This window comes from Argiope bruennichi, chromosome 2 (genome assembly GCF_947563725.1).
Source record: "Argiope bruennichi chromosome 2, qqArgBrue1.1, whole genome shotgun sequence".
Taxonomy (NCBI): domain Eukaryota; kingdom Metazoa; phylum Arthropoda; class Arachnida; order Araneae; family Araneidae; genus Argiope; species Argiope bruennichi.
This window is the reverse complement of record NC_079152.1, coordinates 55116145-55260323: the sequence shown is the minus strand read 5'-3', so window position 1 is coordinate 55260323 and position 144179 is coordinate 55116145.

The window sequence follows — 144179 nt, the reverse complement described above, 5'->3', positions numbered from 1 at the left end:
GCAATAAATTTTAGCAATATATTTTCGCTGCAGTTAGTTTGCTATTGAAATTTTCCATGTTTTCTTTCCTGCTAAGCACAGATGTTAACGAAGGTTTTCCGGAAAGACAACTCAGGTACTTCTAGGCACTGACGGGTTATTTTGGCAAATAGAAGATGTCACGTATTCCTTTTGAACAAGATTGATTCGACTTGGCAAGACTTACTAAACCATTTGCCTCAACTAAATCGCCAATATCACAATTTCCCAGAGATTAGTTTTCGATATTCTTCAGTTATGCCAGACAAAATATATTTCATTTAATCTATTATAATAAGGAATGAGGACGTAGCATAGTATTTTGAAAGATTGCACAAATGCCATCTCCCAAGTTAATAGAATAAATAACTATCGTTTTCCTCATTAAAAATATTTTTTTTAAAAAAAAGGAAGATTTTATATTTTATTTTACCTATTTTAAAACTTCTGACTGAATTTCTTTTTCTCGACTTAATAATTAATTGAAGTAGATATTGACAAAAAAGAAAACATCAGCTAAATACTCGTGACCAAGCATCGTTAAACTTTTACAAAATATCACTTATACATTATCACTTTTGCCAAGTATCACGTATACATTATCACTTTTGCCAAGTATCACTTATACATTATCACTTTTGCCAAGTATCACTTATACATTATCACTTTTACCAAGTATCACTTATACATTATCACTTTTACCAAGTATCACTTATACATTATCACTTTTACCAAGTATCACTTATAACATTATCACTTTTGTGACATGGGAAATGAAGGAGATGGTGGCATCTAATCGGACAGCATTCATTGATATACCAACACATTGTCAAATAATGTTGATCCTGTTGGAATGTGTTGCTTAAAAGAATATGATTTAATAATGGATAAATCATAAATCCGGACTATGCAATGACTTGCAACTGGTTCGAAGTTTCGATAGAACATTTGTGACTTTTCAGTTATATAAATGTATCATATTTATAATGACTATCTATAAATGAAATTGAACCTCATCGAAGTCCCGAAGTAAAGCTCCCTCTCATTTTACCTACTAAGATAAGTGAATTACTTCTTCTGTAAGCAGTTATGTATCGAATTAAATTTCTATGATAAAGTACATGAGTATTCTCTATATGATTTGCTACTAGATGAGCGCCACAGGTAATCTGCTCAGTTTTGATTTCCACAATTGTAATTTCAAAGTGTTATTGGTTCATTACAAGCCAGTTGCTTCCGATGAGGATCCAGTATTTCGAAGCACAGATTTATATTCAGTTAACAGTTAAATTTTCTCGAAACTTTTCTATAGTAAGCTCCTTTTATAATAAAATGTTCTGATCGAATCAGTTTTCTGACTAGCAAAACGATTCCATTTATTTCCCACAAACATTTATATCGCTATTCATTGCAAACGAATGCAGTGAATAGCATTTGTTTGCTAGAAATATTTTTATATACTCCAACCATTAAATACGCCAGAAATATTTTTCTGGCGTTTTTAATGGCTGGTAAACTAACTGTAATAATTTCTTTTTTCTCTTTGTTTAAGTTTCTAGAAGTCTCAAGTTCACCTAAACATTGCTACAGTAACCGATTTTCCTTTCATACAACAAATAATTTAAATACCAATATCAATATAGCTTATAATATCAAAACGGATATAAAAATTGCAAAATATTGCTTGATGCTGTGGTTTTAAATTGCATCTGAATTTGATATCGAAATACGAGTCTGCCTCAAGAAGTAGGAATTCACAACCGAGAGGATATTAGGAGATCCTATTGAAGGAAAATACAGTTGAACGAAGAAGAAAAAGAAAAATGTTCAAGGATATTATATAAAAGGGATATGTCCTAAGAAAGAATATTGAAGGAGATATATGCCCTAGGAAAGAATATAGAAAAAAAATGCAGTCTTAGGAAAGAATACTAAAGAACAAATCTCTGGTGTGAAGTTTGTCAAAGATTATTTGTTCGACATACTGCGGTTTTATTATAAAAGATTGTATTTCTGAATTTGAATAAACTCTAACTTTGGTGTTTGTGAAAATGCGATTCATTTGATCCGAATTCCTAAATTTTATAATAAAAATTCAATCTATATGCATATATTTGCATGTTGTATGTATATATTTTCATTCGTAGAAATTAAATTGAAAGTTTTTTTGTACTGATTGAATCCTTAAGACATTACTGTAGCAATATTACTAGTAATATTGCTACAACTGTAGTAATATTAATAGTTCCCCCGGTAACCTAATATTTAAAAACCGAAAAATTTTCAAAGATTGAAATTTGCATATTTTAGAACGGTAAATTTATGTAGTATGTGAGAATGTATATAACAATAGTTTTCACATCAGTAACAAAATTTAGATCTATTTTTTACGGTAGACAAATTTATTCCAGAGATCGAAAACTTACGCTTATGAATTTTTTTTTCACTAGTTAGAAATATTTTCAGAAATTGCATCCCAGTAATTTCTGTTTGAGTGTAGCCAACTCAAACGTGGTGAAGAAAAAGCATAATTATCGTCAAAAAATTCGACCTCGAGTACAGACGAATCTTCACGATTTAGACCTCCCCCAAGTTCAAAATATATATATTTGGAAAATATCTGTCTGTCTGTGACAAAGATAACTTAAAAACAATTTCAGCTAGACGGTTGAAATTTGTATACGTCAAAATTGCAGATTTTGTGTAAAATCTATTTAGATGAAATAATTCTATGAATATAAGTTAACTATTTGAATATGTTAACGCGAGAACTTTCAAAACGAGGAGAACTTGATACACAAGATTCTAAATAGATTTAGCATCTATAGTGTAGACATTTGTCGAATTTTGAGCCAACTCCAACTACGAGTTGACCGTCCGTCAATCTGTACTATCAGACATAAGTAAACGCGACAATTCAAAAACGAAATGGCTTAAATATATCAAATTTGTAAATACAAAAACAGTTTTGTGTCACATTTTTGTTTCAATCGGTTTCGAAAAAACATGTCTAAAACACAAATGCGATTTTTGGATATAATTAACGCATGCCAGGGCTTAATCTCTAAATATCTCGCCAAGTATCACACGATAGATTCAATAAAAATGGTAAACTCACTACAAAAGTTTGTATTTCGCAACTATTCTACGCCAGTGCCATGCTAGACGTTCTCTGGCAAGAGAAATTTATTAGAGAGTATGCGAGAGAATTTCGGGAAGACCATTCTTACTGGTTTTTACAAAAGATTTTTGATGCCTTTATCCTTTACTTTCACCTTACAAAAGCTCGTCGATTTTGAAATTGGTGTCTTCAATTAATAGATAATTGTAACGAAAAACAGTGGTTTTTACTTTCTATTATACTGTTGGAAATATTGTAATCGTCCAAACATTCTAACCCGATTTTGCCAAATTTTTATATTTCAGACATCTCTGAGCTTGAAAAACATTTTTTTATGTCTTTATGTCTAACTGTGAACATAACATAAAACCGCTTTGAGTTAAAAAAGATGAAATTTGTAGATTTCTTTCAAATTTTTATTGAAATTCAATTTGAGGCTATCCGTCTGTCAGACTGTCCGAATATAATTTAAAACGATAACTACCAAACGACCGATACAATTTGGTACACAGGTGTAACATCAAAAATGTAAATAACTTCCGATCTAGAACCAAATGCGTCAGAGTTGACTACTTATCAATCTGTACTTTCACAAATATACGATAACACAAAAAAGTAACGACTTAACAATATGAAATTTGTATTAGAATTTATGGCTACAACTGTAGTTTTATATGAAAGTTTGGTTTTATCTGATTTGAAAAGACGCGTCTAAAACAAAAATTTGATTTTTGGATACTGTTAACTGTGTTCAATATATTAATCAGCAAAAAATTGCCAAGAACCACTCTGTAGTTTCAGAAAAAAAGTGGCAAATTTATGCCAAAGATCAATACTTCGTAAATATTTTTCGCCAATTCCATGCCAGGAATTCGCAGTTCTACGCAAAATCAGCAGTTTTATGTCGGAGTGGATAATATTTATGGTACGTTAAAGCTTTTTGGAGATCACTCCCGTTGATTTAAGAAAGAAAAATAAAAAAAATTTTAAATAAAGAATCACAAATATAAGGAAGAAAAAACATAATAAATTAATTTCATTTTAGTTTTGTTTTGTGTTACTTTATTTGCACTTAAAATTTTCATATTTATGTTAGTTCCTTATTTTGTCGATTAACTGTTTTAAAATGCAACGGATATTTTTTTATTTGAAAAAAAAACCCAAAAACATTATGTTTCTTAAAATGCGTAATTGTTTACTGAAAAAATATTTTTAAAGAAAGTAAATTGTTGTCATTCATTTCCTTAAGTTAAAATTGCATTCCATTAACATTCTGCATTTTTACAAACATTTTATTATCGATTCTCCTATAGCATTGCATAAATATTTTTTGAGGGATTTATTTTTTTAATTTTAAGAGAAAAGTGAAATCAAATTTTATTTCAATACTTTTTTTCTTTAGGCTATTACTGATGAAAAAAGAAGCCTTTAATTTATTTTTGACAATTTTCTTATTGATAAACAAATTTTCTTCTTTTTAGCTATAACGTAAAAAATAATATGTTTAATCGACTTAAAAAGAAAACTTAAATGTCTCTCATATTTCTAGTATCCATTAATTTCTTTTTCTCAGCAAGATTTTTTTTTATTAGAAATTCTTTTTGAAAGAATAATAAAGTTATGCGTACGATTTTTTAGCAAACTTAGCAATTTATTTAAACTAATCTTTTTTCTACACATAATTAAGAAATATAATGAAATTTGTGTTTTTAAACTATTTCAGTACCATTTATTTGTTTGTTTTATTTCTTCACTTCATTTGAAAAACTCTCATTCCGAAGAATTACATTTTTTTTTTTCAATCATTCTAAACATTGCTTAGGTATTTTTTTAAATTATTATTTCGGATGCAAAATTAAGAATATATTTATTTCAAAATGTGTGTCGAAATTCAATTCAATCATTTAAAAAAATCATCAAGAAAGACTGTTTAATTTAAAACAAACAAGTTTGGGTGTTCCTTTCCAATGTAGATTTTTATATTTTATATTGTTTATAGTTATATAAACAAGTTATATAAATAGTTGTATAACCATAGAAATTATACTTATAAAATTTTACTATAATTGTAATAAATTATTTACCACTATATTAAATAGCCATTATTGGCACCAATATCAATTGAGCATAATTAATCATAATTATAATTGGTTATTTTTAGTTATAATTGTGATTAGTATTTATAACATTCTATTCATACTGACCTCCGTTTTTACTTTAATCATAACATTTATATGTTGAATTATCAGGCTTGTTTTTCTTAGCATATCGCAATTTCATATTTTTTTAAGAGCATAACATTTTTAGATATAAACTTGTAATCAATGATGGCAAAACAATATTGTATGCAAATTTAAAATTTTTCTTTTCAAGCATATATCTGAATATGTTGAACTCAGAATTTCCGATATTTGTATTATTTTCTGAATAGTTTTATTTGAAAAGAAATTCATCTTCAAAAAGAAATTGTTCTTCAAAAAAACTATTTACTGTTTTCTGTGCAGTTTTGCTTGTAAAGAAATTCTTTGAAAGGAACTTGTAATTCAAAAAGTTAAACTATTTCTGAAAAAAAAATTCTTATGAAATAAAAATCGATCAAAATTCTAGACTGTTCGAAAAAGCACTTTTGAACCATAGAATATAAGAAGCCGCAAGGATCTTAAATTCCGGGAAATTTAAAATAACTTTCCAAAGTTATTCAATACTTATTCTTTATTGTGAGAAGTCATTTGCTAAAAATATTCTTTCTTAAGGCATTATATAGATTTCCTAGAGAATATATTGCAAAGAATAAACATTTCATCTAGCCTAAAATCCACTGCAAGGTCTTCTTTTGCTTGAAAAAGAGGCCCTCTTTTACAAGTTAAAAATTTTATTCTTATAAATTGGTAATAAATATGCTATCTAATGATAGAGGACAGAAAAATGCTAAAGGAGAGATAGTTAAATTTTAAAATTTTGTAAAGGTGTTTTTTTAAATTATTATGTTGCCACAAATAACGGCTTAAGTCTTTTTCTTTCTTCTTTTTTTTTTTTTTTTTTTTTTTTTTTTTTTTTGCATAATTTTGAACAACCTTATGTGCTCGGTCATGTATTAAGTATTTCTCAAATATTTATAAGAAAATTTAATCAATATATTTTAGAAATTTTCTAAATATTTATTAATATATTAGGGGCATACTTTTTCATTTACTAAACAATTAAAGATAATATTAAATTTTCAGTTCCTTATTGGAAGATTTCTTTCTAAGAATTTTTACGTCACTGAAAATCGTAATCCGTATATTATAGATTATCAGCACCAAAGTGTAAAGAATGAAGCAAGAGACATATAAAGGGGGCGAGAATATGGTAAAATGGTTATTAGGGCATGATTTAGGTTAAAAAAATATTTAGTGAAAACGACAGTTTACATTTTTCCGATAATTAAAGTTGTTGGAGTTATTTGAGGACAAAACTTTATCTATGTTGCCTAGGGTAATGTAGATAAAATATATGCATCTGTGGTAAAATTTGAGACTTTGACTGGGTTTGCAAGAAATTTAAGCAAGAACTAACATTAACTTTTAAATTTGAGCAAGACATTTAAGCAATATATTTTCTGAGTTTATTTAGTTTAACTATTTTTAATGTTCCGTTTTAAAGCAACACTAGGACTACACTGTGCGAGAGTTAAGAAATATTAAAAATAAGAAATCATGTTCTAAGCTTTTATACAAACATAATAAAAAAAAACCTTGCATTCTGTTGAAAAATGAAAGACATTCAAAAGTCTAAGAATAAATATCTAGAAAAAACCCGATGCTTAAAGCTAGCTTTTGTCGGGTATTTTTGCTAAAACAAATTCTTTTATGTGTGTTATGATGCAATTTTCGTTTAAAAATATCTTTGGATGCAAACATCGGCTTAAAGATAAAGCTGCAAAGAAGTGAATCTAGTTTTTTCCGTGTCAAAATAATTCAGAAGAAAGGAAGAAGGAATACATATTTTTTTGTCTTCAAGGTTTCTAACCAGCTGATTATGGTATACAAAATGAAATCGATTAAATTCTATAAAAAAAGTTTCAAATATTAGGACCTCTTCAAATTTAAAGTCATATACAACTTACTATTTTATATAACCATTTTCGTTCATCACAGTGTTTTGTCTTTTAATTATGGCTAAAATTACACGGATGTCTAGAGATTTTGCAACATTCTGTTTTGATAAGAAAATAGCAAGTTTAAGGACAATTAATCGCGTTCTTTCTACTCGACACAAGTAACCTAATGGCACTCCAAGCCATTGCATTTCTTTTTTAGCTCATCTAATTAAGCCAGGAATGCAAATGAGTCTACTTCCAGTGATCCCAATCCTGTAGTCGCTCTACATTTTACAATTTCCTTACCGTCTCATCTAAATACGGTATGCATTAGAAATTATAGGATTCAAATTACAGTACATTTTACAGAGGTACAGTCGTACGTATAGTAGGTACTTTGTTTCGCATTCACAACAGATCATTGAAGAATCCACAGATATTGATACAATTTGTAAATGAATTATCCTGCTTCACAACAAACGTAAATTAATCCAAAGATCCTTAATATCACCGTTGTCACAAAATGTTACGAAAATTCTTCCATTAAGTCCGGAAAGTCAACGGATTCGATTGTAGTGGGTATATGACATAGGAACAAACCTCAATAGGAAATAACTATGTTTATTAACACGTAGACATGAATACATAAACGATAATATACAGCCAATATATACGCAAGTAACACACGTTGAATAAACAGCAGTTCACAAGTTGTAATTTGTAGCCACAATACACAAAATGGGCTAGACAGAACTCAGGAGGAAGAGAAAATCTACAAAGCTGTTCTCTACGGTCTCTCCCAGACTCCTACTATTCGCCAGTTTTTCTTTGCTTTAGCTATATCCAATTGCAGTCTCATTACTTTAATACTCGATACTACTTCCATAATGAACTCCAAGTTTCACGACACAGCTCAGTTCAACCATCTCTTGAGCTCCACTCTACGTTTGCGCTTGCGCTTCGCTGGACTGATCCAATTAATTCACCGTATTCTACTATACGACTGTATTCGGCTTTGAATGCCGGCCTTTTATAGTTCAGGAACAGGGCAGAGAATGTTTTCTGAACAATCAACCATATCAGCTCCTATTGGCTCTATCGCCGAAATTCTTGAAGATTCTATTATCAGCCATATTGTCTCCCGGGGGTCACTGATCTGATTCCCTATCAAAATTCAATAGAGCCTATCGTAAAACGGTCTTTCCAAAGATGGAACTAACCTGGGAAACAGCTTTACAGATTCGTAACATTATTTTGAACTGCTTCCGCATTCGTGGATTGTTGTTAGCATTGCGTGATCGTGAAAGAATCATGAATCCACAGATCAAGCATGTAAAATCCGTTCCCATAAATTTCTCGCGTATTTTACAAACATGGCGTCTATATAGTAAATGAAAACTTCAAGACACGACAGTTTGGCTGTAAAGTCACTAGTTTGGGATGGGAGTATTTGATTCCTTAAGAAAATTTCGCAAAACATTTGTCACGTAAATAGCCAATCGGCGTTTATAGCTGGCATCAAAAGCAAAATGCTTTTAGCTAGTTTGGCTTGGAAAGTCACACTGAAAATTCCGTCTATTTTTTCTCTTATCGAATCACGGGTAAAAACTCTGAAGTGCGTCTCAAAATAGCTGCCATATTGTTTCGAAACAGGGCATTAATATAACTAAAACATAAAACAAATCAAAACGTTACTTTTTCAATAGCATTAGGATATTACTTTTTTTTAAAAAAATATAGCAATATCTTTAATTTTTTGGAGAACACGTGCCCTTCAGAAACATAAAAGGTGAATAATAAGCATCGAAATTTCAAATTTGCTTGACATTAAGTTCAATAACTGATTTTTTTCATTCCAGTAAGTGAATGAATGAAATGATGAAATATTGATAAGGGAATTTAAAAACGAAAAATTTACTTAGTAAAGAAATAAAACCACAAATTAATACTGTACAATTTAATTAGTGTTCCTTAATTTTAAATATTATTGAAGGAGTTTTGGCAACATTAGAAGTGGCAAAGTCTTACATTTTGACAGAATTATAACAGCATTTTAAAAAGAAAAACTTTAATTGGTCATTTTATATAAATATGAACTTTATTCTTAAAAAATGCCTATTACATTTTAAAATATGAACAGTTTTGATGCATTTTTTATAGATACATTGAAATGTATTAAACAAAACAATGTACGAAATTCAGGTAATTTCAATTTTAATACAGTGTTTTTACAATATACTATCAAAATTGTTGAATTTAGCACGCTGTTACACTTTGCATTAAAAAAGAAAACACCTAAAGAATTGAATGCATATTGCATGCTCTATTTTATCCTATAGATAATAAAAACAAAAACTAAAAATTAAGAAAATGTCATTTATACTAATCGTATGCGTATCTTTAATATTTTAGAAGCTATTTGCTATTTTTACAATGACGAATGAAACTAAACGTACATGTATATGTGTAGTTAATACACGTGTATGTTTAATTTCATTTGTCGCTCCAAAAAGTGCAAATAGCTTCTAAAATATTAAAGATACAACTGAAACATTGTATAATGTATCGAGATTTAAGAATATAGAAACAAGCCAATTAAAAAAAAACCCCGATATTTTGTCTATTTTTAGAGAAGAGCTAATTAACATTTTCCTAAATATAAGATATGCTCAAACAAAATATCATCACAGACACCATTCCAAGAAAAATATATATTGTTACAAAATTTCCGGGGTTCGTTTGGATAGTGGAAGTTATATGGTGTGAAGAACGCTCAATCACCAGGCGGCAGTAGAAAATAAAACAACGACGTTTATTTACACGAAGACACACAAGACAGCACAAAGACGACAACTATATACAGCACAGAAGACGATTATCTTCAGCCGAGACATGCAGTGTACAACAGATTCTACTGCAGACAGTAGCACACAGCATAGTTCAGCACTAGCTTCACTTCGTCGCTGCTCTGCTTATCTCTGGAAGGCCAGTTCTTTAACGTCGGTTCCGACTACGACGACTCCACTGGTCCACGACAACTCTTCTCTGTCGCTTCCGACTACTCTTCGACTACTCAATTCACCACGATGACTCTGGTTCACTCTACTACTCCCCGTCAGCTGCAGCTCCTTTTATAGGTCTCAGGAGGCGGGGCTAGAAGCCTCTCAACCAATCAGGAACGTTCGAGGCGTAACTCGGTTTCTACTGGACGGACGGGAAAATTCTGGATGTTTCGGGTATAATCTATTTTGGCGCCAAAGTCGCCAAATTCGTCGCCAAGTCGCCAAATGGTTGCCAAGTTTGTCGCCAAGCTCTGGGATATCCTATGGAACCCACTATGCTGGGAAGCCGCATCAAGGATTCGTAACAATATTTTCAAAGACCTCTTATCAAATGAATCCACTTTTGTTGATTCATCAAATTATAATTTTGAAGGAATGACGTTTAAAATATAAATGTGTGTACATACATGTGCACAATGTTTGATGTGACTATGCTACAACTAGATTTTAAGGAATTACTGAAAACATTGTAAAAGAATCTGCAAAGTTATATTTAGTTGGCGAATGTGTTTAGTTTAGAAATAAAATATCATTCTTACAATGTGTCCAACGATGCAGTAAGATGTACAAAAATCGGATATTTTAATATTTTCTACCGTTAGAAGTCTAAAACCAGAATTTTTTTTGTTGAAAGTCTTGCATTTATTAAGTTCTTTACATTTTTATATATATATATAAACGTCCAAAGAATAATGATAACGTAATTAGAAGCACAATTCACATTATAGGTCTTCCAATAATAAAGATAATTCAAATGAAGGATAAAAAAAAATAAAAAGAATAATTAATGAGCTTCTGCGATTCATTCATTAGTGCAGGCATTTCAACGAGATGCTACCGAATTCGTTAGAAATCAGCATAACTTGAGCAGAACACTTACAAAAATAACTAATTTCAACAGCAGCCATTTATTAATTTTGCCTTATTAGGATTCCTTGAGTTAATTGGAGAAAGCTTGAACATGAAATTAACGAAAAAATAGTCAGGTTTTTATCCGTCAGGAACATTTAAGTAGTTTTGCAAACGGACATCGGTACAAACACAGTCTTAATAGGATATTAATTTGCGAAAAATCTTTAATTAAAACTGTCACGCTGTTGAATTAGTCCACCTATTGTCTCTATAATTATGCTTAAAATGTTCATTGTTAATAAGAAAATCAGAAGAGGCTATGCCATTTTTTTCCTCAGCTTCTTTCTCTTACGGTTTTAAGTGTGTTTTGTTGTTGGAGTATCTTTTAGAAGTTTTGTTTCTGGAGTTCCAAACATTAATTACAGTAATTAGCTTGAAAAAGTTTCTTACGTTAAGATCACATCGAAAGAATTATTTATTACAGTTAATTAGGCCGGATTTTTTTTTCTTCTGTATATAGTATTACAGCTTTCATCGCAATGTGAATTACGTGACTAAATTTTTCAAAAAAGTATAACCGATAGTTATTTCTTTCAGCTAAAAGGCGTCCTGTGTAAAATGTCAGGAAATTACAAAACAAAGTGAATAAATAAACACAAGTTGCTTTGTTATAAACTCTGGATATATTTTAACTGCGCACTTGCATTTGTTTGATTAGAAAAGAAGAAAAGATTATCTTGGGTCAGGAAATCTAAAATTAATCCATTTAAGCATTGCTTTCTTTGGGAGTATTTCTAGTTGTTTCTGCAAAGGAAACAATTCTTTCAAAAAATGCATTTCTATTTGCAAGGAATTCTGTTAACCATTTAACAGTCTGAATAATTATTTATTTAAGTTCTATACTATCAGCGTTGTTGTTTTCTAATGAACAACTTTTCCGCTCCTTGAAAAAGGAGAATAAAGAATGCAAATGAAGGAACAGATAAACATTTTCAAAGGCTTATCTTTTATTGCCTATTTTAAATTAAGAGCATTAGTCAAGTAATTTTATCAGTAAAATTTCAAAGCAATTGCCTATACCAAAAATTTATTTTATTGTTCTATTTCCGTTAAATATTAAGCTGAAAATTTGAAAACTGTTTCCCTTAATGATGGTTTATAGTGTTATTTTTATTATAGTTTAATTATATTTATAGTATATATTATAGTTTTGTTTTTTAATTAAATGAAGATGGGTCATTATCAAACCGTTTCGATAAAAACAAGAAATTATAATTTAAAAAGATACATTTTATCAATTTTGACAGCTATTTATAAAATTTCTTCTTTTCATTTTCTTTATTATATGGCACATTTAAAACTAAATTATATTTCATACTGCTTTAACTAAACCAGCTAATATATAACATTAGTAAAATTTAAATGAGCAAAATATACATATATAAAAGGATATTTTATTTTTTTAATTTTTAAATCTCACCAATAAGTGCTCAAAAAAGTAAATGTGTTTCTTACTTTATAAAATTTCTTAATCGCTTTCTCTATTAAATAACAGCTTAAAATTTAAATTATATCAATTAACCCTTTGCCTATGGATAGTGAATCTCATTCACCATTCAAGACAATGCATCATTTTATATGCTTATTTAATTTTGATTGTTAAAAATATCTGCAGAGCAGTTAGGAGACGCAAATTAATTAAAGAGGAGAATTCAATTTAAAACAATTATATAAATTTATTTTTCGAGGCAGTAAATATGTCTTTGTATTAGATGAATTATGCACCGAATTATTTTCCGAGTGCAAAGGGTTAAAATTTTAAATCAGTCAATCTTTCTTAACATAATACGTAATCTAATAAATCCTTATATACAAACTTCAATACAAAATTATTAAGTTTTTTTCGATAAAATGTTCCTAGCAGTAATAATTATGTTCACCATTCCATAGAATTTCATGGGCTTTTTCTCTTTCAAACAACTATTTAATATTTAAATTACTCTTACTAAATATTTTAGTAAGTCAATCTTTTCTAATATTATACTCAACTTGATACAGCTTGAAGCTGTTATTTACACAACGCTTTGATATAAAATTAATTATAAAATATTCGGTATGTATTCTAGAGAATAGATAAGTCTGTTCACTCTTTTATAAAAAGTATATAATTCTTTCTCTATTAATCAATAATTCAAAATCAAAAATACACTCAGTAATAAATTTTTAAGTCAATCAGTCCTTCTAAAAATTATATACAACATATCCCGATACTTTTATAGACAAAAGTTTAAAATCTCTCCTTAACATTATCCAATATCGCCTTAACAACATCTTCTATTCTGCAGGTACCCTCATCCTATTTTATTCCATGAACTGCGTGATTAGTTGTGCCAACAGATGTCGATGTCATCTGATTGCAGTCTTGCCCGACTTCACCAAACTACAAAGCCTGTTCAAAAATCCGTGCAATTGGAAATTTCCAATTACAAATCTCCTTCATTCGAAATATTCATGGCAGTGAAAAGCGAAGATAATTCATTAGTGGGGGAGGGGGAGAGAAGAATTGAAGTCTTCTGTGCGGATACCGGGGAATATGGATAACCTCTCGCATGCTTCCCCTGACTTTGATTGCCACACTGCCAGGGGCATAGTGTGTTTCTACACTCGTGTGAACAGCTGTGTTTTCATTAAAACAAGATGTGAACCACATTTGGATAGATGCAGCATATAGGAATTAAATTCCCTCCTTAACCAGGATTGGGTTGTTCACTGTGTCAACATAATGAGTGATTGTTTTAATTTGTTTGGGTTGATTGATGGCAAGATGGTAGAATACAGTTTCAAACATTACAAACATTGTACATACAAAACACAAACTCTGTAACAGGTTCTGTTTATAATTTTTTTAAAATTCAGTAGTCCTGTTTTCTTCGTATGCCAATTTCCCACTAAATGATAATAATGTCAGGTTATAATTGATTTTTTTTTCTGTAAAATGTAGTTAAGATCTTTCTCAAATACAATTTTAATGCTAACTGTAGATCAAGTATTTTTCTTATTCTAATTTGTGTTTATTATAATTATCGATCAATTTATTGTGCAGTAAAGTTAAATTTACCTCATTTGATTTAACTTTTGCATGATTAAAATTTCAAATCCCATTTAAAAATTGCTCTTTTTACAATAAACTATGTAAAATAATTTTTTTTATCCAATTAGAAAATAAAGTCTCATCTCCGGAACGTATATGCCATGAGGGTTGAAGGATTAAATGAAGTAAAATGTTATCATTATTTCTAAATGTCAGTATGAAACGATAATAAATTTAAATAAAACCGTATAAAGTTTAAATGATGCTAACTGCAAATTAATTAAAAATTTTCAATTTCGCAGTTGTCTTTAAATCTTTATAGGGCTGGGCTGCGTTTGCAACGGTGAGTAAGAACTTTTCACTTAAAGAAGTGAATTGAAATTTATATCAAAAGTTATTATACTATGATGTAATTCAGGGCTATAATAAATTCAGTATAGTTATATTAACGCTCTCTCTGAGTATCCAGCGATTTACACGGGCAATGTAGCAGTAACAAAATTTGCGCAACCCGCGGTTTCCGCTGGAAGGCATTTTTCTGCTGTTTAACTGCGCAATCCGCTCTTTTATCGTTCATGGTTTCATTTTGGCATTTCTCGTTGCATTCAAATCTAAACACAGAATGTTAGTTGTCCATGGTTCTGCGAAATATAAGTATATTTTGCACCTTTTCAGAACTCAAAGAAGTCTGACAGGAATCGTTTCGCAATTTTGGAATCTATTTCGATAAAAGAATTACGTAGTGAGATTGTAAATGTCCCCTTTTTGAAGCAATACAAGGGCTATTTTGGAACGGACGTCATAATTTTGATCCATGGTCAGATGACGAGGATAACACCTGAACTGTCATCCCCTCAGTAAATTTCCACACCGCACCAGTGAGAGGACGTTAGGTCTCGACGGATCTAACGTGCATCAGATCCTTTTACACGACGGTTCTTCGGTGAAATTGAATCTCGAACCTGAAGCCCTCAGGGTCTGAAGCCGAGGTCCTACCACCAGGCCCCCAATAATAACAAGATGTGATCAAATACCTCACAGAAATAATAGAATGCAGCTGAACATACGATAACTTCCAAGTTTTACAATGATGAAGGAGCAAGTGGAAGTTTAACATTAGTCTTTTCTGTATGAATATATAATCTTGCAATTACTGGTTATGGTTATTCAAATAATTTGAATCACTTATTTTTTGATGTACAAAAATTTTCAAAAGTTTTTTTTTTAGTACCGAGAGTGAATAATTGTTAGAATGTGAGTGTATGCTTGAGAATCTTTGATTTACAAAAGTAAAATTTTATAGACAAACTTTTTTTTTTTTTTTTTCGTTTTTCCGTATAATTTGTGTGGAGGCCCATGCAACCCTCCCCCCCCCAAAAAAAAAATTATACATTACTTATACTCTGAAAAACTTGCTTATTCTTAACTACTACTTCCTTTGGCTTTGAAATGAGCACTTTAACAATTATATTTCTCCTTTTTTTCATAAGATACAATATTCTTAATATAGACAGATTATTAGACCAAATGAAAAGGCTTTATATTTATGAGGCTATATTTCAATAAATATTATCTCAAAATTTGTATTGATAATTAAAATTCAGCGTACATCAAGTTTGTATAAATTCTTGAACTGCATGCGTGAAGTCTGAAATCCCAACAAATTGGAACACAGTACTTGTAATGAAAATGGTCAGCAATTTAATTAAATCAAATATACCAAATGACACCGGAGATTGAAATTACTAATAACAGGAGTTGTTTTGATGGGGCTCAGAATTCTCATGTGGGTAACAGATGTCCTAGGATATAAAATCGCATACACTTCCAATTGTATATTCCATTAGATTGAGCAAGATTTAAATGAGATTGTTTATGGACTATCTTAATCGTTTCGGCGTATCTCATAATGCGCAAGGGCAGATTTCTTTCTTCAACGAATTCCAGTTGCATCCAAATAATGATGTGTGCACGTCAATGATTTAGTTAAAGTAGAGAAAACACAAATAACCTATAATCTAATACATTACAAAAAAGCACGATGTAACCGGCTTCATAATGCATTCACATCAATGTTACAAATATGACTGATGCAATCTACATTAAAAAAGTTATTATGAGTTTACTTATCAGACTTGTTTAGTTCTTATAAAGCTTTTTTAATATAATTTTCAAATTAATTTAGTTTAGTTATATTATCATCTCATTTTTTTAAAGCAACACTAGGGCTATTTTTGCAAGGACCCCGTAATTTTGAACTGCGGTCAAATGACGAGGACGTAACCTGAACTGTAACCGCCTCTCCAAATTTCCACGCCATACCGGTGGTAGGACGGATCCCGACTGATTAGAGTAAACCAAATTCTCTTACACGACGGTTCTTCGGTGGAATTGGTCTCGAACCTGAAAACCTCCGAGTTCGCAGCTGACATTTTATCACCAGGCCACCGCGGCCGTATGATTTTCAGAAGTATAGCAAAAACTACATTTTAAACTCTATTATGTGAAATGCAGATTTTGACATAAAATAAATATAATTGTTTTCATTAATTTCCTTTTAATTAATTTCTTAAATTTTCTTTAGAGAGAAAACTATACATAAAACCATTTAGTCAAGTTTTAGAGGAAGATTTAAATTTGTAACAGGATTTATAACAGATTTATCTTTTGAAAGATTCAGGAAATGACAATTATAATGCTTCATCAATATTACATTTTTTTTTTATTTCAACTGTAAAAAAAATGAATATGTGGGAAGTGTGTATTTAACTTTTCAAAATTTAATTGTTCAGAAGTGAGGGAAAAATATATTCATTGTCGTAGAATAAATTAAAAAAAGAATTGAGTAATAGTTCTGTGTATAAGGATGCATTATCAGATGCTTTCAATTTATGAAATGACTGGTTTCTATGGCTTCATCACATATCGCTGAAGGTGCTGAATTTCTATGGCTTTTAGAATTTTCAGTGATGTTGCAATTTTCATAATAAAACATGACCAAAGGCCATTTATACACATGTAGAAGTTCCAATATCATAGGAATGTACTTGTAAAGTATTTTAAAAGTACGCTTCTTGAGAGAAAAAATCTTTGTATTTATATTTAATATTTTTGCTTTTAAAATTTATCTCCATAGATGTCTATCTTTCCTAAAAGAAGCGACTTTATACACATAACTAAAATTTACAACTAATTATTAGAACTATTTTCTATCTGCTCTCATGCCTGCAATGCCGACAATCTCGGACTCGATTTGACCATGGTAAAACTGAGTGTAATTTCAAAAATACAAGTAATGATAGGTAAACGGTAAAATGAATACTGTAATTTAACAGATTGTTTCTAATAACATGTTAAACTAAGTGCATTCATATTTTTTTATTAAATTATCAGTTCATATGTAGGAAAGATTGAAAAATATTCATCGGCAAGAAGTAAGTGATTCGTATCTGAGTATTTTCACCGAAAAAACCCAATTTTACAAAACACTACGAAGCAAAGCTCAATTTTAGATATACTTTAGCTTAATAGTTAAAACGTTAGGTAGGCAACTTTTGTTGCAACATTGTAAATGTAGCTTATTTGAATATTTTAGCGAGAAGAGCTATGCGGAATTAGTTAAAGAAATTCTAAAATTTAGATACGACTGATTAAATATTTTAAGAAAGGAAACTTTCATACTGTTTAAAAGTAAGTAGAAAATTCAATGTTATATCTCCAAAAAGTAAGCTAGTTTGGCAACAGTACTTCATTATTTCTTTAAAATATTTTAAAGATGAGATTAAGAGATATTTAATTTCTTGTCTAGGAATCATTTAAAGAGAAAGTATTGTAATGGTCCAAATCTTTAGAACTCCAGATTTTAAGGAATCTCTAAGTTTCAGAAACACGAATCTGAAAGTTTTTTGGAATTCTATACGCATATGAATACAATAACTCAGACTCTTTAAGCCAGATGGATGAAATTTATTATTCAAATTGCATACAATATTTGTAATTTTCTTTCAAATTTTGTCTGAAATGCATTCAAAGGTTGTATGAATTCTTTTAAAAGCCGATAACTACTAAAAGGAAAGAGCTACACAGATAAACTATAATACACATGTTTAGTCCCTAAAATTGTAGGCCCATGTTAAATTTTGAACAAAATATGTCGACGGAGGATCAATCTATCGATTGACACTTTCGTGTGAATATAAACTCAAAACTTCAAAAATTCAATAGTTTAGATAAATGTAAATTGTATGTGATCGGGTGACTACAATTATAGCTTGTAGTCTTATTTTAGTGTGAAACGGAAAGAAAAAAGGCGTCCAAAATACAAATTCAAGTTCCGGTTGCTTGTGCATTAAACACATGCCAAGAGTTTGCCGTCAAAAATCACACGCCACATTCAAATGAAATGCCATTTTCAAGCTAATAATCAATAATTCGTGATTATTGTTCATCAATGCCATTAAAGACAATCGAGGCCTTACCTAAGGTCCATAATGTTATGCGAAAGGATGAGTAACAATTGTATTAGACAGTATGTGAAAATTTGACTTGACCAATCCCTCTGAATTTTTTGTTGTGTTCCGATTTCTTTTAATGTAATAAAGTTAAATAATACAAAAAAATACTTAGATCGGATTACAATAATTATCAAAATTGAATTGCTTAATTTTGTGAAAATATTATCTAGAATTCGAAGAATATTTCAAAAAATAGTTGAAATCATTACTAGTTAACGTTAACTGAAAATGGAAATAGTTAAATTAACGTTAAATCAATGCTAATATCACCCCTCGTCATCCAGACAATCTTTAAAATTACTCTCACATTCCTCCGCAAAGAGATCCTAATATAGCAATGCTAACGTAAATTGTGTATATTTCTGAAACATTAAAAAATATCAAAAATATATTTCACAAAAACAGATTTATGCAGTTTTAGATATAACATATATATTGTAAAATATTGAACATAATATGGCATAATTTTCAACAAGCTATGTTATCTAGGTAAAATGGAACTCGTATCAAAACATGGATCTGCTTCTGAAAACACAGAAAGTAAATTCAAATTTGGAATCAAATTTTATCAAAAAACAAACATCTTTATAGAGATATTGATAAAACAATAAATACAAAATCATTAAATAAACTAAAAAATGTACTCACCTTTTGTTGAATCGAAAGGCACAACAATTCCTGTCATATGCTTACGGTTGCAAAAGACGCTTTGTGAATATAATTTGGTGAATTTATATTAGCATTTGGATTTTCACTGGCAGCCAGCCACTGCAATGTAACTAATTCAACTCAAACATTGAAGTTCCGACTGATGGCCGATACCGCATCGGACACTGATGTCTGAAGTTTCTCGTCGATTTTCATTAGTCCATAATCCCACGGCTGACTTTGATTGGATGGGCACATTGGAGATCGCATCCATCTTGTCAATAGAACGTGTAATGAAATTTCATTTAAATTGTATGGAAGGGAACTTTGTTCGCCGGGAAGATAAATGGCTTTGATCTTTGGAAAGCATCCATTTAAAGACGAATGAATTTTGCTCCAAACACTATCGGAAATTTCTGTAACGAAGATTGCATTGTTGTAGCAATAAATTCTGAAAACCATGAAATGGCGGTTATAAATAATTATCAAAAGTTAACCTGAATGAAAATTTTCTTATCTGAGATTATAAATAATTATCAGTAAAAGTATGATTATTTCTTTTGACTGAATGATAAATGGCATTCACAAAAATATTTGAACAAGGATCTGTAACGTTTCTGAACTAGTATGAATGGAATGCTTGCTAAGTGGTAATTTGAGAACATAAGAGGTTCTAATCTTTTTTTTAAATAATTTAATTTGATATTTAATTCTACATTAATAACAAATTAAAATACAAATAAAATAATTTCCATACTTCTTACAAATTAGAATAGTTGCATCTCTTACTTTCATGAAATATCTTTTCGCTGCATTTTGAATCCACTTATTTTGTTGGTTTTGTCGTGTTTTCTAACTGCAAATGGAACAAGATAAACTTATATAGTTATATTTATTTTATTAATACTCATACGCGTGATCCAAAAGTTGATTCTTATCTTTATAACGATACAATCGAATAATGGAAATTGGATTTCTGTCTCAAGTACAGCACCTTTGGAATCGGATCCGGATCCGTCGTGTTATGACATGCAGTAACCACCTTGCCATCTTTGGTTTCTAATCGATGAAATCGAGCATCTTTATGCTTAACAACATACACAGCTTTTTATTTATATGAAATTTTAGAAAGATTGACATCAGACGAGAAAGATAAGAGAGTCCTTAGGTTGCTTCAAAGGGAAAATTACAGTTAATAAATTAAATTTCTGGATTATATACTTAGATATAAGAAAATTTTAATTTTAATTCGATTTGTTTCTTGTATTGAAATATTCTATTAAGTGAATGATCTTATATAGAATTTAGCGACCAATTTCTGTTAGATGATTGTTAGAAGCTGGTTCAGGTAGTAATTTTTCATATTAAGAAGTAAAGGTTCATATATATATATATATATATATATATATATATATATATATATATATATATATATATATATATATATATATATATATATATATATATATATATATATATATATATATATTATTTGTTACATTTATATATATATATATATATATATATATGTTACATTTATACCTTTCATCGCACTTTGGAACATTCGTAAACATTGGCCTAATAATGTAATTCGTTATAATACACAAAGGATACAAAATTTAAATTCAAAAAAGTTCGAAAATTCGTAATTTTCTTACTTTTATCATGTAATAATACTATGTTTAATATTCACGGGCAATCACTAAGTTAGTCAACGACACATTTTTTTAATTAAAATTTACTAGCATGTACATAAATCAAATGAAATAAATGTTTCATTAATACGCAAGCATTAAATCTTTTTTTCTTATTTTAAAGATAAATACAAAAAGCATATAAATTATAAAAATATTGCTATTGCTTTCAGTATTATGTAAATATTCATTAATATTACTTTGTAAAAACTTTCAAATTACTATTCAATGGATCGTCATTAGTAGCATCAAATTTGCAAGAATCAAAATTATTTGATAAAATATCGATTGTGCATTTTTTCCCCTTGTTATCTCAATTCCCGCCAATATCTTGAAAGACTTATAAACGGTTCTTTATTGAATTTGTGTTAGTCATATACAGAAAAAATAAAATATAATCTTGGCAAGCAATAGCAAAACATTTATTAGTGCATGATTGTCTGAGTCTGAATCAAAATTTATTATAGGAAATTCTGAAAAGGTTTCTAGGTTTCTTTTCATAACAATATAACAAATACTTACTTATTTCCTAAAAAGAATGAATTCAAAGAAATTATTATTTAGAACCAATTTAAGTTTTATCGAAGGTTTTGCTAAAAATTTTGATTCAGAGTTGACTGAAATTTTGAAAAATCCTTTTCGTTTTATATAAGTATCGGGCATTTTTCATGTTAATCATCATTATTTTGAAAATAATTTTAAATTATGAAATACTTTGCTTCTTGTTGTTTTCTCTGTATTAAAAGTATTTATCTTCGACCCTGAATATGACATTTGCAGTAATATGATTGAAAGATTTCAGTATTTGCAAATCTTTTTTCCATAAATTATTTTGGGAACAGAGCTATTAAATTTATATGTTTTAATATGAATAGATGTGATTTACGTCATAAAGATCATGAATATTTCAGAATTTTTGAATTCTTAATAATAGATTTGCCATAATTATTGATGAAAATTAATAAGATTCCTTATATTTGATTTTGTGTAAATTCTTTATAGTTTATGCTGATGAACTTACATACGATTCATTTATGCAAATTCCTTGCGCATTCTTCATTTATTATACACTTTGATGTATGATAAAATCGGTATATTACTATTCAGATCCAACGTTTATTGCTGAAGCAAAATGTCAATGTTTGCTAAATGATTCAGAATTTAGTTTAGTTTAGTAAAATAATTGGCTTATTTTAAAGCAACATTAGGGCTATTTTGGGAGGACCTCGTAATTTTGAACCTCGGTCAGATGACGAGGATGACACTTGAGCTAATACCCCCTCTCCAAGCTCCCACACCACACCTGCTGCGGCAGTTACTCCAGACCAGCTGACACGACGATTCTTCGGTGGAATCGGGTCTCGAGTCTGAAACCCATAGATTCCAAAGCCCAGTCCATGCCACCAGGCTACCGCGGCTCCCAAATGATTCAGAAATTTGACTACTTATAAAATAATAGTCCTAACATGAAAAGAATAGCATTGATCTGTAAAAATATTTGCATCTGTGTTTTGTTTTATATATTGGAATAGATAAATTTACTGTATATACATACATGATTATTTTACTTTTTAAAATCTTTTTACATAAAGCTGATTTTCTATGTCAAAGAAATATGAAATGTAAAATACTTAAGTATTATACAAAAGGCTTGCTGTTTATTACCATTATTATTACAGAAAATATTACGGTTTTGTTGTCTCTCAATACTGTTTAATTCAAATGAAAGCTCTTTTTATATCAATATAATTTAAAATCATTTGGATATACCATGTATTATAAAGCTGAGTATTCAAAGAAAAATACTTTATTTTTTATAACTAATAACATTGATGAATTTATTGGCTGCCTGCAACTTTTTTAAATAAGATAGAACTTACATAATATTGAACTTCGTAGAAAATTATTAAATATACAATTTATAAATAATGTCAAAATTCTTTTATTACAAAAAATTACATTTATTTTTGATTTTTCTTACAGGAATTTTGAAACTGAACGAAACAAATATATATATATATATATATATATATATATATATATATATATATATATATATATATATATATATATATATATATATATATATATATATATATACTATTTATTTTTGTATCCAGACTTAATTCATATTTAACTAAACAGAATTTCCAAAGTTAAAGTAATTATTTTATTTATCTTATTGGAACTCCCTGAAAAGAGATACATTTTTCTACTAAGACCAATTTTCAAGAAGTGAAAATTCTTAAACCATCGAAGGATTAAATACTAAATACAAGTTTCATTCCTCTAATGTCACATCACCATTAACGTGTATATCAATCGACTTGATTTCAAATTGATGAAGGCCTTCAGAATATTTTATGGATGCCCTGGAACCTCTGCTCTGATAAATGATTCGCTTCAGAAGTTAAGCATGCCTGATTTCATCTCGGATGCTTTTCGCTTTTTGAAAAATTATGTTTCAACATGAACACGTTAAATGCAAATACATCAAGCCAGCCTGATGAATAATTTAGCTTAATTGATTGGTGCATTCTAAATATTTTGAGATTAACTTGATAAATCTGTTTCAAAGTATTACGGGCTTTTTTTTGAAAATTAATTTAAGAGAAGATTAATTGTATAGATCTGATCTCTTGTTTGAAATACGCGTCTTTGTGTTTGTTGATTGCTTGCCAGATAACTTTTTACTATAAAAGAATCGATTTTCGTTTTGTTTAGGTTATGGGTCATAAATAATAAAAATTCCAGTAAATGCACTTAAGGATACAATAAAAACATTCATTTTTCCCTAAAAGTGTTTTTTATTATTTATTAAAGTTTATTATTTACATTTAAAATTTATAGTTACTGGTTTGATGATTATTATATAACATACAACAAACATAAACATTTTCCCCAGGATTATGAGAGAAATTTATCAAATGTTGCTTTATAACTACTATTATATTTTCAGATATTTAGAACGCATTCTTAAAACATATAAAACATAAACCAATATTTTTATCTTTGAAACACTATTATGGCTTTGATCATGAGTTTTTAAAAATTCTTTATGAATTAAAAAGGATTAGTAATTGCTTAAATGTTGTATATGATTACAATTTTGTCAAGCATTCTATATTCACTGATAGCAAATACATCAAAATATTTATAAAGTGAATAATATCAGGTTCTTTTTGTGCTTAAATCTATATTGTTTATTAATAATTAAATTGTCTTTTACTATTAAAGTGCCGAGTATAAAAATATTGAAAATACAATAGTCACTTTTGTTTAAGAATATTCGCAAAATGCGATTAATGTAAAATTTAATTCAGTAGTGAAATCCAGGAAAAATCCGAATACAAAGCATAAAACTCGCTGAAAAGTTTGTAGAATTTCCACAATGTTCAGGAAAATGCCTAACATTTCCTGGAATGATCTTCGAAACTAAAATCTATAACGGAAAATTATGATCCAGTTTTATATTAATTTTAAGTTTAATTAAAAATTTAGTTTTTTAGTTCTTTTAGTTTTAGCTTTAATTATGGTTAGAAGAGTCATTTAGATTTTAAAAACAGAAACGAAATAATTATTTTAAATGTATATGTTTATATTGAATCCTTTATTTACTATGTTTATATTGAATCCTTTATTTACTATGTTTATAATGAATCCATTATAAACTATAAATAAGTTCTAAAGTCTGTCGAAAATTTCTTGCTTTCGCTAATTAATTTATCATTTTTTATTTATTTTAAGAGCGAATTACGCAGAATATTAAATTTAAAAATGTTATAAAATCCAATACAATCAACTATATAGAATATTGAAAATGGAGAGGTTAGTTAAAAATATTTTCTTTAGAATTGCAATATTTAGAAAATCTGGTTTTTGTAAAGGCAAAAGATGGGATGAAAATGATGTATCCTCATATTTCTTATAAATGAAATCTTTGAGAGAAAGTGAATGCTTACAAACGTGTGACAAATAACAGAGGGGCAGGATAAGGCAAAAAGTAACAAATTTATTAAGCAGGGGTCACACGAGGCCAGTTATTGAGCGCAATAGAAGGTCACGCCTATTTCAGGTAGATCACGTGACCGCAATGCGACAATGACAAATAGTTGTACCGATGAAATAATCATTTCCCATTGCCCTGTTGGGGTCACCTGATGTTCCTGATTACCTTCCATTACAAGCAATAATTGCCCTCGTGTGAATATAAACTACAATCGCAGGGAACTGTCAGCAAAGAGCATGCGTCCAAAGAATGTTTCAGAATTTCTATGTCCTTCTTTGTGAAGAAATTGGTCAAATTTTGAAAATCTGTAACAATTATTCAATTTTCTCTCGGTATGGATTAGTCTTCTAATCTCCGAGAAGATAGAGTTCACTAACTTTAAATATCATTATATTCTTACTAAAGGCTTCTAAGGCGGAAAAGGACAATTTCTGAACCAATAGATGTAAATTAAGAAACAAAAGAAACAGCAAATAGATGCAAATTCAGGGCTTTATTTAAAAATATTACAATTTCTACATTGCCAAAAGGAAGGTGGAATTTATTACTTTAGATAAATGTAAATTTACAACGACTTACAACTTTTTAAATAAGAAAGATTCTCACTAAATTATTAAAATGGAAAGTGATAGGTTTATAAATAAATATATTTACATGCTAATAAATTGAGAAAACTGTTCTCACTGCTTTGCTTCATGAAGGAAAAGAGAAATCCTTATCTGGATCAACAATTTTAGAGTCCAAAATAATGTATGCTTTAAATTGATTTACTAGAATTATCTTTAAATTCAGAATTTATGAAAAGGCATTTATTTCTTCGTTACTGCGTTGGGTTAATTCAAATAAATTATTTCACGATTAAACTTTCAGTTCGTAAAGATACACATTTAAATATCTAAATAAAGATTCGTATTGTTTCATTTTAACATGTTTACTCATCATAATTTACTATATGATTCTCTATGCATATTAAATTATGAAACAAATAAGTAAACTTTTCAAGGCATACCTATTTGTCATATTAAATAGAAATTATTTTATTCTTTCAGATATATGCAGCCTTATCAGTAATATCTTCCTAATTAGTATTAATTTTTATGAAAAGCGTGACGGTTCTTATTTCATTTGGCCAAGCACATATTTTTATTCCTAAATTCCTGAACTAAGAACTCCATGGAAGTGAAAGGTACAATTCTTAATCAAAACACATTGGAGTACTTAAATAGCACCTCCGACTGCGTTCCAGTATACGGAAGTGCTTACTTTTAGATTAGCTTTCACAGAAAATTGGAGTAATTCAGGGGTAATTCAGAGAAACAGCAGGGGAGGTTCTATATACAAATGAACAGTAGCGATTTAGTAATTTTGTTACTCGATTACACATTGGTTAATCAAAGTATGATTTTAGTGCTATGATTAATACAGTTTAAGAGCCATACACTATGTAAAGCATAGACTTTATAATTCAGAAACATGCTCACCAACCATTGCATGTTTTAATATACTCACCTAATGAAATTTCTGTAATTTATTGATGGAAATGTGTTTATTAGGAAATATAACCTGTTTGAAAAATATTGAAAATGTTGGAAAACAATGAAATGGGAGTTTGTGATTCTTAATTATAGTAAGATATGTAAAGAAACGAGAAAAGGAAAATATTAACATTTATTTTGAAAAAGAACAATTTTATACCATGAATGCACAAGTGCAATATTGAACTTGTGTTTTAATTTTTAAATATTACTCTTGTTGCTGGATATGATTTATTTTTAACCATATGTATGGCGCAGTTTAGCCAAGATTGGCTCTTGTGCCATTAAACCTCATAAACCATAAACCACCACAAGTGCAATAGTTTAGTAGAAAGGAAACACATTTCTATTTCTCTATCTTCACTTTGATAGTTCATTTTGAGATTTCTTTCAGCCACAGTTGAAATTAGGAAGACGACAATTTAATAAATTCCTATAATAAGCAATTGAAACAATATTTTTAAAAACTTTTATAAAATTATTATTTAAAAACAAAGAAATAATATAGTTTAGATTAACATTTTATTAATAATTTTTATTTTTATTTTCTTGTATTCGAAATATAAAAAAAGGGCAATCCTTAAAAATTATGATTGCAAAATTTTAATGATTCTTCATGTTTTAGATCTTCCTACCTGTGTCCGGAAAAACTATTTATGGAAACATGTTTGTTGATGAGCCTTTTTTGTAACTGTAAAATGTAAACAGTTATAGAAATACATTATATAGTCTTTAAAATCAATATTTTATGTTTGTTTCAAATTTAGACACAAACCATATCTATTCGTGTATATAAAAGAATAATAAATCAAGCAAGCCACATAAAATATAGTTTTTGTTCTTGGCACAAAAATTATACATCGTTCAATGCAACTGAACAAACGTACAAAAGCACAAACTCGATTCCTACAAACACAAAATCCATTATATTGTGCATGAAAAAGTTGAAGACAAAACACTCCTGCCAGCTTCAAAACAGGTCCTGAATTTAAAATATTTATCCGAGAAAAGAATTAAGAAAAAAACGACCTTTTATTACACGGGGTAATTAAATATTTCATCTTTTTTCACACCGAAAAAAATAGCCCATTAAAGTTTTAATTAAAGAAATAATTCATAGAATTAATTATGATGGATTATAATGATCCTTAACTGGCATTCATTAAATCATGACAACTTTTATTTAGTGGGTGTTACTGCTTTAAAGTTTAAAAGTTTAATGCACATAACAAATTTATTTGTTAAAATTTTTGATCTCTTTTCTATAAAATTTAAAACTTTAGAATTTAATTAACTTTTTGTTAGAAAAAAGATCATCAAATGCATTTTTTTCTTAAACTGTTCAGTTATTCTTCAAGTGGCGTCATTCTTTAGATTCTTATCTATGAAGAAAAAAAAATAAAAAATAAGAGTTATAAATATTTATCTCTCTAGCTAGTAGAGAAAAAAAATCAGGCAATTCATAATGCATTAAAAAGCAATTAATATAAACTTGCCAAACCAAAAATAAATATTAAAAAAATGGAATAAAAGTACGTGTGCCTGAAGCATATTTTCATCAATCACTTAGCAATTTTTCAAGGATATATTAAACAAGTCAATCATAATGCTGTCCTTCATTTATGTATGACTTGTATCGAGTTTTCAGTGTTGTAAGGTTTTTTTGTTTTGCTTATTATGTGACAGATTTGTACAAGGAAAGATTAAAATAATTTTAAAAATTCTATACGTTTATTCCAAATTTACAATTTCTAGAATACTTACAAGGCCTCTGCTTCGTAAATAAAATTTAAAAATGTGTCGTTTCCAGATATTATGTGTAAGCCACATAAACATTAATTTTAGCATCGACAGTCAGGTTTCTTCGAACAATGTGCCCAGGATCAAGTTAATCCACTTAAAGGCCCTTAGGCAATGCTAATCTCAGAACTCCATTTCCCTCACTAAATTTCCAAAAACATTTTTTTTTTTTTAAATTTTTATATACGTAGTTTAGTTTCAAATTTTGGCAGGCTGCAATAACAAAATGCTTAAATGCTGACCCATTGCTAAAAATCCGTTATCAGTATATTGAATGTTTAAAAATTCACAGGCAAAATACAAACAAAATAGTAAAAATGGCAATATTTCTCAACTCAATCTAGAAATGTATTTAATAGAAGGATCAAACAAGTATCTTTTTAAATTATAAATCATCACATTTATTTGAAATTATAAAATGTCATTAAACATTCTAATGTAATTAATGCAGAATGATATTAAAACTATACTGTGTTCCAAAATTAATTAGAACAATGTTGGATTTTATCTGATCTGGCAGGGTGGTTGGTTCTCGCCACCCTAGACGGTACATGAAAAAATGGGTGTCTGGCTCCTCCCATCGATGGCGGCAAGTACTTCCTTAGAGAAGGATTGTACTGTGGCCGGTGATGGCCCTGATCAACCATAGTTCCCAGCAATGTTGCTCTTCCGGTGGTCCGGGTTCAGTTTTTTTTTTTTTTCGTGTGCTTTAGAGGCGGGTCGGAGATTCAGTGATATGACTTACCTATTTGACAATTTGGTTCTTTGAGCATGCCACAGGTCATGTCTCCTCGTCACCCGTTCCTCGAAACTCTCTTCATTAAGGAAGTCATTATATATATATATATATATATATATATATATATATATATATATATATATATATATATATATATATATATATATATATATATATATATATATATACAGGGTGGTCAAAAAAACTTTCCCTATATATGAAACCCTAGCGGCTTATCTGCTCAACCAATCGAACTAAAATTTCAGACATGATGGTTTGAAGGTATGCGCTGGAGATTGTGATGATTCTAAACAAGACAGAGCTCACGGTTGCGGTTACAGTGAGATAATTTCGAAATTTTCGAATGGCAACACCCACCTCTTCCTTGCGCAAATTGATCAGTGTATTGAAAAACCACAAATGGCGTTGGAACGATTTGCGTGTGACGAAAATTGCCGGCGTACAGCATTTGCAAAAAAGAGCATTAAAAAATGACAACACAGAGAGGAGGAGCTTTGACGCACTTCACATAATTCACAGGGTTAGACAGTAGAAGCACCAGTCGCAGACACCACATGCAAAGCAATGTGGGAAGAGTGTTTATTCAATCAGATGTTCGATTGTGCCAACAAGATGACGCTTACAAAGAAACAACGAGGTGAATTCATAAAGTTGTTTTATCTGAACGGAGAAAATGCTTCCGAAGCAGAGCGAATTTATCGGCGAAATCACAAGCTAAGACGAGGCCCATGTTCCGTAAGAAGTATACGTGATTTGGTAAGAAACTCTGAAGAAACTGGATGCACTTACGTTCGACCATCTGTTCCAGTTGAAGTTGTTGCGGAAGTGCACAACAAGATTACTGCAGGTCCATCGCATACTGCAAGAAGTGTTGCTCGCAATTTGGGTTTACCGAAAACCACAGTTCCTGGGCTTCTGCGTTCTGTTCTGCGGATGTTTCCTTATCGGTTTCAGCGTGTCCAGATATTGCAGTCTGGAAATGAGGAACTGCCTGTGGACTTCGCAATTTTTTTCCTCATCAGATATGATGAAGACGACAGATGGCTGCTGCGGTTAATATGGACGGATGAGCCACACTTCTCTTTCACTAGAAACGTTAACACCAAGAACTGTATTCACTGGACTGACAAACACCCTCACGATGTGGCACCAGTGTCTTTACACAAAGCCAAAGTGGCTGTGTGCTGCGGCATCGCTAGCATATTTGTTCTCGGTCCGTACTTCTTCGAAGAGGTCACTACCACATGTTTGAAATCGTGCTCTGTCACAAGTGCTCGGTATAAATCAATGTTGCAGAATTACGTTATTCCTGAATTGCAGCAACAAAATGTCATTAGTGACATTGTATGGATGCAAGATGGGTCCCCTCCGCACGTCGCCCAATGTGTTCGACCAGTGCTGCAACAACACTTTTGTGATAGAGTCATCTCTCGTAACTTTGCAGTTTTGCGGCCACCGCGATGCCCCGACCCACTCCTATGGGTTTCTGGTTCTGTGGTTATCTGAAATCTAAGGTGAACACGCCTGGTCCACGAGATGCGTCAGAATTGAAAGATTCCATAACACGCGAAGTTATGCAGATTCCTCTTTTCATGTTACGTTCGGTATTGTTGTCCACAATATCCCGCATGCAATGCGTTGCCACCTGCGAAGGTGAACACATTGAAAACCTGTAATTATAACTTCCCATTCCAATAAAAACTTTTTTTTCTCTTTCATCACTGTGTTGTCATTAGTCCTTTATAATGCTCTTCTTTGCAAATGCTTTACGCTGGCAAATTTTGTCACACGCTAATCGTTCCAACGCCATTTGTGGTTTTTCAATACGCTGATCAATTTGCGCAAGGAAAAAGTGGGTGTTGCCATTCGAGAATTTCGAAATGATCTCACTTTAACCGTAACCATGATCTCTACGTTGTTTAGAATCATCTCAATCTCCAGAGCATACTTTCAAACAACCATGTCTGAAATTTTGATTCGATTGGTTGAGCGGATAGGCCGCTAGGGTTTCATATATAGGGGAAGTGTTTTTTTTTTTTTTACCGCCCTGTATATATTTCATTTGTTCGTTATGAAAACCACTCATTATGCGAGGCTGTCGTGATGTTTATCCGTATTATTATAAAGTATCAAAAGCCGGCTGTACAAAAGTTGTACCCTTAGGCTATTGACCACTTTACTTATTTCACAATTTGGCTCTTTGAGCCAATATTGGGCATATATCGGTACATATAGGTACGAAACGACGGATCCAGTATCATTCTCATCACTTCAATCCCTGTTTAAAATGGTTTTGTCGGTCCAAAAAGTTCTTTGCATTAATTTAAAATGGAATTTTATGTAATGAAATTAACTATACTAAACTGAAATTATTTGAAGTTTTGAGAACAGATCTCATAATTATTTCAAATAAGAATAAATTCTAATTTAGAAAAGTAAAATGTCAAATGATTCTACTTTTATGTATATTTAATTCAAATCAAATCCAATATCTAAGTAATAAAAAGAGCAACTTTAACTGATTTTATTACTGAAAGGAAAAGGAAATAAAAAAGCTATAAATTTACACTATATTTTTCTGAGATATTCTCTGTCAGATCACTATGCACACTACTGATCTTAACTTGGAATCCGATGGTTTGCCAGTGGTTCCCAAGCCCGAAACTGGGGCAGCATATGATATATTTTCACAAATTTCCAGATACCACACATGAAGTAACAGATTATTTTCAAATACTTTTGTTATCAAATAAACATTTACCAATAGTTTGATAACTTTAATAAAATTTCAAAACACACACACTCTTTATTATTGTCCAAATGCAGAATTATTATTTTAATTTATTCCAACTTAGTCTTTCATTTTAAAATCCTTATTTTAACTATTAAGAAGCCTTAAAATTTACTTTTCTGATATTTCTTACAAGGTGACACTAGTTACATAGGATCAATTTTAATTAAATGATTCAATAATTTAAAAAATAAACCATGAATATGTGAAAAAGATTTGTCCTATCATCACATATACCAAATTTTAGACTCTAGTACATTCAGAAGTAAGTGAAAAATGGTTTTACAAATTAGATACAAGATTATTCATATAAATGTGAGCACACAGGTAAGAGTTGAAATTGTTATATGGAAGTAAAGTATGGATAAAGATAAAAAAGCAGTTAAACTGTATATCATATTCGAAATCTATTCATCATCATTTATAAATCACTCCACTCATAAAGAATTATATTCAATTTCAAAAATAAGTTTGTTTCATGGCGTATAAATATACCGATTTCTTTTTTCATTCAACATTTGTCAAATTTTCTGTGCTTCTATGTCAACATAGATTTATCATAGACACTTATATCTTAATTTAGCCCATCGTAACTTCATTCTAAAGTATTCTCTTATTTCGTTATCCAATTCCACTTTCGATTTAATTAATTCCTCTGTAAAAATAATGCGGCATCAGTACTACGTATCAAGAGAAAGTGATATCTTCGGTTGCCATTGAAAAGGTGCCAAAGATCACCACGTGTATTGAATTCGCGCCAGAAATCCTATGTTATATAAGACTAGTGATCATTTGTTCATCCCTTTTTGCCTTCTGCTTTTGTGTCGCGCTTCACCTTCTTGTAAATAATTATATTTGCCTCCCGAGAGAGAATAAAACGGAATTAAAAATACAACGTTTCGTCTATGTCTTCAACCTGCACTCTGCTTCAACCAAAAATATGTTATATATATATATATCGCATTCATATTCTTTCTTCTATTCTCTTCTATATTCTTCTATTATATATATACATTCATATTCTTAACATTTTAGTTTTATTCTATAATATTTTCCTCGTAGTGCTTTCGAGCTATTTCAAATAAGAAACCAAGCATGTAGAAAGTTCGACTAAGTAATTTATGAAGTTAGTCGAAAGAAGCAACTTTACAGACGAAGTTTGATAATGCAATCACTTTAAATGAATTTTGGAAGCTGTAAATAATTAGTTTCTTGAAGTATGTTGAATTTCTCTATATAGTTTTGTTTCTCTGCAGCTGTGTCTCATAGAAGGAGACATGCTGTCGATTTCATTAATCTTCAGATCACAGAAGGATCAAATATCAACTGAGATATTTAAAATGGGGATTTGGACAGGAAAATTGGAATAGACTGTCAGTGCTTCCATTTCATAATAAGATAAAACTTGCTATTGAATACAACCTCTTGTGATTTTTTTTATTCTTAACAATAAATCTTACTACTATCATTGCCAGTATTTTTAGACATCAAAGCGAAATTTGTTCTGTCATATTAGTTTACGTTTCAAACTTTTCTACTAATGAACAAATACATATCATTAACTTTCTATAATACGTTTAAGTAGTTTTCAGTAAAGGTGGTATTTTTATGGTTATTTGATCTTCATGTGAATGGTCACCATTCACTTGTTTGAAAATAATTTTGGAAACTTATTTTCTTCGTATATATAGAAAATGTGCCGGCGTCCTGGCATAGGGGTAGCGCCTCTTCCCCGTATTCTGGGCGTTCTGGGTTCGAGTCCCGATACGGTCATGGTTGTTCTTCCTCCGTTCTATCTGTGAGATGTGTGAATGTGCTCCCCTGTAAAAAGGGGTTGTGCAAGCGAATGAGATGTGTGAGTAGATAAGACGTACTCTTAGCCCTAGTTGGCGCTACTAAAACAAGAGACGCTCCCTTGGCTTAAAATCGCTGACTTCGTCAGCGAGCTTGTGCATGGCAAGTGCCATTATAAACAGCAACAACATATAGAAAATGTGGTCAAAAGGATTTTTTTTTCAAATAATGGCCTTAGGGGTTAAAACAATATGACGGTAATTTTTTATTGATTTATTATTATTTGAATAGAGGTCAGATGTTTAGAAAAATTTGAAACGATAAACTTTCTTTTAGATAAGATTTAACATATACCTCTGCGAAAATACATGATTCTTTATCGCAATCAGGTCTCAAAGCCGAGATCTTATCCCCAGGCTACAGAGACGATTTGAAAAAAGCAGAGATATTATATAAATGAAACTTCGCGCAGAATAACAGGATAATTCATTTTTTATGCTCAAATTATCTGACAAGAATTTGTTTGGTGTAGCATAGTGAAACCCAATTTTCGAATTATTCAAATGTTCAGTATCAATATCTATCTAACTAGAGAATTCAATTTGTTGGAATGATATCTTTATGATTAAATGTTACAGACATTTTTCTTAAGCTGGGTATAAAAGGAAAAATTCTATTCGCATAGTTTCTACTCGAACTTTAAATTAATACAGATTAATACAAGAGATTATTACGTTTTCGAGGTAAAATGCTAACTTTGCTGCCTGACGCCAGCTGACTCTGAAACCAGTCGCCGAGCTCGGTCACTTTACTTTATCTAGACATCAAATTTTCTGCAATGACCATTGCCTTCTCAATCAATGTGGATTGGAAGAACTTTATTAGACACCTTATATGTTTCTCTTGGTCCTGTTGTGAAGATACTAGAGACGCATTTTGATGTCTTCTTGTTTATCGAGTAATTAGAAAATTTGGCGCAGATCTACATTTTTGTTGACCACTTGTTAAATTTCATTCTTCTGGCTTGTTGCATTTTGGAGCCATAATATAGAAATGCATATTAATATAAAGGTAGTTAATCATTTGTTGGATTGAACTAAAATTTGATTTAGGATCCATAATGGTAATCATGACACCATATACCAAAAAACAACGTGCAAAGTTTATTTTTTATTGGAGTTATTATATTGCCATGCTGATGGGCAAACAGATGGACTACCATCAGATGGCTGTTGTCCAAAATGTGATAGAAATCTACAATTTATAAAGAAAATTTATGAAATTTTAGCCATCTAATTCAATGAATTTTGATATAAATTTAGAATTCTCGTGAAAATACCACATAGAAATATTATCTATTTAGCTCAATAGCTTTTAAATATACTATGTTCACAGACACACTATGATAAGATCACAAACTATATGGCGAATAATGGTTTCTTTCGCTTTCAAAGAGGTATAGAATTTAAAGATTTTTAAAAATCACAAGGGTAGAAGTTTCAAGGTAAAAACTGTCTTAAAATAAAATGTCTACATTAGCTGCAGTTTATTTTGCTCCGACTGAAGGCAAAATTTATATTTTTTTTTACAATACAAATTTACATATTTCCATTTTAAACATATTATCAAAATAAAAAAAATAGCCGTATACATTCCATATAAAATGAAATCAATGTACTTGTTTTGCTGTTACCTATTCTTTACTTGTCTTAATTAATCAAGGAGTATAAATTACATGCCAATGTTCAAGACAGACTACGAGATACCTCCTAAGATTCCCGGACTAGCATTTATTAAAATTTTTCTAATGATATTATACCTGTTAAATGCCATCATAATGAAATGATAAAATATGTGAGATTATTTGTATAAGCACAATCCAACCACGTCAAATTATATCTAAGAACATCGATCTAATTAATAGTCGTTTTAATTCAAAACAAAAAAGTCAAACTATTTTACTATAAGAATCTCATTTTTATTTCTCTTATCTTGTATTCCCAAAAATAAAGCAGCTATATCAAGTGAATTCTATGAATCTTTCAAAAACTTCAAATGAATGCACTTCATGTATTCTTGCAAATATTTATCACTTAGAGTACTCCAGAAAATTGCAGTTAATTTTTTTTAATATAACTTTTGAATACTACCTTTATTTGTATTTGTATCTAAAGAAACAGATAAGCAATTATTGAAGTAAATATCACTCCAGATTAGAAATTTAGGGATAAAAAAACATATAATTAAGACCCTTTTTCAATGGTTTTAATCTCTATAAAAAAATATTTTGCTATTACAAATTATTAGCATACATTATTTGTAAATAATTCATCATGAAATTTCCATTTCTGAAATTGGTACTTTTAGAAAAAAATTGAGGTGATGAATCAAACTTAAATAATAAAAAATTAATAAGTTCTGCTATTAATAATTATAGATTAAATTATGTTTTCATTTAAAAATATGTGTTTCTATCTTTAGTTATATAACTTGCTTTTTCTTATTTTGAAAAATTCCTGCATAAGCATAAACTTTATTGGCAACAACAGGAAAGCCTTATTTTTTCAGTAACAATAGAAAACCTTACATTGTTTAAGGGAAAATTCTAAAAGTTACAAAATCAGGAAAGTATACGAATATAATAGAAATCAAATGACTTTCTCATATTACGAATAAAATTTCTCTAAAAGTAAAATCGTACCTTAAGATGCTGTATTTTTAATATATTGGTATTTGAAAATTCTATATCAAAAATCTATATCGGTGCTGACATTTAAAAATGACAATATATGTGTGCATAAAATCCTATGAATTATTGTTAGTATGCAATAATAATATAATAAAAAGATTTCAACCATAGAACTGTCAAAATGTTTTATCTTCTGGCAAGTATTAAAATTTATTACGGCATCAAATTTTGTTGACGGAGTAGATGACTAGCAAAGAACACGCATTCACTGCGAATACATCTTAGAAAAACATCTTTATAATTCTTAGGTTTATATGCTTACCACCTGCAAAATATTTTTAATGAGGGCTCAAAAAAGTATTTCAAAATTATAAGGGGAATAATAAGATGCTTAACATTCGATTGAAATCTTTAGTAACTCAGAAATACATCAAATCTCTCATTAAATATCGTTTAAATTCAAAAGTGGTAAGTATGTTTACCAGTGCCCATTCACGATTCGAGGAGTTTCGTACCAGCATTCAGTTCTAGCGTTTGTCATTAAATTTTAACTCCCCGAAAAGTTTTCAGAAGTGACAATTTTCCTTATGCCTGGTTCTGTTCTTATGTCTAAAAAATTCTTGTATTTAATTATCAGCATTTGTTATTATATTTCTTTAGTTTAAATTCAAAATTAATTTAAAAATTTAAATTCAAAATTAATTAAAAACTGCTGAAGCAGTTGGGGTTTCTTCAAATTTGGAATCTTCCTGTTAACGATTTTTTGCATATTTTGACTTCATTTTTGATATTCTGATTATTTAAATACTGCAGTTTCTGGCATGGTAGCTTACTTCTTTCTGTAAGCAAAAAGTGGTTAAGATGTTATTAATAAAATTGCATCTGATTGAAACAGTTTTATTTTCAAGCAATATAAACGATCTGCCTAGCCACCCAATAAAATACAAAATAAACTTCACACTTTTAATGTAAGTCATTACTGAATTTGGATCCGAAGCCATTCCGTGATTTCTAAATAAAAAAAAATTGAATAAAGTTGCTTTAAATTAGCTAAAATTAGGTAAATATATTTACCAGTGAACATTCGATGATAATTTTACCCTTAATGTTCAAAAAGGGGCCTTCTTAATGTTCGAAAAGTGGTAATTGCGATTACCACTTTTCGTCCCTCCTGAACGAAATTTGGTAAGTATATTCACCACCTCTTATTTTCATAAATTAAATTGCAATTCAGTGAACCCCCCCTCCAAAAATTGATTTGTCGATGCTGGAATTATGTTTTATAAAGGGACATCTACGTATTGACCACGTATTTTAATCTCTCTTATTAAAGATAAATTGTCTGATACGTATAGATAAAAGGCATGAGAGTCTTTAAAAAAACTGGGTAATGTTTCTCCGGAAGTGGAGCAGAGATACTGATGATATTGCTTTATTCAGTAGCGGCGGGGTGGTCTGCTGTACATAAATGGGGCAGAGATGGACAAAAGAAGTGTGCATATTAGAAATCAGTGCAAGATTTCGGAAAGTTTTAAATAATTATTCATTCATTTTAATTCTACATTCTATTTTCTTTCAAACACATGCATGTGTGAATCATTTTTGTGAAGGCTTTATCATCAATTATAAGTATTATTTCCTTTTTTAGTAGCTTCATAATATAGCAGATAATCATCTTGTGCATACGATGACACTTTCAGATTCATCAATTGTGACGTCTCATTAGAAAGAAAGCAATTCTTTTAATTTTAAAATTGAATTCCTTGTATTTAATGCCAAAAATTCTTTATCATTTCTAAGCCATCATTTCTGAGAAAAATGCGAAATGAATGTGTAACATTATATCCGATCATAATAAAAACTTATTGAAAACATGAATATCGATATTTGTATAGGTTTGCAGATGAAAATGAACAGAACGTCACCACACAAATTGAGATATGCATATATGTAATATGGATTGGTTGCCTTTACACGCTGCAGCAACATGATTTCTACAAAAATAAACTGTGTTAAGACGAGCAACTAACCTGTTCATGTAGTAACTCAGTATCAATACGATTTCCATTAGATGATCTAATGGAAAGAAATCCCAAAGTGTCAAATCTGTCGATCACGAAGGTCATAGAACTGGATCTCCCTCACTTAATCCACTTCTTGACGCTGAACATCCAGCCAATCACATACAAAGAATTAATTGCGCTAGAACTCCATCATGCATGAAGCATAAGCCATGTATTACTTCTAAGTGCATCAGATTCTGTTAGCTTGTCTTATTAATCTGGAAATTTTAATCTATTCTTTTAAATTTTTGAAGTGCAACACTAACAAGTAGCTAGGTAGAGTTTTCATATAAAAACATAATTGATTTCTTAAGAAAATTTCAGCAAAAATATTCAATATCAATTTGAAAAAAATATTTTAAGCTAAGTTTATATACCGTAATTGATATCGAATTATTTGCATTTTTAACGCTTATTGAATACTGAACACAATTTTAAAAAGGGTGTATTTATTATGTATATTTATATCAAGATTTACCTTTTTCGAATATTGAAATTTTAATACATTAATAATACTCTAAGTAACCAATTTTCGATATATCTTTATCAATAATTTTTTCTTTATATCAGCTATATGAGGATTATAAAAGAAATAAAAATCCGCCCTCAAAAAAAAAAAAGAATTACGCAAAGAAGTTATTCGAATCATAAAATCAAAATTCAAATAAAATGAAATGAGAAAGGGTAAAAAAAAGACCCTAGTGTATGTAATTACATAAATTGAAAAAAGAAAATCAACACTCTTAACTATTTAAGTATTACTATACTTTACGTCTTCATTTTTATAGTTGAGTAAATATTTTTATAAGAATAATACTTGACATGTTTATGAGAGTCATAAAATTTATTCCATTTGAGACAAAGCAGAGAGATATTTAAATGTAAATGATACATATTGCTTTTCCAATTAGCTATCCATTTATAGGACTTTTAGCAGAGTTAGCGTGACGTGTGTACGCTAGTAATTAGAAGTGTAATTCAAACAGTTTTTCATTCCAAAAGCAACGTTTATTTCAATTGGAATTTTTTGTTTTTTTTCACTCGAGTGATTAGCAGATAAAGCTTCCCTGTTGAAAGTAACGTCAGAAAGCAAAAATAATTAGTTCTTATCTCCGTTTGTTTGAATAGTTTATAGGTAATGATTACTGCGTACCCCTTGCTGCCATGATTAATATGATGGCATAGTACTTTACGCGAATGTTAATGAAAATTTATGTGCGTCTTTAGTCTTGAGTAAATTAGAGATTTAGTTTCAACTTCTTTTTGTATTGAAGAGAAAAATTCTAGATAAACTGATGTTGTTGCTTTAATGTTCGACACAATTTGCTGCACTTCTAATTGTAAAAGAAATTTTGAAAAAATGATGAATTGAAGGTAATAATGCATTCAACTTCGTAAATTTGTAAATCTGGATCGATTCAGGATTTTTTATCCCTAGAAAGAAAGTGTTAATTTTGAGATTATTAATTCAAATTAAAGAACTATTATCTTTCATTAGAGGAGAAAGATAATTATACTACAAATTCTTCTTTGTTTGATTTTTTAATTTTTTTTCAAAACATATTTCAGAGACGAATATTAAATTGAAATTCGACGCATCGAAAATGAGAAAAAACATGTAATACACAGGATTATAGAATAAGAATTTACTTATTGAGTTAAAATTATTTTTTAGTTAAAAACTTAAAAATAAAATATTTAGTAAGAAGCAATTTGAAAAATATGAATATATTTCTGTAGAAAATAATCTCATACGAATAGCTTACGTATTCTATTCTGGATTAAATATCTTTTAAAAGACGTGGAATATCTCAAAGAGGTACACATCCTATATATATATGAACAAGTAATATTTTTGGATTTTAATCATTTTCTTTAATTGAAAGGATTTGATTTATTAAAGCTGAGTATCATTTAAAAAGTTTTATTTTTTTTGTACCGGTCTATTTTATATATTTGCATTAACGGAAAATATTGTGATAATGATTCTTAACAAATATATAAATAAATTTAATTACTGCAATGCTTTTAGATGCATACTTTATTTGGGTTATAAATGGCAATTCATTTTATTTTAATAACTTTTAATTTTAGATAACATTTTTTAAACTCATTTTCAATCTAGTTAACTCACAAATGTAGTTAAAATTCAACTTAATGATTAAGATACAACTAGATTAAAAAAGCATAAAAACCGTTTTTCAGCATTTATCAAGAACATACAGGTATACAAAATTCAAAAACTAATGCAATAAAAATAAAAGAATCGTTGCAAAATTTCACCTTTACAAATAAGAAACATGTGAAATGAAAAATTCAATTTGTTATGGAAATAACTAAATTTTAAAATCCTATTAAAGGGAAAAACAAAATAGATTTATAAAATGCTTATATAGAGATTGATGTATACATATATACACTTTTGAGGTGCTATATTTATCACCTCAAAAATTAAATTTACATACAACATAAGCCATGAGGCATATCGAATGTTACCTGTAGATTTGAAAGATATTCTATTGTTTAAGAGAGTGAAATTTCTCCACATTAAAGAAGTTATAGTTCTTCGTCCACCGGAAACATCTCTCAAAGTATCCTACTTCATATACAAGCACAATTCATCGATATATCTATCTCTAATTACATTAATGTTGAACTTTGTTTTGTCATTCTACAGATCAAGCTATTTGATTTAGAGCTACTAATAGGCACATATATAATTTGAGGAGTCAAAATGAAGAATAAAACATATATACTTTCAGGATTTGAAATTTTAATTAGAATTCTAATTAATTAAAAAATAATCTAGATTTTAATGTCTGTTCACAATATTTCATATGCAAGCCCAATTCATCGATATATCTATCCCTGCTCACAATAATGTTGAACTTTGTTTTGCCACTTTGCAGGTCAAACTATTTGACTTAGAGCTACTAATAAGCACATATATAATTTGAGGAGTCAGAATAAAGAATAAAACATATATAATTTCAGGATTTGAAATTTTAATTAGAATTCTAATTAATTAAAAAATAATCTAGATTTTAATGTCTGTTCACAATATTTCATATGCAAGCCCAATTCATCGATATATCTATCCCTGCTCACAATAATGTTGAACTTTGTTTTGCCACTTTGCAGGTCAAACTATTTGACTTAGAGCTACTAATAAGCACATATATAATTTGAGGAGTCAGAATGAAGAATAAAACATATATAATTTCAGGATTTGAAATTTTAATTAGAATTCTAATTAATTAAAAAATAATCTAGATTTTAATGTCTGTTCACAATATTTCATATGCAAGCCCAATTCATCGATATATCTATCTCTACTTACATTAATGTTGAACTTTGTTTTGCCACTTTGCAGGTCAAACTATTTGACTTAGAGCTACTAATAGGCAATTATAAAATTTGAGGAGTCAGAATGAAGAATAAAACATATATAATGTCAGGAGTTGACATTTTAATTAGAATTCTAATTAATTAAAAAATAATCAAAATTTACTGTCTGTTCACAATACTTCATATACAAGCGCAATTCATCGATATATCTATCTCTACTTACATTAATGTTGAATTTTGTTTTCCCACTCTGCAGGTCAAACTATTTGATTTAGAGCTACTAATAGGCACATATATAATTTGAGGAGTCAGAATGAAGAATAAAACATATATACTTTCAGGATTTGAAATTTTAATTAGAATTCTAATTAATTAAAAAATAATCTAGATTTTAATGTCTGTTCACAATATTTCATATGCAAGCCCAATTCATCGATATATCTATCTCTACTTACATTAATGTTGAACTTTGTTTTGCCACTTTGCAGGTCAAACTATTTGACTTAGAGCTACTAATAGGCACTTATAAAATTTGAGGAGTCAGAATGAAGAATAAAACAAATGTAATTTCAGGATTGGAAATTTTAATTAGAATTCTAATTAATTAGATTTTAATGTTTGTTCACAATACTCATATACAATCCCAATTCATCGATATATCTATCCCTGCTTATATTAATGTTGAGCTTTGTTTTGTCACTCTACAGGTCACACTATTTGACTTAGAGCTACTAATAGGCACTCATAATTTGAGGATTTAGAATGTCGAATAGAACTTATATAATTTCAGGAGATGAAATTTAATTAGAATTCTAATTAATTAGATTGTAATGTTTGTTCACAATACTCATATACAATCCCAATTCATCGATATATCTACCCCTGCTTATATTAATGTTGAGCTTTGTTTTGTCACTCTACAGGTCAAACTATTTGACTTAGAGCTACTAATAGGCACTCATAATTTGAGGATTTAGAATGTCGAATAGAACTTATATAATTTCAGGAGATGAAATTTAATTAGAATTCTAATTAATTAGATTGTAATGTTTGTTCACAATACTCATATACAATCTCAATTCATCGATATATCTATCCCTGCTTATATTAATGTTGAGCTTTGTTTTGTCACTCTACAGGTCACACTATTTGACTTAGAGCTACTAATAGGCACTCATAATTTGAGGATTTAGAATGTCGAATAGAACTTATATAATTTCAGGAGATGAAATTTAATTAGAATCCTAATTATTTAAAATAATCTAGATTTTAATGTTTGTTCACAAATTCGATTACAGTTTAAACACCAACAAATTATCTTTTCAAAATTACCAATTCAATTCCTGTAATATTCTTGAGTCTAGATTTAATTAAGTTTAAAATATAAGTACATTTTAAAACACTATTTTCATTTCTGTGAATGAAACGAGAATCGTTTTCATTGTTCCATCAAATATTTGAACAAGTAATTTTCTCCTATTGTTTAAAGTAAAGAAGTCTAATGCTTAATATCTGACTTTCTCATTAAATAGTAGAAATAATGTACACATAACAAATATGTATTCGATATCACCCCAAAAGTACTTGAGATTTAATTTGTTATTTAATCAATGAAAATTGATGTTGTGCAGTGAAACAATTGTATACAGATAATCGTAGAATCACTAACAGCTTCATTTGAAACATATTTAGCATAAAAAGGTTAAGTGTAATAATATGTTATAAAGTTGTTGAGAGAAAATGTGAAAATGCTGATAATTTTTATTTTCTCGCACACGAAATATGATAAAGGCATTACAATAAAAAAATTCGAAACAAAGATTTTGACGAATTTTCAAATTCCAGACCTTTATGAACTTGAAAACGCATTTTTCGGTTTATATCTGTGTATCTGTGAACACGATAATTTTAAACCACTTTGAGCTAGTCAGATGGAATTTGGTATATGGATGTTAGACCGTCGACTTTGTGGATTTTTATCAAATATTGAAAGATATCTATTCAGAGGAAATATATCTGTTCAAGAAAAGGCAAACTCGGTATTTACAAAACGTAAATAGCAACAAATATACAATTTGGTGCGCAGGTTTTAATATCTGAAATGTAGATACTTATCAAATTTTAAGCCAAAAATGCAAAAGGTTGATCATATGTCGCACTGTACTTTTGTCTGATGTATGCTCAAGAACTCATGAATACAATATTTTAAATCAATGAAATTCGGCATATGATCTTGAAACTACAATTGTAGATAAATATGAAAGTTTTGTTACAATCGGTTAGAAAAAAATGTGTCCGAAATTGCACATATTTGCATGAACAGATTTGATGAAAAGACTAAAGTCCTGTATTCCATGGCTATTTTGAATTTGCCTAACCCATGGAAGAGAAATAAGACTTCATTTGAAAGATTGCGAAAAAAATTTGGGACTCCTGGTTAAATGAAAAAATGCTGCTGCTGGTTAAATGAAAAATCAATTAACATTTTGATTTTGATAAACCTTATCTATTTGAGGGTATGAAGCCTAAAATGTTTCGTCGTTTAGTCCGATAGAGCTCTGTAGAACGATTCAAACAAATTTTCACTCTTCATGTCACGTTACGTATGTCGCCATTTGCAGGCAGTATGTTATGATTCTACCATTATGATTTATATATATATATATATATATATATATATATATATATATATATATATAATGACTAAAGGAATAAAAATATTATGGTAAAATATAATCACAGACATTTTCTTAAATTCTTTATTAAATTAACGAAAAAAATTATTCTAAAATGATATTTTGAAATTTTGATTTGATTGAAAGAATTATCATTTGAATGTTAAAATGTTCAAATATCATTTTGGTTCCATATGCTTCGATGTTATTGAAGACTGACGTTTGGATTAATATTCCATATGGCGACTAGTCCAGTGAACATCAAAGATTTCGACAGATCCTATCTGACTATCACAGTGTTAATAGCGTCAAATGTTTCATTTGTGCTAATGAAATTAATTAATACTAACGCCAGAAATGAGTCAAAACTTGACTTCCATTTGTTCAACAGACACGTAGAATTATTATTATGCTGTTGCAAATGCTTTTCAATATATATATATATAGTTTTTAATAAATGCATCGACATTTAATTGAATACTCCAAGATAAATTATTACCTCGTTGAAAACTATATCGAATATTTCTAAAAAGCTGATAATAAACAACTGTCTCAATTAATCATTAATTTCAATCGATTTTAAGTCAAGCAAAATTTGGATTACGTTTGAATGAAAAAAAAATCTCAATTTTATTTCGAAAATTCGAAAGTCTTGTGTAAACTTCAGGTTAGAGGCGCGAATCAGACCTATTTTTAAAATGGTAAATTAAGGAGAAAAACAGTGTCCTGATTTCTAGTGCTTCAAAACCATTGTACGGCAGCTTCTTTGATTCTTTCAAAACATCTGGGACCGACTAATAGATCACGTATGGCATGATAAAATATTATTATGAGAAAGGTACTAAATAAAATATGTTTGAAAATCAATTAATTTAGAACTGAGTATAAAAGGCTTTATTATACAAACTATATGCGTTCTCTACGCTAAAAAAATCACACATATTTCCTAGATGCTATTACGAAATATAACTTTTAAAAATTTTTATTATCAAAACTACAATGTAACTGGATAAATATGATGTAACTTCCTTTTCATCTGATGACACTGATAACTTATTCCTCAAAACCTAGTTTTGCTTTTATTTTTTACACTTTGAGATTTAGCTGGCTTTGTAAAAATAACCCTTTACACCTATTTCGTTCTGGAATTTTAGTTAGTTAAATTATATGAACGTCCCGCTTTTTCTAATACACAGCTAGGACTATTTTGGAACGGACCTCGTAATTTTGCACCACATTCAGATGACGAGGACAACACATGAACTGGCAATCACTCTCCAAAATTCCACGCCACACCAACTGGACGATGTTTGGCACCGTCCGTTTTAGCTTGCATCAAACGCGCTTTTACGATGGTCCTTCAGTGGAATCGGGTCTCGAAGGGGAGCCCCTCCAGTTCCGAAGTTGAAACTCTTACCACCAGGCCACCGCGGCCCACCATTCTTTAGGAAAGAATGCAATAATGTAAAGTTTTTTGCATTTTTTCCTAACTTTTAAGAGCGTTTGCCAAATTTTACAAATATTTCCTTCTAAGTTGCATTTTCTTTATTGTTTTCAGAAAGGAAAATATAACTATTTATTGCAATTACATTGTTTTTAAAATATTTTTTTTAAAAATAACTACAAAAAAAAGGGGGGACAGTGGAAAGTTACATCAATGGTCGTGTGTGACTCTGAAAAATAAATAGCAGATTCGCAGAGTTCTATAAATACCTCGAATTCCAAGCATTAACTAACATTTCACAAAGTAGCTTCAATAATAGCCAAAGACATGCTTTTGTAGCCCCCTGTGGCAAAGTGATATAGAGCAAAATTCTTCTCTAGAGAATCTCTCACATTTTTGCGTCAGCTAATAAGATTAACAATATAAGTAATATCATTGACACTCCGATCCTCCCCCCGGCCAGACCACCCCAACAGTAGCATTGTGACCTGTGGTTGAGTTCTAATTGCCATCACCGGTCACGGTTCAACCCTTCCCTTAGGAAGTACGTCCCATCCTCGATGGGAGGAGCCAGACCCCCACCTTTTCGGGAACCAACTACCATGCCAGAAGATTCTTTTTCCTCATTTCGAGGGGCCCTTCCCTGAATGAATAGTTTAAGAGTATTAAAAAAATCTAATCACTTAATTTTTAACATTTGACGTATTATATTTTCTTCTGAATGTGATGTTTTAATTTTATCGAAGGCGACAATTCGTTGAAAAAATTATTACTTCACATTCAAATATCTTTACATTCAGAATTGCGCGATTTAATCAACGTTGATCTTTCTACGACTGTATGTTTAAAATAATATTTCGAAAAGTTAATAATATTTTCTTAAGAATATGACGAAATCCGAGAATGACGCAAGGTAAAATATTTTGCAAAGGCAAATATTTATATAGAATTAATTAACATAGATTTGTAATATTTGTTTGTCTCGTGTATGATTCATTTGATCGTCTATATAATGTTTACAGTCTTGTTATAAAATTTGAATTCACACTTTCTTTAGATTTAAAATTATAATCAGTATTTTTAAGTAAATGACTGTATGTATGACTAAGTAAATGACTGTATGTACGAATCAGTATAACTAAGCCAATTTCATTTAAAGGGAATCAACGGGACATCGCATTATGTTTTAGTTTGTAGGTTTATCAAATGATTTGCTTAAAATCCTGTAGATAGCTTAAGAAATATATTAATTATTTCCTAAAATATAATCTATATCCCTATGTATTCTTTAAATATTTGAGTTCTATGATGGGAATCAGGAAATTATAACACCAAATTTGAGAAAAAAATATGCATTAGAGTTTAATGTATAAAGTTCTTCATAAGAAAATTCTCCCGAAGATTATGATTGAAGAATAACATTTAAAGATGTAAAACAGCATTAAAGCTTATAAAAATGAAAATTTAAAAATCTGTGTAACTTCCCCAAAAATGGATTTCGAAACAAATTACAAACGGCTTATAAAGAAAACTTTTGAGCATTTTCTTCTACTGTAAATTGAGATAGAAAAAAATCCAAAAGCATTAAAGCTTGCCTTATGCTGAAATCTACTCAACATGAAGAAATCAGCCAAACTCTCATATTGAGATCATCAATAAAGTGGTGGGAAAAAACAAAGAGGAAATAATATTAGGAAAAAAAATATACGATGTGAGTTTCACTGCAAAAATGAAATGTTTATTTTTGCATAATTTAATTTTTAAAAAATAACTAAAAATAGAAAATGTACTGCAGAAAATAGGTATTATTTTAAAGATAATGTTGTGAATTTTAAAATAATACAATAATCATATTTGTGTCTTGATTGTTTCGGAATTATGTTGAAAAAACTTTTGAATTTTGCATTAAATCAGCAAAATTTCGCATAGAAGCATCCAACTAATATCTAATTAATCAAAATTATGATTGAAATTTAAACAGATAGCTCCGAGGTGCATATTTCAGTATTCCAAATTATGTATATTGCCATGTTTGTATGCATTTGTGTATGTAAAATTGCATTTGTTTATGTTATTTGCAAGTTTTGCATTTGTTTTTGTATAATGCGTTCTAGGTTCAATTGTCTAGTCTATTGAGTCTGACTCACAATTACACACACATTCATATTCATTGAGATAGGGATATATACCCTTTTCACGACTTTCACCTCCTTGGTAAACAAGTAATAATTCTGATACCGGTTTCATCACATTTCTTTTCGACTATTTTTTAATTTAATTATATCAATATCGAAGGCATTAAGTAAGAAAAATAATATAGAGTTTATATATTTAGGATAAGATTGCACTTGGCAATGAAATTTATACATATCCAAAATAAGGAATATCAATATGCATTTCAAAAAAAACTATGGAAGATGTCAGGCTCTTTGACGAACAGCAACCTGCATTACTTTCCAAAGGGCATAATAGGGCAATATCTTCTTAATTTTATAGAGAATTCATTTGAATATTTGTCTCTCATTTATATACTTAATAGATTTTTAGAAAACTTTTCTAACAAAATCTTTTGCTGAAAAAATATAAACATTTGAATTTATTCAAATATTTATCATTTAAATAATCTAGCAGTTAATTTCTTGATTACTTTAATTTAAAGTGCAGTAGCAATGAATTGTATTCACATTACTTTTATTACAACTCAGACTTCATTAGATGCATTTTACTTTAATAAGAATACAGCAGAGCTCCCGGCTTTACTCTTTTTATTACTTTTATTTAATACGACATAGTAAAAAGAAAGAAATCGACAATGACGGATATAATTATATGGTAGCCATAAAAACGTCGGAAAAAATGTGTTTTTTGCTCAAAATACGCTCACATAAACGCTAGGGATATGAAAACGAATTTTTATTAGCTATTCTCCACAACGAGACCTGCAATTAAATAGCATTTTTTTATGGCGTCGTTGACATAATTACTTCGAACATTATGAAATTGTTATTGGGGAATTTAAGATTACTTTTTACAAATGGAATCTGAATACTGATATGTGGAAAAAAACATCGGATGTTGTCGTTTTCACTTATATTTATTGAATAAATAATTTAAGCCTATAAGTACACAAACGCTGGGGAAAAAAACGTTAGTCATAATTGAAATCATTTAATTATATTTCATCCATAGATTTTTATCGACTACATGATTTAATTTATGTTATTGTTGTCGAATGTAATTATTCTTTGCTTTTAATTTTATACTTGTTTTATCGTAAGTTTAAACATTTCATTATGATAATTGATTTCATTAAAAAATGTGGACTCAAATTATAATTATTCGGAAGAATTTGAACAAATATATATATATAAATCAATTAGAAGTGTTTGAAATATACTGGAAAGTAAATGCAATTATGCTCTATTATAGCTGTAAATTATTAAAATAACTATGTGTAATTAAAGACAAAATTATATTTTAAATTTTTTAAAGTTGTTTCATTTATTTTATCCTCTTCCGCTATATATTTTGATTGAACGAGGTTTCAATGAAAAAAAATTCATGATCTTTTATTATTAAAATGCTATTGTTCTCTTTACTTTACACGTTAAGTTAGTGAAGTATTGATATTTTAGTTTAAAGGTTCATTCGTTTTGAAATCTTTTACAAAATCTTTAGATGCTAATATAATAGCTAAAATAGTTTTTGAAAAAAAAAAGTAGTTCATCATAGAAACCTCTAAATAACCGAATTATATATTCAAAACACACATACTGATATTACTTATAATATCATATAAATAACTAATTAATATTTACTTACCATTGGACCATTCCGAGCATCTTTTTTATCCATGTAACTCAGATCTGTTTTCACTAAAATCATTCTCAATAATGAAGATTTATCCGGAATATTTGGATACCAGTCATTCCACTACTGGTTGCTCGCGATGTATACAATTTCACCGTTGAACTCTGTGTATGATACCTTGATTGAAGCTTCGAATAGGTATCTGACAAGCAATCACAGGAGGTCACTATAGATATATCAGGAATAGAATTCATTAAAGATAATAACTTTTTGTTTGATATAACCATCTCACCACAGGCCGTGAGGTTTCCAATAAATTTAATTTATATCATAGATATGCCCAATTTCACCTGTTTTTACTGTTGTTGTGGGTCCTACAATTGCAACACATGCTGTGACGTTGTCGTGTGATTGTTGCTTTAGGACTTGGTATTTTTGAATAAATTCACCGAAATGGCAATTAACAAGACAATTCATTTTTTCCTAGCCAAAACAAGGAAAAAACTTTAATATATAACAATTAATTCACTTGCAACTCTTATTTCAGAAGTGTTCCATTGATTCCTTATGATTGGTTGATTTTATAATTAATGCCAAGAAGCACAGACGTTATTGATAATCTTTTGAATTGAATCAGATAAAACCAACTGAAATCACTTCCTTGAAAAAATATTGTTGAATTATTATAAGAATAGGGTCCGTAAGAAATAAGTTTCTCACCTCAGAGAACACTAGAATGCGTTCTACTGGTTCAAATGAGGTAATATTTGAACCACAAATAATTCAAATTATACACCCGACAAATATTAAATAAAAAAATTACCATGATTCGCTAATATATAGCGCTATAGCACAAAAGGTATTTATTTGCATTTATTGAAAATTGTGGAGCACCGCTTGCGTTACTGCGCATGCCCATTTGCATTAAGATAAAAAGAAGGCGGATTCAGCACGAGCATTATTTACTTTTCTGCACACAATGACTCCACTGCATGTAAAAGTGATGCTGGTGATATTGTATTACCAGAACCAGGATGACTCCATTTTATTTGTAAATGAATTAATCGTATGAAGCAGATACGAAGAGATACAATATCACCGCATGCCCTACATAAAATGATGTTGAAATTTAAAATAGATGGACAATTCTTCAAGATAGAGGACGAAAGCATATCTTCTAAGATAACGAAAAACTGATCTCCCCAGACCCAAACCCTCAATAAATTTTTGTCTTTATCCACGCCTTTCTCCGAGAAATATTAACTTCATCAAAATCCTTGAACTCATACTCCCCACAAACATAGTATTTTGTATATAGTATACTTGTACTTTGTACAGTTGTTATTTCGTGTATTGTATGTAAACTTTAACATTTTTGTTTCTTCTTAATAAATCTCCCTACGTCTATCCATTCAGCTGGTAGGAAATCCTAGAGATTCCAAGTTCGGGGATATTCTGTGACGAAAAGAAAAGAAAAGGAAATAATGAAATTGTAGCTACCGAAGTTCTTCATGCCATCAGTCGGTCTTCGCATTGCACTATGAGTTTACCAGTTGCTTCTCATATACTGGATATGCCTAAACATAAAGTGAAAAATAATAATGAATTTTTACATATTTTTCCTTACAAAATTAAGCCTGTAAATCTTAAGCTTATTCCTAGCTTAGCCTTAAGTTGGGAATTGATTCTAGATGCTCAGGCTTAATTTTGTAAGGAAAAAATATGGTTCAAGGCTTCAGATGAGAATTTAGAATTTCAGTAAAAATTTCTGCACTTCATTTCCTGTGTAGAGTGAGTTTTAACGTCATTTGGACATGGAATATACTGTGGAGTGAGGAATCCTATTTTTGTTTCAATGGGTAAGTTAACGCCCAAAGTTTTTTGAGTTTTAGCAAAGGAAAACTTTGAATCTCGGGAAAGAGACAAAAGGGTATTTTCATTTCTACCTTTATCACTGGACCGTATTTTTTGAAGAGTTAACTGTCGATGGAATCCAACCTTTTTACGTGAAAGGACAACAGTATCTTCATATGCTAAGAGATTTTGTAATCAAACAACTTCAACATTATGGATGCCTTCAGGGCTTCATTTTCATGCAGGATCGTGTATATTTTCACATTGATCATCGTATAACGAAATATTAAATTAGCATCTTACAGATGCAAGGGAGATAAACTATCATTTTTCAATAGCATGGCCTTCTCGAACGTCCTTTGAGACATTTGAGTGAGGGTCTTCCTGCAACTTGAAGCCAAAATGTGTGAAAAATCTTAAAGACAACATTTGACTTCATTTTCTTGGTATTCTGGAAGGCTTAATCCGATTAATTGCTGAAAATATGGTTCTGCGATTACAGTACATTGTTGAATATGATGAGGGACGTATTAAATCGTTTTAATACTACTTTTTATATTATTTATCATTTATAAAGCATATTAGATGATTTATGCGTATTACAGTGCCATCTGTAATCTGATTTGTGTACTAAACTGTTTTATTCCATAAAGGGCAAGCCCATTATTTGAATTATCTATAGTTCAAATTATATCTCATTTGGACAAATAGAACGTATTCTAGAGCCCCTAGAAGAAGGAGACTTTTTTTTTTGAAGAAATCTGCATTAATGCATTTATGATACTTTCATAAGAACCTTAAGATTTAATTTTCATTAAGCGTCTTACGCCTATTTTATGTAATTATATCAACGTTTAAACATATTTAAACATTAAATATGTAAGCATTTCTAATGAAATGGAAAATTTACTCAACTTATGAACTCCCTGAAAAGATTGTCCTCTCTCTGGTGTGCAGTGGAGAGGAGGGTGCCAATTCAGGTTTTGTCCTCGTCATCTGACCGCTGTTCAAAATTACGAGGTCGTCTCAAAATAGCCCTAGTGTTACTGTACAATGGGACGTTAATATAACTAAACTAAACTAAACCCGCAAGGAAATTAATGATCAAAATTAAATCCATAGTGAAGGTGTCTTTATTAATATGACCATGCCAATATAAATTAATTTTATTATACTATGTATTTTTATTGTGATTCAAAAATACACCAAGTAGGTTAGTTATCTTATGCAGATATGATTAATATCTATAAGAATAAGTACAAATCCTTAATATTATTTTATTTCGAAATCGAAGGTTTTCATAGAACACCATTTCGATTGTCCTTTAAGGGAATATATTGTCTTAAAACATCCAATGAAAATGAAAGAATAAATGTTATCTAAATTAAACTGTAAAATATTTTAATTCCAAAATTTAGAAAGATACCGAGTCAATTTGAATGTAAGTGTTCTTAGACCAATTTCATTAATTTTAATTTTAACATCTTTAATCGTCTTATATTTAACTATACCACGCTTTTACACAGAAAGCAAATTTAATTCCAAAACCGCAGCATTCAATAACTCTAATTGCAAAATAAGTTAGTGCTCTTTCTGCTAGCCGCTTTCCTCCGTTGCTGCTCCTAATTACTTGCTCTGGGCTCATAAGCGATCTTTCTCATTGCAACTCGAAAAGATAACGACCCATCAGACGTCAAATGTCCTCCACGCTACTTTGGCGCTACCTTTTCAAAAGGAAAGATAGACAGAAAATCTAAACCCTTTCACGGTTGGCGGTAGTTTCGGCCGAGTAGGCGAATAATTGATGAGGTTGGCATAAACTTCTTCTTTCTTAAGATGGAACATCCATTAGACGAGGAAAAGCGATCAGAATTTTTCATCCCGCTAAATGAGGCTGCCAGAGATGAATGCTCAGCCGTTATCCAAAAATTGCATTTAAATACGAAAATAAAATTCTTCGTCCCTCTATTTAAGAGGGGAGGAGAGGGATAATTTAAAATGTTCTAAACTTCTACCTAGAATGCTTTGAGTGTCTTGGATGAATAATTTTCGTCGAATAAGATTTTGTATCTCTGGTATAATGTTTTTGTTTATCGGCCGTTTCCTGGATTATGTGATTATTTCTTGGATCGTCAAACAAAACGCGAAGAGTTTTGGATTACTCTTTAAATGTACCAAGTGGTATGTAGAAAAATTGAAATTCTTAAAAGCCTAGATGGATAGATGTTTTTGTACTGTTTTAGCAATTATTTGAAGTATGTTTTTATTGAAAAATTAAGTGTGATCAAAGCAAATTAGGATCATGTTTCAGTTTTCCTTTTCATTTCATTTTGAATTTCAGCTTGAGTATAAAAACTGCATTAACCACACACACACACACACACGCGCGCGCGCGCGCGCGCTCGCGCACGCACGCACACATGCGTATAACACTTTTTCCATGTTATCTTGTGGACAAATTAACTAGAATAATTTTGTTTAGATTTTAATTGGCTTAAAATATGTTGTTAGAAATGTAAGAATCTCGAACGAGTTCGTAAATGGCCCATCTAGCTCAAAGGGGACGGGAATGTGGAGGTTGAAATTTTCCTTTCGCTATAACTTTCTTAAGATTGAAGATAGAGAAATAAATGCAATTAGCGAAATTAGAGCCTCATTAAAGCGAACATCTTTTGCATTTAAAGTTTTCGATAACTATAATATCGTGGAAGCTAGGAGCTGAAAAGTGATTTTCATGTTCTAATTTTGACTGTTGCTAAGATCAATGATTTAAGTTGCTAGATAATAATGTAAAAGAAAGACCGTAAACGTAAAGAAATCTAATTTTGCCTTCCAGCTTGCCGAAGGGATTTTTTTCCCTTTCATATGCTTGCTCTTATATACTATCCGTCTCCAACAACCAGCTGGTTTGAAAGAAATATTAGTTATATTTAATTTCTGAAAAATTGTTTAGAAATAACTTCATATCCATGAATCCAAAAACATCATCTGACACTGAAGGTTAATTTAATTGTCTTACTTAAGTTATGTTTATTGTGTAAGTAAATCTTTCTCATGGAAACAAATATCGTGAAATCATATCACTCTTAAAAACGTAAATATCATGTTCTTCTGTTGTTGCTTTTTTAATTTCGCAATACCGTTATTTCACTTTTTTTATTTGTCTTGTAAACTACCCAGATATTAAAACAGAAACTTTCTTCTTTAGTTTTCAAAAATAGAAGAAAGTTAAATATTTGATGAAAGGGCAAACATATTTTGATTTTTTTGGCATTAATATTATGTATTGTTGAAAATATGGTAAAACCAAATATATATATATATATTTTTTAATTCACAAACTAACAAAACGTTGCATAACTATTTAATTAATATCATTCGAAAAATAACTTTAAAATTTGGAAATGCTGTAAAATTTATTTTTGTGCAATAGTTTTACTTTGGAAGTTATCAAGAAAAAGAAGCCTAAATTCTACTTAAAGTTTAATAAATTAAAATTCTATCTAAAATGTTTTTTTTAAATTCCCTTGATGGGGTACAGTACTACCCTACAAAGTACATACGAGCCAAATTTGTTAGCTGTAGTTTCAAACTCTCAAACTTACAGAACTCCAAAACTCACACATAGATCTCTATTATAAGAAATAACATGGAATAAGATATATTTTACAAATTGTGTTTAAGAAAAACAACTATTTTTTGATTTTTAAGATATTTTTAAATATTATGCTAAGAAAGCGAAGTAAAAGATACTTCACTATTTATTTAGCCTTAGATTACAATTACATCATTTTATTTCAGAAGAAAGAAATGTACTTCAAAACTGAATGCATAGATGGCGGCTTTGATTTTGGCTCCTAGAAGGTATATAGAGATTTTAAGAGTTGTTTTGAAAATATTCAAATTCGTTATTCTGATAGTGATATAGTTCCGCTGAAATAACGAGTGATACAATTAGAAATTTCCAATGACATTGAAATAGAAGAAAACGAAAATAGCAGAAATCTATAAAATTGTTCATCCTGTTATTTGATCAACAAGTTAAATTATTTATAAAATGTATACAACTGGAAAGATTTAATATTTTGAAACAAAATTAAATTATTATCAAACCATTCTTCTTCTAATATACATTTTTTTTCATCTGCGAAGTCCAAGTTCTTACGATATCAGTAACTAGTAGTGTGAGATATTTGTTTTCAGAATTTATTGTCATTCAAATTAGTCAATTACTGGAAATGTAGCTTTAGATTACAATGGATTTCTCCTGCACGTGGTAATTCATTGTGATTCATATTAGCCAATTACTGGAAATATAGCTTTAGATTACATTTAATTTTTTTGTACTGCGCAAAATTTAAAAAAAAAATAATTAAAATCTTGCTAGTTTTTTTTTTTTGCATTGCCACTAGCGGATTTTATTTTATTCATAATAACAAGTGACATTTCAACCTTTATTTCTTGCAATGAAATTATTATCTTTACAGTTCCAATTAGAAGGTAGCAGAGTTGATATTTGAAGTACAAACATATGTTATCTCAATTTCAACTAATAATAAAAAAGCATATTTGTGTATCTACATACTGGTATTTTAAAGACCAGGCCATTTGACCTAGAACTACAAAATTTAATTAATATGTATATGCTTTGGAAATATTTTTGCGAACTTTCAATTAAAAATGATGTATTTTTTAAAAAATAATATTATACAGAAATGGATCTCAAAATTTAAAAAAAAAGTTTTTTTTTGAGGTCACTCATTTTATTGCAATGTAAATTTTTGGTGACATTCGGCAATTTTTTAAAATATTTTTTCTTCTAATTCCAATTATATTGTTGTTTTGAAACCGTTGTTCTAACCGTCTTCATTTTTTTATCAAATAATTAACCCCATGATTTTTTTAAATTTTTGTGAGCTAAAGAATAATGATTCTCTGTAAGTTTTATGTAATTTGCAATCCAAATAAAAAATTGAAGCTGTAGTACTTTAGAAAATAGAAATATATAGTTGTAAGATGTTTAAAAATCAAAATTGAATTGACTCCCTTTTCCCTGTCTTGATAAAATGCATTTCATCAAAATTGGTGGACATAATATTAATGGCATAGAAATAATCGTCAAATATGGTGAGCATTGATTAATTTAATCATGTCAATCAAGTTTGATAATCTACATTTTATCACAGAAAACTATACTTAACGAAACATATTATACTTATTATAATATATTAATTATAATATATTATTATACTTATTATATTATTCTTGAGAAATAATGATAGGGAATTCTGAGTGGTTAGCTATACTTCAATTAAATTGGCGAAGAAATGTGGCGATTTTTGATTTGGAAACTTCATTCCTTACACAAAAACTCTTTATATATCTCTTGAGTTCATTTTATTATAAATGATTCTGCAAAAATCTAACTTTTCCTATTTTTTTTAGTTTCGACGATTTCGGTTTTAATCGAAACTGGACTTAAAATTTATTGATTCCTTTACCTTTCTTACATTCGACCAGTTATAAGACGGCCAGCAAGCAGCGCATGCGTAGAAAGTGGAAAAGTGCTCTTCGGTGATGGCAAGTAATTGTCCCGACTGGACAACATCATGCCACTGTATTGTATTTCTTTCTTACTAAACATGAGTTTGTAGAATTTGGCTAATATTTTTTTTTCTTTTGGCTTGAAAAAATTGATTACTTATCATAGATAAATTCCGACATTTTTTGTTTTTTGTTATTTCTGATGCGATGTAGTGTTTTGTTTTTTCATTTTATTTACAATTTATTTACTATAGTTTTCTAAATTTAGTTGACTCCTTTTTTTTTTTTTTTTTGTACTGTGCTTCTTTGTGTAAATATCCATCATTTTTATACGATACGCAGTGAAAAAGAAGAATTCCGAGACGCCAAAACGTCAATTTATAGCTAAGCATGGAATGCCTGAATCTGTCTTATGAAATTGTGGCAAACATAAATGAGTCCCTTTCTGCGCATGCGCTGCCTACTGGCCGTTTCATAACTGTCCGAGTGTAAATTCCGAATAATTCTAAAAAATAAAGATCGCCGAAATAAGCATATAAATAATAGAAATGTGTTAACTATTGCCAAACGACAGTGAACAAATTCGGCTTGATTTTGCGTCCTTCCACATAAATCTTTATATATATAGAGAGAGAGAGAGATAGACAAATTCATGCAAGTTAAAAGAGTAATAATGTTGAAATTTAATAAAATATTATAATTTTTCATCATTTCTCTTATAAGTAAGAAACAAAAATAATTTTTTTAGTAGTTTCTAAGCATGAATGAAAGTTAAATACCTACATTTAGCATTTTTGCAAGCACTAAAAATTTATCTTCTCTAAATTTTAAAATATTATCTTTTTCGCAAACGATCCTAAATGAAATTCAATGGATAATAAATATATTGAAATCGAAATATATTAAAAATTATTCCAAATGAATTCTTTCAATATTTTAATGCTAAATAAAAGGATGCATTCATTAATTGATATAAAAGTGTAAAAGTTTTTTGAATAAAACAAGTAAATATTTTAATAATTGCTTTCTTTTGTTTAATGAACAGCAAATACTTCTATTTAAGTATTTTATATCATGTTCTTTTTCCTTTTTAAATTACCTGAATAAAAATTAGCAGTAAGATAATATGATAAAGATGTTCGAATTTTGTCAAGCAATTGAGTTAATGAAGCATAGATGTTATTCAAAATTCAAAAGCTGGAAGCAGTAAAAAGAATGGAACCCTAGAGAAAATACTTTATTACCTCAGGCAAATCTGAACATAACTCACATTAGGTACCGATTCCCCACTTAAAATCAAAAGGTCTTCGGATATACACCTTCTAAGTTTAAACCATAAATCAGTTGAATTTTCGAGACATTACAACAAACATTTCAGTAATTCGAAACAAATGTCAAAATTCCAGAAAGAATACCTCTTTATTTCCTTTTCCACTTAGCTTAATACCCTCGAACAAAACTCACATTTTTGTTAACTGTTCTCAAGTGACAAAACTCTCGTGTGAGAATTTACCGTCGAATCAGTGTTCGAAAAGTGACAGTACTAAAATAATAAATATTTCTCATTCGATCATTTTTACTGTTCTTTCTTTTCCCGCCAAATAACCGAATAGGTTGCATCAATCATAGAAATATTATTTTACTTGATGACTTCTAAGGAAAGAAGGTGGACGAAGAGGATTTAAATTTCTATTTCCCAACTCCCCCCTCCCCCTGCCTCTTTACTGTTTGATGTTTCAATTCGTCTTGGAGGAAGGAAAGAGAAGAATTCTGCCATCAAAATATCTCGTGGAACATCAATTACTCGGAAGAGAAGAAAAAAAAATTATTCTTCAACGGCAAAGGGGAGATTAAATTGAGAACAGCGCTTCGAAATGAAAATTCTTCCGAGTTTTATTTATGCGTTGTTTGAGAAGAATAGGCACGTTCTTGGCTTTAAGTTCCGTTTGTTTGTGCTTTGGGTTGTCATCAGTTTTGAAAGTTTTATTGGTGGAAATATTTTACATACTGGTGGTTAATGACAAGTGAAAAATAAAGTGATTCTTATTTTCTTTTGTAGATCACGGTTGGCAATATTTTGTTTCTAAACTTTGATTGCATACCTGTAAATTTGTGTTTTGTTTCGGAATGTTTAACGTTATGTTTATTGTTGTTTATTTACGAATTGTCTTGAAAACAAACTATGACATTCTTTTGCTTGCATAATAATGAAAGATAGATATCTTTTGAAAACCAATCTTAGAACTAAAATAATACTTTTAAAAAAATGAGTCACGCTTTCTTTGATAGCATTCCGAAAACACAACAATAAAATACTTGTCATCCTTATTTTATCGTTTAACGCTTCATGCGTGTGTTGAACGCTGTTTTAAAATGAGTGTAGCATTTCTTTGAGAAAAATATTTTGAAATTTTGATTGCAGAATTCTAAATTCATAGCTTTTACAATTCAATCCCAAATCTCTGCTTTTGAATTTGTATCATATGGTTTATTTTGATTTACTATAAAGTGCTCTAGTTTTGAAGATATACGAAAATGCACTGCATGCTAATCCTGGATTGTAGAAGAAACCTGAGCAAGTTGATAATGTTCATAACCATTTTGAATAGATTCAATTATACGGGTATATTAGGGTTTTTTTTCATATATTTTTAGAATGGTCTTCCTTTGAATTATGCTTAATTGGATAATTTGTTATTTTAATATAATTAATATTACTTAGCTTTTCTAAAAAGATGATTTTAAAGTGCCATCTTACTCCAGTACTGGGGAAAGATGAGTTTGACCTGGAATTTTTATTATTTTAATATAATCAATATTACTTAGCTATTCTAAAAAAGATGATTTAAAAGTGCCATCTTACTCCAGTACTGGGGCAAGATGAGTTTGACCTGGAATTTTTATTTTAATATAATCAATATTACTTAGCTATTCTAAAAAGATGATGTAAAAGTGTCATCTTGGTGCACTACTGGTGCAAGATGAGTTTGACCTTGTGGAAAAATGGAATTTTTGATAAACTTATAAGGTGTAATATTTAATTAATCAGAGACATAATCATTTTCTTGCTTATTATGATATGAAAAGCTGATGCATCTATAATTCTACTTATACTAAATTGATATATTCCATAAAAAGTAATATTTTTTTATATTATTATCAATTATTAAATACACATTTCCCTACTTTTAAGCTTGAACATCTTTTATAGTTTTTTTTTTCTATCCTACTATCCAAATGAACGGTCAAAATACAATTCACCACCTGCAGGAACTGCGTTATACTCTCCAGTGAACTTTTTTTTCCATTTAAAAGTTTAAAGGTCCTTAATCTTTTTTTGATAGAACTGATACCATGAATGTAGGGCTCAATATTTTCATATGAACTAATTTCAATTTTGTAGGAACTTAAAAAAAAGCTTCGATTATTTTTTTGCTGTAAATGCCCTTGATGTGTATTATGTGTTTATAATCAGTCTTTTATCTTATGATATGTATTATGTATTTATGATATGTATTATGTATTTATGATATGTATTATGTGTTTATAATATGTATTATGTGTTTATGATATGCCTTTTATCTTATGATATGCCTTATGTGTTTTCTTATGAGCTGACATTTTCCAAAAATGGAAAAGTTAAAATATTATCTGTAGACCTATGTGCTTTAACATACGTAATGAAGATTTTTATGAACTATACAGATGAAGAAAACCACAGGAAATAATTATAAAAGGCATAGACCACCGAATAGAAAGCAGTAAAATGTACTTTGGGCAAAATGCGGACTTTGTCAATTTACCCCGCTTACCTTGCTTCTATTGAAAGCATTAAAAAATATTATTTCTTTGATAGAATTAATAAGAATAAAATGAAAATAAGCAATGATTATGAAGCACGTATTATCCAAGGTTGACATAATATAATAACCAAATATCTTCGCTTCTAGTCAATGAGTTCTTTTGTTGAAATTTTGAAAATTGCAAAACATCGTATAAAATACTCGAACGCCATCTAACAAACAACCGAATTCAATAAAATCGCAAGGTATCATTTGATGAAGTTTATAATTTTAAAAATAAAACTATGTTATTTATCTGTCTAACCATTTGCGTTATTTTGTCCTGGGTTATGTCCCATGGGTAGACATTCTATAGACAAATTTCATCTAAAATTTAGTAGATACTCATAAATTTAATAATACTTATCCTATTTCATCCGAAAATTTGTAACGCCTTTAATTCACAAATCAACAAACACATAAATGTAAAACCAAAAAAATGTGTTTGTAGGAGGCCAAGAAAATCTGAGACGTAGAGATTCGTCGAATTTTTTGTCAATTAGAATATTTTATTTATATCAAGTATTGTTTCTATAATGTTTAATGTATAAGATACAAAAATTTTAAAAATATATTGTAAAAATTCTGTTGTGAAATATTTGCATGCCTTGAAGAGAATTGACGGAAAATTAATAGAAAAATAAATTAATATTTAATATGATAAATGTACATGCAAAAATATCAAGTATTGGCATGTGGATATATCAAGTCTTGTGAACTGTTGCAAGAAAGTTCAAGCTTGCCTTCAAATGCAGTTGATTCTGAAACCCATCGGAATTTCAATTGCGTGACAACTGATGTTTCTATCTCATATGTGTCCTTGTAAATTGTTGAGAAGAGTGAGTTATTGATGAGTTGTTTTACAATTACAAAGATTTTATGTTAAATTTTATTAAATTAATTGTTTAACAGCCAAATAACATTGTTAGCCTATTCAGCTTATCAACAAGGAAAGTAGTTTTTTTAAGTTCAAATTCTTTAAAGACAGAATTTTCTTTAATGTTGTTTAAAATACCAACAAAGCTTAATAAAGGTACGAGAACTCGACAGTTGTCAAAAGATTTATTAATTATTACATTTGAGTATTAATAAATGAACCTTTCTGTAAAAAATAACGATCTATTTAAGCAAACAAAATTTGAATTAAATTTTAAAATCCACGGCGAAATGATTTTATTCATTAGGGTTGAGTTGTTCTTAATAATTGATTTGCTGATCAGCTGGATGACATGGCATTAAATAAATATAAATCGATTAAAGCATTTTTCATCAAAATTTAGAAATGGAAGACGAAACGTTACGATGAAAATTCACCGTCTATTAACGGATTACACTTTACAGCAGATTTCTTTTTTCAAAATTAGTAGATGAATATGAGCAATATGGTATTCAAATACACACGACAAAAATATTTTTAAAAAATTACTTATTAATATCATTCTTATAAATTTTTAAATCGTAACTACAAATCAACCCAAAATTTTTTATTTGTGAATTAATAATCGCGTAAAATAATTCTATTTCTGCTAACATCAGATCTTTATTTATGTTGCAATTAGGTTTTGCTTAATAAAATAAGATCATCAATATTTAAACTCATTCCAATAAGACATAATTTAACTAGTGAAATTTTTGAATTTCTTGATATCTTAGCAAATTTCATATGTAGAATATTTGTCCTTGTGAGTCATTAAATAGCTTCATAGACAGGACAGGGGATGTATTGTTGACTTTCCAGTTGACTCCGGGTAAAGTCACCAACAATATTATGAGCCTTTATATACCCTAAACACGAATACTTGTGGTGTCCACAGGGCGGATCAGTACCTCATTATCAAGACAATGTAATCTACAAATATTCCAGATACTTTGCATGCAAATCCGGTCGCTTGGGCGACTAGAATGCCATCGATTGAATCATGACTGTTTTCGGCTTTAAACTTGCAATGAAAGCTTGCATTGAGTACATAGTTCTAACACGCGTGAGCTAACAGAACGTTTGAAACCATTATGGCAAATGACTTGGAAAATTTAGCTGGAAATTAGCTTAGCAAGATTTTAAAAACTTGAAAATATCATTTTTTTATTATTCAGAAACTAATAAAGATTCTAAAATAAATACAATTTTAAAATATCATTATGTACTTGTATTTGTTTCATCCAGTTAAGATCGAAAAATGATTAAAATCTCTATTAATAATAAAGGAGAATGTGAGTGTGGGTGGAGTTGAGTTGGCACTCTACTGTTCAGGCTGTTAAATAAAACTGAATAAATTTGCATCAATAAAGTGTAGAAGAGAGAAATGTGCAATTCATAATTGTGTAGTGCCGACTGAATTAAAATTTAAACTGATGTATTTTTTGGTAATTTTACTCATCGTGTATAGTTCCTGTCGATTTTTTAAAAATTTATCAAAAATAAACACAATTGTAACTAACGCACAAATGTATTTTATACCATTTTTTAAATGTTTTTATTGATATCAATTTATTTTTCGGGTAATATTTTTCTGAATGCTGATCATTCTGTAAAATCATTAGTATAATTTTCAAATTTATCTTTATTTCATTGTTGCAATGAAATTCAAAACAATTTCATTGTTTCATCTTTTAGCAATGAAAGTGACTGATTATTATATGTACAGTTTATATGAAGAATAAGGAATCAAAGTTACAGTACTGGGAAAGACGATGTACAATTAAAACTGTATTATTAGGACATAATTTTTAATTGTACCATAATGACAAGAATGAATGTTCATTTTCACAATAAAGGTAACAAATGTGTGTATATTAAAATAACGTTACTCTAGTACATATAATTTTTATGGGAATTGCGGACTTCTCTGTGGGAAGTTTTGTATAAAAAAATTTAATGAAAATTAATGACAGTCAAAATTTCCAGCGAACTAGATGGTCGTCAAAAGTCATCATTATTTCATTTGTGCAGAAATTCTAATTTTATAAATTTGTAAAAATTTTCAAACTCATCTGTTAGTAACAAATGTGTTCAGCATGCTTCGAATTTTTGTTATATGTTGAAGGTCTTCTAATTTAATTTCAAAATCTAGTTGCCTTATTTTACGAAGAATTGAATTTAGCCAAGAATATAAATTAATCTAATCTGAATCTACTACAATGGTCCATGATATGTTGACATTTTTGTTAGGATTTTTACTGTAACTGTTGAATTCACGTACATTTTAAAACACAGTTCTACTTGTAAAGTATTCCGGTTGATCATTTGAGAAATATCTAAAATTTGGCCTACAGAAAAATATCACTTTTTAAAGAACAAATACCACGACAAAAAGCATTTTCCTAAATCATAACTTCGGGGAATTATTGTGCTTAAATCAACACTGAAGCACATAGTAATTTTTAGAGTGGTCTAAAATCTGTTGTTTCACTGAAAGATTTACAGTTTGGACCGTCGCAGTATTTACTCTAGGTATTCATTTATCATAGGAAAGAAGAATTAAATAAATAAAATAAAAATAAATTATGTTTTTTATCAGTGTTACTTATATAAATACAAACAGCCATGAATGTATCTCAGCATTGTAACCTTTAACATCTGAATATTTTTCCACATCATGCTTTGTTTTAAAAAATGCTTAAAATTTATTATTTAACTATAACAAAAATAATAAAAGCATTCTGATATATTTTCATTCATACTTATTTCAATAGACTTTTACAAAAAATTTTTTTGTTCGAATAAAACATTTTACTTACCAAACTCAGTTCCCAATTATAATTCCATAATTTAAATATTAATTCATTTCCAAAATTTATCACATATTAATTCATTCTAAAATGGTCTCTTATTTTCTGATTCAATTCCACTTTTTATTTAATTATTTTAACATGCGCTCAAGAAAACTGCTAATTCAGCAGTTCTCCCACTCTGAACAAAGGGATAAAATCCTTAATGCTTATAACATTCTTTTAAACGTGCCTAAATTTCCCTAACCTAAAACTATATGTGTCAAAGAAATCCCTATCAAAATCTCATTGTAAAACCACTGAGATAAACATTTCTGTCTCCTTTGCTCTTCTTTTCTTGCATTGCGATATAAATGGAGATTAGTTTTATCATCTCTTATTATACATGATATGACTCTCGGCTGAAATAAATCGAGTTTAAAATTTCAAACACACAGACAGACATCAATGAATATATTTTGTGCTTCATTAGAAAGAATGTATTTCTTCAAGTTCAAAAACAAATCATAGAATAGTTTTGCAGTTAGCGAATTTAGCTGTCCAGAAAGATACTGTTCGGTGGTGGTGGTGGTGGTTGTGAGTTTTAGTGGCGTAAGAGCCAACCTTGGCTAAACTGCGCCAGTCGTATGGTTAGATTATTGACGATCGTGAAATAAAAACAACGTTAAAATATTGTATCAAAGGATTTGTAAAAGATACTGTTCGGTAATTAATACCTTCTTCTTTAGCATCCAAATTTTATGCAAAATAATTTGATATATATAATCTCAAAATGCGTCAAAATTTAAATTAAAAAATGATTAATTCATACTGATAATTAAATTTCAATTCATACTGACCCGATTATTAAGACCACTTGAATTTTACATTTCATTATTGAATTTTAACAACACAGCATCATACAACGATGTACAGTTAGCTGTTAGATGCTTACGCAGATAGTTTTACCATATGATGTGATGTTAGAACTGTCTCCAGTTCCCAGTTCATCCGAAATGAAAATTGTTTTAGATGCAAATGGCATTCTTGATATTCTAGGGAAATCATTTACACTGAAAATATTTTCTTTCCTGGATATTTCGTATGTATTTTATCTGTGTTCTTTTTCAGTCTTTGCCTGTTTTCAGCATCAAAGCTTACAGAAAATTGTACTGTTTTGGTATAATCTATTTCTTTATTTTAAGCATTAAACGTATTATGCATTTCGAAAACTAAATATCTATATTTTTCTATGAAAGGCAGGATGTATTTTTACTTCATATCTTATTTCATTACTTCTTTTTATCAATAACTTTTTATAGTTCCCATTAAACATAATTCTATTTTTAGAATAACTAAATTAAAAGGAACCTCATTATAGTTCATGTTATTAAAATTTTAAATGATACAGCGTTGGGTTATTAAACTTTTCAATACCTTTAAGTAAGAAGGAAATATTAATTTTTCTTTTCCAAACTTTGTCTTACGACTTACCTAACGGAACACAAAATTATTCTCCTATTATCAGATAATAAAGGGGGGGGGGGAATTGAGATCAACAAGCAGAAATTTTCTGTTCTAAAAAAGTGCAAAAAACTAATCATTTCAATGCTGAGATCATTTTGGGGGAAAGTACCGAACAGAGTTATTGGACCACCAGAGCTTTTAGAATGTTTTTAATTTTTAAAGTATGTTTTTTTTAATAAAAAATATAAGTTTGGAAGATTACGTTTCATACATGAAACAGAACAGAAATTTAAAGATTGATTCGAGTATAATTACCAGAAATCAACATATTCTGTTGTAATAAAGTGGTTGTTCTACAAAACGCAGTACGGGACATGCGGACAATATGGAATAATATTTTCAGGAATTACAATAAATAAGTTCTATTGACAAAAGCACTGTAAATGTCTATGAGAAAACTAGTATTAACATAAATATCCAAACTTTTTAACTATAAAATATTAAATGCTCTTTATTTTTGTGAAGTATTGTTAGTTTTCATCAATGTGATTTTTTTTAATGTAACCAATTTAAGGCTTATTATTTTTGCAAGTAAATTGTGTGAAATGCAAATATTAATTACAGCAATTCCTTTTTCACTAAGCTAAACAATTTTAACATAAACAAATCTATTAAATTGTTTTAGTTACGCATTAAAGTAATGAATCAGGTTAAATGAAATTGAATTTTTCTCTTACATTTATCAGTCTTGATTTCCTTTATGTGATGCTATTTTTAAAAAAATCCCAATTTTGTTAATGAGTCTGTAATTTGAGAACAAGTCAATAGCATTCCTGTCGTTTATTCAAAACTTGTACTTACTTACTTGTAATTACTAAACTTGTACTTACTTAGCACTTTCAAGTAAACATCCAATTATTTGAAAGAAATTTTTTTCAGACGAAAAAATAAATTTTCCCTTATTCTATAAGAAACTTTCTGTGATTTTTCTTTTTTTTAATGAAAATAACATTTTTAAGAGATGTATTTACATTCATTATTTTAATTATACTGTAATAAGCAATAAAAATTAGTTTTAAGCCCACGCTTATATTTGAGAAGTAAAAAATAAAAGATTTTAATTCTACTACTTTTTTAGTATTAAGTCGATTTTCCTTAGACTTATTATCCGACAGTATCATTTTTAAGGAATAAAAAATTAATTTAATTAAACTCCTAATTTCCAAAACTGCAACATTAAAATAGAGTCACTATGTCGAAAAAACACAAATGAACAAAATATTGAAATTCTAGGATATAAAGAAAAGAATACAAACTAAATGTCAGAAGTCAGACTATACAAACATGAATCAATCAAGTTAAACAAAATTGTTTTAAAAGATTAAATGATAGATAAAATTGCTTTTATTTTGCCTCATTGTAATAGTTATTTTTAACCACTAAATAATGAATATACTGTTAAAGAAAGTACTAATGTTTAAATATGTTTTAGATCCTTAAATATAATTTAACATGTTAATGCTCAATGTTTAAACATGATACATTGTATTTTATGTAAAATTTTGTTGTGTAATGGAAACAAGAATTTGCATTTTTATCGTTTCCTCTTCGCCTATTTGTCAAAATTTTATTTTATTCTGCAATTTTTCATTCGAAAGCCATACAAATCAAATCTGACTGACAGTTGACTGATTTAGTGAAACTTTTGCATACTTAACCACAATCCTATTGTCCTATTGTATGATCAGTCAATCAATCATAAAATTAATCAACTAGTTGCTTTTTCGAATGAACATATTCATGCATATAGAGGAGTAAAGGATCTTTCTTATCATTTATTTCCTTCAAATTTTGAAAAATTCTCTATTGTTGATACAATTTTAAGAACAAAATTTTAATTTTTTTTTTTTTGAAACCATAAAGGAATAGAGGCGTGTTTAGCGTTTTGCGACCTTAGGTATTGCATTTTTTTAACAAATTATCAATTTACTTTCCTTTTCACCATGGTATTGATTCAATTTCGACTAATATATTTTATTTTATTAACTTGGTTAATATATAGTCATAAATATTTAATTATTAGGATTCCAGACTGCACGTTATCTGTAATTTTACGTAATATCATTGTAGCAGAGGTTCAGAATTTATGATAATAATAATAATGTTATTCTAGTAATCAATTAAATGTATATATACATATACATATATATGACTATTTTATACTTGATAATGAGTTAATATTATTCTAATATTTTATAATTAACATAATTGGTATTTATTCAGACTTATTTATTTTGCAAATGGTAACTGAAGTTTTTTAATCATACTGCTTGATAAGCCCTTTCTGCCTACTATCCGTAGGTAGCTGCCTATTGGGAAATCCTTCATAGTAAAATGTTGATATATATTAACTCTCAAGTTTGAAACTTTGAATGCTCTTTTCCCTACAGTTGAAAGAGAGTAAATAAATTCCTCAAAAACAGTTTTTAAAGATATCAATTCATTCGAGTAGTTAAAATTTTTTTATAACTTTGTATTTAATAGAATCGATTGTTACAAATAATATACAATTTAATAATCGATTTGTTTCTGAAATTTACAAGCAGGTATTGCCCTTTTATTAATAGATAGAAATAAAAGTAAAATTTTAAAGCCTTAAAGCAATTTTCTTTTTTCATTGAGAAGTCAGAAGAAAATAAAATTTGGGAACATTTTTTGTGAGTAATAAAATCGATAATAATATTCTGTCGTTACGAACATGAAATAAATTAAATGAGATAAAATTAGGTAAAAATATAAAAATATACTATATACTATTTTTCATTCATTTATTTGCTTGTCAGTGGAAGTCTTAAAATTTCTAAAAATACACTAATAAAACCAGCCGTTACCAGAATGAGCAACAATTTGAAACAAGTTTCAAGAAATACCTGGGAAAAATAACAGATGAGATTTTCCTAAATGTTCATCATTTTTAATGAACTCTGTATCTTTTATTTGCGTTTTTTTACGAAAATAATGGGATAGCCACTATATTTAACCTCTTGTTTATACTAGTTATTTGAAACAGTTGGTTATTTTCTCTTAAAGAAAATATCTCTCTTTTCTCTTTTTCTTTAAAAAAATAACCCTTATGTCCACCACTAATTCTTACAAATGTTGTTGATTTGATTCAACAAGTGAAATTAAGACAAAAGATTGGCAGTCTATTTCTTCACTATTCATGTATTATGTGTATTTAATTCAGCATATATTTTGGTAAAAAAAAAAATGTGTAAATGATCTAAAATTTTGTTCCAAAAATCATATTCCAAAAGCTTTTCTCTATCTTTCTACGGTTTTTAACTATATTTTTGACTCAAATGTGACTCGGCATAAACACACTATATTCTATGGCGGCATTTGTCTATTGATTCATGAAAATAACAGGGGAATAATTTTCACTTAAAAGCAGCATTGTTAAAATCCATTTCATTGAAGGTTATCAATGGTGTTCCTATAAAAATGGAAAATAAACCGTCTATTTGAAGGAATTTGATTGCAAAGTTTTTTTCAATTCTGAAGAACAAGTTACAAACTTTACTTCTTCAGTAATTTGAATTGTTCAATTATTTTCTTCAGATGCAAGTGGATCTATACATCGAACAATTTGGTAAGTATCCGTATATACAATTTTGAAATAAGATCAGCTTAAGAATATTAATTTGTCTTGTAATATAAAAATGTGAGGTAGGATTCTCACACAACTATATTAAACTGTCTTCATATAAACTATTTATTCTAAAATTTTATACATACCACTGATTTTGATATAAGCAGTTTGTATCAAATTTTCTAAAGTGGTTGAGAAGTGCTATGCGTGGTTGAGTTTGTGGTATCATGTCCACCGACACACAAACGGACAAAGGCATTATCACAATTCCAAAAACATCTTTGTCGGGATCTATGAAGTCAAAATATGGATATAAATTAACTGGGAATAGGAATTTGTTCTATTATTTTTAATGCTTTCAATTTGTTATTTCTTACTCTGATGATGTTGGGCCCACGTTATCACGGAAAGGGGGTGCAGTAGTTTCTGAGGGTAAAGACCCTGGGCACCCGAGGGCAGAAATCTGACTTCTAGCTCATATGAAGATGAAACTCACACATTTGCTTGCACAACAACTTTTTACAGTGGGGGGACACATTCACACACCTCACAGATAGAACACAGATGAAGAACAGCCATGCCCGAACCGGGATTCGAACCCGGGACGCCCAGATCACGGGGAAGATACACTACACTTATGCCAGGACGCAAGCATTTCTTACCCTAGAAAGTTTGAATAAATTGTATCAACTAACGAAATGCTTGATATATTTTTTTTAAAATTTCTATGTGAATGTGATTTCTACGCTCTATGTTATTTTTATAACTCGTAAAAACATTTACACGTTTTTTTTTTATCTAAAAAAATTCTCCAAGTATTTTTTTTTTAAATCTTATGTCACTCTATTCCAATTCTCCTTCCCTTCTATTTCAAGAAATTGGAGCAAAAAAAGAGGCAACTTTTTACTCCTCGAAGAAAAAGATTTCCTTTTTCTTAGCATCTGGCCGGCATTGTGAGCAGACACGGGCATTCATCAAAGGAAAAGATCTCTTTTGGTGTCTAGCAGACAGATAAAACTGGGAAGAAAGTCCGCTAATACGAGGCGGAATACTGAGAGACAAAAACAACCGGTGATAAGTCCTGTCGTGACCGTAACTAGATGTGAATGCGTGGCAGGAGGAGGTGGAGCATACGGGAAAAAGAAGCGATGGGAACACTTTGAGCTGATTGGATGAAATTAGCCACATGTGACTTTGACACTGTTTAACAAGCTCGAAGAAAGTACGATGGGGAATTCCGCAGTTCTGTCTTACCCATCTCTAAGTGCATCGTTTGGTGTTCGTATTCAATTACCGGCGCACTTCAAACTCACATTTTTTTTTTCTAAGTTCCTAGAAAAACTAGCTTAGATCGATTCGAATTGACGATTTTTGTCCTAAGATATGGTCATTAAAACACAATATTAGTAAAGATATATTACTTTTAAGCGGAAGAAAATTTGCTATATATATATGCTTTATGGTAAATATGAATTTGTACATATTTCATTCATACTCACCACTAAACTTATTAATGATTATGGATAATCATTGGTAATTACATATAATCAACAGTGTATTACATTTATCGTAACATATATACATATATTAACATTTAGAACAGAGATGGGCAGACTTTTATGGGGTACGGATTATTTCTATTTTTTTTTTTTTTTTTTTTTTTTTTCAAGATGCTGCGGTCTACCCAGTGACGTAGATATGGCGAACTAAAAGGAAGGTTTACAATATTTATTATAACGTAAAAATAAATACTGAATATGTGGTATTTACATAATTATAAAATAATAATAATAATAATCACAAATAAAATAATATCAAATGATGCATTTAATATCAAACAATCCAAATACATTAAAAAAATAATTCATTTTCATCTAAAATTAGTTCTTGTAGTTAGTAGAAGACGTAGTCTGCATACTGTCCACCAATCTTGAATATCTCGGTGTATAATTACTAACTGCTAATATTGCATTGGATTCTAAGTGATCATCTGGGAGACGAGAACGACGTGTGGTCTTAATTATATTCATCGTTGAAAGTGCAGATTCACACTGGTAGGTGAAGTCAAAGAATGATGTTAAATGATACGCAACTTTTTTTTAATTAGGATTCTTTATTTCGTTCATTAGATTCCAAAAGTTATTCTTAGGTTCTGAACTACATGCTTTTAAAATTATGGCATTCTGACGAAGAAATATTTCATTTTCCTCAAGAGATAAAAAGAATATATAATTTATATTATCAGATATTTTTTCTACATTAACATTACCAAATGGGTAACACATGAATGTATCGATTTATTTTAGTACGCGCGTCTTAGTAAAGGCAGTCACCCCAAAATGTCCTAGTAGTTCACCGGTCGATCGCGATCGACTTAATGCCTACTCCTGATTTAAAAGAAGCAGACATGGTGTCCTTAATGATTTCTTTTCATCATATTTCAGGAAATACTGCAGTATTCTCTATTAGAACCATGATAAGGACAATGCAGAGAATAGAGTATGAAGGCAGAAAGCATAAAAAAAGAAAATATTGAAGAACATTTTGAACTCATATAGTTTTTAGATGGAATTTGCAGACGTATCATTTTAATTCTGTGAGAAAAAGAATAGCCTGCTCAATTCAGAATTTAAAGTTGCAATGAAAACCGGAGTTAGAGTGATTATAAAATTATTTTTAGAACGTAGCTTAGTTACAAATTATTATAAATTAATTTGAATTACATACAGTATATATTGGATGCAAGCTATCCTTCCCAAACCACTATTTTCGCACCCTTCAATGGTATTTGAATCCAAATGAAACAATCATTCGTGCTATGTATTTTTGAAAGTAAAAAATATCATACTTAAAAATTACGAAATCCTATCTTTTATACAACTCCATGGTCTCTGCATTTATATCAGGTAAACTTTACACATATTCGAACGAATATAACACAAAAACTGTGTCTTCCGAGCAATAAATTCGACAAAGATGTTTTATCTCAAAAGCTCAGGTGATATAATTTATGAAATGGAAATAAGTGTCTCAGAAGTTAGGTTGATCTACGTACATTGAACGCATCAAGCTAAGTAAATTCAAGTACAGTCAAACCTCGCTCACTGAACACCTTTCATGACGAGTTAAACAAAATTTTAAAAAGGATGACTTCCATAACAAGGGATGCCTCTCATAATGACTGGCAAGAAGACATCTTGACTTCACAGGCAGAATCCTAAATGTATCTTGGTTATCAGCCTGTATTTAATGCTTATTTGCTAATAGTCTATTTTTTCATCATTAAGAGTGGAGCTATAAATTATATACCTAACTGAAGTGTCAAAGGCAAAAAAAGAATAATAATTTTCATAAAATTGAGTTTTTATTTTGGTAGCAACCATAGCATGAATAATTACTATATTTGAAAGGTTTTTTATAATCAGAAGTGTGCAACTTTTATCACTTGTTGTGAAAGTAAAGTCTAGTGAAGATAACACATTGTATCCAGAACATACTGATTTACAATTTTCTCTATAAATAAGCAATGAGAATAACTTGAAATGATAAGAGCAAATCAGACACATATGAATTTTACTCTTTTACATAATCTTGTTAGATGCTGCATTAGAGGTCATCCCACGAGTTTTTCTTAGCATCATGTGTGCTGTAGAATGTGGACAAGTGTGGGCAAGTTAACTGGAATCTGATTCCAAAATATTATACATTCCATAAGTGCTATAAATTTTAACTTATAGATCCTTATTCTTTACTTAATGCAATTACTAAAAAAACCCGAAACCTTCGGAATGTACATAAAGTATTCATGAGCTAAAAAATAATGATTTCTTATTCTAAATTATGGGATTATCATATTTTTTTTTTTTTATTTATTTCATTTTTATATTATTTATTAGTAAAAATGATGATTTGTAAAAATTTTTCTTGTAATATATTTTGCTTGAAAATAGTATTTATTTTTCGTCTGAAACTTATATTAATAATTTCCCAAAATTTAATAACATTTAAAATATTTGGTATTTTTAAAGAACAGTAATTATCAATAAAAATTGGTTCTATATCTTTTTTGTATATTGAATTTTTTTTAAAGTTTATTAGTTTAAAAGTGCTTTGTAGAACAAATCTTTCGAATATTTTTCTTTTGTGCAAAATTTCACTTTCCTTAAAAAATATTAATAATTTTCATAAAAAGTAAAAAAAAAAAAATATGATTTATAATTCTCAATAGAAAATGAAAAGAAGAAACGATGAGAAAATTAACCCATTTAAATAATATTTAATAGAAAACTTGAATTTTATATCTGTTTAATGTTTAAATTAATTTCTTTTTTCAATCATTTGGAATGCTATAAAATATAACACTTATGTAATCAAATGTATTGAAATAAATTTGATATCAATAAGTCAATAGCATTTCCTTAAAAAAAAAACATAAAATTACATAAATACTTATGAATCCACATTTCTTGAACTGATTTAAATCTACTGAATTCAAATCCACGGATATATAAATACTGATTTATTAAGTTAAAAATGATAATCAAATACTGTAACAATTATTAATAATAACAATAAAGTTAAAATCATTTAAACAATGCAAAATTTTATCATTTTAAAGGTAAAGAATTAAATTAAAATTTACAAACATATTTATGATTATCTTAGATGGTATAATACCCGTATTAAGAATCTCAAATTGGTTTAGACATCCTTTAAATTTATTTATTCTGTATATAAATTTTCTCTCTTATATTTGTATATAACTCTTTTCTTTTTCAACATATCTCTATTTTAAGAGGTAACTTTATATTACTCACTTACCTGCAATCCAAAGGGTAATTAATTACTTCTTTGATTGTTTTATCATTTGCCATGCCTCCCGTAATATTTAAGGCCATGGATCCCATAATACAAATCTCATGTCCTGATGTCTCTATTAAATGTAAAATGCTAATAATGACGAAAGTATTTAGTTTTTCCCACTTGACATTCCAATTTAATATCTGAAAAAGCAAAATAAATAAATAAACCTCAAAATAAACTGTCTTGTCGAACAATATATTTTCTTTCAAATGCTAATAAACACTTTGTAGATTGTTTCATTCCCGCTAGCATTTGTGAATTAAAAAAAATATATATATATCATTGATTATTATTATTGAATCTAATTATTCAAAGTATCATATTTTTTATAGAATTTATTTCTTAATTACTGAATGATTAAATTACGTGAATCGGTAATTCATTAAATGCAATAAATGAGCTTTAACAGAAAGAAAGGAATAATTTATATGAAAGAATATTACAACATACATGTTATAAAATAAAACATAATTTGTCCTTTATGTAAGTTAATTTCAAAAAATATAAAGCATTTTTAGAAATTATTTTTAAAAAATCTTTTGATGTTGCTATTGTGAACATTTTTTTAAGACTTCATTTGATTTTAAGATTCCTATATCGTTTTCTAAAAAAAAAAATCTCAATTCATAAAATGCCTTTGAAATAATTTGTTATTTCTAAAAGAGGGAAATTCAGTACTTGTTTAATAATTTCAAACGAAAAAATTTAAGATCTTTTGTTTGTTGCGTAAAGGATAAAACAGACAAAAATTACCATCATAACAGGTAGCTTTAATGGTATTGTAATATTTATTTTAAATGTTTTCTTCTTTTCCATTCTTTTCCTATGAGCATTTCCCAATCGAATGGCAGTCGAATGATTGCATGAATTTGTAACTGCTTCACAAAAAAGAAAAAAAAAGTGTGCAATTATTTTTGAGAAGGACTTTCGTTCAGCAGAGAACATCGAGTAGAGTGTATCGATGTCAGTCGTAAAGAGAGTTTTTGCAAAGACGAGGTCGAAAACCTCACTCGGAAATTCCAATTTTTACAACTTTGAGAGCCCGTATATCGAGAATCAATAGGCGTAACAACGTGGAATTCATATCGTCACATGCATTTCGGTGAGTACTATCGAACGATATGAACAAATGCAACGTAACTTGAATTTGTAAATTTCGAGACTCAATCTCGTATCCTATCGAAACACGAGGTTCGATAAAAAGGTCATTCGACTCTATTCATCAAGACGAGTGTTTAGACGGGTTGCACTCGTCTCTCCGTTGCATAGAAGCCGATATATAACATCTTCTGGTCTGACCGGAAGTTGACGTCATCGACATCCCAAGAACCATAGGAACTCCGTGGTATCAATCCGACATTGATTTGACCAATATTAAGGAAAATCTGTAATGCGCATGCGCAATGGGTCCAAACTTTTTGGGGGCTTAGAGGACTTCTGGGGGTACTTCTAAGTGAAAACTCTATGTCTCTAACATATGTAGTTTACCAGATATAACGAAAACCAACTGCGCATGCGCAGTAGAGGACTCCATGGGGGATCCTGTACTGCGCATATAGCCCCGTAGGATTACTATGATGAAAACCCATTGTCTCCAATATATATAGTTTACAAGTTATAACGAAAATCATCTGCGCATTCGCAGTAGATGACTCCATGGGGGATCTTCTATAACCCCGTAAGATTACTATGGTGAAAACCCATTGTCTCCAATATATATAGTTTACAAGTTATAACGAAAATCATCTGCGCATTCGCAGTAGATGACTCCATGGGGGATCTTCTATAACCCCGTAAGATTACTATGGTGAAAACTGATTGTCTCTAACATATATAGTTTACGAGATATACCGAAAACCCTAAGGAGGGTTCTTCTATTGCCGCGTAGGATTACTATTATGAAACCCCATGTCTTTAATAGTAGGTCAATCTTTTAAAAACTCATCTGCTTTCAAAGAGGCATACATAATAATAATGCAATTCTAGTAAAAGCAGTTGAAGATGAAAATTGCCAATTATGCTTTATTCATTGCTTACGCGATTTCGAGATTCAATTATTCATTGCCTTCAATTATTCAAAACTCCGTAATGAAAATAACATCATGTTCTCACATGATAATAAATATTTAAGCTATGAATATAACCCCCCCCCAAAAAAAATACTATTAATACCTTTTTATAGCAAATTTTTATAATACTAGTTATTCTCATTTATTTATCAATGATGGTATGTCAGCCTAAAAAAAATGTTATTAAAATAATTGTTTATAATCCAACCTCTATAAAATAAATATTAACTGACATTTCGATAACATGCATGTATCCTACGATTATATGATTGACAATTCGTCGTTAAGTACTTCATGACAATGTTTGAATTATTAAACGACGACAGATAATTATTAGGGATGATTCCTCGATCTTTCTCCATAATTCAATTTTGGAGCTCCCATATATTATTTCCTTTCACTTTATAAAATATGTATTAATTGACATTTTGATGATAATACACATTGTCAGAATGTATCCTACGACTACATTATTTACAATTCGTCGTTAAATGTATCATGATCAGTTTTCAATTCTCAAACTACGACAAATAATTATTAAGGAGCAATTCTCTTATCATCCTCCACAATTTATTTTTGAAGCTTCCATATATTGTTTCCTCAAGTTTTAAAATTCTTACCAATTAGACTTAGTATTCTTATTTCTATACATATTTGCTTTAAAATGAGTGAATTTTAATTTTACTATACTGATAGTCAATATCTTTTTATCAGGATAACAATAATCCATTTCATTTTATATAACATTAGATGATGCAATATTGCTGTACATATCTGATTAAATTTCTGTATTACCATCGTAGTGATTAATCTAAAAAGAAAGAAACAAATTGTTATTACTTGAAGGGCAAATTATGCCTTGCTGACATGCTCTATGTATAAGAAATCAAGGAAAGAGAAAATTTTGTACATTAAGAAATATATGAACCTATCTATCTAAAATAAAAACTGTAGTACTGGAAAACAAGGAATATTGAAATGCCTTTATTAAGATGGTGTGAGATTTACTTCAAATGAGAATGCTCATTATGGCTATTTTTCTTCAGAAGCAAATTTTTTTACAAGATTTTTTCTCAACCTTTTCAGTTTACAACAATGACAAAAATGGTCATAACTAGTCGCTTTTGACAATGAGTTATCATTAATAAGGGTGAATTATTTAAATATTTTGTGTAGTTACATCTTATTGGCTTAACCAACAAAATATGTTAAAACATTTAGTTTTGAAAGACATGTGATTCGATTTTAACAGCCTATGTCTTTTTCTTAATTTTCTGTCCACATATTTATACATCCAATTATATCACTCCAATTATCATGATAAGGTGAGAAAATAAAAAAAATAAGCCAAAAAAAATGTAATGTAAAAAATTATCTTGGCTGTAACCTCAAAGTAATATTTTTTTTAAAACCGTTTAATCGAAATATGCTTTAAAACTGAATTATCCTCTATCCTTTGGCTTATTTTCGAAGCTTTCTTCGTTATTCTTCCAATGGAACGCAAATGCCGAAATGTTTCCTCTTAAAGACTTTTGGGAAATCAACATAGATCAAGGAGAAAAAAATTGCACGAAGAGTGATTTTAAGACATAATCTTTGTATTAAAATATAATATTTTAAAATAAAGAAAATTGCATCCAAATATTATCTAAAAGAAAAATATTTTTCATGGTGCATTGTCATTTGTTCTGAGCTTAATAATCAATTAGCGAATGCACATCTTCAGAAGAGAAAATATTATTCATTGAAATTTTTTCGAATATTCTTTAATAAATGTACTTACTGTTGTCAAAAAATAATTATGAAAGGACTATTAACGCAAGATGTTTGACGATTAATCACTTAAATGTGGTTAATGTATAAATGTTACATACGAATGTATATTTTGGAATATATTTACGAAAAAGTATACGAATGTATATTTTGGAATATATTTACGAAAAAGTATATATATATTTTGGATTTTTTTTTTCTGATATAAACCAAAATTTGTAGGAGAACTGTAGTATAGCCACAAATTCAAATGATAATTTCCATATGTTTAAATCACAGCGTTCTTGAATTATCGCGTTGTACAGAACTTCAGACTATCAGTTCCTTGCAAGATGTGGTTCTAAATTTAATACTACATCTAGATAATAAAGGTTGGTGTAAAATTTTTATATATCTAACTCTTTAAGTTTTGTAATTATCAGTTTCCCTCCATCGGACTCAGAATGAATTTCTATCAAAATTTGATAGAAATATCAGCAAAGTTGACATAAAGACCTTACACCAATTTTAATCTGAATAGCCTAAAGCTTTTTTTGAAATTTGGGTTCGTAGACAGATATTTTGGGAATTATATTTAATTGCACTAAAAAAATGTTGTATTCTGTCTCAGCGTGGTCTAAAACATGGATACACGTCAAAATCTCAAGTTGGATTTCTTTTTCAAGAATGCAATGCTTTCTTTTTGTATACATATAGGAGCAAGTAAAAAAAACAACACTGGAATTGAATTCTAACAAGCTTTACGAGTGCAATTCGCCCAATAAATCACCTTTAAAAGTTCCCACACCCGCCTAACAAGCAACTTCTCTAGAGACGCAGACTAACCAGAAAGGAAGCGATAATATTGTCCGTCGCTTGTTCCCGTGCATTATTATGAAGAAAAGTGAACGGGGCAGCCGCTGTGTCTCCCACTGATGCACGGGTAATGTGTTTTCGATGTAGTTTTTGAGGGCCCCTCTAATCGTTTTGCCGATAGGATTTTCGTCTCGCTTTTATAATAAGAAGGAGGAGGACTTTTAAGTAAATAGCAAATCGATAAATTTCACTTCAAGGACTAGGGGATGGAACTGCTTGATAACTAGGTATCTCCGTAAGACAATGACAAGATAGTTTGGAGAGGTTCGTGTTCGCCAGTTGACATTCTATTTAGTAGATAACATTCGGTATTTTTGTTTGCTTAAGGTTTTGATAATATCGGGGAAATTGAAAGGTAATTAGGTGCATCTGCAAACATTCGTGGTAACTCAAAACAATTCCACAAATTAATTCCTTGTAGCAACTATATCCAAAAATATTTCAACTAATAATAAAGATGAATATGTGTGTGAATGGGTGCTTTGAGCGCACTGAGATTATAGAATTTTGGATCCGGATTATCACTCTTTCCACTTTACCTAAAGCTACTAAACTTGGCATATATATATATTTAAGAGCGTGGAAATGTGATCTTTAGAATGATTTTTTTTTTTTTTTTGCAATTTTAACCAGAACTAATTAATTAGTAACTGAGATTTAGAGATTTACAGCAATAACTTGCTAAAATATTCCTGCACAAAAACTATTTTTTAAAGCTTTATGAGTTTTAAAGTTCGGAAAAATATTTTTTCAGTGAGGCCAATTTAGTTACTGAAAAATTCTTTTACATTTTGTAGCATTTTTTTAAAACAAAATATTTAGAATTTTTATCATTTAAAAATCAAGGGTAAATTTACGAGTTTTCCTTTTAACACAATTTTTGTAAATCAGACAACACACATATATTTTTTTTTTACTTCATCATAACATTCAACTTTACCCTTTCAATGGTAATAATGATTTATAATATAATTTCTTTTTCATTTCTTCATCAGCTGTTTAACAAATATTTGTTTATATTACAGGAATGTATTTCATTATTATATCGAATTCAAATCGTTTTCACTGTTGGACTAATATCTCATCTTGCGCATTTTTAATGGTAACGATCATGTTGTGAAGATTCGGTTAATTATCTCACATTGTATAAATTGCACTATAAGATATGCCTTTGATAAGTTTAAAACAAATTATTGAATTTAAAGTTAAGATTTAATAACAGAACCAAACACTGATGAGAATTTTTAATGTGCACTCCTTTTTAAATTATTTGATCTTTCTTAAGATATTATAGGATGTATAAATACATGGACAGAATATTAGTGTAATACATATCGCTATTAACAAATGGATGTAAAGCTTCTAAAATAGTATGTATATGAAAATCTGAAGTTTAAAAGTAATTTGCTGAGGGATCATTAAAGCCAAATTATTCAACATATTTAATTGAACATTTTTGCGAAAATTAATTCTAGAGATCCAACTGGCTACCAAAGGCAGGTAGTAAATGAATAAAAAACGAACATGGCACATAAGGAACTGTAAGTTTTGTCTTCCGACTTGATACTTAATTTCTGAAAGTATTCTTGGCCATTCGAACAATTTCTATGTTATAATCCATTTCATTTTATTTGTACTTGAAGCATGCTTAGAGGCAGTGATAACAACAGGCATCATATGCATGGTATTTCTATCCTAGAGCTATTATATTAGATAATTAAAATCCATGGCTATAAAATCTTCCTAAATTAATTCTCGTGTCTTCAGTTCAATCTATGTGAAGTCTCTACCTTAATTCCTCCTTTGCATTCAAATGTGAAAGAATTTAAAGTAAATATGCAAAGTACTTCCCATGGTAATGAAATAGATAACTTCTTGACATCAAGACACATAGGCAAAATATTTCCAACCAATGAAACTTTTTCAAAAAAAAAATAATAATAATAATTCTTCGCATTCTTCTCCCTCTTATAGTTGTTTACAAGAAACTAATGGACATTAACAATTTCAATCATAATCTGACTACTCCGACCCACCCGAAAGCAAACGAAAAAAATTCGAACGACTGGACCGCCGCTACCGTAAAACTTGCGGGAACTGGGGTTGAATCCTAAGGCCCATCACCAGCCACGGTACAACCCTTCCTTAAGTAAGTACGTCCCGTCATCAATGGGAGGTAGCCACCCTCATCATTTCGGGGTTACGAGAACCAACCACTATACCGGAAGCTTGTCAATTACGAGGTTCCCCTCCGAGGAAACATTAACAGCTGTAAAAATTACTCTGTCATTTCTTGTACATGCATTATATTTAGATCCTTATTCAAGAAAATAGGCACAATTCATCATTCAAATCGAAGAGTTATATAGAAAAAAAATATTTTTTGTACTTTCAGGAATGCTTAAGGAATGCATTGTTAAATTTAGTACACCAGAATACTGAAACCACTGAATTTCTCTTTCAAAGACAATAAAAATCCCTACCATCCTCAGAAACAACAATTGCGATCTCTGTTCTCAAAGGTTTGGTATAAAAAAAGAGGATCCTATTAAACGGATAGCTCGACATCCTTCGTGAAGAGCGTTCACACGAGGCCAATTATTGCGCTCAGTGGAAGGCCATGCCTACATCAGGAGCATTACGTGACTCCCAACAGAACAATGGTAAATGATTGTCTCATCAGGACAACTATTTGCCATTGTCCCATTGCAGTCAAATGATCTTCCTGCAGTAAGCGTGCCCTTCAATTGCGCGCAATAGTTGGCGTCGTGTGAACGCTGCTTAAGCCCTCAGAAAACCTTTCTGTTCCCTAAACCCAGCTGGGTGGGAGCCTCTAACAAATAAAGTAAGTGCCACATTCAGTCATTCAAACATATTAATTAAAGAAAGTAAAATAAAATTTCAAAGTGATATTCAGACGTCTCGGGCTGATTCCGTGATTTCATGAAACGAGCTTTTAAGACCTTTCAGTATTATCAGAGTTAATCTTTCAGTGAATGTAATATTTTAGTAAGTTATACATAATTTTCTTTTAGATATATATTTATCATGCATCATGATTGACGTATATTTTCTGGGAATTTAAGCTTAGGCGTTTACATTTTAGGAGAAATTTTGTTAAAATATATAAAATAAACTCGAATTTCTATTTAATCTCTTGCTTAATTTGAAATTTTGAAAAACAATCAATCAATTCTATAATTCAAAGTATAGATCGATATTAAAAATAAAATTAGATGTCTTTTGCAATTCTAAGGCAATAAAAAAATCTTATTGCATTGAAAGTGAAGTAGAAAGACAATATAATGTGTACAATCATGAAAATAAGTAGTATAATTCAATGTAATTCAAGTATCATAGTAATATAATTCAAATACCAATTACAAACAAAACCATTGCAATAAGTTAACCCTTTAAAAGGCCATTTCTTTCTAGTCATATTATGCTAAAATATTTTTAGGCTTGAAATTAGAATAAGAAAAGGGATTCATTTAGCTTATTAGCTAAATTTAATTTGATTCATTAATTAATTTGGTTAATTAATAATTAAGTGACAAACCAAGACGCATCATTTTGTGTGAGATAAAGAACTGAGGCATCTAAGTTTCAGTCTTTCTAAAAAAATTTGTCAGAACTTATGCCAACCTACATAATTTCATACAAAGATTGATAAATTTGGTGGGAAGCATACTTCCCACGGCCTTAGAAAGGGTTAATGAATTCTTAAATAGTCGTATAACTGCAGGTACATACATTTTTTTTCGCTTGGCATCTTTAAAAATACCGACTAATGTTTAAGTAATATACGTAGTAGACACTGAACAATATCAGTTTTAGATTCCATTGTGCATCTTGTAGGATGATAAAGCGTAAATTCAGAGCTCAGATTACAAATAGCTCATATATAACTACATGTAATATTTACAAATTTACACCTTCATGTAACAATGTGTCAAGTAAAACATCCCAGAATTTTCAGTATTTTTGTGAATAAAAGCTTTTAAAGCTATAATATTCTGTTTTATTTTAAAGCCTTTCTCACAATATTCATCCCCCCTCTCTCCCACGAATTTTTTCTCATCTATACTTAGATTATACGAGTACAAGGAGTTTGATTTGTATTGTAAGGATAAGTTCAAAATGACCGTTCACAAAATGTAAGTTTAAAACGATATAAAACGTAAATTCTCTTAAATACTTATTCTTGATTTTGATTTATATAATTATTAAAATGTCTTGTATTTCCTAGTATTTAATTACTTGTTATTCATTTACTAAAGACAAAAAATATTAATATAGAACTGGCAGATATTTCTCTTTCAATTTACCTATCACTGATATCATATTTCAATTAAATGAAAATACATTTCTTGCTTAACTAAGAAAAATCCAAACATATTTAAATTTATACATGCGCTTCATTTTACGATAAATCAGCATATTACTTATTAATAACTTGCATTCTTTAATTAAACAATATTTCTATTTCTTAGACCCTAATTAAAACAACCTTCAATTCTCAGCTCAAGTCATTAATTAGTTAAAACATTAATTTCCTTTCTTGTGAATTTTTTTTTCGCGTTAGCGACTTTCTTTTGTTGAACATTTTTTCGTACTCATTAATTTACATTATGTCGCACAAAGAAATACATTCTCTAAAACCAATATGCAGCTTTTATTTGTTATCATTTTCTGTAATGAACTTTAGTTATAATAAGAAATTTAGAACGGAAACGGAACAAATATTATGCGAAGATAAAGCTTTATATTTCAAAATTAATTTAATGTCAGTTGTTTTGTTATCTATCCTTTTAAATTGCCCTAAAATAAATGGAATCCTAATTTCAATTTAAAGAATCTTTGTTGTTGATGATACAGACAATCGAGGCATAATAGGGTCGTATAAGTGTTTATATTAGTTAGTATTTAACTTCACGCAATCTCATGCTAAAATATGATTTAGACTTCTCTTTTACGTTCCCCTGCAAAGTAAGTGATAAATTCCACAATTATATTTTCACAATGCATCTGAAAAATATTTGTTGGAATATAGTGTTTCCAAATAATCGAAAAATAAAACAGATTAATTAAAAATGCCATAATGGAATATGATCAAATGATAGTCAATGCCAAAAATAATTCTGAATTTACTATCATCATCACAGTTTGTGTATATGTTTTTGTCTACAAACATCGTTTTTTTTCTCTTTCTTTGATAGTTGTCCTGTTTTAAAGTTCATAGATTCGATGCCTACTAGATTTCATGTATATATGAAGAAAAAAACATTACAGCTTTGCAATCAACGCAACTAACAATATACCATAAATAAGAACTTGTCCTATTTTCATTTTCTAACGTACAAAGTATACAAAGAGAGCTTGTTGAAATAAAAAAAGGAACTCGAAGTTTTGACATATCCACACATCTTAGATCTCCCTTAGTACGAGAAAAACATTTTTGAAATCACGTTTGTCCATAAATACGATAACATAAAAAAGCTTTGAAATAAATGGATGGAATTTAATTTACAGCATTTACGCCAAATTTGTAGATTTCTTTCAAATCTTGATCGAAACCGATTTAAAGGAATTATGTCTCCCAGCTGTTCGGATATAAGTTAATATGATAACAACAAAACAAAGACCGCAAGACGGATAAAATTCGGTTCAGAGATTTAACATCTAAATCATAGACATCTATCAAATTTAAAACTAAATCCGTCAAGAGTTTGGCCGTTTGTAGTTCTACTCTTTCAAAAGCATTCAATAAAGCAATGAATTAAATAAATAGAATTTGGTAGCTAATTTTATGATTATGGTTGCCGTTCTGTGTTAAATTTTGGATTAAATCAGCTGAAAAGCAGCTGACTTAAATATACATTCGGTGTTCCAATGCAAGTGCAGGAACCACATATCAATGGGAAATTTGGCGATTAATCGCCAAAATATCTCATGATGATAATCTTTCGTAACTATTGTACATCAGTAGTATGCGATTAATAATATAGAAGTGCATTTGTTAGAGATTATATGATACTTTTCAAATCAAATATGGTTGTAGATAAAAGCCCTTGTTTTCCTTAGCAGAATTCGAGTATGAACTAATCAAACATTTCAGTTTAAATAGGTACTTTTAACAATGCAAATAATATATCAAATTAGTTTTTGCGTATACCAAAAAAAAAAAAAAAAAGAAAAGTAATCTGTTCGATTCACTTGTGAACAATTGTAGATCCATTAAAATTATTTACTGAATAATAACGCAGATAGCATTTAAATACCAAATAATCCTGATACTGCAATGTTTGGTGATATCTCAATTGCGTTTAAATTATTATCTTTTAGTTTAAATCTATAAAATGGTTGAAACGAAAGGATATTCCAACCCGCCTCGAAGGCGTCGGAAAATCTGACTACAGCACTGGTCGGAACAATGGTTCGGTCCTAAAGGCCACCACCACAGGCCATAGTTCAATTCCTCCTTTAGAAGATACATCCCATAATCGTTATGGAGTAAAGAACCCACACTATTTCTGTACCAATCAGGACGACGAGATCCAACTACCATACCGTAAAATTCTCATCTTCATTTTTGAGATATTCCCCTCCCTTCCAGTGGAAGTGCAATAAAAGGGTAAATGTCCCCAAAATTTGATCAAGGAGTTAAATTTTAACTTATATCTGGTTGAAAAAAAATAATATTTTTAAGATCAAACCAACTCAAAAATGCGTTTCTAGTGATATTACTTCAAGATAAGTATTTCGCCCAGATGAATTTTCGTGGTGCTCATTGATTCAAAAACACCTTCCTTATTTTTAAACTATAAAGGTTGACTTATAAAGAGTCTGTGGACATAAATATGTCCATTGAAATCACAAAGCTATTTTAATTTAAATCAATCGAAGTTTTTATAAAGCTTCAACAAAAAAAAAGACGTTTTGGAAAGCTCCAATAAAAAACGTGCATTTAACATAAGCAATCATGGTAAAGCTTAAGATTAGTGTCAGGCTTTTCACTAAATACATTGAAACCAGGTCAACCGCCCAAAATCCCCCGAGAAATCTTGCCATTTAGGATGGTTAATAGAAATGACATCAGGCTGCTTTTAAGGTTGCAATATAGTATTGACAAGACCATATTTGGTGACAATTTGTTCCGAAATAATTCAGTTTTGAAGAAGGTTATTAATCTTAATTCTAGCTACAAAAGCAATCGCAATTTATTCACAGTTCGACAAACATGACACATACGTAAAAATGTAATAAAACTTTAGATTCTTCAGGCATATAATTGTTGCCATCTTGGAAATAGAAATTCCTCTTCTGAACACTAACGGGAAAATATGTAAATGATGCACTTTCATAAGTCCCTACTCAGAGTATGCCCATGAATTCCCATTTTAATGACACGATGGCGTTACTTTTTTTATTCTTTTAGGAATGCTTTTGCTTACAATTTATAGATTAAACTGTTTCAGAAAATGCATAATTCAAATCAAAGCAGAATATATATATATATGTAATGTAGTTTCGTAGGTCCCTACTCTGAGTATGCTTATGACATTACTTATTTTGAATCAGTTAGGAATATTTTTTCTTGTAATATTATTGATTATATTGTTTCAGAAATTGCATAATTCAAATCAATAAAGGCCATCCAAATAATGATTACGGGAAGATATATATAGGATGTAGTTTATAGGCCCCTACTCATAATATTCTTATGAGCTACCATTTTAAAAACACAATGACGTTACTTTTTCTTAATCCTTTAGGATGTTTCTGCTGATAATATTATTGATTAAACTGTTTCAGAAAAGGCATAATTCATGTCAATGCAGACCATCCAAATAATAAAAATGAGAATATATATATATATATATATATATATATATATATATATATATATATATATATATATATATATATATATATATATATAATGTAGTTTATAGGTCCCTACTCAAAGTATGCTTATGAGTTTCCACTTTAATGTCATCATGATGTCTTTTAATGTATTTTGGCTCGATTAGGAGGGTTTCTGTTTATAATATTATTGATTAAACTATTTCCGAAAGTGTAGGATTCAAATCAATACAGGAAATACAAATAATAAAAGAAATCCTAGTTAACTCCTGAGTTTTGTCATGTAAAATAAAGTCTTAATGTAGCAAATAAGCAATGAAAATAAAAAGAATTTTACTATTAATAACATTAAAAAATTTGAAACAAAATAGATGTAAGTGGAAACCAAAGTTTGAAATCCTTTTCATGTATATTAATTGTTTTAGAAAAAAATAAATTACAATTCCGAAATAATACAATGATTATTCCAAGATTTCTTTTCGAATTTTCATTCACTGTCTCGTAGAATTTTTAAAAACATATTCCTGTTCTAAATACAACTAGATTTTTTCGTGAATGCGAATATATTTCTAAATCGGTTAAAGGCAAAACTATAAATTATTTTCCAGAAATATTTTATTAATTGAAGTAAATTAGAAAACAATAATTACTAAAAGCTCCTTTTGCGAGATTTTAATTTGCTTGGGCTTATCATCTTTTGTTTTTTTTTTCTTTTCCTCTTCTATTTTTTTCGGTCTTCAAAGCCTAAATAAAGTTATAACATCAGACATTTTTTAATCTCCGGTTCTAACCCATAAAGATACAAGTATATGCGTTAAATTGTTCATTAATTTTCATCGTCTTCGGGAAGCTAACATTAATCACAAAAGAGGAGAACAAAAAAATAAGTGTCCATTTAATTTCTGGGAAACACTCTAAACCATGTATATAAATCAAAAGATAACTTCTTTTTGTTTACTCTCGTCCCGCTAATTACAGCTGCATCGATTGATCCAAATTTGCGGCACTAATTCCAGTGATTTCTTTCAACCTCAGTAAGGCAATAGGTACATAATAGTAAGAATAATAAGAAATAGGGAAAAACGCCGCCGTCCTTGCCATTATGCCTTTGTTCCCGGTCCAGACCAGCTGCATCAATCACTCGCACAGACAATAGAATACCGTAAACCTGGATTTGGCATGTCCCCGCAGCTATTGGATCCCACTTTTCGGATTGTCTTTCCTTAACGCAACTGCATATTGTGCCGTTTTGTGGCCTTATTGTCACTTCCGCAAAAGATGGCCGAAATCGGATAAAAGTGATTTCCAATAAATACTTTTCGTATTGAAAATATATGCGAAGTCCATATAAAAGATTCCCTGGTGCTTTTTTTATTATCTTTTTATTCTTTTTCTTCCAATTGACTAATAATGGTGGGATTTATTATGCTTTAAGCAAATGCATGTATTTTGATTTATGGTATTCTAAAGTGATGGTGATTTGTGAAATTATATTTTTGAGTTTTAAATGTGATTTTCAAATAAATTGTATGATAATCTCGTGTTTTGAAGAATGAGTTGGGAAAATAAGCGAGAAATTAAATGAATAATGCGTCGAAAAATATTTTGATAAATTAATATCTCAACAGCAAATTTAATATTTTAGGCGGATATTTCCCATTTATCTCTTGTTTAAACTGTTTTGCTATAAATCTGGAATGAAATTTATTAATTTTATTTGCATATTATGTAACATTTCAGTATTTATTTTTTATATATATTTAAAACATTGACTAAAATAATTTGTTTAAAAAATTGATTCTTTCAAGATTCGAATATATATATATATATATATATATATATATATATATATATATATATATAATGAAACATGGCAAATCAATTAGTGTGAAATGTACAGGGGCTGCAATTTCTGTCACTTGTTCTACTTTTTTCCTCAAGAATACAAAGCACATCAATAGAAAATACTGTAATTCTCAAAAGTTTCGACCTCCAGATTTTGATTAATCTCTATGTTTCAGAGCTATGCCTGTGTAGAAAAATGCTTTGGGTTAGACAAATGAAATTTGCTATGTAATATTTACATAAGATTTGGTCAAATTTCGAATGAGACCCAATTAACGGAAGTTTCTTTCTTTCTCTCTTAATTCGTTTGAGTGCAAAACATAAATAAATAAAACACACAAAATGTATACAGTTCAAGCATTTAAATTGTTAATCAGTAACAAATACTTAACTAAATCGATAAAAAAATTTGACCTCTGTACTTTGTAATGCATTTAAATGCGATAATATAAAAACGCAATGAGTTACAAGATGGGTTCCATGAGTTGAAAAGTTGAGTTCGGGAACAGATTCAGTATAATGATAGTATATCATTAGAATGTTCATTCATTAAAATATTAAAGTGAAATAGTCACCAAATTTCGAGGAAATGATCCTCAATATACTAATAAAGTATCGGATGACGTCCGTGGTCGTCTGGATACAGCCTCCGATGACGTGTCTTAATATTCTCGAGAAACCTGAATTCTGCCCTGACCCGGTGTTAATTTCATTTATTTTCTTTTAAATTTATTAAATTTATTTTATTGAAATTGATTAAAAAATTTCAAATAATTTTAATTAATATGTTTTGCATTTTTTTTATTCAACAGTTTATGTAATTGCATTTTTTATCAACTTTGCTTTGTTACAGAACGGAAAATTTAAGTACATCATTTTTACCAGAATATTCCATCAATCAACACCTATTTCTTAAGAGCGTAAATGTGTAGCAACATCTACAAATTCATTTTCTTTGAAATTTCTCCGTGCTTTAAACATTCTACTGTGCTACATGGAAAATTTTCCCTGTATCCTAAAAAATGTTTTCATAATTTCAAAAAAATATTCACCTTTAATATCCTGTCATTCATTTCCCTGCTTTTTTAAATCATAAACACATATGACACAACATTATAAACTTTAAAAATCAGCATTATAATGGAAATGTATTTTCATTCACGTAAATGGAATATAAAATTTTGTATTTTATATTCCATTATATTATATATTGTGCTATATTATTGCATTTTATATTTTAATATTAGCTCTTTATGATGCATTTCAAGTAATTTAATAAATTTAGCTCTCTTTAAGAATATAATTCTTAATGCGGATCTTTTACTACATTTGGATTTATACATGATCTACAGGGATAGGTATATTACATTGGATGGTGAAATTTCTGAAGAAACGTCTGTTGAAAAGTCAAGATGAAAGGAAATCACGGGACATGTGCAGCCACAAACTCATGAAATCAAAAGTTTTCGAAGTTTAAAAAGGATCAGAGCTATTTTCCACAGTTTCAGTCAAAGGTAATCAGCTACTAGATTCAATGAACCCAAGTATCAAAAAGATTTTCTGTTTGCGGAAGAAACGGATTCAGCAGAACACTTTCCATTGGTCTGACAGTAACAACACAGAATTCCTGTATTTGTTCATTAACTAGCAAATTTTATACTCTGCATATAACTTCTTTCATGTTTGTATACATAATTTTAGACAAATTTGAAATACTACGTCATTTAATTTCAAAGTCTATTTATTACATTTATTTGCTTTCATCAGGAAGGCTTCTAATAAAAATCTAAAAGCATTCATAGATTTTTATTAATAAATTATTACTAATGTAATTTCTATATTTTTAAATAATATTCCATGCTCACATTTGAATAAGAAAATAATATGAATAGATCTAAAAATAATAATAAAAAGACCTGGTAATTTATCAATAAATATGATAAATATAAAAGGGTTAAAACCTTTATATTTATAATTCTAATTATTAATATATAGGTCTTATAGAATAATTAAACTAACGTGAGATATGTGATAGTTTAATATTTATTACATCAATAAATGATGATGGTGAATACAGGGAGATTCTTTAATTATTACATAAAATCATACTTAAGATTGAAAAATATAATATCTTTATAATGAAATTATATAAATATATTTGAAAATATTTATGTATAGTTTTATAATGAAATATTATATTATAAAAATATATATAATATTCTTTTAAATGTGTTATTTTTTTAAAATTCTTATTATAATAATTTGTTTTGCGAAAATTGATAGATTTGTCCGGCTTGCAGGAAAGATGAAATATCAAATCTCCTGTTTTTTCTGAGTAAATAAAACAAACAAGCTTACACTCTCACTGCCAAAAAAAAGCAATAAAATATGTTAAAAAAAAGTTCCTGGAAATTTTTAAGCTGACCACTTTTGCATAATGCTTCCATTAAATTTTACTTCGTCTTTATTTTTATTTAATAAGTTTTATTCCAATATTCCATTTATTCCAGTTTTGAATAAACAATTTCGGATAATGAAAATGAAATAAAGGTAGAAGTGTTTATATAAAGGTTTATTTCACTGAATAAAGTTTTTGCTTCATTTTTAAAACTTTGCAACATTTAAAGCAGTCAAAATCAGAGGCAGAAAAATCACTTTCCAGTTCCTAACTTCTAAATAATCGTAGGATTTAAAAATTTTAAATGCAAAAGTTGTTTGTCTTAATGAAGTGGAGACTTGAATAATTAGAGTTATTTATTTCTTATCTTCAATATTAAGGAAGTTATAACGAAATGAAAATTTCAACTCCGGACCATTTCCACTCCCTTCAAACTCGATGTCCCATGTACGAACCTATCCGAGGTTTCTACATTACTTACAACATATTCCAATCAAGCTGAAATCCAAATAAATATGCTGTAGTTACTTTGTTAACAAGATAACATGAGCAATTTTATATAAACGCATGTTATATGAACTTATACGCATTATATTAAAACTTTACAATATAAATAATTATATTTTACTAAAGGTGATTTTCTGTTCTAAGGACCCTGATTGGTGAAGATCTGTAGAAATTGTAGTCTAGTCTTGGAAACCATTGGAATAGACAGTCTTCCTATAATGAATCTAACTAGAACGAAAAGATATTTACGTATATTGGCATATACTTATATTTTTTATGAAATGAAATGAAACCTAAGATAGGAAATATATTAAATATTAAATTACGAGCTTTAAAAAGAGCATATTCAGGCCAGTTTTGAAATTTACTGCATTTACTTTTTTTCACTCTCATTTTTTATCTCTTCTCCCCTCCCCCTAGATTTACATATGTATTCTACCAAATACACCAATCCCGAAGACACTTACTCATTTTTCATGATCATAATGAAGGTAGCTGTATCATAGAGAAATATAATGACACTTCTTCTCATACTAAAAATGTGTTGGACACTAACATGGCTTTTCAGATTGACACTTGGGTATTTATCACATTTGGACTTTGGAATTTTTTTGTCATTTAATGTGATTTCTATTTATATTCTTAAACTACTTTCATATGCTTGATCTGGAATTAAAGGTCTCAGATCGCGATCCGTAGGTTTTCAGGTTTGAGACCCGATTCCCCCGAAGAGCCAAACGTCCTCCCGCTGGCGTGGTGTGGTGTAGAGAGAGGGGTGCCAGCTCAGGTGTCGTCCTCGTCATCTGAACGCGGTTCAAAGTTACGAGGTCCGTCCCAAAATAGCTCTAGTGTTGCTTTACAACGGGACTTTAATATAACTAAACTAAACCACTTCTTGATTGTAATTTTGGAATATATATACTTTTTAATAAATTTAATAGAAAGTTATAAAATTCCTTTATTGCTGAATTGCAAAGGAATATTTATTGCAAATGAATGTTATAATTTACTTTAATGTATCTGTCGAGCATTAAATGAGTTTATTATTACTTCTATACGATCTATTTGCAGAAAAAAATTCCGATTGACTGATTTAATAATTATAAAATTTAGAACTGCATATGTAATTTAAAGTCACTTCTATTGATGATGAGAAAAGAAACAACTCACGAATACTTCGACATAAAAGATCTGGCTGCTATTAGAAAATTTAAATGCGCATGATTACTTTTATTTACCGCATTACTCCAAGAATAATTAACATACTTTTGTAGAAGATTAAATATTCTAATGAAATTTAATATACATGCCAAATTCTAATGGATAAAATTTAAATCAGTAGACAATATTCGATGAGCAATTAATATTCCAATTCTGTCTAAAGTTTTGATTATATAATTATTTGCTTGTATAATAACCATATAATCAGATCACCTGTGTTATAAAATACCTAATCAATAATCTAATGCATGTCAAAGTATTTTTTTTTCTTTCCAGAATTCTGGCCTTTACAAATTAATTCCGTTGACGTTAATGTAGCATTTCATTCTGATTTACTATCGAAAGATGAAAATTTTCCTTTCGTTAGTAATAAAAGTAAATTGATATAATTTTTAGTATTATTTCGGATTTTTAATTGAAGTAATAAAGGAGGAAAATTTTTACTTGGAACTTCCAAAGGTACGAAAGAAATGGTGAATAATTTAGCAGTCAATAAATTAGTTGATTAAATCTTAAAACTCTATAAAACGACTAACAAAGTTTTACTCATAAAGCGTTAAAATTTGAATCAAATTTTAAATACGTGTTAGAAGTCCTTATATCTAAAGAATGAAAAATCCACAAGGAAATAATGACTTTCAAGTAACAGAAGGTTATTTTATGTTGCACCTAGAAAAGCGTTACATCAAAAAGAATATATATATATATATATATATATATATATATATATATATATAGCAAGAAAAAGTCACGGCGGTATCCTTTTTTTTTTACTTTCTAATGCAATTTTTACTCAGATATTCTTTTGAAACTCTACTATTTACCTTATAACTACAGTTAAACAATAATAGTATCATACATGCCAGGGGTGCACATTAAGCTGATCCGGAAATACAGGTAGACCACTAGGACATTTTGGGGTAATCACCTTTACTAAGACGCGCATACCCGTTACATTCCAAATCCTGTCGATACTGCTACGTTCAGTAGTGGCGGGGTGGTCAGCTGTACGCAAGAAGAAGAAGAAAAACCCGTTACATTCATGTGTTACACATTTGCCAATGTTGATGTGGAAAAAATATATGGAATATAAATAATATATTCTCTTTATCTCTTGAAGAAAACGAAGTATTTCTCCTTCAGAAGGACATAATTTTAAAAGCACTTGGCACTAAGAATAACTTTTGGAATCTAATGAACGAATTAAAGAATCCTAATTTTGAAAAAAAGTTGCGTATCATTTCACATCGTTCTTTGGCTTCACCTACCTGTATGAATCTTCACTTTCAACGACGAATATAATTAAAACAACATATCGTTTCTGTCTCACAGATGACTACTTAGAATCCAATGCAATATTAGCAGTTAGTAATTATATACATATATATTTAAGATTGGCATACAGTATGCAGATTAAGTCTTTTACTAACTTTAACTACAAGAACTAAATTTAGATGAAAATGACATTTTTTTTTATATGTATTTTGAATTGTTTGATATTAAATGCATCAATTGATATTATTATATGTGTGGCTGTTATTATTATGTTTGTATTATGTAGGTATGCATATATTCCGTATTTATTTGTGAGTTATAATAAATATTGCAGCCTTTTTTTTTCTTTTTCTTTTTTACCTCACTATATTCACCAGCGCCTTAAAAAGAAGTAGCCAGTATCCTAGAAAAGTCTGTCCATCCCTGTTGTTGTTTACAATGGCACTTGCCATGGGCAAGCTCGCTGACGAAGTCAGCGATTTTAAGCCAAGGGAGCGTCTTTTGTTTTAGTAGCGCCAACTAGGGCCAAGAGTACGTCTTAGCTACTCACGCATCACATTCGCTTGCACATCCCCTTTTTACAGGAGGACACATTCACACAACTCACAGATAGAACATATGAATAACAACCATGCCGAACCGGGACTCGAACACAGGACGCCCAGGTCACGGGGAAGACGCGCTACCTCTATGCCAGGACGCCGGCTTGTCCATCCCTGATATATACTAACGCATAAAATGAAGCTCAGTTATAAGTTTAAAACAATCGATCTCAAAATTCGAACCGAGACGAATGCTATATATGGATAGCTCAGCTCCGTGAAAAGATGGTTTATGAGCAAATACTGCAAAATAGAAATCATATACCTCATGCAAAACAAAGGAACGCGAACACTTTTTGAGTGCAGTGCGTTTCCATAAGTAAAGAAAGGATGAATATAGGAAATAAAAAAAATGTTTGCTGAAAATTCAAGAATGCTAGAAGAATTTTCCGCAATGACAATCTATAGCAGAATGACTGACTGCATACTAGAAGAAGATTAGAGTACAATGTACAAAGCCTAATACGTAGGCATCGTTAGTTTAGAGTACCTTTCAGTATGCAATTTCGAAATATGGGTTGTGATGGTTAGATAAGAATAAAAACTCCGAAATATGGGTTGCGATGGTTAGATAAGAATAAAAACTCTATTGAATGAATGTTAAATATATTGTTTCGCTGGTAAAAAGACACAAATGCCGGCCAATTTACTAAACTGGGCAGTATTTATTTACGGAAAAAAGCAGGTCAAGCATGTCGGTTTTCTCTGGCCAGTCATCTTCTTAAGAAAGCCATATATACCCATTGTTCTGAACTTGCATTCCATTGATGACTGTTGACATAAAATAGGATGTCTCAACTATAGGATTATACCTCTTCATGAAGGAAAATCGTTTCAATGCCTTGTATGATTCTAGATCTCAAGAGATACAAGGAAAAATACCTATACAGTAATACTAGCATCCCCTTTTGAGGTAATATATGGTAAATGAGTATACTTACTTGTATATCTTAGCTGAACATATCACAATTGGAGACTGTTACTGTTATTAAGTGATCCTTTTCTACATGCATCATTTCGAAATTGCTGTTAGTAAAGACGTACTTTTTATTTAACATTTGACTCGTGCAACAGTAGACTTGCTTGGATACGAATTTATCTCTATAATTTATTGGTCTGTGCATTTTTCTGATTAAAATCCCTCAAAGCGTATGTAAAGTGATTTGGGGGAATACATTCTGGTACTATTGTATCCGCCTGAGAACATTCGGCAATTTTACGAATTATCTTTGAGGAATAGGTATTTCTGTCTCCAAAAGTCTTCATTCATCTGGTATTGAGTATTAACAAACGGTTGCAAGCATTCATTGAAATTAGGAAATGTCATATCTCTTGTCAGGATCTTTTTGCCTCTGTCCCTCCTGTACAGATAATAATTTGTATTACTGAAACTCTTTCGATATAATATTTTTAGTCAAACTCTAGAGTGCATGCGTCTGCTTCATTTTCGCAGTATACTGAGTTTTTTTGCCATCTTAGTTTTTCCCTTGCAATTATACTAATGACGCGTGGTTTAAAAACTTCTATGCCAATAACTGAACGTACTTTGATCTGCGAGCCCATCCTTGGTTTCTCCGAAATTATTAGGGCCATGGCTATTCAAACTATCTAGGAGACCTATTCAGAATGAATTTATTTTTTTAGTGATAGCAATCTTAACAATGTTCCTGTGTTTTCGTTTTTATGTCTTTAGATGAATTTTAGAGTTAAGTCGAGAAACTCAATCTGAACTTATGTTTTGCTCTTTTACATAAGTCCAGACTGGTTTAATATTTGTCCTTTTACATAAGTCTGCTTGTAAATTAATACTGATCACCTGAAAATGCTCTTTACATTCATTCTTTCATTCTTACTGAATTCTGATAACTAAATGATATTGATACAATCCATAAAAATATCATAAATAAATAGCATCATAAATAATATAACAATAAATTACGTTTCAAACCTGTTATTTTGAGTTCGATATTATTATTTGTTATTACCGAATTGTATGACTCAAATGCCAAAAAAAAAAAAGTTTTAAAAATACATAAAAAAACTTATGAATCAAAATACGAAAGAAAAAAATCTACAAATTATATAACTTTAAATATCCATTTTGATTCAAATTTATATCAAATTTCTATGTATTTGTAATAAAACGGATTATATTTGTACTCTATTAATTCTGTAAAGAAGATGGGCTTCTCCCTTTTAATTACTTTAATTCATATTTATGAATTAATACTATTGGGAGGTGAATGAGAAGACTTAAGTACAGAGAAACTGCTTTCATGTTTGCTCTTTCCTGAGAATTAACATTTAAGATTCCTTAGTTCCAACTATTAAAAGAAGTTTAGTTATTTTTACATGAACAATATACTTTATGTGGAATTTGACTAATTTAATTGCGATTGAAATACTACAATACCCCACAAAATAAAGAAATGAATAATGATAAGTATACCTAAATACAATATAATATTAAATGAATAAATCGGAGTCATCAAAGCATGTTCTAATGTTTATCATTCCTCTCAAGCTGTTTCATGAAATAATACCATCGAACAAATGTTAAGCCGATTGTAGCTCTGACAAGCTTCAGATGACATTCGAGATTAATTTAGTATGATTTGTTATATAATATCGGCCTTTCCCTTCTGCACAGATACCCTTGTAGTCATTATCAAAGGTGCTCCATCAATCAAACAACTAAATCCATTGATAAGCAACCAACAGATGACCAGCCTTCTGGTCTCAATTAGGCATTCAGGCATGCGACAGTGTTTGCTGTCCAATCGGGACTATGAAGAACTCGAAATTAATTTGAATCTGCCTCCTGGGCCTTTCTTAGAACTCTGTTGTCTCATTATGCGAGCAGAAATTGAATTTATACTAACATCGGCACGATTGTAATGAATACCTACGGCAACAAATAGTGGTAATAGATACTACTCATCAGTTAACTATCTTTTGCAACAGTGCTCCTTTAATTATGAACTATTTACGTCTATATGATTATGTACTTCTCTTTCAGGAAAATTGTATTAAATCGAATTAGTTGGGGACTGAATTGAGAAAGGCATGCAGCCTGTTATTTCGCTCGATTAAATAGTTCTGAATATGAACCTGGTAATTAAAAATAACTAATATGATAGAATACAATTTTTAATTATTTATTTCTTATGAACTACATAAATACTAAACCACAGAGTACATTGGAAATTTTATAAAATTAGTTAAAAATGATTTCATTCTAGTGCGGAATCACTCTGCTTGCTTTATATGCATTGAATAGATAAATTATTAATAATACACTGCTTGTCCATATTTGATATACGAGATCTTTTATTCTATATATTTGTAAGTAATTAGTCGCTGTACTTGTGATTCGAGCAGTGTTTATCTATTCGATGTTTACATATGTAAAAGCAAAAGCAAAATACATATAATTTATATGTCGTGAATTTGAATTTAAGTATTCAACCTCTTAAGATATGCCCAAAGTGGAAATACTAAAATCTGAGAGAAAAAATGAGGTAAACAGCAAACACATTTGAGGCAATTATATAACAAAACTTAAAAGGAAATAAATGCATTAGTATTTTAATATGAAGTAAAAAATAAAAAAAGTGAAAATATAAAGAACAAGAAATAAGAGAATAAGAAAAAGCAACGATTTTAAAATTAAACAAAAAAAAAAAGGTTTAACATTTAAAAAAAAAGAATTGATTAAAATTATGTAGTAATTAATAATCAATGATTGCAGAATAATTAGTTTTGAAATATATAATTACGAATTAATTAATAATTAATGAATGATTAAAAACGAATTAAACTTGAAAATAAATTGAAATTATAAAAAAATTGTGTAGAAATTGGGTTGATGTCATTGCAAAGCACATTTTTTTATCGTTTAAGATGAAGAAAAAATAATTTTTGTGCTTATTGCACCATATATACTTTATAGTTATTGCAGAAAAATGTAAAATCATTTTACTCCATTTTCTTTTTATCTTTAGAGATGCATGGCAATATTTTAAAAGCGAAATTAATCCTTCTTAATACTAAGAAATATATATGTGTCAGATTGTTTGATTCCATCAAGGGTTGTGCAGAATTGTATAGAATTCGAACAAACAAACAAGTGAATATTCACTTATATAGATATAGAGAGATAGATATGGATAAATATAGATATATAGCTAAATGATAGAAGGTCAACATTAGCGTCACAAAAAAAAATCAAAATCGATTATGGACTTTTGTTTCGAATAATTTAAATATTTGAAAAATTAACTCTCTTCCATGTTTGTTTAAAAAGAAAATTTAGTTAAATCCATAAATCAAAAATCCATGTTTTAAAAGAACATTTTGTGATTATTTCAAATCGTAATCTAACGATATAATTTAATAGCAATCTATTTTTTTAATGTTATAAATAATATATTTGAGAACATAGTTAGATTTTGTTGAAGATTTTCTGTAACTTAAATCATTCAATAATAAATAACGCGGTTTATATATGAGAAATTCACCTTCATTATAGGTGTAACTTACTATTTTCTGGAAACCTGTGTAACCACCTTCACTGAGCATAGCAAGTAACTAAACTCTGACAAGTAAAATAAACTGTATATTATTTATCGAATATGCAAATATTTTTACATAAATTTCTATACTTACAAATGTAGATTAGATTATCCAATTATAAGAATTTTTATATTAATATCTGATTTTTATATCTAGTTGTCAGTTTTATAGAATAAAGATTCTTTAAATACAAATATTTTTGGTTCATAAATATAAGTTCAATTAATCAATTTATAGAACGAAAATTTTCTTCAAAAAATTGCGTATTGTATTTATTATGTATTATGTAAAATTAGCATGCATAATTGGGTTATTAGTTAGGAATTTATTGAATGTTAATCTGTTGTTTTCAGCTTTTTCAGTACTCAAAATATCACCAACCATATATTTTATTAATCGTTTACTAATTACTTTTTCCATTTTAATGTTTTTTGGAGAATACGATATTTCCTGCTTTAAAAATATTTAACGGTATTCTAATTACTACATTAAATTTTCATGTCGAACTATTAAGGTTATGAATGACTCATTAATTAATTTAAGAATATTTGTGCACAAGTAGTTTAGAAATACAATAAGGCTATAAATTGAAACATAAAAAATTAGTGTTTTTATTCGGTCCAGATGATAGTAGCCATTCTTTTAACCACATAAAGGCACATAAATACTACACAGGGCGAGTTTCCAGTTTAACATTTCAGTAAATTTAGTGAATAAGTGAAAGGGAGAACTGTAGGAACAAATAAAATATGTAATTATTGAAATTATATCATTAAAAACTTTAAGAACTTAATTAAAAGTAATTTATATGAAATTTTCATTCTTAATATTATCGATAACTTCATAAGTAACTATACGAAAAGCAATGAAAAAAGGAAGAAATATTTGGGAAAAATAATATGTATAATATATATGAAATAAACATTAGTACAAATTAATTAAGATAATTAATTAATTAATGTTTCATTCACATTGGCACGAAACTCTTCCGCAAATAAAACTTAAATATCTTAATGAGCCCAATAATAATTAACTTAAATTCAACTTCATATTTAATTTTTATACATATCTAGTATTAAATGTTAATCTATACTCTCGCTGAATAAAAGGAAATCAAAATATTTTTTTTCTGAAATAATTTACGCCAATCTTAATTTCAGTGCAAAATATATTACTGTATCGTTCATTACCTAATGTATATATCTTTAATGTTGTATTATTAGAATCTGAAAATAATTATTTGAGACACACAAACTTGAATAGCTACAAAATTATACACCTTTTTATTTATTACAATAACTCCCAAACATTAATATTTCACTCATTGAAAATATTAAATATTTTTTTCTTTAAAAATGATTAGGATTATGGTTGAAAAATGTATTTCTCTATTTAATAGGTAATATTTTGACTTTTAAAATAACTTAAAAATTCATTCAAATAATAGACTTCAAAGTTATTTCTTAAAAACAAAGCAATGCTAAATGAAAATAATTAGTGTACTAAATAAGTAGTATTCCGTCTAATATTTAAATTTTAATCCAGTACTGTTAGATTATCAATATTTTATAGTGTTGGAAAAATATTTGAGCTTAAGTTCTTCGTAACTTTAACTTCCTTTTCATTTCTTATTCATTTTTATAAACTTAACTTCATTTTCCATTTCTTATTCATTTTTATAAAGTTCTACTTTCTTTAGAGTATTATTCTCCAAGTGGGAAAAGGAAGTCCTTCAAGTTTAACTTGGAAATTAAGCGAGTTCTCACTTTGTTAGAGGTGCTAGTAATGTTGTACCTTCCATTAGCAACTATGTTGATTTCATTCCAACGACGAATCTTAAGTTTTACGGGGAAGTTTGATGTAAGGATTGCTAACAGTTATTCTAGAATTGATCTTAATCAAGTGTTTTCATTCACTTCAATTGATCATTCAGATGCATAGAACATTCAATTACACCAGGGCGGTGTTAACTTTCTAAACTTCACTCTAGACTTCGGCCACCATAAGTGCAAAATATTTTTATGTCTTCTTGAAGAAATGTAATTTTTTTTCCTATTATATGCAATGCATATATAACAATAGAAATTCATGCAAATGCACAAAATATAATCTAAGATATTTGCTTATTTGCTCTAACTAGCTTCCGTTTATAAATGTCCATTGAATTGACCCTCTGAGCTGTGGAAATGGATTTTAATTTGCTCAGTTCACTAACAGGTAAGTTTTATTTTCAAATATACTTCTTAAATATCCATATTTTTAAGATTTTAGAATTATAATAAGATGGAAAAATTAAAATAATTAAAATAAATTTAAACCTTAATAGATGAAAAAGGCTCACAATTTGATACGGCTAAAATATTCATTTTATAAATTTAAAAGATCATCTTAAATTAATAGTCCAATAATCAAACAACCTTTATCAATGTTAATATTTATTCTTTTTTTCTTTTCCATTAAAATATACATTGTAAATATTTTCTTCGAAATTATAGTTGTTTCGAATTTGTAATAATAACTGATTTATTTATAATTTATATAGTGGTAATGTTTACCAATATTTTTTACTACTTATCTCATTCTAGCAATTTAATATCATTCTAGTGATTTTTATTTAATTGAAAATTAATTTTAATGCGTGAAAAATGATTGAATTTTAAATATGAAATTGAAGTGTAGGCATTGTTTGAATATTATATGTTTTATCATAAAATAATAAAGAGTTTAAGCTTAATAATTTTGATATTTAATTCTCCAAATTCGAAAAATATATTATTTTTTCTTTGTATTTGAACCATACATCACATTTTGATGTAACATCATTTCATCATCATCCACCAAAATATGAAATGAGTCTGATTTCTTTGTTGCCATGACGATGATTAGCTTTATATATCTCGGTTCAATGATCATTCTATACTTGTTAATGAATACTCAGTCTATACATGTTGTATTTGAATTTACAAACAATATCGTTGTTCTTACCAAATTACAGTATGGAATATGGTGGAAATCTAAGAACAGTTTTTGAAACTCTTAAATAAAGCATACATCTTCAGAAATTTCGCTTTTGTGATAGAAAAAAGCAACTTTATAGCTGTCCCCAGAAAAAAGATATGAATGGTAAATAAAAAATGTTCATTTCTAATTAATAATAAGCAGTGCTCATTACTAATTCGTTATCACCATTCATCTGTTTATTGAAAGATGGTAGCCTACCGAGGTAAGCGCTAGTTGTCCAAAGTACTCTATATCTTAAGCCCGACAGTTTTTTATACAGCAAACATCTTCAAAAACATACATTAACAATAATAGGTAACATACCAAGAACGTTTCTGTAAGATAAAGCAACAATCGTTGTCACTAATAATTAAATATTACATCACTACATGTATAAAATTTCTTCAAAGATTCTAACAAATTAACAGACGTACAGCTCAAAATAACTAAAAAAAACCCCACTAAAGAATGAATTAGTTTTCTGTTAAAATGTACAGTGTGTAGCCAATAACTTATTCATTTCTAAGAACTACACCCAATTCTGCTGAGCAAACACATTTTCCTCACGTTAAAACAATGCTCCGTTATTTAGGACGTACATTTATCTCATGTGTACCCTATTCATCCTTTCTGATAATAGATAAACAGTCATTTCTACAGCAGCTGCAGCAGCGTTAGGAAGAAAAACCAAACCAAGAATGGGTTATTATTCTCATTCTTTTTGTTCCGACGGACGCCAAGTAAATCCTAAATCCTCCTCCTTCGTTATCTCGACTCCAACGATTTCTCACAAAGACAGGTACGTAATACCGCCAGCCCATACCGGCACTGCCTACCTCTATTACTTGATTGAGCTTCATGTCTGCAGGCTAATAAGCAGCAGTTGAGGGAGAAGGGGGGGGGGGAGTGGAGAAGGGTAGAGCAGAGGGACTCTGTCCGGGAGCTCTACACGGGCAAATTGCATTCATGGACTAACTTATGGAGTCTATTTTAATGAACTCTTGGCTTTGCCTGGATCTGTGGCGGGTGTCAAATAAAGCGCAATTCTAATTAAACCAACAGCTATCGTAAAACTGTCTCCAGAGACGATGGACTGTAAAGGAAATCAAATCAGCAAATCCACCGCCCTGTGTTTAGGATTTAGGCTATTTATGAACAAAACGGCCCTGCGTAATGTTGTGATGTTGCAGCGGTCATAGCTACCCTGCAGATCGTCAAGTGAATGTGCATGGATAAACGAGGTGGTTGTTAGGGCTTAGAGATGCGAGCTTTAGCTATATTTCGCTCGCAACATAATCCAGAGTTGGGATAGTTTGGCGAGATGATGGGACTTTATGACGTCTGTTTAAAGTGCAAATAATAGTTGAAAGCTAAATTCTAAATATTTTAACTGCGAAATAAAGATAAATATTTGTTATTCAATCTTGTAAATTGTGATAATATTACTGTTTTAGGAGGTATATTGTAATAACAATTTTAAAATGCTTGCTATTATTATTATTCGACTAATTGTCAGCAATATTAAAATAAGGGAATAAAAATTTAATTGAATATTTAAATGTTTGGAACACTTGTCCATCATATATTATTTGCAATCAAGATTAATATGGTACTGTCATTTAAAAATTTTAAGCAATCTTATAAGCAGCATGACCTCTCTCTGAAAGAAAAAAAATGAATTTTTCGCTACCAATAACGAATATGGCAGATATTTTATTTTGTCTCTTATAAAAATACTATGGTCTCATGTAAATACTCTATATTATTTAAAATTCAAGAAAAATACAGCATATTTGTTATTTATTGAAAAATTTCTTCCCCTTCTTTCAAAAGTGGAAAATTAAAATAATTAGAATTATTTTTTAAGTCATGAAATGTTTTTTTTTCTCGGAGATTAATTCTACTAACTTTAAGGTTATTATAAAAAAATATTAGTGTTGACAATCCATTATTTGTTCTGAAATATAAATTATTTCTATTTCCATATGGGAGCCGAAGTATATTAAAAAACACAGTTAACGCTTATAAATATTTTATATAATATAATAAAGTTTCCAAAAAATCAACAATAAATAATTTATTTGTTAGTATATAAATTGAAATGCCATCCAATAGAGAAATTGCAATTTCTAAGTCGTATGATGAAAATATCTTAATGATTTTAATCAAATAAATTGATACCAAAGTAAAGTTAACAAATTTCAATTTTTATAGCGGAAAAAGATTAACCGTTTCTTTATTAAATTTAATTAATTAACATAATTAAATTTTGATGAATTATAATTGAGAATACATAATTCTAATTCCCGTGACTTATTCTGAAATCGAAAGTCCTTTAGAAGAAAGTGAATCTCGAAATTTGGGAAAGTTGTGTTTCACAATCCATTATATGCATTTGTGTGTCTTCCGTAAATAATTCAATTCTGAAACACTTAGAAATGATACATCTTTAAAGATGCATCCATACTTTCCATGTCATGCAAATCGTATGGCATGGGTAGCTAAATAACTATATAAGAATATATGACTGCGTTCGGATTGAACTTTAAATAACTCTTAAATCACTCTTTAAATATAATATATTAAAATAAAATAATTATTTAATATCGATTTTTTTCAGCATTGTGAAGCTTTAAAGCAATTATAGAATATTTCTAAATGAACAGATTGCTTATTGTCTGCATCAAGAACTGTAAAATATATTGAGAGATTATTTTATCAAATTCGAAGGAAAAATATGCATTAGATTTTATTTCTGAAGCTTTTCATAAAAAAAATTACAAACAATAAGAATGTGAGTAAATAGCTTTTAAAGATGTAAAATAGCATTAAAACACGTATAAATGCAAATGTACAAATCATTGCGACTTTCGAAAGAAGGTACTTTCCGAAGGTAAAGAAGGTAAATTCCAAAAGCTTTATAAAGAAAAATGTTCAAACATTTAAAATATCAAAATTAAAAATCTATCTTATTTAGCAAAAAAAAAAAAAAAAAAAAAAAAAAAATCGATTTTATTTTTTTAACATTGTCACGTACCTTATTAATATCTACAAATTAGTAAATCTAAAGCAAGAATAAGTGTAACGCAATGGTATTACATCCGTTCTACCTAAACATCTGGAAATTGACTGAATGACCATCTTTGCGATTGTGAAAAGCAGGAAACGGAAGACGCAGTTCTAAGTGCCACCACAGCTTTAACCCAGCCTTCTTAGTAGAGATATGTCTCGTCTATGAAATCCTCTTTCTATTCTCTTCATTCTAAACTCATTTACTTCAAATCAGTAGCTTTGCCGAGTTCAGTTGAGTTGGCGTCCCCGCTGCGTCTATTGTGTAACTGTTTTGTTAGTTTTTGTGATTGTGTGTTTTGCTGTGAGTAAAAATAGCTCAGTCTAAATTATTGAAGACAGGACAAATATCGGAGTGTTCTATTTTTGGAAAATTTAGTGATTTGTTTGAAGTCAAACTCATTATATACGAATCTAGTGCTACTGTTATATTGAACATAACCTCAGAATTGCTTCCAATAAGGATCCTTCTGTAAGCGAAATATGTGACATTTTAGTTCTTATAATAGAACAAATATGGTCAAATGCTTCTATTCCTGTTGCTTCTAGCAAAGGAATTTCATAAATGATAAAAGCTTATCATACTAAATACAGAATAAAAATATTAAAATATTTATTAAAGTATAAAAGCAGAAAATGTTCAGATAAATTTGATCCACCCTCACAGAATTTAGAGAAGAAACTAGATGTTTATTTGATATTACTGACTTATATAAAAGAAAATCAAATGCCAGTTATGGAATAAAAGGTTCTAAATGGCAAATTTCTAACAGGAAAATGGTTATATATAATATTGATATTCTTACACAAGCGCTTTGAGGAAAAAAGAATCAAGAAAGAGTAAAGGACTTCCAAACATCTTTTTAACCTTATCTCATGTTTATGCTATATCTACGAAGATCTCAAGAACGTTATAGACCAGATTTTTCAAAGAAATGTGTATTCTGCTGCTTCAGAAAATATCTTTTTGTCTATACTAAGTGATGAATGTAAATTTCAAATAGGACTTGGCCTACGACGTATTTTAAAAGCAAGAACTAAAAGTAAAGATAGAGTCAGGAAGTTTAAAGTTCCAAAGATAAACTTAGCATGGCAAAGGATGCAAAGGATTACATCGACATTATCTCATGACTTGAAAATGACGTAACTGAACCATCCTTGCTAAAACATTTTTCCAGTGACTCTCATAAAGACTTTATACAGAAGGCATCTGAAGTTGAACCAATAGTGTAGGGTAATCGGTTATCGTCTTTCCGAGGATTCTTTTTCACATGCAAAAAATGGAAAGAGTTGTGAAAATGGTAACCGAATCGACTCAAAATGTCTGTGGTTCAATTGCAAGAGAAGGATATATAAGAGCAACAATTGACTCATGTGTGAATATGCCAAAATTTAATAAAAAAAATAGTTTAATGTGGCAATGAAGTAGAAACAAACTTTTTGCCCCTGTAACATTTGTAATCATTAAGGACACAGAAGTTAGAAACGCAAAATTTGACATAAAAATATTTTTTTTATTATATTTTGAAATTAATAATTTTTCCTATTGTAATGCTTATATATGCATTTAAAATCATCTTTTATAACATTATATAAACGAAAAATTGAGAGAAAAGTTTTTGTCAAAATTTATAATTTTTTTTTTTTTTTTTTTTTTTTTTTTTTTTTACAAACTTTAAGCTCTTTGTGTTATCTTGAGATATTGTTGTACTGCAACCAGAATTTTTAAAAATTCTTTTTGAACCTAAAAGCTAATTTTTCTCCGCTATTACGAAACAAAAATCTATGAAAACCTTTTATAACCTTTTTTAAATTTTCCATATATGACCTTTTTAAAATTTTCCATTTTTATCATTTTTTTTACAAATGTCAAGCTCTTTGTGCCACCTCAAGATAATGTAATATTGCAACCAAGTTTAAAAAAGAAAATGTTTTTGAACCTACAAGGCAGTTTTCCCACCCTATTACCAAACTAAGATAAAAAAAAAAGTCATTTTTGTTCCACTCTATTGTAGAATTCTGCACAGAAGGCATCTGCTTGAGGACAGAAAAAGCGTGTTCCAAATTTAACGCAAGACTTGAATTTTCCACCATTTGCGCAATAAAGTGTTGATATCCCTATTAAAAAAAACCATTTGACAGCTGATAGTTTAGGGTTAGTAAAAATGGAGTGTTACATGACAGAGCAACGTATTTACATTTCTGAACAATATTTCAAAAAAGATTGTATTAACATCAATGGATATCTTTTTAAGGGGTTATTTGTAATCAAAGGTCTATTCCAACAAGACCACCTACACTCTTGCATTATAGGAGGAAATTCAACGCCACATGAATGAATTTCTGCCACACTTATAAAAAATGGGCATGAACTATTTCAACAAAATAATGCGCAAAGCCGTTGAGGCTATCTGCCCTACATACACTCATGCCCATAAATTAAGGATAATTCAGAGTCACATGCAAATCGAACTCTAAAATACATATATCACCCATAAAATGATTACACACATCTTCAAAAATCATATGCAAATAGCAGGAAGCCACCAGATGGCACCGATAGTACGTCACAATGACGAGAGTGTAAGAGAGTGATGTATAAGGAACACAGGCAAAGAAATAAAATTGTTCACAAGCGCTTTATAAATCTTTCAGTGCAATAACCGCATAGTTTTGACACAAAGGACGCATTTGGATGATTTTTTATGTGGTAGAACTATCGGCCGTCTGGAATGTGGGCGTACCTAGCTGGAAGTATTCGAGGAATTTGGAATCACACAGAATGTCATCTCCAGGCTTTGGCAATGACTCCAAGATGATGGTAATGTGAGTAGATCTTACAGTATAGGCATGCCCCGAGTTACAACGCCGAATGAGAACCAGTATTCGGCATTTACTGCCAAAAGAAACAGACGGAACACAGCATCAGACCTGTCTCGTGAGCTCTCTTCAGCCACTGGTACGACAGTTTCAAGGCAGACCGTGTACAGACGCTTAGGGCAGATTGGTCTATATGCTCGTAGGCCTGTCAGATGTATTCCACTTATTGCAACTCACTGTCGCCTGCGGTTAGCTTGGAGTAAAGAGCATGCATTGTGGACAAAGCAACAGTGGTATTGTGTGATGTTTTCCGAAGAGTCCAGGTTTATCTTACAGTCCGGTTTTCGCCGGATTTTCATATGGAGAGCGTCAAGTACCGATTCCCACCAAGAAAACATCATTGAACGACACCTTTACGGTAGTGCAGGATTGCTCGTTTGGGGAGGAATTATTATGGGTTCCAGAACTGATCTGCATGTTCAAATTGGAACTATGACAGGCCAGATCTATCAGGACGTCATTCTGGAACAACATGTATGTTTGTTTCGGGACGCCATGGGAGCAGAATTCTTGTTTATGGATGACAGTGCCCGTCCTCACCACGTAAACATCATAAACGAATGCCTTCGATCGGAGGATATCACCCGTATGGACTGGCCAACATTCTCACCGGGCTTGAATCCAGTAGAGCATATATGGGACATGCTTGACCGACGAGTTGCAGCCCGTCAACCACCTCCTACATGTCTACCGGAACTGCGGAGAGCATTGCTTGATGAGTGGTGTAATATTCCCCAAGATCCGATCGATAATTTGATACTCAGCATGCCTAGGCGTTATACGAACTGTATTGTATCGCCTGAGAGACATACTATGTATTAACAATCATACCAACCACGTAATATTGGTTTTTGTAAATAGTTTTTTTTTTTTTTTTTTTTTTTTTGTAATTTGCTTCAGGGAGCAAAAAATCGCAATTTTTATTAATGATATCAAACATATAGCATTTTTTTTGCTCTCTCTTTTTTTTAATAAATAGGCTTTAAAAATAAGTCACATTTGTTGTCTCTATCTTTTTCTGAACTTGCATTAATTTATGGGCATGAATGTATTATTCCATACATAACCCTATTCTGTGCATAATTCAATAAATATATAACAATTTAAAGAAAAAAGTTTCTGTGTTTTATATTTAATTCAAATATTGCGTTTATTTTGGGACACCCTTTACAAGAAACATTATAACATTGGATGAACTTTCAAATATATTTATACGTTTGAACTGAAATATATTTTATATATATATATAGAGATAGATAGATAGATTCTTAGAAGGAGGACACTAGATCGGTTAGATCTTAAAGCTAAAGGACAACATAATAAAATTACGTTCGGAGATTCTAAATGTTATTGATTTCATATATAGTAAAAATTTTTAAATGAAGAAAAATGGAGAAACATAAAAAAATCAATATTTTATGCCATTCAAATAATATCTTAATTGAAATCTCCAAAGAAGAAAAGTTGTCTCTTTACTATTAAGTAATAAAATTCTGCCAAGACCAAGCATGTAAACTTGTATATAAAGTCGGTATGAAATTCTTGAAACCTAAAACAAAACTCACCAAACACTATTATTTCGCATTGTTTTATCACCAAAAGTATCGCAGAAGTAATTTTGTATTTTTGAATGATTGAAAAATATTAAACATTTGTACATGCCCTGTCATTTTGTATATATTCTATGAAATATTGCGAAAAAACTATGAGTTAATTTTGCAATAATAATAATTATAATTAAAAACATGAACAATATAGTAAAATGTTTACAGCTCGAAATTTCTATTGAATATCAGAACAGTTCAAATGTATGTATGAATATTCATTGTACAAAAAGGCGTTACCAATATCAATGCATACTTACAGCCTTTGAAAGAAGAAAAGGAAATAGAAATCTATATTTTAGCAACAGGATGGGAAACGTTATTTAAAAAACTCTGATAAGTGTTTAAAGAAATTTACGAAGTAAATATTTATTCTTTGCTGTCAGAGTTAAAATGAAGTAGATGATTCCATTTTCTTTTATCGCTTGAAGGAATAGATTTTTATTTCATAATATACATATGAATTTTTCTTAGATAAAGAAAATTGAATTTCTTAATTCTAAGCATAACATTTTATATAAAAAAACCATCCACTTTCTTTCATGAATATTTTTAAGGGAATAAAAAGCAAAATATGTGAAATAACTTTCACTGCAAGCGAAGATGATAGAATGAAGTAATCGTTAGCTTCTAAAAATTATTCATTTTAAATTGCTTTAAAAATTCCTTCCTTCTATTTACCAGTAACACAAGAATCGAGAAACTCAATCTAACTCAATATTTTAGATATTTTAGATCTGCGATGGAATTTATAATCCATTTTCAGTTTTGGCTGGAGATATTTTCTATCACTCGCCATTTTGATTGCTGAAAGATTTGTTTTCAAATATATGTTTACTTTTCCAGGAGTAGGCAATTTATTTTTAGCAATATTTCCGATTACAAGTAATTGGATAGAACTCAGCCATCTATCTCTTAAAAAATAAAGAATAAATGCTTGAAATGAGAGTATTCTGAATCTCAGAAACTATTTCTTTCCTCTTCAGTTTGCTGCGTTATCGTCATCAAAATCGATAGGCTTTCTTGAAGCTAAGTATTTGCACAGCGATATCTGAAATATTATATTCCTGAAATATAAACTTATGCAGAAGTTTATACTTTGAACCATTTCGATACTTTTCGTTATATAATAGTTTCATAAACATTCTAAGTTTATGTAAAATATTTATTCTAATCATTCAGTATTTGCTCTTAAACATCTAATTTACTCTAAAATTCGGTTTTTAAATCTCGCTTCTTTTTGTTTTATTGATATATAAACCAGTTAAATGCTTCCGATGTAAATACAATCCATCATATGTATCCTTTATGTTGGCGTGGTCGATGCGTAATTTTCTATTTAATAAAAATAAAATATCATTCTCATTGTTATGATATTTTGCAAAATTTATTATGCAACCATTTGTATTCGTTCAACTTTTATATGTATCAGTTCTTGACTTAAAAAAGTGGCACGTGAGGGATTTGAATTCTGCGATAAACTGATTAAATTGAGCTTCTGGTAATAGTATTTATTTAAATTTTAATTCAATTGTAAAATATTCGAGGTAGGTTCATAATAAAAGTATATTCGGAATTAGGATATCAATTTAATTCTAAAGGAACTGCAAAAATTTTATGTTTGTTATTAGTTTTAATGTAAAATTTTTAATGGTTCTAGAAATGACTTCCTTCTGATTTAGACCATAATAAAAGATTTAAATGAATTTTGCACAATTGTTAATTGTATTATTTTGTATTACAGAAGATATTATTTTATAAATTTTGAATTGTTTTGCGTTTCTCTTTTTTCTATGTTACTAATTTCTACTGGTGCTTCAATGATTTAATTCCTCTCAATGACAACAGTGTATCCGTAGTAACGAATTAACAGTGCAGATTATGTATAAAGTGGTGTTTCTGTATTTGATCTTTCATTCTAATATGGATTGGGAATTATTTAAAATCAGAAAGCAAAAATAATTTTTGGTAGTTATCATTATCGTTTGTTACATATATGCTGTATTACTTATGAACTGAGTACTTATTCATGTATGTTACTTATGTATGTTATGTTATCTTACTTATGTATGTTATGTTGTCATTTATATAATGGCAACCTCAAAATTGGAAATTATGTTGCAGTGATTATACTTTTTAATCTTTCGTTAATGTCATATGTTATTTTAAAGCTATATAGAGCCTGGGTTTAGTTTATTTTTTTAGTAACATTGTGAATTTTTCTTCTAATACCATATGGATTATTATTTTTAATGGGTGAGTTAAAAAAATAATTTACTATTGTGAGTGATGTTGAAATGACACTAAATGTACCAATCTTAATATTCGAGCGGGGTATTTTTATGTTTGTTTTCTTTTTCACTGTACACAAACTCACTGCATACAGCAGAGAGAATAAACAAAATTAACTAAGTATACACACAGTAATTAAAAACTACAGTCAAATATGAAAGTCCTCGAAAAACATGTTAGATCAAAGAGAACGAACAAAGTCCGATAGGAATGGATTCTAACTTTCATACATTTAACGAGTCACCCTAGAATTTTTACATAACTTGGGATAGCGGATCTCTCTGTTCAGCAAAACTCCCTGTTTAATCAGCATTGTGGTTTTACTCGTTTAAGCGAAAATCACTGTTGACCAGAATTGCGGTTTTACTCTTTTCAGAGAAACACGTTGTTGTCCAGCATTGTGGTTTTATTCGTTTCAGTGAAATTCGTTGATGTTTTTTATGTTGCCATGATATTTTAATTCAATTTCTAGATGTATCGAACCCCTTAATGGGAACTATACATAGATTCTACTTTTAAAGTTATAATAGTAAATTTATACTAAAAGTATAAACTATGCATAATTGAATACATGAAATCTTGATTTGAGTACGCCACAGATTGTGCGATATCACTGCCAAATGCCTTAATTTGCAAAGGCACAACCTATATTGCAATTATAAATGAAGTAGCTATTTTTTTTCTATATAAATAAGTGAAATTGTTTTTTTTTTTCTTCTTTTTATTCGATAAAAATCTTTGGTAATTAAATTGTTACATAATTTCTGTGTTTATAATGAAACACAATTAATTGAAGACAATATCAATTTTTATAAACAATAAAGGATACTTTTGCAAAAATACATATTTATGTATATTCTTTTCTTCCCCAGTTATGTAATAGTTTCACTTCAGTGCACGCAATTCCTCTTTTAAATGAAAAGATTGATGTTTCACTGTATGCACTAAATTTTATTTGAAAAAAAATCTTATTTTTTACATTATAAAAGATTTTATTTTATAAATGTATGAGAAAAATGAAGTAAAACTGAATAAATACTGAACATATAAATTTTATTTTTAATATTCGTCTCATGGTACTTCAGCAAAAAATATTTTGAAAATTAAAATATTAAATATGGATGAATTTTGTCTAGATAAAAACATTTTGCTTATGCGTGTCAGATTAAGTATAAGTTTATATATTTCTAAAAACGAACTATATCTTTTTCGCAGAATAAACTGGACAATTAAATTATTATTAGCAAGTTTAATAATAAGGAGTTTGATGAAATTAAAAGTAATTGAGCAAAATATAAAGAACTATGCAAAATAACATAAATGGAAAATTGAAAATAACATATAACATGGAATATGGAAATAACATATAACATGGAATATGGAAATAACATATAAGATGGCTTAATATATGCATATCTTATTTTATTAACGGATATTCTTCAGCTTTTAAACTGCCTTGTAACAAGAAATTTGTTTTTTATTCGTATTTGTGATTGATATGTCTTAATACTTGTTTATATTATGTTTATACATACCACTACATTTAAGGAAGTGATTAATTATTAACATGGCCACAATTAAATATTTATAATGAACTTTAATGAAAATTAAGTATTAATACTGTTTTTCACAGAAGCATACTTATTTTCCTTTATTTTTATAATTTCTTTATTTATTCAGAAAACAAATGATGTTATAAACTTTTGGCTTAGACATTCTAAATATAGCATTTATTAAATAAGATATAAATAAAAACAAAGGTTGAAAAAGCATTTATAAATTATATTAAAAATTTTAATCTGCATTTAATATAAACAAATTAAAATTTAATGTTTGGAGTATTCAAATTACAAGAATTAATTGCTTTTTCTCCATTCCGAATGGCGTTTTTCGTCGTAATTCAACCAATACACTTTATTAAAATATCGATGGAATTGAATTTATTTTTCGCAAAATCAATTTCTATCCAGCGCATAAAATTTCCCAGAAATAATTTCAATGAAATTAAACTTTCAAATCGAATAAAAAAATATTGAGGATGAATACTTATCATCGCACAACCGACTTAATTAAAACAGATACACACTTAAAGTAATTGAATTTAAAGGTCTCTGGAAAATATTCTTCGAGAAGAAACAGAAACTCCTTTTCGTAACAAGATATTTACATCAACTTCTTATCTGCTTACAAAAAGTCAGCTTTACAAGTTTCTTCTCCATTATTATTTTTTTTAAACCCGTAAAATCCTAAAGTTTTTTTTTTATTTTTATTTGTAGAAGGCAGTATAAAAAAAAATCGCGGAAAGACAGCTACGTATCTGGAAGATCATCAAATATCGCTGAAAGGAAAGGCATGTAAGGTGGGCGCCGCTCGAGACTGGATTCCAGAAGATAACCATGGTGAATCCACGCTTTCTTTATTTAGCTCGGACTCGGCGAAGATACGGAAGAAGTCGAATCGCAAGTTAGGTTGTTAGAGACATATTTGGTCTGATGGGTTTATTAGACATTCGAAGAGAATTGTAAATAATGGAAAACGGAAACCGATTTCTTACATTTTTTTTTAATGTTTATAGCAATAGTTTGTCTTGAAATATTTATGTGATAGAAAAAGAATTGTTTTTAAAACGTATTAAATTATTTCAAATTCTACAAATTTGTATTTTCCCCTGTTGAGACGAAAGCGAAGTATATATATATATATATATATATATATATATATATATATATATATATATATATATATATTAACCCTTAACTGGGGACGTACGGTCTGCGAGACCGCTAGTGATGGATTTTCTGTCACCCCTATTCTATTTTTAGCTCACTTGAATGGATTGACCCTGTAGCTTCCTGTTTTGTGACCTTCAATACACGTGCATTTTTTCAACCGATTTCAGCAGATGCTTTTTAAAATAATTCAGTTATATCTTTGAGCGCGGTCTGTAAGACCGCATCTCCCTGTTAATGTCCCATTGATAAACAAGGCTTAGCAGATGGCGCTAAAACTTGAGCCCCGAAATATCATCCAGTTTATTGATCTTATTATGAAGCAGTGCTCCAGACACTTTTAAATGAAGCATAAAGTCATTTTAGTGATAAGAATAATTATATGGAAGAGTTTTTCGATGAAAGTTCGCATTCAACTGATTGTGATATGTATGTTCAAATATAATTAATTTTCCTAGTGATAATGTATTTCGAAAAATTTATAAAATATAATAATATACCAAGAGATATATATACAAAATTTATAGGTTGATTTTTATATTAGTTCTTAACCTGCATGTTTAAAATGAACTAGAAAACAGTGCTATGAAAGTCACACAAGCCGATAAAAAAAGGGCCAATTTTACCCATTGTCCTTTTTATTTTTTATTTTTCATATAAATGTTGAATTTTACATCATATTGGCTTCTATATACCTTCATATACTGTAAAAACAAGTATGATTTAAAAAGTAAAAAGTAATATGCTTTTTCAAGAATATTATTTATTGTAAAATGTAATTTGAGAAGAAAATGTATGCTCCAACGCATTTACTTTTTTCAATGATAATATATTTTGCAAAATTTCAAAAACTTATCTATATATCAAGAAAAATATCTGCAAAATATATTGGCAGTTTTTCATATTAATACAATTATTAGAAAATTTAATTTGAGTATAAATGAATTGCGGTCTCGTAGACCGCACTTCCCCAGTTAAGTCCTAAAATTTCACCTCCCCAGTTAAGGGTTAATAATAAACTACTTTCAATTTTAAATAAATTAAATTTTGGTATTACTAAGACAAAAACTGGGATGAATTAATTAAAAATAACAAAAAATTGAGCAACAAAAATTTTGTTGCGTTACCTTTTTAACCCTTTAAAGGGCCATTTTTTTTCTAGTCATATTATGTTAAAATATTTTTTGGCTTGAAATGAGAATAAGAAAAGAGATTCATTTAGCTGATTAGATAAATTTAATTTGATTAATTAATAAATTCGGTTAATTAATAATTAAGTAACAAATCAAGACACATCATGTTACTGAGATAAAGAACTGAAGCTTCTAAGTTTCTGACTTACTAAAACAAATTGTCAGAACTTACGCCAAGCTACATAATTTCATACAAAGATTGATAAATTTGGTGGGAAGCATATTTCCCACGGCCCTAGAAAGGGTTAAGTTAAAGATGATGTTACTTTTCTATTGTGTGAAATATACAAGGAAAAATTACTATAGTTCTCAAAATGCTCAAACTCGAAATTTTGACATATCTTCGAATGAAATTCATTTCGAGAAGGTCTCTGTGTCCGGCTGCCTGAGTACACAAAATTCGATAACATCTTCGCGTTTCAAATTTCTCGGAGTTCAGAAAACACATTTTTGGAATTATGCATGTCTGTCTGTGAACACAATAACTCAAAACCGTTTTGCGCTAGACGGATGAGATTTCGTGTACGTTCTTCAGACCAAATTTCTTATATTTCTATCGATAATAGAACGAAATTCATTCCTAGAAGGTGTCTGTGTCTGGCTGTCCGAGTACACAAAATTCGATAACTAAAAAAACATGCAATGTGAGATAAAATTTGTTACACAGGCATAACATCTGGGATATACGCCTGTATCAAATTTTGAACCAATCCATGAGCGTTTGATTGTGTGTCTATCTATATTTTTGCTCGCATGTAAACGACATATAGTAAATACGCAATTAAGTTTCAAAAGAAATGAAGTTTGGTTAGTTACTAAAATATATTTCTGACTACTAACATGGTCCTGTTTCAAATTTTGGATTCCATTATCTGAATAAAGACACCAAAAATATATATTTTGGTTTTCTTTACCATAGAATGCAGTACAAATACCTCATATGAGATTGAAAATAAAATTCCAGGCAATTGAGGCCATAATTTTATATGGTGGAGATGGCAAAAGCTGTCTTATTAAAATGCATGAAAGAACGTTTCGGAGAGACCACTAAAACTAGTTATACTATTGGTTAGGTAATATAACCAGCGTTAGTGATTAAAAATCAATAATAATATTTTTCAATAATTTCAATATAACACTAATTTTGCTGTCTTAAAAAATGGTTGTTACAAAATAACATTCATTGTTCAATTGTTATTTTTGATTTGGGATGCATTATTTACTGATATTTGTTACAGGCAATTGATTTAATTACTTAAGTTAATAATTAAAGCCACTGCGATGTAAAAATCAGCTAAATTTAATAATCTCTGAGTACTGGTGGAGCGAATATTTCCTTTAAGATATTAACAATCAATTATTCGTTCTTAATACTTTTATTAAAAAATTGGTAATTAATAATTTTTAATTATGAAGTAATTATATTTCAAATTATGAAAAAATCACTGATATTAACAAAATTTATAGAAAATCAAATAAAGATATGACGTATAAATATCAGATTATTACTGCGGAACCCGTATAAATGACGATAACCATAAATTTGTAAATAAAAATTAAACACATGAAATGAGTTTCATTAAATAATAAAGTTAAATCGGCTTTTAATTAAAGTAGATTAGCTATTCTTAAGAATAAATTGGCGTTTAAATATTTTTGATGTTTGAATATGCACGACCAGTCTTGCATATTCATAGTCTATTCATAAATTCAAAAAAAAAAAAAAAATCGACATATATTTCACATTAAAAAAAAAATCGATGCAGTCGAACGGGTTCGCTGCAGTGAGGATATGGCGATACCGTCAATAGACGTCAATAACAGATAAGGACATATATAAATAATGAATACACATACAATAATTACAAAGCCGAGACGTACACAACCAGTACGTACACAGCAACCCACAAGTAATAGTCGGTGGTAAACAACCACAAGAGCACACAAAGTGGCCAAACATAACTCAGCAGGAAGAGAGAATCCTTGTAACTATTCACTACGGTATCTCTAACCGGCTGCTATTCTGCATTATCTACTTGCTTTAGCTGCACCCAACTGCCGATTCACTATTATACTATTGGTTACTCCACACAGAATTCAATGCTGCTTCAATACTTATCTCCAAGACTCCGCACAGGGTTCAATTTTCAATCTACTAATTTTCTGAGCTCTTTTCAATGGTTGTGCTTCGTTGGACTGATCAATATATTTAATTTTTTAATAATTGCAAATTACTTGTTAATATTTCACTGATAATTTAATTTTTTGACATTTGATTTATTTTTATTGATTTTAATTATCTCGTTATTATTTTCTTCTTTATTTTTCGGCTAAATAATTTATTTTTAACATTGAAAGAGCGGAAAATCGTATTGATTTTTTTAATTCCAAACTCTTGTCTTGGTATAGAAAATATTTGTTAAATAAAGTCATTTCTTTGTTTTATTTTTAAGAAAATACAAAAAATATTCTTTATATAAATATATACTGTGTATAATGATTTATAATTGAATTAGAACAGGTAAGTATTTAATATAAATGTGTCAAACATAAACTTGCCAAATTTCGTGATGGGATATTTGTGATTAAAATTCCTCTAGAAATTTGTATGCCCTATTAATCAATATTGCAGTGTTTTAATTCTGAAATTTGAAATTCTGTAAATTGTGTACCATTTTCATTTGCATGACGTTTAAGGGCAAATAATCATAATTTCGAAATCATGTCATAAGTCAGTGAAATAAATATTTGTGTCTTCAAGCTTCAAAAGCTATTCACATTTAATCGTATTCGTTAAAACCGTACCTTGATTCGTACATATTATCCGCTCTTCTATCTTTAATCGATTTCATTACTATCCCTGAATTTGACAACTGAATTATAAATTGCGTCAAAAATGCGTTGGAGGATTCGATGATGACTTATTTAAGAAAGAGATGATTAAATTAATAGATGTAGGTTTTGAAACGTGACGGAGGGCCAGATATTGCCCTGCAACCGTCACTAGTGAATTTACAATGCTGGCAGGACAATTTACTTAATTTAGTTACGCAGTCGATTTTCCAAATCTGCAAACGACAGTTAATTTGTTAGAAATGTTCCTAATCTTTTTGTTCATTCATTTTTCAAATATGATCTGATCATCATTAAACTCGTAGATATCAATTTATAAATTTAATTAATTGTCATTTTGAATTATTTCTTCAAGTACTCCATTCCATTACTATAAAGAAATACATAAATAAAACTAAAGACATTACGGAAGGATTAATTTTTTAAAAAAATTCTCAGGATTATATTATTTTTTTACTGTCAAACATTTCTTAAGAATTATCAGCCAATATGAAGAAGAATTATTGAATAATTATTAGAAATAATGTTTAGATCTTCAGCAATTTTGGGTCATTTTATTAATAACTAGCCGCCTTTGGCGACCAGCCGGTTCGCCAATCTTAATGTTCGTTTAAATTTTAATAATTAAATAGGTTGAATCGGAGTTTAACCCCCTTCTTCGCCAAGTTGCGATAACGCGCCAAAGCTGGCAATCTTTATTATGCACTATAATTGGACATCTGCTCCTTTGCTTTTGAACATTTCGCAAGACCTTTGTTGGCTATTTTTAAAAATTGCACAAAGCAGGGGGTTAAACTCCGGTCGTACCATTAAATATTTTACGCAATTTCAACTTTAATAGATTCTTCATCAAAATAATTTAAAACTTCAAATTTTGAGAGTCATATAATTCACTCATAATATTATAGAGGCCTTCAGTCATAAAGTAATATGTATCTCTCTAATTTTCTGTTACCTCTCGTATAATTTATGCTTTAAATTAAAGTGTAAATGATTAATCTGCAATTAATATAATAATATTTTTTACTGAAACAAAGCATTTTTTTAATAATATGATTACTGATAACAGAGTCACTGAGTGTTTAAACTTTATGGGCACTAAAGAATATCTTTCTTAATTTATGTAATATCTCAAGAATTTGTCACCAAAATTTTCTCAGATTCATCATGAACAGATCGATTCATTAACAATGTTTAATTTTAAATGCATCAAACACTAAGAAAATAAAATGAATCGTTTAAAATAATCGGTCGAAAACAGGTTTAAAAAAACTACTTAAAAAACGATGTACTTAAAACTATAAGAATATACAAAAAATATATATAACTAACATAAATACAATTTAATTACAAAATCATGCAACTAACCTAAAAATAATTTAAATCATTGAAAACAGGTTAAAAAAACTACTTAAAAAACGATGTACTTAAAACTGTAAGCATATACAAAAAATATATAACTAACATAAATAAAATTTAATTACAAAAGCATGCAACTAACCTAAAAATAATTTAAATCATCCGTTGATAATGGTTGTCATGTCAACAATCAGAACACAATGCGCATGCGTGAATTTTCTTCGCAGGTTATGGTAACGCAAATGCGTGAATTTTTCTACGCCATTTGGGGTAACGCTATGCAGATTAGACATTTTTAATTTCCTTTATTCTGTGTTATTTTAATTCAAAAGTACTTCAGAATGAATCTGAAACAGGGATTAATTAACAATGTTTAATTTGCAATGCATAAAACATTAAGAAAATAAACAGAATCGTTGGAAATAATCGGCTGAAAAATGTTAACCCTAGCTTCATTAGTGTTGGGAGAAGGGGGAAAAAAAAACAAGCCTTACTTATTTAGCGGTGGGGAAAATGGAAGATTTTTTTGGCGGAAAAGTTGGCGGTGGGGAAAATAGAAGATTTTTTTTGGCGGGAATTAATAATTAAAATTCTAATTAAAAATTCAAAAAAAGGGACCCCAGGTGCACATTTCCGACCTCTAAGGTATACATGTACCAAATTTGGTAACTGTATGTCAAATGACCTGGCCTGTAGAGTGCCAACACACACACACACACACACACACACACACACATTGAGCTTTATTTATAAGTATAGATTACCGACCCAATTATTTATAATACTTTATCTTAACAATCTAACGTTCCTGGTTTTACGAAATCTTTGTTGTCTACATTTAAAAAATCGAAATCATGAATGCAAGAATATGTTAACTACATTTAATATGCAGCTGAATCTCAAATATTATAATGCGAATTCTCTCATTGTTTGGTTAATAGTTATTTTGATTTAATTTATTTCAAATGAATAGCTTTGCCTAAGTTAAAAATCTCAAATAATCTAAAAATTCATTTTGTTTCTTTGAATTCTATATCTTTTCTTTTTTCGCTTATGTTTCCTTACTGCTTTCCTCAAAATTTATTCTTTAAAAATTAATTAGAAATTTTTTAGTATTTATTTAAGCATTATTATTTTTAAAGTATTTATTTAACTTTTAAGATACTTAAATGTTACATTAGCTTGTATTGTGTATAAAATTTTGTATTTAGTTAATATACATAGAATTTAAATGTCGTAGTGCATTTATCAACAAGCTATATTAATCATATTGATTTATAAGCTGTAAAAAACTTTAAGTAGATATCATGAAATTCACAATATCTAATTATACATCCAGAGTATGAATTCTTTGGGCTATTCTGAATTCTACTATGATACCTGCATTCTTCCAAATAAACTGCTATTATCTGAAAAAAGTTTGCAATGTGATTAATTTAATTTTAATTAGCCTTTACCCATTTTAACTCAGTATATCATCTTTTGAGAATTCTTCTGAATTCTGCTATGACGGCATACCTGCATTCCCCCAAATAAATTGCTATTATCTGAAAAATGTATGTCAATTTACTTTACGTAGCCTTCAACTATTTTAACTCGCTTTGTCTATCATCTTCTGTGAATTCTGAATTCTGCTATGACGGCATACCTGCATTCCCCCAAATAAATTGCCATTATCTGAAAAATGTATGTCAATTTACTTTACGTAGCCTTCTAACATTTTAACTCGCTTAGTATATCATCTTTTGTGAATTCTGAATTCTGCTATGACATTTCTCCAAATAAATTGCATCGAATCCTCAAAATTAGAATTGCTTTATGAAGACGAATCAATTTTCTGAAAGAAATATTTCATTTAAATTCATCGTGTTAAAATTCACATAAAATGCGAAATTGTTATTTCTTTCTGTTCGCTACCCAAGCAGAAATTAGAAATTTAATATTCCTGAAACGATTGTTTGATGTTTTATCAGATAAGTTATCCAGACGGTTCTAAATCGAAAATTAATAATTTTAATTGAAGGAATGCAAATAATATGGAAATCTATTTGTAGAAGTGGAAAAAAAAATATTCATTTGCATTTCAAGAGTAAAATTTCGTAAAAAGAGTATATTATATATTGAACTTCAAAGACTAGCTTTGATTTATTCGAACACACTTTTCTGTGAGGTAAATGGATTGAAAATTGACTTTGGAAGATACCCGTTTTTATATTTTGTGATTTATGTTTAAACGATATTAATTGCTATCAAAACTGTTAATAAATTACAGCATTTCTTAATTGATGTCATTATTCATTTATAAAATGTACCATATATTTTTGTGTAGAAGAACTTAAAATTAAATTAAATTTACTGAAATATTAAAATTCATAAAACTGAATATTTTAAAGCAAGAATTCATTCATTCGTTTTGTGATATATCACTACTAAAGTTAAAATATAAATGTAAAGTTCATGAAGTTAAACTCGTGGGGATATTTACATATTTATGTTTTTAAAAGCTTTTCCTTTTCGTACACCTGTTACAATTATTAATTCTTATTTACTCTTCATCTTAAAAGATAATTTATTTAATAATAACAAAATAGTTTATCACTCTAATTTTGCTGCAACCCAATATTAATTTTTTTAAAAAAAAATATCACAAATTCATTTAATTTTTTTATATGAAAGCATAGCGAACACAAAAATCTTCAAAGAAGTTCATTATCTATACATACCCAAATTATTTATATTTGCCAGATAAACAATTTTTAATTATTTTATATTATTTCATTACAATTTTTATTTTATTTTTACTCAGTTGACGATGATAAAATTATTAAACATTATTTTTTTTGTTTTATTCATTCCTGTTTTGTTGTTTAAAGATCCTGTGAAACGTATACCTTTAACATAAATGGTCTACAGTGTGTTTCAAAAATACCCACAAATCTTTAACTTTTTTTGTAGAAGAACGTATCAAAGCAGCCAATTTTATCATAGAATGCTTGATGTGAAAGGCACAGGAGCTCACGTAAAAGCAAAACTCATGTGACAGTACAAAGATATAAGAAAGATGCTAAAATAATAAAAATATGTGTAGGAAACACTCCAATTGAAACAAATTGGTAATAAGACACGAAATTGCTTAAAGGAACATTTTGGATTACACCATGCATATTGCACAATTTTCCATGGCAGACAATCATTTTGCTACAATTCCTCTACAAATACGAAAAGAGTTCCAAAAACAAAAACTGCGAAATATCTAGAGAAAAGAAATCGAAACACGATGGATTGGTGTTGCTATAATGTAGAAAGCATTCGACCAATTCATCGATCCAGAAAGATGACGACAAATACTACCACATCTGGTGCCCTAAATGAACTTGTTTTTCTGTGATGTTGAAACCAGAAACGCCATCAGATGATTATTGCAACATATTTCAACACAATGGGGGACACTCCTTATGGATTTTCAAGATATATTCCTCTTTCAAAATGCTGGGGCGGATAATCCCTCATAATAAGCAGTGATAATTCATATCATATTATGATAGGGGAAAAAATGTTGATGAGTATACATGAAGATCTAAAAGATTGAATTTTAAGATTGCAAGTCAATAATATTGATGTCATTAAATACTAAAGAGGATTGAAGACTTATTGATGCGCTATGGTATAATATTGATATAATAAAAAGTAATAAGTGAATATTGCAGCAAATTTCGATCCGGATAGAAATTGAAATATTTGCTTACAAAGATAGTAGCTTGGAATGTTCATGTTGAGCTGTTCAAAATGCCTGTGCAGTAATTAAGATAGAAAATCATTTCTTTGGAATTTTAGAATTAACGAATGTGTGTCAATAATAACAAAGTAAAAATCTGTTTTATGAATCATATTATTGATCTAAGTAATAAAAATATCACATTAAATAATCATATACTTGGGAAATAAGCAATAAATCTACTATATTAATCAGTTAAACAAAGAACGTCAATTCTTGTATCTACATTTATGCAGACAATTAGATGGAAAAATAAGAGACACCTCTCCATTGCTCGATGGTTTCAGTATTCATCAGTTAATCAGAAATTTTTCTTGTATGATATATTTTTAAAAATGTACTTCATGAACAATAAGATGTATAATTTGATAGCCAGAAAAGAAATATGCCTAAATTCATGTCGGTACACTATTACTTAGGAGTTTTCAAACCATATTAGAACTTTTATATTAAATGGATATTGATTTTATTTTTAGGAAAGAAAAACACCAGCTTTTAGAATAGAATAGAATACTTCTGTTACGGGAAATTTGTGTGTATGCCATTTTAATGAAAGGGGGAAAAAATAGAGAACTGATAGAGAAATCACTTGAAATATTGAGTACAGTTTCGTTATAAGAAAAAGGTTCGTTTTCTTCATCGATAATTAAATATCTTATCTTTAATTACAAAGTTCTTAGAAGCTTTACAGTTTGGCCATTTTTATTTATATATATCAAAGCACTGATTAATTCTAAACAAGAGAGCAAATAACATAATGTTTTAATTAAATTTTTCAGATGTAAATATTGATTACTTAATTAACAAATAGAAATTAATTACATTTTAGAATAAATGGTGGTATGATTGAAAAAATAATTTTCATAAATAGAGATTAAATTTACTGAATATTTCGATACACATTTGAGGAAATTTAACTTTTTCACCAAATGAATACATTTTTCCCTTAATGTATAGAAGAAACAAGAAATCTATTATTAAATTAAAATCTTTGGAAAGCCTCTAAAAACAGTCTTTGGAATACAAAATATTTTTAAAAATACAAATCAATAAATTAATTATGAAACATATCAGCGGCAATACTTTATTTGATACGCATAATGAAACAATATTATAAATTCTTGATTCCATATATTTAATTTATAATAGTTAATCAGAAGGCTTATTAAATTATTACAAATAAAATTTTTTGTATTAAAAATAATTATTTTATATAATTTAATAGAATTAAATGATATATCTGACATGGATTTATTTAATATTTACATGTAAATATTAAACAAACATTTATCATTTTAAATATTTAAGGCAATATTTGATGAAGATTACAGTTACATGAATAAACTTTACTATTTTATCGCATTTGAATATTGTTTAACTGAGAAAAAAAATTATATTTACAAGTTTTCACAAAGAATTAACGCGAGAGATTTATGTATGACTACAAAAAAGTTGCAGATAATGTTATGCATCCAATTTAACTTAAATTTGATAATTTAATTTTTAAACAGGTAATTTTCTGAAGATTAAAGTAGTTATAAAAGATTAGTGGAATTTATTTAATTGGTAATAATACACTGTATATAAATGATAGACGATTTAGAGGAAATTTCATTTTTTTTAGATAAAATTTTATTGAAAGAAAATTGTAGATTTTACTAATTGGAAAAAATATTATTATAAATATTTAAATCAAATATATCCTATAAGCATAAACTATAATTCAGATAAGCGTAATTCTATTTGGAAAAGGAAAACATGTTTCAAATATCTTATATTTTTAAATAAGCAATTCTTATATATAAATATACTTCGTGTATGTCGAAAACGACGATATTGTGACTCAATGACCTTTTTCTTTCCTTCAAAATATCAGTGCATTTTTATATTAAAGAGACACTACGCATTCTGAGTGCATCACCTAAACAAAAATTCATTCTATTGTGGATGATTATTCTTTGAATTTTTAATTGCAAAGTTTGATTCTTGCAAACGTAAATCTTATTTTTTCAGTTTAAATAATCGTCTATGCTATTAAAAAATATCAGTCATATTAACATATTTTACATTGTGCTCTGTGGAATTATATTCTCAGTTAATGAATAAAAATCAGTAACGCAGAAAATATCAATACTGTAAAATAATTATATCTAGTTGTTCGAAAACACACTACATTTTTATTTTATTGAAGTTCAAAAGTGACTACAGTTTTAGTAGCGTATATGTGTAGCGATTTCTAAAATGTGATGAAGTATTTTTCAGAAATCATTTCAGCTGTTCAATACAGTAATAAAATTGTACGTGAGTTCTATTAGGGTAATGTTAAATACAGATTTGCTGAATGGCTGTGTACGATTACGGCTCTTGTTTCAAAAGTAATCGCAGCAAAAGTAATTAATTCCATCGCCATCTTGCAACGAAGAGCAGTAATCTTTGCGGAATGGCGATGGAAGCATAATTGCTTTTCAGCAATGCTTCACTCATTTCTCCAGTCAAATATATATTTGATAATCTTGACGCAATCAAATGCAATAAATCCATAATTATTCGATGAAAAATGTGCAATAATCACACTGCAATTGTGCCAACGTCACAAACTGGCTTCTCTGACCCACCGGAAGGCGCACGGATAAACTTGAATGTCCGAACCGCCGCAACTGCAGCACTACCAGAAACTGTGGTTGAGTCCTAAGGGACCATGGTACAATCCTTCTCTGAGGAAGTAAGACCCATTATCGATAGAAGAAGCCAGAACTCCACCTTTTCGTGTACCCATAAAGGTGAAGAGAACCAACCACCATGCTTCTCATCCTCAATTATGAGGTGCCTCCCCTCACCCCGTGGGACACAATTGTTTCAATACTCGTAAGAAATAATGTTCATAGAAAAGATTCTATTGGTGAATATTCATATAAGAGGCTTTTTTTTTCATTTAAGATAAATAGAGATTCACCCATTTGCCTAATTAATATAAATTCGAAATTTTTACTCATTCATCGAAAATAATGATCATGATTTAACTTGTGATTCGTAATTCAAGACTTTATCAGGTTTATGGACAGAACTTTTTTTTTATATATTCCAAATAAACTTGCAATGTGTTTTACGATTATAATAATAGCATTTATGACGTTTTGCTATGAGAATACGCTTGTTTAAAATCATATCTCTTTCGATTCAGCATCCGGGTACCTATCCATTCGCGTGTGAGACGATTTTTTATTTCTATTAGGGGCATCAAATTAGAAATTCAGCTAGTTTTGCAATTTAACTACAAATTCGCAAAATACAATTTGTAGATTCATTCTTTTAGGACTTTAATCTGTGACGATTTTTTTTGTAAAGTTGTGTGTTTTTCATATTTCATATTTTCTTTCATATTTTCTCTGTGCAGATAAATAATCAGTTTAAGTTTATTAAAATTCAAAATTATTTCGCAATTTTTTTGTGATCATTTTTATTAAAAATACAAATAACAAACTAACTCGGAATGATTATTTCTTTTTTGTATTTCATCCTAAAAATATTAAAAAATACAAAACTTTGGAAAAAAATATCTATTGAATCTTTTGTGACTTGTTGCATTAATTAAAATCAATAGTTAAAAAAAATGGATAGCTTTGCACAGTAATTAAAAGACAAATGATTAGTTAAAACAAACTACGAATCTTTCTTTATGAAGTGTCCATCGCATATCCCAAAAGAACGAATAAGTCCCAAGTAGCACAGCCTGTATCACAATATTGTATACTATTGCCCGATATTCTATAATATTATTCAATATTAAACAATATTATACAATATTATAGAATATTGCAAATATAGTTTTATATCATAAAATATTGTGCAATATATGCGTGCTACTAGGAATATGTATGAAACTTATATAATCAATTATTAATATCAAGATAGATACCTGGGAATATATGAGTGGACAAACATGTCTCCACGCAACCGAAATTTGCCAGAAGTGGAACTCTTAGAAAAATCTTGCGATTGTTTGAATGCGGATTTCAGTTGGCTTACTTTTGTTGCAGTTATTTTTCCTTACTCTGGAAATAAAAGTCATATCTTCGGTGGGATAGCCAGATCTATTTTACTGAGGAAGGGGAAAGAAATGGCGGGATCTGAGAGAAAGAAGAAACTCTGCTAAAAGGAAAATTTCAAAGATGATGTCTTTTCGGGAGAAAATGAGAAACTTTTCTTGGGAATGGAATGGCTAGAGTAAGGATGATTGCGAACCGTAATAAGAAACTATAGAGATAGAAGAAAAGTCGGTTTCATTGCCAGAGAAATTGACAAAAACTAGCTATCAATTTTTGAGAAATATTATTTTTCAATTAAATTCGCCTCATTTAACCTAGTTCTATAAATGCTAGCTTTTGTAACTCCGTTAACATTATCTAAGTTTATTTTTAAATTAATTAACTTTCATTCAGAGATACCAGGTGCAACAAACTGATATTTATCGAGAAATGAAAAAATATATAAGAAACTATTGAAAATACTACAATAAGTAATAAGCAAAAAGAAATTTCGTGTGGTATCAGATTCAGATACATATCTTTGTCTGATTTGGTCTGGTTTGAGGTTTTATATCACAGCAACCATTATGAAAGTCATACAAGTATACTTCTAGTTCAAAGTTTAAGAAAAACAGTTTCTATTAAAATGATATTAAAATAATAATTGGTAAAACGATGAAAAATTACAGAAAAGTCACAACAAAACCATGATAATGAATTCAAATTATCAGGATTGTATTCAAGGAATAAAATCTCACAGATTATAAAAAGGTTCTTATGTGAATCTCTGCCAAGCAACAATGGCAAAGTCACTGCTGTTGTTTTGAAGTAAAACAAGCGCTGAGCATTAAAATATGGACATTCTATAAGGATATGATAAATGAGTGCTCCCCAGTTAAAATGTGAATACATCGGTAATTGATCATTTAATAATAGAGGTTTATATGTGATTCTAGGATAACGACTTGTCTTGAGAAAACTAGATAAATTCTTTATATTGTACTGTTACCCTTTTAATCAAGGTAAATGAATAATTATTTAATAGTTGGATGAACATAAGAATTTTTGTTTTGATCATAGTGACTTTCCTATAATTTTTTTTTTATTATTTTTCAACACAAAATTATATATATTATTATTTTATTTTTTCTATTAATATATACAATCAAAATCAATTTCATTCTCATTAATTTTTAAATTCTAAAAAAGATAAAGAACGATTTTTTTAAAATTATAAATTTATATTTTTAATTTAGATGACGACTTTGTATTTTTTTTGAAGGAAAGTATCGAATAATTTTAAGTCAATATTCATATATATATATATATATATATATATATTTGAGTCTTCATCACGAAACCGTTTAAATTTTGTTTTTTAGTTCATGCTTTGGGAGTACCTTTGTTTTTATACTTGCCTAATGTACATTTTAATGATATTTTATATTTTTAAACATTATTTCCCCATATTCTTAATTTTAGAGGAATTTTCTTATGAAAACTCTCATGAATTTAATTTTAACGCATATGTCTTATACAAATTTGGTACAATAATATCTCAATATATTCTTCTATTTTTGAACGAAAAAATGAGCTATCTGTTAATTTAGAAATGTTTAACAGTTTTTGAAATGTTTCAAAATAAAACATTATCAGCTGCATCCCAATATTTAAACATTGCTAGAAATATAGCGCATTTTTTAATTCAGAAACTATAATATTTATTTTTTCCGCACAATTTTGAGCAGTTTGATAAACTTTTTAAACCAGAAGCATTTTGCATTTTGCATGTTTTTATAATCTCAAAGACCACATTTTGTCCAATTTTTAGAAACTTTTTGACACTAAATTGGTTATTTTAGTTTTATACTTGTGATTATAATGTGTTTTATTCAAAAAATCAAACCATTTTAGAGCATTATTCCCAAATGTTATCAAACGCCTCGATCAATAAAATCATTAGAAATTCCAGCTTCTCATTTCAATAAGTTAAATTGTAAATTAAATCCTTTTCTATAGCCAAAGTTTGTTCTTACAATAACTTCTGTTTTGAAAATCTGGGAAACTTTCTTATGTACAATTGTTATTCAATTGGTTCCTGATGATTATCAATTGTTCCTTTGTTCAAAGTTATCTAACAATGCTAAACTTTTAACAGATGATTTTAGTAGTTATCTACACAGAAAGAAAAAATAAAAAAACTAAATTTGAATTTTCTATCGAGCATATAAAATCTTATAATTTAAAATAATTTTCTTGTCCTTTTGATTGCAGTCACAGAGTATCAACTTTATTATTATCACTCGGTACTTATTCTGAATTGCAATGCCAAGTTTAAAATCTGAGCTTCTGATCTTAAATATGGGAATATTAAACCCTTATTTTAAGAAACATAGATGTATGTAAAATGTGTGAGATTTATATATTTTTGTATAGGATATTCATTAAGTTTCAACTCAAATTTGATTAGTTTTAACTATTAAGAACAAATTACATATGTTTGGAAATATTTGTAAAATTGATTAGAAACTTTGAATTGCATATTTTTTATTAGAATGCTTATTGTTAGAAGTTTTTTTTTTAAACTTTTTTTTGTCAGAATTGTCTTTTGATAAAAAAAAAAAAAATAGGAGGTAAATCGCTGTATTTCATTAAATAAACAAAAGTATCTATCTGTAATATCTGGAGATTTAAAAATTATATAAGAAAGATGCGCTTTCATGCTACAGGATTCTGGCTACAAACGGTTGTAAGTCGAGATATGTGGTTTAGTGGAGTCTGACAAACTTACCCACCAGTAAGTTTGAATAAGTTTGAAATAAATTTAAAATTTTATTTAAATTGCCTTTCTTCTGATATCTGGCAAAATTTTTAATCTGCAAGCACGTTATTATACCAGTTTCAAATTATTGAATTTTCTATTTAAATGAGCTAAGCAAACGTAATGAGAAACAACTTACTTTCTTTAACCATGAGGGAAACATCAACTAACAGTCATTCTGAAAAAATAATTATTTTTATATTTAAATTCTAAGGAAATAATTTTTTAAATATTCTTTCTACGCCACATATTTGTGTAGTCAAAATATTAATATAAGCATGCATTTGGTTATGCTAGGAAAATGCTGAACTCACGGCTGGCATTTCATTCCTTTAAACTGCGAATTTCGGTATTCAGAAGTTAATTGCTTCAGAACAGAAACTAATTGAATCAATAGAATTATTTCATTTATAAAATGATTTACTCTTTTGTTAGCAATTCTCATCTGTTAAAGAAAGTTAAGATGATGATAAATTTCTAATTTAATTATGATAATTTCTAATCTAATGATATAATCTAACGATTTCTAATGTAATGATATAATCTAATGATTTCTAATGTAATGATATAATCTAATGATGATAATTTCTAATCTGATCATGATATATTTCTACTCCAAGTCTAGATTAAAGAATAATATATAAGGTTTGTATTAATGAAGTGATTATAATATGATTGAATTATAATAAAAAAAATCAAAAGAATCTGAAGTTATCTCAAAAAGTATTAAATAATTAATTGCGTCAAACAAAACAATTTAATTGCTAATAATAATAAAAAAAAACTATTTCTATCTTGAGTTGTAAATTAATTAGAAATGTAATTAAGAAGATTAGGGCAATTAATTTTCTTAATTACTATAAAAGAATTACTGAAAAAGCGCCATATGCTGATATTATTCAATTTGTGAATTTAAATATTTATAGCCTTTAAAATATGATATGTTCTTTCTAACATCTAATCTAAATATGATTTCCGAGAACCTGTTCTAAATACTTTTAAATTAATCTTCTTTGTATTAAATAAATTGCATGCTTTAAAAATTACGTGAGGGCCGTTATAATCTAAAGGTTTGATGGAATTAAAGAATTATTTTTCAGGATTAAGTAAAATTAATTATTTAAAATTTAGACATTTTTTGGCGTCTTGGAAACGAAAAAAAATTATTAATTAAATTTCTAATTACAGTTCACAGAAATTATTTCAAAATGGAAAATTGTGTTTAAATGTGATTTAAATTTTCAAAATATGAGTTTTTTGTGTGAAATTAAAATGATTTCAAATTTATTCCCATGGGATGTGTTAATACCGATGTTTATATAAATAGAAATTACAATTAATTTACTTTGTTAGTCATTGGATGATCTATATTGAAGGCAATTAGTCACATATGCCAAAATAAATGGCATATGTGACTAATTAATTAGGGAAATAATTTAATGTAATAATTGGCAAAATAATTAATTGGAAAAATGATTAATTCAATATTTTAATGCATCTCTTCTGTAGCAGTTGTATAAATATATTATGAATATATTTTATATAGCTACTGCATCTTATAACTTAGTATATCTATATGTTTAACAGAAAATCTGTATGTATCTGGAGTGCTTAGACAACTCTATTATACATTTAAGCATGAAATTTGGCACTCAAGTTGTCTTATTTAGATTACTTTGGAATTTGTATTTAATATCTTGTATTGTTTTTCATGACTTTTAAACATATTTGTTACTAATATTACTTTTATAGATTAAGAGAGACCAATCGAATAAAATAGAAAAAAGAAGTAATTGATGTTCAGATAAAATTTACCTAAATGATTAATTTTTTTCATTGATTTTTAAGAAATATTTGATTTTTCCCAAGATAATTGAAGAATTAAAACTGCATTAATGTGTCTGACACTTAAAAAAATCATTGATACATTTCATTTATTTATTTATTTTACAATTTTTCTTAATTTCTGGAGTTAGAATATCGAACATTTCTTTCATATTTAATACAAGAATGGTCTAAATGTTCTTTCAATAACATTTATTCTTTTTTTTTTTCAGTTGAATTTAGATATTTTCCCCGAGAATCTATGAAGAGAGGAAGTTCCACTTTTTTCACTAACCTGGTAAATATCCAAATGAGAATTAAATTACCAAGAATCATTAAAATTAATTCTATTCAATTCAAATTTTAATTACATCCTCTTCAATAAAATTGTTAATTTCTTTCTTTCTATTTAAAATATCTTCATTTCCAGGTATTGATTTCGATAAAATAGATTGATCTACAGAAGTAATTTATATATATATATATATATATATATATATATATATATATATATATATATATATTGAATGCTTCTATATAACATTATTTAAATCTACGTTATTCGATTTTTTAAAAAAATTTCACTGATTTTATTGATGCGAAGGACAGAACCATGCAAGTTCTATTATTGTATATACTCTGGATTAAGACTCACATCGGAATATGCGGAAGCGAGAGAGCAGATGAATATGCGAAAAAAGGTTACACAGAAAGATTAAATAGATATTGTAGTCCCAAAATCATTCCAAATGTTAGTGGAGAAAATCAAAATAGAGATAATTGTGCAGTGACCGAATAGATAGATCAGGTTGACCAAAAGATGCATAACATATGAATTCATACCAGAGCTAAAAATTATAAAAAGAGTATTTCATCCGATGATAGTGCGAATTATAACCGGACATGGAAGATTTCCTGCATACTTCGACAGAAAGATGCAAGACAACACATGTATATGTGAGGAAATAGGCTCAGTTCAGCTCTACATAACAGAATGTGTCGAACTCAAAGAAATTAGAGGGAGACTCATAATGGATAGTAATTTTAACTCAATATTATAATAGCCTGGAAATTAAAAAAAAATATTAAAAGAAATGATGGAAAAGATTTTTAGCCTTTTATCAACCGTTTGAAGATTCTTTTAACGTTTGTTGGCCGTTGTTTCTTTATATGCAAAAATTTAGATAATAAATGAGCATAAGAGTCAGTCACAATAATCCCTGTCCATACGACTTAGTTCTGTGGTATTGGAGTGACTGATTGTAAATTAAAAAAGAAAAAGTGGTATATACAAAGTTCATAAAATTCCTGACATTTACATTACTTAAAATTTATTGAAAATTATAAAGATGTCATTTTTTATGCAGCTTTAAACTAAATTACAGGTCTCGATAATTATAATAAAAAAAACATAAAGACATCTTTTTTATAGGAACATATAACTTGAAACACTCAGACACAGTAAAAAAAGTAAAAGAAGTAAAAAAAGTTGAAAAAAAAGTAGGTGTGTAAAAAAAAAAAAAGGTGTGTATTACTGAAGTTGCATTTTATTATAAAAAGTGGGAGGGAATCTCCCAAAATATATCTTTTTCGGATAACGAATCTTCATATATCAATGTATTCGATACTAAAAATCAGAAAATTTTTCTAAAGACTTTTTTTATAAAGGAAGGTTTAATTATCTATTTTTCTCCATATAGGAATTCACGACTTATTACCATTATTGAACATGAATGAGTGTAGAAATCAACTTATTAGGTAAGAAGGGACAACAGACTTTCAGCGCAATAAATTTATGGGAAAAATTATTTTCCACTTTTTTTAAAATGCAAAATAAAGTGAAAAAGTGTTTTTTGAAAGACATATCTCAAACAAAAAAGGCTGGTCCTAATGCTTGAAGGGTCAGATAATGTCGTTTCTTTTCTTCTGAAAATTGAATAAATAAGATAAGGGAAGAGGGAATCTCCCAAAATACATCGCTTTCGGATGACAAATCTTCATATATCAATGCATTCGATACTAAAAATTAAAAAAAAAATTAAGACTTTTCCTTTTTTATAAAGGAAAGTTCAATTAGTTATTTTTTCTCCATACAGGAATTCGTGACTTATTACCATTATTGCCCATGAATGAGCGAGAAAATTAATTGATCAGCTAAGAAGGGGTAATAAAGTGCAATATATCTGAGAAAAAAAATTGTTCCACATTTTTATGAGAAGGTATTTTTCAAGCGTTTTTCGAAAGATATATCTCAAACGGGAAAGGCTGGTCCTTCTGTTTAAAGAGTTAAAATATGTTGATTCATTTCTCCTGAAAACTGAAAAAATACGATAATCTGTTTATAACCATCTTGATTGCTGAGAAAAGAAACTGATCAAGAACAAAGGGTACATCAAATAAGGCGATGGGAAATCGTTGGATAAACAAAGGGCATTTTGTTTCCGTGAAAAATAATGATGCTGTTTTCCCTGGTTAACGGGCCCATTGAAATGGCTGACCCCCTCATCTGTATTATATGTCCAAACTTATTATTACCTGTGAAAGAGTTACTTTGGTATTACGGCAGGATGGTGTTATTCTATTTATAGTTATCTGTTTTGCAAGTTATTAGAAAAGACTTGGAATCAGACAAAGAAAAGATAAAATTTAAAATTACAGCCTCTCATTTCCCAACGACTATTTTAAGTTTAAAAAAAATCCTTCGTGTAAAATTATATATGTTTTAAAATGGCAGATTTAAGAAAATAATTAGAATCCTCACCTGTACCGGATATGTCGTAATTTGAATTTATTACGACTATTATAGTGAAATATATTTTTTTAGAAATGATAAAAATTTCCTATGTACATCACTTAACTGTAGTGGTGTGGTATCTTAGACCTCTAAGGATGGACATTTGGTCGCCCCTACTCTATTTTCAGCTCAATCGAATGGATTGATCCTGTTACTTCCTGTATCGTGACGTTCACTATGAGTGCACTTTTTCAACCGGTTTCAGCAGAAGCGTTTTTACATATTTCAGTTATTTCTTTGCTCGATGTGTGTGAAACTGCGCCTTCTTTTTAGTGTTCCAGTATTATATAAAGCTTAGCAAATTGCTCAAATAATTGGCCCTCGAAATAACATTCAAGCTACTAATCCCCTTATGAAGCCGAGCTCCAGAGATTTTGAACTGAAGCAGAAAGTGATTTTAGTGTTGAGGATAATTGTACAGAAGATTTTTGTCGATGCAAGTCCGCATTCGACTGATTCTGATAGGCATGTTTATAAATAAATAATTTTTCTAGTGATAAGGTATTTTGAAAAATTTCTAAAATATATTAATATACTAAGAAAAATATATGCAGAAACTTCATTCTGATTTTTATACTTATACTTGTATGTTTAAAATGGTCTTGAAAACGGTGCTTCGAATATTCTCAAGTTTCTGCATAGAAATGATGCTGATAAAAAAAAGGGTCAATTACCTATTGTCAAATATATTATATATATATATATATATATATATAATTGTTGTATATAATATATATATATAAGTGTTGAATTTTATTATATTGTTTTCTATATAGCTTTGTTTGCTGGAAAAAGAAATATGATTTAAAAAGTAAAAAGTAATATGTTTTTTCAAGAATATTATTTGTTGTAACAAGTAACTTGAGAAGAAAATGTATATTCCAACGCAATTACTTTTTTTCCAATGATAATATATTTTGAAAAATTTCTAAAATATATTTCTATACCAAGAAAAATATTTGCAGAATATATTGACCGATTTTCATACTAATACTTTCATTAGAAAATTTAATTTGAGCGTAAAGAAAATGTAGTGTCCTAGACCACACCTCTCCAGTTAAGGAATAATAGTAAAATATATCAGTACAAATAAAAATGTTTGAAATATTATGCTTAAATAAACTATAAAGAAAAGTAAAAAATGACTGGTATAAAAATAGAATAAAAAAGTAATCCCAAGAGTCCCAGTGGTCAGCAATATCTCGTGCTGCAACTGCCTACGTGCGAGCAGTTGTCAAAGCTAAGCGTTCGTGTAACTGGACACCGGTCATCAAAGCACCATTTTCAGTTCTAACCTCGATCCATTCCTCTGAGCAATCGATTTGTTGAATCTATGTGTAGGGCGTCACTTTCTCCTTACCTTTGATTTTTTTTTTCTTTTGCTTCTGTTGGGCTGTAATAGATTACCACTGTCTACCTACAAATTGGTCAATACTGTGGGAGAGAAATAGCCTTTGATGCATTCGTCCGATTTCGGGTATTCGACAAATCAAATACACAAGGAAGAAAAGATACAAGTGTCCGTTATTTGAAGGGGAAGCAAATCAACATGCTGTTTTATTTTTCTCTTTCCAATGGTTGCCTTTTAAACAAGGTAAAAATTAGTGATTTATTTATATGTTTTTTTGAAAATATATAATATTCTACACGAAAGAAATTCTTATTATTTTCCAGCTGGTACCCATTGTGGCTGCTGAAGAAATTGTTTTGGAAATATCGTTTTAAATCTTAAATAGCTATCTTGCTTATTTAGGAATGATAATTGTTTTCTTGTCAACAATGAATTAATTTATTGAAATATAATGATATATAAAGGAGAGGTATAAATAATATTTATTCTATTCTTTGGCTTTATTATTCAAGGTAAGCAATATATTTTGTTCTTCGGTCTTCAGCAAAAACAAACAAATTTCTAAGATGTTCGACTCGTGAGCATCCAACGTACAACTGGCCATGCGAAAAACATGGATTTTCTAAGTTCACTCGGCACTTGAAGTGATTGATCTTGCGCCTTCTTGATGGTCATCGAGAATGCATGTTGGATGGGGAACTGCAGTCATATGAAATCAAAAGGCATGTCGGTGGGAATAATGAGAATGTGTGAAAAATTCTCCATCGACTTTCATTTAAGCATACTTCCATCGATGCTTGCAGCATGTTGGTTTTCTGATTCTGATGCGCAAAATCGGATAGCACATAAAAGTTGTCTTTCGATTTTTAATCACATGTTTTCTTGAGGTTTTAAAGCACGTGAATTTCTAATTCATAAACGATCTGCTTCATGGCTTGTTTATCGTTCCTTGTTTGTTTGAGAAGCTTGATTTTGCTTAGTTCTATATTTTGCGTTGGTATATCTACTTAGTAATGAATGTATGGGAGGCATATTTTTTGAAAAAGAAATTAACACGATATACTCTTGTATAACCGACATAACTTTTGTGATTCACTGAATAAATAAAGAAATTATTGCTTGCACTAAAAATGTCTATTATATATAAATTACCTTCATCAGTATCGATAATAATAATGATATTTTGTATGCGTGAGATAAACGCTGACTAATATATGCGGTTCATGGCAGCCGGAATATTGTGCATGCTGAATGACAATAAACTTGTTCATTACTATTCATTAATAATGATAATTTAATTTCTTTGTCCCATTAACTCCGAATGATATGTGTCGCTTACATTTTGTTTTTTGCCGACTGTCAGTTTTAAAATAATGCTGAATTATAGAAACATATGAACCGATTTGTTTGTAAGTTTTATTGTGTTCAAAATAAATGCTAATAATTGTATAATATCTACCTTCATGCAAGTGCAATCATTAAGTTAGCAAAGTTTTATCTCATTTGGATGAACGGTACGGCAGCGCATAAAATACGAACAAATAAATATTATTTTTTAAGCATTAGATTATTATATTTATAAATAAAAAACTTTTACCATTTCAAAGGGATACGGACAATGTTCTATTAATACAAATGATGCAGAAACCGACACTAAACACTTCAGATGATACTCTATCCAATATTAAATGGAAAATAATGCAAATTTTGGCCAATTAAGGTCACTTTGTTGTACGAAATCGGCAAAAATATAAATATCTTTAATCCTCCAGCACAATCTTATGTGTTAAAGTTTCAAATAACACAACGAATAAGATGGGGGAAAAAAAGAAGATATGACTCACTTCAAAAGCTTTAAAAATCATTCGGCTATATCTTTTAAAGTGAGTTTTAGCAATTCAAATAATAATTATGGAAATATAACACGTCGAACAACTTTCTTATTTCAGAATTTCCACTATGTTTACCTATTCAGGATATAATAGTCGTCAAAATGATGCTTTTCCAACATAACTCCAGCTCGGATCACCTATCTAACTGAGGAAATTTATTACGACAAAATTATTTTTATAACTCCAATTTTTAAATAAAATTTTTGAGACCTTTCTACATTCTGCGATCAAATCTGACCGAATTAGGAAGTCTTGAATACTACAATTTTAGAACAATCAACATTTTCATAACTTTAGTAGATCAGCCTTGAGGACCTTCTTTCATATTTAAAACTAACATCTTCATAACATTAGGCAGACCAGCCTTTAGGACCTTCCTCTGTATTTGAAACTTGGCGCCCTTTGGCGACGTGCTCGTTTGCTAGAATTAATGGCTATATTTATTTATCTTTAAATCATGTACATATAACTTCTTGTCCATGATACTACGAAATTATCAGACATAAAAGGCGCCTTATATTAAATGTCTCTTACATGTCTCCGATTTAACCGGAACCTTCTTAATGGAGATCAGTTCTATGGCATCATGGCACCATTAAAAGCGTAAATATCCAGTTCATCTATCTTTTAGATTTCGCGGTATTATAAACTCTGTTTTTACATGTCTCATAAACTACGCATATGTTAAACATAAATTTTCTTCTTTAGCTTTCAACAGTGGAAACAAAATAACGCAATTAGATATTTGATGAAACATTGACAACTGGTGAAACTATGTAATCTATTATTGCAAATAAGGCAAAAAATCTTTAGTTACGAAAATTCAACAAAAATTTTCACGACTATAGAAATGATATCAAGAAACGGATAATTATTTAGACTTTGAAACGATGTAAAAGTTATCTTTTTGGAATTATATTTTCTGAAGTAATCAGAGGAAAATATCTAAATTCTTGCATTCTTACTTTTTAATTAATTAAAAATTATAAAAAAATCGCTTCGATGTGCACATTTTTGACCTTCAAGTTATATATGGGCCAAATTTATAGCTGTAGGTCACCGTTGCCTTTATAATGCCAATACACATATACTTTCATCTTTCTTATTGTTATACAAGATAGTTTTGGTAAAGAGGGTAATGAACAAACTCATTATTATTCAATATTTTCTATGATTTCAGTGTAATTTTACTGTTCGCAAAAAAAATACTAAAATTAAATGTTCACTCCCCTTATATAGATTTGTCTTCCATAGCCTGGTTAAAGAAAAATATTGTGTTGTGAATAGAACGACACGCTCTTGCTGGTGTAAGAAATTATAGCTCACTCGCTGGAAGGCCAAAAAGCAGCACTGAGAAAAGTAAAAAAATACTATCATCGAGTTGATTGTTGTTTCCTTTGTATCCCTCCAGAAAAACACAGTGTGAGTCAACTTCCTTTGAAAGTCTTAAGAAATGATTCTTTCTTTCAAATACAGAGGATGAAGTCAGACTACCATCTCTGGCAATGTCTCGGTTTATCAATATCACTTTGACTAACAATAAATTACACTTTTGCGTACTTTCCATATTACATACTAGAATTCACTGACTCAAGAATAATAATACTAGAAGATGTGGGATAAGAGTTTCCCCATTTTGTAATCTATAGTTAAAATAAAACACAACGTTTGTGTGTGTGTTGCCGCTCTACAGGCCAGACCGTTCGACTTACAGTTACCAAATTTGGCACGGTTCGACCTTAATGGCCGGGAATGTGCTCTTAGGAACGATTTGTTTTTAATTTTTAATTAGAATTTTAATTAATTAAAAACTAAGCGAAATTGTGGTGTTTTCCGCGATAACTTCCGATTTTTTTTTTACATCAAGTTAAAGCTTTAAAAAAATGATCATTTAATGATATAAATGTTTTAAGCCATAAATTTCTATTTTTCATTAATCTTTAAAAAAAATATTTTAGCCATAATTTTCAACAATTTATTTTTATCAAAATAAAAATAAAATTTAACCTGTACGAGCACGTTTCTTAAATATAATAAAGTTAAAGTAAATATTATAGAATGGTTCAAATTTTTATCCAAAATAGAAATTTTTGCTTTGATAAAAGGCGATTTTAAAATAGCTCAGCATATCATGACACGAATCAAATGCTTTCTGGTTGGTTTGATTGTTGGTTCTAAGTTCCTTTTCTCTATTTTGGGAAAAAAAAATGTCATTGAAGCGTCATTAGAATTCAGAAATGTCAGATGCCTTTTAAAAGCATCATATTCCCTATTTCAGAAACGATATATATATATTCTTCAAGAAGTGATGAAAGAAACAGATTCTCAAAGCTCAATTTTTCTCCAGTGCATTGACTGTATTCCGAATAGTTGGAGAACGACATCAACAAAAATTCTTGTTGACTCTAAAAAGGAACGAAAACTGAAACGACAACTGCGTGGATAAAGGCGAAATATCTTTATAACATGTCCTGAAAGAATGCTATAAAGAATCTGTCTGTGATAAAGCTTCGCATGCTTTCAGTTTCCTTTCTTAAAAAGATGGAGAAAACATGAAAGCAGTGCCTTCTTCTAATGAGAAGCGACTTTTTGTGCAAAAGGTGAGCCCTCAAGTAGTTTTTATTTCTTTTTCCTTTTTTTTTTTTTGGACATTATCTGGAATATGCATTCTTTCCATTCTATTTATATGAGTGTTCCATGTGATATTTTAGAGAAGTCATTCGAAAATGGATTAAAAAAATGTATATTTTACTGTTACGGATGAGATAGGTAGATCTTAAAAATGTAAAATTTCCTAAGTTATTTAAGGTACAAATAGTAATGCCAGTATTCTAGTTCTGTTTCAGTTTTTTAAAAAAATTCCATGTTTTAAGAAATAGCATACAATTTGTACTTGATTTGCCATTAAAAGTTAAATACATTAAACTTTAAAATGTTAACATTTTCTAAGTTTTTAAGACTTAGTTGTTTAAGTGCATGTAATTTCTGATCAAAAAAAAATCCTCGATTACGAAATTTTCTACATATTTTACTGATTCAGATAAAAAAAAAATGGTTTCTAAGGAAATTATGGCATAAGTATAAAATAAATCTGATTAAAGATAGGTTCAATTAAAAGATAATAAAAAACATGAATTTCATGGTCTATGGCATTTTAAATGATCATTAGTCTTTAGGTTAAAATTACAATTAGTACATGTTTATTTTTCTTAACAAGTACTTAAAAACTGTTTTAATATTACTTATGGAAAAGCTTACAAAAAAGTGTTCTGACATAAAAATTTTGACACAATTTATTAATAATATCAGAAATAACATTTCCATTGCCTTCTTATCATAGATAGAAACTTCAAATTTCAATATTGTTTCTATTTCAATACGTTAATAGCCAAATTCCAATATCAGGATATTACATATTTTATTCCAGACAATAATTTTTAGAAACAATTTCAATATAGTATATATTTTTATCACCATTGGTAATGCTTAAATTTTATTGCATGTTCCTATGTTTTGATAAGCAATAGTAGTAGCTTACAATATATAAAAGTTCAAGTCTGAAAAATCTTGTTCACATCACATCATTTATCATTTGTTTGAGTTAGGTTTTGAAAATAAATAGTTTTCTTTAGTAAAATAACTTTATATTATTTATATATGTAAGCATATAATTGTTTAATCAGAAGGAGACTTTCGATTTCTTGACGTTTTATTTAATCTTGGAGAAGCACGCATTATGTATAAGCAGGAGCGACGAGCACTCACACAACACAGAAAAGCTCATAAACATTTTATCCCTGGTCTTATATACGGTGATGTTTTAATAGGGATTTCCATCGCATGTCAATCAAAAAGCAAGGGAAACACAGGGATCTTTTGGACGAATTTGTAACGTCAGCGGTATTGTCCCTTCACGGAGAGCGTGTGAAAGTGTCGGCGTTTAGCCGATTCAGCAATTTTATAAAGCTTTCCTTGAGTTAATTAAGAAGAGAAAGTAGAATTGGATCAGGAAATAAGAGAGTGAAATTGCTATGGGCTAAATTAAGATAAAGCTTTGAAAATTAATTTGGATTTAAATTAGAGTTTAAAATATCATATTATATTATATATATATATGCATTATAAAATTTAATTTTAACTAATACTTAAATGCTTAAGAATTTTTGTATCGTGAAATCCAATGCACCTTAGTTTTCACAAAGTACTATTTTCAGAACTTATTTTTATGAATTTTCCTTCCATCTCGAGAATTTAAATATTTATTTTAAATTTATAATATGCTATTAAAAACTTCTTATTTTTTATTAATCCTATAATATTTGACATTCTGTCTCATCAATGCAATTATTATTCGAAGTTTATGAAACATCAATGTCTCGTTTGAAATTGATTTCCCCCTTTATATATTCAACTGCAGTTCTTGAAAACGAAAACAGCAGAGAGGGCAATTTACTCTTCACAGTATACCTGTAGCCTTACCAAATTTCTTTGGAAAATGGGGAAATGAATACAGTCTAAACGTTCAAAACAAATATATATGCAGATAGAATGTGAAGATGGATTGTGCTTTTGACAAATAACATCTGATCTTACAGTATGCTAAGACAATTGCCGAACTCTCCACAGATACTAAAATATGGATATCAGCTTCCAAACTTTGTTTCAAAATATACTCTCAGTAAATATCATGGTATAATTTAATTCAAGCGAAATAGCAAGGGAAATATTTAAAATCCTCTTAAAAAAAATCTAAAAATCCAATTAAAAGTTCTGGAAGACACCATGAACATCTATGAATGATTTCTGAAACACGTCTTACATCATACAGAAAAGGTCTCTATCAGAAAAACATAATGGTAAAAAGTAAAAAGAAATTTTGTGCAACACCGATATATGTGGAAAAGCTTAACCCTATGAGCACTAACTCGCCGAGATCGCCCAGTCCAATAGGGACCTGACTGAGGCGCTTTGAGGCAGTTAGTGGAATTTAAGAAGTGAAAAGT